The 140,717-nt window shown below is 48.5% G+C and overlaps 5 protein-coding genes and 2 pseudogenes across 7 annotated transcripts in view; 1 reads left to right on the top strand and 6 right to left on the bottom strand.

Moving 5' to 3' along the window:
* The window catches only part of Nt5c1a (5'-nucleotidase, cytosolic IA), a 21,180-nt gene extending 928 nt beyond the window's left edge, over positions 1 to 20,252 (bottom strand). The window contains exons 1-6 of the mRNA XM_004851033.3: positions 20,047 to 20,252; positions 11,862 to 12,029; positions 11,340 to 11,469; positions 9,769 to 9,891; positions 7,575 to 7,759; positions 1 to 6,179 (exon numbers count right to left, since the gene is read on the bottom strand). The exon at positions 1 to 6,179 is cut by the window's left edge and continues 928 nt beyond it. Coding sequence (XP_004851090.1) covers positions 5,814 to 6,179; positions 7,575 to 7,759; positions 9,769 to 9,891; positions 11,340 to 11,469; positions 11,862 to 12,029; positions 20,047 to 20,172 — 1,098 coding nt within the window. The 5' untranslated portion in view covers positions 20,173 to 20,252 and the 3' untranslated portion in view covers positions 1 to 5,813. The remainder of the gene's footprint in view (positions 6,180 to 7,574; positions 7,760 to 9,768; positions 9,892 to 11,339; positions 11,470 to 11,861; positions 12,030 to 20,046) is intronic.
* A 5,585-nt stretch (positions 20,253 to 25,837) lies between these two features.
* Positions 25,838 to 37,711, bottom strand: Hpcal4 (hippocalcin like 4). The gene is made up of 4 exons (XM_004851034.3): positions 37,548 to 37,711; positions 31,909 to 32,078; positions 31,577 to 31,792; positions 25,838 to 29,993 (listed from the first exon to the last, which is right to left on the bottom strand). The coding sequence occupies exons 2-4, from the start codon at positions 32,068 to 32,070 to the stop codon at positions 29,796 to 29,798; spliced, it is 576 nt and encodes a 191-aa protein (XP_004851091.1). The 5' UTR covers positions 32,071 to 32,078; positions 37,548 to 37,711; the 3' UTR covers positions 25,838 to 29,795.
* Ppie (peptidylprolyl isomerase E) lies at positions 36,158 to 88,867 on the top strand. Of its 3 annotated transcripts, XM_021263395.2 has the most exons (12): positions 36,158 to 36,240; positions 36,595 to 36,699; positions 73,779 to 73,907; positions 76,077 to 76,175; positions 78,150 to 78,193; positions 78,682 to 78,708; positions 79,867 to 79,948; positions 80,426 to 80,526; positions 81,710 to 81,833; positions 84,635 to 84,820; positions 88,180 to 88,322; positions 88,485 to 88,867. In XM_021263395.2, the coding sequence occupies exons 3-12, from the start codon at positions 73,850 to 73,852 to the stop codon at positions 88,551 to 88,553; spliced, it is 933 nt and encodes a 310-aa protein (XP_021119054.1). In that variant the 5' UTR covers positions 36,158 to 36,240; positions 36,595 to 36,699; positions 73,779 to 73,849; the 3' UTR covers positions 88,554 to 88,867. The 3 variants fall into 3 exon arrangements, with proteins under 3 accessions (XP_021119054.1, XP_004851092.1, XP_021119056.1); XM_004851035.3 differs by lacking the exons at positions 36,158 to 36,240; positions 36,595 to 36,699; positions 73,779 to 73,907 and adding an exon at positions 74,978 to 75,054; XM_021263397.2 differs by lacking the exons at positions 36,158 to 36,240; positions 36,595 to 36,699; positions 73,779 to 73,907 and adding an exon at positions 75,090 to 75,975.
* Positions 88,868 to 90,370: 1,503 nt separating this feature from the next.
* Positions 90,371 to 120,108, bottom strand: Bmp8b (bone morphogenetic protein 8b). The gene is made up of 7 exons (XM_087215234.1): positions 119,773 to 120,108; positions 105,470 to 105,659; positions 104,935 to 105,083; positions 97,624 to 97,818; positions 97,085 to 97,164; positions 96,474 to 96,584; positions 90,371 to 94,359 (listed from the first exon to the last, which is right to left on the bottom strand). Exons 1-7 carry the CDS (start codon positions 120,101 to 120,103, stop codon positions 94,210 to 94,212), a joined length of 1,206 nt encoding a protein of 401 aa, XP_087071360.1. The 5' UTR covers positions 120,104 to 120,108; the 3' UTR covers positions 90,371 to 94,209.
* LOC101716155 (succinyl-CoA:3-ketoacid coenzyme A transferase 2, mitochondrial) lies at positions 101,128 to 103,767 on the bottom strand. Its single transcript, XM_004921112.3, is given in 5 exon segments — positions 101,128 to 102,528; positions 102,531 to 102,590; positions 102,593 to 102,907; positions 102,909 to 103,432; positions 103,435 to 103,767. Coding segments are annotated over 5 exon segments (1,560 nt in total). The 5' UTR covers positions 103,754 to 103,767; the 3' UTR covers positions 101,128 to 102,186.
* A 15,617-nt stretch (positions 120,109 to 135,725) lies between the features above and the next one.
* LOC110350463 (TAF5-like RNA polymerase II p300/CBP-associated factor-associated factor 65 kDa subunit 5L pseudogene) lies at positions 135,726 to 136,553 on the bottom strand (annotated as a pseudogene).
* Positions 136,554 to 140,018: 3,465 nt separating this feature from the next.
* Positions 140,019 to 140,499, bottom strand: LOC101714748 (M-phase phosphoprotein 6 pseudogene; annotated as a pseudogene).
* Positions 140,500 to 140,717: the final 218 nt, after the last annotated feature.

Below are 140,717 nucleotides of genomic sequence, written 5' to 3'. Positions count from 1 at the left end.
CTTCACAGAGATGAGGAACAGAAAGCTTCCTGGCCACATTTCACTTTCATTCATTACTCCCAAAGTCCTCTGGGGAATGGCCCATCAGGGAGACACTTCCCAACCAAGGTCAAGGGTAGGTCACTTCTGGTCAGACAAGAAAACCCAAGCAAAGGAAGGAATTCCAGCCTAGGCTAGGCTGGGCCAGGGGGTTGGGGGGTTAGGGAGGAAGGCCAACTTCTCAGCCATGGCCATAAGACATGGCCAGGACATCTGTGCACAGCTGGCACATCCTGCAGGCTTAGAAACCGCCCAAGTCATTGTGTGAGCGAGCTTCCTCTAGATGTTCAGAGTGTGTAATCAGCCTGTGCTGGCCCTGGCACTGAGGAGGGAGGAAGAAACACGTGGAAGACAGCGAGGGAGGTATAATCAAGAAGGCTGTCCTAGCATAGATTCTACCACTTCCTTCCCAAGACTTCCGAGGGTAAGGACGAGAGGTAGCCAATTAAGACCCAAGACCTTGGCCAGAGGCTAGAAGCTGGGGAGGAAGACTAAGGGGAATGGCCTCAGTGACCCCTGGGCTACCTGCATACAACGTCTGTGAGATTTCAAGAAAAGCCAGAACCAGTCCCAAGCGGCAGGACTGGCCATGAGTTCTGTTTATGGAGCCCAGGATCCTCAGTTAACAGAGATAAACATCTGTACACACTTGTAGTGAGGAACACAAACAGGCCCGCACACATACAGTCATCAGCAGAGGTGCCAGAGCCATTACATATACCCACACAAACACTCATCCATGCAGCTTTTATCCTGTTGTACACATTTATGTGTGTGTCTCTATCCACAATCACAGTGGTTATTGGTGAGAGCAATCAGCTCATCACACATGTATGTTTAGGAAACATTTTCAGAGCACCTGAGGTCCTTTTTGGGCTGGCTAGAACTACCTGGCAGGGAGGTACAAACACAGCACCAAGTAATATAGGAGGAGAGACAAGTAATCAGTGAGTAAAAACACTAACCACAACCAACAGCTGGGTGCTGGCCTGCAGTGCCACCTACTGACAAGAGAGTTTTTTTCGCTTTCCTTCAAGACTGCAAAGCTCAGGACGCTGCTTCTCTGACACCGCATCCAGGGAAGCAGCCAACCACGGGATGCCATTCATTCCTCCTCCCTGCTGTGTTCCACCTGAGGCGGTGAGACCCTGGCATCCTTGGAGTTGCACCATAGCATCAGAGAATGGGCACCCGGGGCCTCATGTGCTTCCAGGAAAGCAATTCCCAACACCAAATAGGGGAGGCCAAACAGGGTCCATCGCCCATGCCTCCTTCAGCCAACTGGCAGTACTGCCTAGAGTGCTGAGTGGAGGGCTCTGAGGCCAAGTTGAGCCTTAGAAGAGAGGGCTATCCTCATGGAATAGCGCCGGCACTGTAGCTGTAGGTGGGACAGCTTCCGCACTTGCCATTTCTGCAGCAGATCCCGGAGCCTTCTGATCCACAATTGCATTGTGAGGGTATGTTTGTTGCTAACCGCCTCATGGCAAGAAAACTGCTGTTCCAACTTTTACTTGATCAATAGCTTCTGAGCCAGACAAAGCCCACCTGGGACCCTCTTCTTGAAGAACTTGTTCTTGCTTTCAGAGAGCACTTAAGGATGACTTGTTAGATCTGAGCTGCTGAAGTCAACGCTGGGCACTTCACTTTCTCCAAAACATATATTGAACACTCATCCACCTACCAGCACTGCTCACTGCCCAAGAGGTCCCACGAGGCCAATGACAAATTGAGAACACAAAGCCACACTGAGCAGACACCAGATAGCAAGCAGAGCTCATCCCTAGCCAAGGTTCCTGCTCCCTGCACATTCAGCCATCAGCTTGGAGGCCTTCTCAATTTGGCTCAAATCAAGTTCATGCATCAGCTAAATAGCAAATAACAATAGGTCATGAGGCACTAAAAACAGTCAAAACTTGGAATCTGATTCTAGTCAATTTATTTTTATTTTTGAGATAGAATCTAGCTATGTTGCCCAGGCTGGCCTCAAACCTGTGATCTTTCTGTCTCAGCCTGCTGAGTAGCTGGCTGTACAGGTGACTACAGCTTGGAATCTGAAATCCTCAAATGTCAAGCAAGGATCAGGCAGCCACAGAGCCTCCCAACCCTGCCCCCCAGCAGTGGAGTTAACACCTGTCCTCTACTGCTTAGGTGGGGGTGACCTGATTCATCTCACTGAGGTATGGGCCAGGGATCTTTGCCTTAGCCCAGGGGGCAATAAACTTTTTCTGTGAAGGACCGATAACAAATAGTTTTGGCCTTGCAGTCTCTTGCAACCATTCAGCTTTGCTGCAGTAGTTCTAGAGCAGCAGCTCAAAAACATGTAAACTAACAGAGACGGTATACTCCAAACAAATGAAGTACAGCTGGGCGCAGTAGCACACAGGTGTAATGCCAGCACTCAAGAGGCAAGTGAGAAATTGTTTGAGACCAGGGCCCTCCTGGAACACGCAGTGAGATTCTGTCTCAAAGGCAAACAAATAGCCGGGTACAGTGGCACTCACCTGTCATCCTAGCACTCAGGAGACTGAAGCAAGAGGATCCCCACAAGTTCGAGGCCAGCCTGGGCTACACAGTAGGTTCAAGGCCAGCCTGAACTGCATGGAGAGACCCTGTCTCAAAAACAAAGGACAAGCCCCCAAACAAGCAAAACAAAATAAAACATGCTGGAGGTCAAGTTTGGCTTGTTTACCAAATCCCATATTAGCTCAAATTAGGGGTTTTCAAATTGGGCTCCACAGAACTTGGGGTTGTTTGGAAGTGCTTCGGGGAATCTGCAAACGGTTGGCTCTAATTGAAGTTGCTTTTAGCTACTTAGGAAGCTATAACCAGTGTCCCCATCCAGCATTTCAACACACCTGTGCAGTACCGAAGAACCTAGTCGCAGCATCAGACAGACACGACTTGGAGTCCCAGCACCACCACTTACTAGCTGGGTGGCTTTGAACAAGTTACTCTAACTCCCTAAACCAGCATGGTGAGATGGCACCAAATAGAGTGGACACTAGCCATGGTGCTGGTGCAGCCTTGGGAAGATGGAACATTCACAGCAGAGGGGCCAGGGCAGCAGAGGTCACAAAGGACACTTAGGGCAGGGCTATTTACCAACTGGTGCAGAGGTATTTCTCAGTGCTTCAGTGATCGGTTTTGCAGTATGGGTGCACACTGACTATTGTTACCATGTTGAATCCATCTTGGATTTGAGCTTGTTTTTTTTTTTTTTTCCTAGCATGCATGTTCCATTACACTCCCACTGCTCTGATTGGGCTCTTGGATAGGACAGGGGGCTGTTTTGCGATGATCTGAGCAGACTCAGTGCTTAATAACAGGGCTTCTGTTCATCTGGCAGTTCCACTGGGTCTGGGACTCTGATGGCAAGCACTTCCTGGGACCAGTGTTCTGCAAGACCTGGGTGTTTTCAGCTAAATGGGTCCAGTGTTCTGGAAGCTGTGGCCCCTCTGCCCCAGTGATGTAGTCTGAGGCTGGGCCTGGGGCTTTGTTGCTCATCTGGCTTTTTTATGTCCTGGGGACCCTGGGCCCTTCCTCAGCACTTGAGACCACCAGAAGGACTGTCTGGCTGCCTCCAAAGCCTGCCTCCAAGACATCTGCCTTTTATGCCAGTTTCTCAAAGCTGCTTTCCAGGCTCTGGCTGTTCATCTGTGGTTTCAGTAATAGAATTTGGACCTTTAGTGTCTCCCTGCTGCCCAGGGCTGTCTACATCCTTTAATGGTGGCTCCACTGAAATCCACAGCCCTCACTGCCCCTTATCTTTCTGTCCCCAACATCATATCTTCCTGCTTCCTGAACCAGCTGAAAGGTTCTATGGTGTTCATCCCTAGGCCCTGGCACTGGACCTCACAGGTCCCAGAATCCCTGGAGTTCATCTCAATGAGGTGACAGCTGGCATTGCCCTCAGAGTGCACAGGTCCACTCTGTGAGCTTGGGCCGTGCCTGTCCTTGCAGGTTTCTTACAGCCACTTTCTCTGTAAGCTCTAGAGGTTCCTCCAAAGGGGCGAATGTGATCCTGACAGCAGGGGGAACACAGACCTTCTGTGTGGTTCAGGCAAGAGGAAGATGACCTTGAGACTGAGATCTCTGTCTGTCTGTCTGTCTGTCTCTCCCCCTCCCTCCCTTGTCATTTCCTTGCAGCTGTTCTTAGGTTGCACAGTATCTCTGGGCTGAGTGCTCAGGAGGACAAGGGCTGGGCTGTCCAGGTTACCCCGCACCCCATGCCTCTAGGCTCTTGTCCCTTGGAGGATGCCCTTGGCTTTCTTCACAAAGTGCTCACTCACAGCTAGAATGCTTGCAGGAGCCAGGCAGCTGGTGTACACACAGGTGTCTTCTTGCCCCTTCTTGGTCTTCCTAGGGGATCAGCCATCGTGCTTCTACTTTTCCTCTTCAAGAGCCAGGGCTGTTCAGCAAAGAGGAAGGGAGGCTGGTCCATCAGGACAGGAGTGCTCTCTGGGAGGTGGGAAGAAGGTGCTCCTGCAAGAGTGGAGGAGTCACTGGTGCTCTCAGGGACAGAGCTCATGGCCTCTACAGCAGCTCTGACTCACTATCCACAGTGGGAGAATTTTGCTACTGTGCATTCAGCAACTTCCTGTCTGAGCCATCAGTGCCTCAGTTCCTTTGATTTCAGATTAGGCCTCCGGACACTTCCCACTTTACTCAGGCAGCGCCTTACCTCTGGGCTCAGGCTACACAACTGCCCATTCACACACTGGGCTTTCTCTCCTCTATGTCGGGGGCCACAGATTCTCCCTTCTTTCTCCACTAGCAGAGCTGCCCAAGAGCACAGCAGGATGCCATGACTGGGGGATTGAGGGCTGAGTTGGGGGTTGGCTGGCAGAACAACTGAACTTTGGTTAAAAGCTTAGGCAAAAGGAAACCTTTCCTTGGCAGCCACAAAATCTTCTCCCCAGAAAGAGCCTGCAGTGCCCCCTGTCGGCCAGAGGAGAATTTGCACGAAGGCTAACTCTCTCCTAGCTCCTTTCCACAAATCTTGCACTTGGCCACAGAATCACGATAGCTCAGGTCAGAATATCACAGGAAACAAGTTGTCCTGTCCAGTGATTTGCAAACATGGAAAGTTATAGATAGGCATTTGCCCATTTGACAAAAGCCTTTGGGCTGAGGGGTGAGTGGGGCTGAAATCCAGCCTGTATCTTGCTAATGAGGGTGTGTAACCCGGGATGGGACTGGGTCAGGCCAGAAGAGGGGCTGTCTTTTTCCCTCGAAGAGTGCCCTTCTGTAATCTGCACAGCTGCCATGCATACAGCAGCCCTGCACAGAATGCCTCCTTCAAAGGGCCATCTTATAAAAACCAAGCCTGGCTGGCTAAAGGACGGTTTAAAAACTACCTAAAACATAGGGAAACTGAGGCCCAGGAAGGGGAGATACTATCCAAAGTCATGCTTTTCTTGTGAAGGCAGAGCTTGGACATCAGACTCGCCCTCTCTCACAGCAGTGTTCTTTGTACTACACTGAGCTAGTTTCTATCTCAGGCTCCTTTTGAGGCATCCGGGCTTCTTGGACCCTTCCACCCTCAGTCCCAGCAACTTCTCCCTGAAATTCAGCTATTCTGCACTGTCCTACTGTCCCGGCCAGGATCATGGCACAGTGTTTACCCTAAAGGAGGGAAGGTGAGAATCCTGGCCCAGTCTGTGGCACTTCCTTCAAGAACCACACTCAGAGGGATGAGGGCAGGCATGCGGGAGGGCAGGACGGTGAGGAACTAGGAGGTTCACCAGACAAAGATCCTAGAGCAGACAGCTCAGCTACTGTGCAGTTGGAGCCTGCTTTGGAGGTACAGTTTGCTGGGGTGTCTGTGCTACACCATAAGGCACATGGGCGGCCACAGTGCCCATCTCCTGAGCCCCAGCCACATGGAACATCTGGTCATCAAAGAAGATGTGTGGGCGGATCTTCTCAAGGAGGGGGCCCTTAGGTGCTCCAGCTAGGAACAAGGCCTCATCTGTCTCTAGGCCCCAGCTGCGCAGGGTCTTGAGGGCTCGAGCCCCGGAACTGGCTGCACTGCGTGCTGTCACTAAGTAGGTGCGAATTGGGCACTCCAGCCGCAGGCCCTTGGAGTAGAACTTCTTCTGCAGCCTACCCAGGGCCTCCAGAAAGCCCTTTAGGGGGCCCTATGAGAAAGCAAGGGAACACAGTAAGCTCCTCTCCCAAACATTTGGCCCTCTCCCAAGAACATCAGTGTCCTCCTGTTTGGGGTTAAAAAAGCTTCTCAGGACCCCTAATTTCTGTGGCAGTTCTGCTACATTTGCTTGGGCTCCCATGTGCACCAGTAGAGCCACAGAGACCTGCAGTCTGTGGTCTGTTTTACTGTGATTTGGGCTGTGTTAGAATAACCACAGCAGGGCAACCGTTGCTATGCACAGCCATCCGTATCCCAATGTGCAGGGGTCAGCACTTCTCAAAGTGTGGCCTTCTGCAGCCACCAGCAGGGAAGATAATAAAATTAGTCACTATGGCGCATGTACCCTCCAGTCAGCATGAACTCCAGCCATAAACATGTGGGCATATGAGCCAATGTTTAGCTGCTGAATACAAACCTGCTCATGGACACAGGTGGCTCAGGTTTCTGGCCTAAGCTTTCCAAGGTCAAGGAAAGGTGTGTGTTTTGTCTCTATGGTGTCCAGAAAATGAAGCTTAACAAGCACATGTGAGCAAAGAGCCAGATGGTGATGAAGAAAAGGCCCGATATATCTCAGGAGGGCAACTGGAAATAAGGAAAGGTGGGTTTCTTGTCTTGGAGACCAGTTCCTTGCCGGGTGACCTGGAGCCGGGTGTGGTTTCTTCAGCCTCTGACAACCACTTAGTGGGAAAACTATGGCCCTGACTGCCTAGATTTTTGTGCAAAACTTGAATTAGAACTCCTAGGAGAGCTGGAAAACCACACAGAGCCACCCCCAGGGAATCTCCACCAAGCTCCAGGACACTTTCCACTCTCAGAGAGGCACTGAACAGTGCTCGGGTGAGTGAGGGTCCCTGAGCCCCCTGACCAAGGCATGGCCAGAGGTGGCCCAAGCAAAGGGTCTGCTCCAGCCTCCACCCCTGGCAGGATCTCCCTGCCCAGTGCAAGTGCCCACCCAAGTCTTCCTGTCCTTCAGGGAGGGACGCAGGGGCTGCTGGAGGGATGAGAGATTCTTAGGGGGTGGTGCATCCCAGAGAAGGAGTGAGGATTCCAGAGACAGGACAGTGGCTTCAGAAAGAAAGAGGAGTCAGACAAAGGGTGGGGGCTAAGGAGAGAAGGAAGGCTTCAGAGAAGGGATGGAGACCTCAGAAAGGGGACTGGAGCTGCCAGGAGGGAGAAAGGACTCCAGAGAGGGGCTCAGAGAGGCAATGGAGGCTTCACAGTGGGGGGGAGGACTTCAGTGAAGGGGAAGGGGCCCCAAGGAGGGGAGCCAGGGTTCAGAGAGAGGGATGAGGGCTAGAAGCTTGTTAAGGGGATCCAGCAGGAATCTGGGTTGACCGTGGGTTTGGTTCTGGGAAAGAGGTATGTCAAGGTCTATGTGGATTACCTGGGCCAAAGGTTTGTTCTCATGGGCCTTCTCGTGCTCAAAGAACCTGTCCAGCCCATGGGCCTTCACGATGCGCTCTGACTCATCCGAGAAGAGTACAGCATCCCCATCAAAGGCCACACGTAGCTGGGTCTGAGACACAACCACGTCCTTGCTGGGGCTGAAGATGGTGGCAGCTGCAATCCCTGGGCAGAGGGAGGCAAGCATTGTCTGCCTTCAGGCCAGGCAATAGAGCCCCCTGCCTGGGTACAAGAGAGGGCAATCTCAGTCTGTCCCTCTCCCAGCTGCTTCTTCAGGACTCAGGGAAAGGCTGATGAAGGCCAGTGTTAAAATTATTTAAAAACCAGCAGTGTGCATGGACACTGGCCATAAGAATGGACAGGCGCTGGGCATATTGGCACAGGCCTATAATCCCAGCTCTTGGAAGGCTGAGGCAGGAGGATTGCCATGAGTTCAAGGCCAATCTGGGCCATGTAGTAAGTTCAAGGCCAGCCTGAACTACCTTGTGAGACTTTGTCTCAAAAAAAACCCAAAAAAGGGTGGAAGCCAGAGTTTTGAGGCAGGGCTTTAAAGGCCCTTGCCTGTGCCTGGGTCACCCCTTAAAATGATGCTTTGTGGAGAGGTCTGGGGGAGTCCTTGGGGAAGGAGGACATTTAGGGGGCTAAAGGCAGTAGCTGCTCACCAACCAGTGTGAAGGAGTCTGTATTTTACTACCTAGGAAGATCATGCTGGTGAGGACTAGCAAACAGCAGTCCTGGTAGAAGGGTCCCCTAGGCCATGGCTCTCGTGCTCAGAGATTCTGATTTTGGCAAGTCACTGACCTTGGGGCCAAGGTGAAATTCAGGACCTTTCAGCTCTGTGTGAGCCCCTTCTAGCCGCAGTGGTAGCCAGCTACGCCCTACTCAGGGCAGCCTGCCCACTCAGGGTTCCATGAGACAATGCGGGCGGCCCTGTGAGGCAGCATAGCTACATCTGACTGTGCACAGATTCTCTAGCCAGGGCTCCACAAGGGGCAAGGACACCTGCTGGGGACCAGGCTCCAGCTGCACCGGACGGCTGAGTGCCTGGCAGCTGGCTGAGTCTGTTCCCTGTCTTCATCTCTCCCCAAAGGTCGCTTCTGCCCTGCTCTTAGGGAATTCAGGTGGGGCCTCTACCAAGCTTTGAGAGGAGAGAGAGGTACAAGCCTCTTGGGAACTTCCCTAGCTCGAGGATGACAGGCAGGACCTGGCCATGAGCATCAGGCCAGGCACCTTCTCAGCCATGCCAACCCAGAGCCACCCTATGGTCAGCAGGGCTCCCACTCAACCACAGCCCCGCTCTCTGATGGAGGCCAACTTGCAGACACACAGAGGGACACCTACACACCAGGGCCCAGGCCCCAACCAAAGGATGTGACATCTGCTCAGGCAAATGGCTTCTGGGTTCTGGTGAAAGAAAGCCTTGTAGAGCTCTCAATAGATCAGGAGAGTGAGGCACTGGGGGAGTGGCCAGGCTTCCGGGTAGGAGACAACATGAAAGAGGCAGAGAAAAGTGGCATATTGTCACTAAAGTTCAGCCAACGAGCCTGCTCAGGCAGTAGGGCTGTCCTTCTTCCTCCGTGGGCCTGTATACAAGGGAATATGCACCCCGACAGGAGGACTGTGACTGTGGCTGCCATTCAAAGCTGCCCCTTGGAAAGGCACGTGGAGGGAACTTCTCTTTATCAGTGTTTGAAGCTGGGTCTCCGAACCTCACTGAAATGCTGGCCAGCCCAGCTTCTGGAAATATTGCCCATTTCCCAGAGCCCATCACTCAAGCTGGGCCAGAGATGGTTCCCTCTTCCCATTGGCCTAAGAGAGAGGCAGAGGCTACGTTCACCCTACGTTCACCCAGGAGTCACAATTCCTACTGACCTGGAGGAATTGCAGAAGGAAGTTGCTTTCTGAGCTATAAGGAGGGTTCCCATGGAAACAGAAAGCTGGATGATGTTGATGAGTAAATGCATCCTTAACCCAGTGAGGCAGGAAGTGGGAAGGTGAATGGGTAGGGCCTTGTTTTCAGAGTTTATAAGAAAGATCACAGGAATGTTTCCACAATTCTCCTTCCAGTTACCACAGCAACTCGCAGCACCTGTTCAGAGATGTAGGACCAGGCCTCCTATCTCCAGGACCCTGTTGCTGAACTTTTTGTATTCTCCCTCCTCATTTTGACTTACCCTCATCAATGGCTTCTCGCACTTTTCCCGCATCAGCTGACAAGTAGAGGTTGGTGTGATAGGCCTTGAGGTAGCAGATGGGGCTATTCCCACCTGTCATGCAGAATCTCTCAATGAATAGATCTAGGGAGGAGGTAGAGAGTATCCAGGTGAGGTCAGGGCCAACCTTAGGGCCCTAGAATGACCTCTCTGTACCTAACAAGTGCCATCTTGGAAGGGGGCAGGCAACAGAGGGATTCTCTGTGATTTTAGGCCAGTGTTGCTCCTCTGGGTCCCTTCATTCTTCACCAATGAGATGGGAATGATCACATCTCTGGGAGCGGCTGCCTGGCTCACAGTAACCCTCTCATCTCAGGGAATCACATCAAAAGATGGGTCCTCTGGCTATGACTGGTGACCCTGCTTCCTGGCACAGCTGATTGGGTAGGGGCAGACCCTGCCTCATCCAACTGAACCAATCAAATTGTCTTCCAGCCTGGGCTGACAGGCAGTAGTCCCCATGGCAGCACAAGTTGTGAAATATTTGCTGGTTGATATATAGCTGCTGTTCTGAGCCCACTGAATTATCCAGGATTCTGACCTCCCCACAGTCCACAACAGAAGGGGGTGGCACTATATGTGGTGTCTGTCCCTACTGCTCAGCACCTGTCACACAGGCAGTCAAATATTTTTGATATCACCACCCATCCCAGGAGTTTAAAATTAGTATTAAAAAATGGCAGCTGGCAGGGTAGAGGAGGAGCTAAGTGGTAGAACACATGCTTAGCATGCATGAGATCCTGGGTTCAATCCCTAGTATTCAAAATAAATAAATAAAATTAAGTCAACTAAACTCTTCTCTGGTGCTTAAAACAAGGTCTTATAAACCTTTATAAAACAGGTTTATTTTTCTGTCTGTTGCTCCCCAAACTGGATTTCTTTGCTTTTTTTGGTCTTAGTTTTATATTCAGAAAAGCAGAGAAATCCAGTTTGAAGAGAGATTGGGGGGGGGGCAGGAATGAACTTGCTAAAGAAACACAAATAAAGGCCCATGTTGCTCAAAGGAGAAAAGAGCCCCAAAGATGTTTCCAGTACTTGGATTCAGGCCTTTGTGGGTCCAGCTTTACCTCCTGCCCCATGGAGCTGAGAAGCCTCGACCCAAGGAGGAATTCTTCTCAGCTGAAGCTAGCTCTGTAGGGTCCACCCCTGCAGTGTCCCGTTTGGACTAAGATACAGAAGCCTTCACTCTGCCAACTGCCTCTGACTCTCCCAGCAGCCTTGTGAGGCCTGTCTGGCCTATCACAGGAAGGGAGGTGGAGGCGCAGAGGCAGTGAGTGGCCTGCCCAGTCGCGCAGGGAGTGGGCCCTGTGCAGTGTGTGCTGCAGCTGGTTTGTAAGAGCTGATGGTTAAACATTCAGGGATTTTGTGAGCTTGTTATCTTGTTCAGCCATGTAGACCTATTCATACCCTGCAAACTGATAATGCTTCAAATCAGAGTTTTGTTCATTTGGTTTTTTAAAGGGCCAGTTTACCAGCGCCCACCCCCAGGGGGTGTGGGAGGGGCTTCCCTTGGCCAGACCCTTCATGCTCACCGTAGTGGTTGATACTGTTGATGAGGCGGACTCCCACTTGAGCGTGGTTGTTGGTCATGAGGACAATGTCAAAGATGTCCTCGCTATCGGGGTACAGCTCCCGGAGCCGCCTGTTCACAGCCTCCAGGGCCTGGAAGGGAGGGGAGAGGGCACCCTCTAGCTCTGACTTCCCAGGATGGACACTGGGAGTTGGGAGGCAATGAGAGGTGGGGGTGGGGGCAGGCTTGGGATGAGCTCGGGGCATGTGTACTACCTCCTCATGCCATCAGGGGGTGGGGGTGGGGGCACTCATTGCTCAGGGGCACCTCACTGTAGAGGTGAGTGGGGTTACCTGGGAGAGCTGCATCATACCAGAGGAGGGGTGACCTCTTCTTCCCACAAGGGCTGCGCCCCCCAGCCAAGCCTGGCCCTCTCGGAGTTGCACTGCCCAGAGGGGAATTCTCTTACTCAGATATCCACAGGGATGCTTTTTTCTCACCCTACCAAGGCACACAGTGGGCTGCTGCTGGAGCTGCTTCTCACCTTCACAAAGGGGAAGGCTGGCCCAGGGCTGAAGGGCTCATTCTCATGCTCCAGCTGGTAGCGTACGTACTCCTCCACGCCCTGCTCTGTGTAGATCCTCTGCTCCTCGTCCATGCGGAACAAGGCCCGGGAGGACACAGCAATGGTGACTGCATTCTGAGGCTTGGGCTGCAGAGGTGCAGGAGGAAGTGACTCAGATGCTCCCTGGGGCAGGTGCTCCTGTGCAAGCCCCTCTGGGAACTGGGGCCGAGGCAGAGGATGACTCCCTACTTAGAAGTGTGATCCAGAGGAGGGACATGCCCTTAGGGAGTTTGCAATTTAGGTGGCCATCTGGACACAAAGGAGAAATGAATACAAGGTACATGGCTGAAGTATGACTGATGCTTGAGATGATCTCCAGATGGTTCCATTAAGAAATGAGAGCCACATGCCCTTAGGAAGAAACTGGTGCCCTGAAACATGGCAATCACATAAGAAAGTTTATCTCCTGCCCAGATCTGTCTCCTGCACTCCAGACTCACATATCTAACTGCTCCAGTCAACTAACAGACATCAATCTACCACGCCCAAGGCTGAATTCCCACCACTTTCTCCACCCTCAAACCCAATCCTCCCCCTTTCCCTCATCTCAGGACTCAGCACCACTATCCACCCACCCAGACCTCCACCGGATGAGTGGACAGCACCACTATCTGCACAAGCAGCTGCCCGGAAGTCCCCTCAACACCCCCTTCTTCCAGACCCCCTTCCCCATCAATCATCACCCAGACCAGTTCACACCAGCCGAGTCCATCCGCTTCTTTCTGTTTTGCTTTCCATAGTTCAGGTCATCCTCATCTTTCACCTCCTCCGCTTTCCCACCCACGCTGCTGCCAGAGGATTTTTGTAAAGTGCAGAACTGCTTGCAGCCCACCTCTTCAGCAGTGCCTGCTCTTCTCAGAGCAGTCAGCAGCCTGTATATGGAGCTGGAAGCCCTTCACAACAGATCCCTACTTCTCTTTTTCCTCTCAGCTTCCCCTTCCCCAGCTTTGTTCAATCAATCCGACCTTTCTCACATCTGTGCACATCTAGCCCCTCTTTCTCTGAGTCTTTGCACATGACGTCCTCTTTCCCCTAATATGCTGTTTCCTGTTCTACCTACCCTGTTAACTTCTACTTAACCTTTAGCTCTCAAATTAGATTCACCTCCAGAAAGCCCACCCTCACCACTGTCTCCACTTGATACCCATCCTATGGATTTCCTCCTTAGTACAGTTTAATGTTAAATTAGAATTGTTGAACTATTTCTCTTTGTAGGCAGAGTTCCAGGGAGGAAGCAGGAGACCTGCTCAAGTTGTGAGAAAGCAGAAACCATGTGTATCCAGGTCCTTATTGTATCTCTAGTTCTTAGTACTATCCTCTGCACAGAGAGGCACTCAGCAAAATTTTAAAGCCTCTGGACTTTTAAGATATTCCAGTATACATTTAATATATTTCATGATAAAGTAAATGCAATGACAAACAACACAAAATAGGAACTCCAGGGTGGGGTGGGGCCCTCCCTCAACTGTTCAGATTAATTGACATATATATATAGCAGGTGCTCAGAGAATGTCTGTTTTGGTTGGTGTAAATTTGACAAACATTTATTGATTCTTTGTGTCAGGCACTGGAGAGCTGGTTGTGGCCCTTGGAGTTCACAGGCTGGTGGAAAAGACAGGGAAACAGAGAACTACCTCAGAGACAAAGGCAGAAGCAAGGTCTTGATACAGCTTTGGGGGGAGTTGTCAGAGGAGAGGAGGCCTTTGAGTGGAACCTTGGAGGAGGAGCAGGGTGATGGAAGGGAGAAAGAGGTGGCTGCAAAGGTAAGCAGAACCCAAGGGATATAGGGGAGGGTGTAGCTGAGCCAGAAGGGTAGGCAGGTGCTCAATTGCAAGGGGCCTTCTCAGGGACCCAAGAGGGCCTTAGAACTCCTTCCCCACCACTGTCTGTGTCCCCGTAAAGTGTATATATTGAAACCTGGTCCTCAAGGTGGTGGTAAGACCTGGGACCTGTAAGGAGTGATTAGGTGGTGATGAGCTCAGTGCCCTTATAAAAGAGGCACCAGAGAGCCTTACTCACCCACTCCACCATGTGAGAACACGGCCTGAAAGTGCCATCTTTAAACGAGAAAGAGGTCCTTCATCAGACACTGATCTTCTGGGGCTTTGATCTTGGGTTTCCTTTCTCCAGAAATCTTTAAACCAGAAAGAGGTCCCTCACCAGACACTGATCTGCTGGGGCTTTGATCTTGGGTTTCCTTTCTACAGAAAATACACTTTTGTTGTTTACAGTATAAGCCACCCAGGCTGTGGCACTTTGCTATAGCAGCCTGAAGGGACTAAGACACCCAGCTCTGATGGAACAAGGAGAAGCTCGAGCCACCCTGCACAGCAGCTGCACCTTTTCTAATGCCTGGGGAGGATGTAGGTACACAAGGGACTTGTGGATTCCAAGAAAGTCCCACCAATCCCTGTGACCTGGCAGTCCTAGGATCATGATTCTTACTTTACAGATGGGAGAGGGGCTCAAATGGAGGCCAGGACTCATAAAAGGGCCTTGCTTTCTGGCCTGCTTCTGAGGGCCTTGTGAGCCACTTGCCCGACCCCACTGCTTCTTTTGGGCGCCAAGCCTGGGCTCCAATCAGTTCACAACATTGAAGAGCTACCATGTGACAGACACCATGCTGGGGACACAGCAGGAAACAGTGCCGGTTTGATCCCTGCCCCCATGAAGCTCACAATCCACCCCTAACACAGGTGGGTGCCATTCTTCAGAAAGCACTGTCCACTGGAACTTCTGTGGTAACGGAATGTTCCACAATGTGTGAGACTATGAAGCAACTTGAGATGTGATTAGTGAGACTGAAGATCTGATTTCATCTGATTTTAATGAATTTAAATAGCTACATAGGGCCAGAGGCTAGTAAGCTTTAGAACCTTAAAATAGAAAGGGAAATGTGAAGAATTCCCTAAGGGTTGGTGGCTGACCCCAGTTTACATTTGGGTTTTGACCCCAAGCAAGATGGCGCATGTGGCCAGCAGGATCAGTGCAAGGGAGTGGTGGAGCAGGAACTCTTCCCCTGAGACTCAGCCCAAATACCTCACCCAAGTGCTGACCGTGACTGTGTGTCTGTGTGTCCTTGGGCTGGGCACCTCCCAACCCCATCAGCACCTGGGGGCCTTCAAGCAAAGAGGCTAAAATCATAAGCCCCAAAGAAAAAGGGTGACAGAGTGATGGCCAAGGAGGGCAAGGGTGGGGTTAGAGGTGAGGAGATCCACTCCCGTAAACCCAGGAGGCGGGTGGATCTCAGACAGGCTGAGCTTGTCATCTTCTACCTGGCCTCCTGGGGTTACTGGCCCGGGACAAGCCCATCCTCCCTCCTCAAGGACAGAGAGCCAGTTGCTCTCCAGACCCTTCAGGCAGGTTCCCAAGCCTGCTGCTCCAGCCCAGGAAGTCAGTCAATGTCTCTCTCTCCACTTTCTGTCCCACAGTACGTGCCTGACTGCTGAGTCCTGGGCCCTCTCTGGCTGAGATACCCAGACCTGAGGCCCCCCTATCCTGGCACATATAATAAAAATGTCTTGGCTGCCTTGGCCCCAGGAGTCTTTACTTTCTTCTTTTACAGATGGGGAAATAGACCCAGAAGGGGAAGATATTACTCTACATCATTCAGCAAAGTCAAGGAGAGGCGATACAAGATCTCGGGTCTCTGCCTTCCAGCCTGGACTCTGTCCACACAGCAGCCACCTGCTATGGGCCTCCTCAAGAGCTGCCAGAAGACTCCAGCCTCTGTTCCTTCAGCGACCTCCCCAGCCTTCCTGTCCAGATTTGGGAGCAATGGTGAGAAGCACCAGGCTCTCTGATTGTGCTGTCGCAGAGCCTGGCACTCTTTCCTCCCAGGATGGAGGGGAAAGGAAGGACCCTGCCTTTGCTGAGACTTCTCTGACACAGCACCAGTGAAGGTGAGCTGAAAGGCCTAGAGAATATGGGCCGCTGAGGGACTTTGGATCCCAGCTGGGATAGATGAATGGCTGTCCAGGCTCTGAGGGATCGAGGGAACAGGTGAAAGGAGCTGGCCGGAGCTGGGAGAAGCTGAGCCATAGGGACCCTCTTGTGCCTGGCTGGGTGTCTATCACTGGGCCATGTATTGTCAGGTGCACCAAGACCAGAGAGGAGCCCACATCCCAGACTGGGAATTGGGTCAAATCAACCCAGGGGCTCAGCTTGGGAGAGCTGGGGCCCAGGAAGCCAGGGTCCTGCCAGCTGTCTGCCTTGCCCTGGGCTGAGGCCCAGGCTGATCACTCCGGCTGGGAGGAGGGGATGGAAGAATAACGGCGGGAGCCCAGCCTTCTTCGTCCTCCCCTCTGCCCCCTGATGAGCTCCCATCCCTTTCAGACCAAAATGATTCTGCCTGCTGCATCCACGATAGGAACATAGCCCAAAAGCTGTTATTTCTGGACAGACTCAGAGAGAGAAGGACTGCTCGGGGAGAGAGGGACAGGACAGCTCTGGATGGAGGAAGTCCTCTGACCCTATGATGTGAGGGCCTCCACTGGGTCTTCACTCAGTTAAATATTTTACTCAGGCTCCTGGGAATGAGAACAACACCAGGCCAGGCCCTGATATGGCCCATGAGGCCTACAGCCCCCAAAATAGCCTTGGGAAGGGGCTGGCTGCAGGAAGGAACAGGAGCCAGAAAGCCTCCAGGTTTCTTGTGTCCCAAAGAACTGTGAGGGTCAGGGGCTGGCCAAAGGGTCATGTTGTGACCAGTGGCTGGGCCTGAGCTCCCTGCTATCTTGGGGGGAAAAGGATTTTGAACCCCGAAGCATTCACTATCACAGTCTCCAGGGTCCATCTCCTCCTCTCCATTCCTCAGGCCATGGCATTAGCCCAGCTCTGCCTTCTCACTAGTACACCTATGCCAGGGCCACCCATTGCAATCCACCCTCACTAACAGCCAAGTGTAATCTTTCTAGAATGAAAATGGCGCCAAGTTAATCCCCTGCTGGAAAATCCTGCAATAGCTCCATGATGGTTTTCATGTTAATTTTTTAAAGTAGGTTGAGCTTTCATTCAGATGACTTCTTAGGCAGAGCCCCAGTATGTAAACCAGATATTACCATATATAAGTGGTGTATCTATTTTACAAATTCAGAAGTATGTTATAAATAAATGTATTACAAAGTCAACCACTGAAAACAACACAAATTGTTGTTTAGATGACCACAAATTTGAAACTAGTACAGTCTTATGCTTCAGCATCCAGCTGATTTATTTTTGTTTGGTTTTGCATAGTATTGAGAAAGGTCCTAATTCACTTTGAGAAATAGTTGCAAATGGGAAGAGGTTTTTTGTTTTGTTTTGTTTTAAATTACAAGCCCTGCAATCCTGCGATGCTCTTCTATTAAATGAATCACAGGAAAAGCTTTATTTTGGGCTTTGCTAAAAAATAATCTTCACCACAAGTTAATGTTAGTGGTCTCCAAGGTGCTGAAATGTTCAACGAACACTTTTGAATATAATTGTTTAAAATATAATTTGGTTCCTGAATAGAATACCAATGGCACAAGAAATAATACTGAAAATCAACAAATGGGATCACATCAAATTAAAAAGCTTCTGCACAGCAAAGGAAACAATCCACAGAGTGAAGAGACAACATACAGAATGGGGAAAATATTTGCCAGCTATTTCTCAGATACAGTACTAACATCCAGAATATATAAAGAACTCAAACAAATTAGATCCTTCACATAAAAGACCCAGTCAAGAAATGGGCAACCAAAATGAATAGACACTTCAAAAGAAGTAAAAATGGCCAATAAACACAAGAGAAAAAAAACCACATTGTTGGTCACTAGGTAAATGCAAATTAAAATAACATTGAGATTCCATCTTATTTCAGATCGAATGGCTATCATCAAGAAATCAAATAATTGCTGGTGAGGCTGGGGATGGGGAGGAACTCTTCTAAATTGTTGGCAGGAATGTACAACCATTATGGAAATTAATATAGAGATTCCTAAAAAAACTAAAAGTAGAAATTCCATTAGACCCAGCCATTCCTCTTCTAGGTATCTTGCTGAAAGAGTTAAAATCATTATATTTTACAGTTATACATGCATACATGTATTTATAGCAGCACAATTTATAATAACCAAATTTTGAGGATCACCTATGTGCCCATTGACATGAATGGATAAAGAAAATGTGGTATTTCCACATAATAGAGTACTACTCTGCCATAAAGAACAATAAACTTGAGTCATTCATAGGTAAATGGATGCACCTTGAGACATATTATTAAATGAATCAGACACACAAGCTTAAATATCCCATAGTTTCTCATATTGAGAAACCCAAAATATAAATAAAAAGCAAAATAAAAGATAAATAATAGGAAGTAGGGAGACCTTTTTCAAATGGGAAGGAGAACAATGGATGGAAGGAGGAGAGAGGGAAGAGAGGGAAAGGGGAGAGAAAAATAAAGAATTTAAAGAAAATGGAACTGGGTCTATTGGCACCTATCTGTAATCCCAGCACTTGGGAGGCTGAGGCAGGAGGATCACTGCAAATTCGAGGCCAGCCTGGGCTACATAGTGAGTTCAAGGCCAGCCTGAACTACATAGTGAGACCCTGTCTCAAAAACAGAACAATAACGAAAGAAAGAAAGAGAGAAAGGGAAATAGAACTTTTGCAAATGGGAAGGGGACCAAGAGTTGGAAGGAGCAGAGAGGAATGCGAGGGAAGGGGATGAAAGATGAATTAAGATCTGTTATGTACATGTACCAACTCCCCATGATGAATGCAATCATTATTACAAGCATCTACTAATAAAAATAAACTTAAAAATAAAAGTATATAACTGGAAGAAGAAAATAAATTGGGTTCACATGTCTACAGACCCACTGAAACATGGGTTCCACCAAACCTAGTTTGAAAACCTCAACCCCCCACTGAGAAGGTTTAGGCCCCTTAACAAGCCACTGGTGGTGTCCAGTAGTGAGGTGTTCCTCATCCCTTCGGCTCTCCCCTAACAATCCTGCCTTCTCCCACTCAGTACTGATTCCCTAACACAGTCGTCATGTTCTTCACCCTTCGTTTCCCTCTGCCTGGGAAACCCCACCTACTGAGGCATTAAGGTCAGTTTGGAGGCTGTTCTCCAAGGCCCTCCCTGGTGGGCAGTCATTCCTGCTCTGTGTTTCTTCTGTGGCACGGAGAATCTTTTACCTGGGCATCCACCTTCTCTAGAGCCTCCCTTGGTGCACTGTGACCTCCTGAGACAAGGGTACCAGCTTAATTAATATCTCAATCCCTGGTGAGCCCAGGCCTGGAGGGGCCCCAGGAATGACTGTTCACAGGTGGGCCTCCTAGGGAAGCAGTGAGGTGCTTGAAGGCCAGACTGGAGATCTTTGGCGGCTGCCTCAGGGCCAGCCTCGGTCCTCAGTTCCTTCCCCAAGCTCTGAGATCTGGAAAACCGGAGTGAGCAAGCCCAAGGGCAGCCTGGAACTTGTCCCATTGCGAAGAGGAGCTCTTTGCTGTGTGCCAGGTCTCAGAGGGCTGATGCCAGCACAGAGGTCGCCAAGATGTTACTGTCCACAGCGAAGGGGAGCAGTGCTCACAGCGGGGGGCAGAGCCCAGTTCTGGGAGCCCAGAACCAGGGGGGCAGAGTGCTGGTCGCAGCGCCCGGAGCAGAGCGCGCAGCTCTCTTCCTTTGGGAGGCAGGAAGCACTGCTCCAGTACCCGGGTGCCAGAGCCCTAGCTAGAGCCTCAGTGCAAGTGCTGGAGACCCGAGCGCACAGTAACAGTCAGGATACCCAAGCCCGGGGCGCCTTTGCCAACAAGTGCTGTCCACGCGCCCTGGCTGTCTGCGCAAGGAGGGGCTGGGGCGGCGGCGGCCCGGAGCTGGGTCCCGCTGACAGCATGGGGGAGGGGAGTCCTGGCGTGGAACCCGAGCCCCGGGGAAGAAAACGCCATCAGCACCACCACCAGAGCACAGATCCCAAAATAAACCGGAGCCCGCGCCAAGTGCTCGGCGCATTCTGGGTCTGAGGACTGTGCCCCCTCTCGGAGCGGCACCGCGGGTCCTTTCCCGGGGGCCGGCGACCCCTTCCTGGGAGTGACTTTCTCCGCTCGACCCCCTAGACCCATCGCCCGCTCTTACCGATTTGGGTTTCTTCTTGGGAGCGAGGCTGTCGTAGAAAGTCTTAGCCTCCTCCCAGCGCGGGGCCGCCGCAGTCTCTGGCCCCGGCCCAGGCTCGCGGGCCTCCCGGGGCTTCCTGGGTTCCATGCTCGGTCTAACCCGGCCCGGCCAGGCCGGAGCAGGCGGCGGCGTGGCGATCGCGGGCGGCTGCGGGCTGGAGGCGCCCGGGCGCGGGAAGGGGCGGGGAGGGCGCGTGAGAGCGGGCGCCGCCCCCGCGGAGGGGGCCGGGAGGCGAACTCGCCCGCCGTCGCCTGTGTGCAGCTGCGGTGCGTGTGTTTTGGGGGTACAACTGGGCTCTCTGTTCTCGACCGATCCACGTCCGGAGCAAAATGGGAGGGGCCCCGGGGGAGGGGGCTTGACACCCCGCTGGTAGCTGCTGCGGACTCCGGGCGGTCGGGGTGATGTTTAAGGGCACCGAAAGAAGGGAGGCCTCACAACTTTCCCCCCAGGACAGTGATCCTCAAATGAGAAAATGAAAAGCTAGTAACCCCCGCCCCCCCCCCAAAACCCTACAAAAAACTATCTGTCCTTCTGTCCCCTCAGATGCCAGTACCCTGGGACCCTGAGCAGACCCCAGTGCATCTCGCAGACCGGGAGGAAGCGGTGGATGGACAGTTCCGACCACGAACAAGGGGCTGTTCCCAGTGGGGAGCAAGTGGAGGACAAGTCTTCCACACCACGGCGGAGGAACCTTTGAAGTCTGTGGAGACACTGTGTCCCCTCGAGAGTACCCGGGAGATACTCATGGACGCTGAGCCCAGATCCTTGCTGGCCCCCCTTGGTAGCCAGCAGAGGGCGCACATTCCCATGTCCCACTAGGCGCGCTTAGAATGGGCAGTTACATGTTTCTAAGGGGGTGCAGGTCCACGAGGAATGTAATCATTGTGTATCGCAAACGTGTACCAATAAAAATAAAAATAAAAAAGGAAATGGCTGGAGGGAGGCATGGTAGAAGTGGGGTCTCAGAACCAAAGAATTTTAGGCCATCATTTTGGTATTCTAGGGTATTGGTGCCGAGTTGTACTATGACTATCATCGCTTTCAAGGCACAGGCGGGGAAGCAGACAGCATCTCTCAGAGGTGAGCGGGGGGGTGGGGGTGGGGTGAAGGAGGTGGGGGAGAAGCAGAAGAAACACTGGCTTAGCCAGGGAAGCCTTGGTCTGGGGAAGGAGGTACAGAATGGAGAGATCTGCCCAGTCTCCACCATGTCTGGAGAGGAATGAATCGTGTGTGGGAGGAAGGCAAAATAATAATGATAAAAAAGTAGACCTGTCCTTCTCCTGACGGGTAGGAAATTTCCAGGTATGACCCCCAAGCCTCTCCCATCTTTCCTGCCCTTTGGTAATGTGAGAGTGACTCCTTCCCCTTAGAGATGGAGTTTGTCTGAGCTGGTCCTTTAATAGATGTAATAGAAATGACGTGATGTGGTTTCTAAGCTTAAGAGACCTTGCAGATTCCATTTCTGTCCTCCTGGCACCAGCTACCATGTACAGAAGTGTGGGCTGTCCTGCTTAAAAGGCCACGTGGTGGCGCACATCTGTAATCCCAGCACTTGGGAGGCTGGGGCAGGAGGGTTGCTGTGAGTTTGAGGTGAGCCTGAAGTGTGTATTGAGATCATGTCTCAAAACAATGAAAACAACAGAAAAGGCCTCTTGGTGAGAAGAGGCCCTGCAGGGTAAGAAGCTAGGAGAGGAGCTGAGGTATAGCTAAGGGGTAGAGTGCATGCTTAGCATTTGTGAGGCTCTGGGTCCAATTTCCATCACAAGGTAGAGGAGGAAGAAGAGGGATGAGGAGGAGACCCAATCGAGGAGAACTGAGGTTCTCCAGCTGGCTTTCAGGACTAATTGTCAGACACATGAGTGACGATATCTTGGTTCCAGCCCAGGCCTCACTCCCAGTGCAGTTCAGCCAACAGGAGCAATAAAACCTTCCTGCTGAGCCCAGCCAACTCATAGAACCATGAAAAATAACGAATAGATATTGTTTTAAGCAGTAATGTTTGGGGTAGCTCATCACACAGCAATAAATAATTGAAAGTCTAGGCAGAGGTTAATTATTCACAGGTTCCTCATGGAAAAAGATGTGGTCACTTGGGGGAAATGTGTAGAGTGGTTATTTGGTTGGGGACAAACACTTGACGCAAAGGTGAGCCATCCCCACACTCGGTGGCTTTGACCTGTGTGGCGGGCTTGAAGAGATGACATGGGCCAATCAAATTCCAATTCCTGGGGAATTTGGAATTGGGAAACAGGGGCTGGGTAGTCAACCTCAAAAATGACTGGGGATGCTGTGAAACACACTTGGCTCCCAAGAGACCCAGATGTGCCTCGACAGGCTGCAGTTATACAGAATGTTGAGCAGAAGAAGTGGGGGAGTAGAGCGAGCCACCCAGCACAACCGCTTTCCATGGCTTTCCCCACATGGCTTCAACAAAGGCCCCACGGAAGAAAGTGGGTGGCTACGGCTTTTGCTTGACTAAGCCACCTTTCCCAACCTCTTCTAGTAACAAGCCCTGCCTCCCTGCCTCCCTGGCCAAGGAGTAGCTTAGGACCAAGACCTGCCCAATTGCTTTCCTGGACCTGATAACTGATCCAGGGATGACCTCATGACCCCCTCTGGGCACTCATAAAGAATGCTGGGAGGTTTGGCTCTTTTTCCTCTGGGGTTACTAATTTGGGATGATGTGAGCTAGGGGCCTATCTTTCCCTGTGGCAGTGAAAGAACATGGAGAAAGCCCATCTAGAGGACAACCAGGTCACAGAGAGAGAGGCAGAAGTAGGAAGGGAGAGGGTAAAACAATGAGCCTCTAATCCAGCAGGGTGGGAACTTTCCAGTTACATGAGCCTATAAGCTTTCCTTTTTACCTAAGCTCATTTGAGTTGGGTTTTGTTCACCTGTAACCAAAGGTCACAAATAATACATTCCCCTTTACTCACACAAACATGCAGAGGCCTCTATTCCTTGCCATTAAGGGATCCTGCCCAGACTTGGGCTCAGCTTTAAGACATTAAGGGCTTTCCCCAGACCCTCTTTGGAAGGGTTAGAGAACTGGATCCTCACTGGTTCTTTCCACTTTTCTGGGCTTCTGGCCATCCTCTCAGGCTTGCCTGTCACTTCCTGAGAGCAGGCTGGGTGCTCCTGGCTCTGTACTCCTGGGCTCCAGCCAGCACTTTCCTTTCAGGTCTGGTATTTCTTCAGATAAGTAATCTGGGACCAGACCCCACACCTGAACTGCTCCCCTGGGCCCCCCTGTGCAGCGTGTCTGGCCCTGTTGGCTGTCATTCATAAAGACCCCAGGCAGATGCCACCTCCTCCTCAAAGGCATCTCTTCCCGTTGCCCTTCACTCATCCCCACCACCGCCAGGCAAGACCCTTCCTCCCCTGAAGCCCAGAGTTTGTGGTTTTCTACCCGCCTTTCCATATTCTGATTTGGGGGCCCTCCCATGGCTCAGAAACCACAATAAGTCATGTTGGTAGACCTGAGTTCAAGTTCCAAATTTACCAATCTCTGAGCCTTCATTCCCTTGTCTTAAAAAAATGGAGACACAGTTGGGCATAGTGGCATACACCTGTAATCCTAGCTCTCGGAAACTGAGGCAGGAGGATCACAAGTTTGAGCCTAATTTGGGCAACTTAGCAACTGAGACCCTGTATCAAAAAAGAAAAGAAAAAGGGCTGCAGGGTGTAACTTAATGTGAAGTCCCTGGGTTCAATCCCCAGTGTAACAAAACAAAACAAAAACCCCTTAAGTGCGCTCAGCTGACTATGACAGACAGTGTAGATGTGAGGGGTCCATTGGAGGGTCTGGAGGGCTTCACAGAGGATGAGGCCAGTGCAGCAGGGGAGTATGTGGCCCAGGGAGGGACCACAGCTTGTTGTGTACAATTACAGAGGCCTAAGACACTCCTCAGGAAAATGGGGGAGGAGGGACATTCTAGGTGGCTGGAGTGCCGGGTACAGGAGTGTGATGTGAGATGGAGAACAAGGCAGGTGCCATCGTGCAGGGCCTTGAGGGACATTTAAGGTGTGAATCACACCGAGGGCCCAGAGGTCTTGCACAGCTGGCAAGGTCAGGTGTGTACTTGGGGAAGGTTGCTCTAGCTTCCTGCTGTCAGTGAGACCAGACATAGGGCAAGGCTGAAAATAGGAGGTAGACCAGCCTGACTGGACAAGAGATAGGAAGGGTCTGGGGAAAAGGCAAGCCAAACCATTTGCAACCCCCTCGGGCTGGGACCAGGAGTGTACCATCTCTCCTGGGAGGAGTGGCTTCAGCTGGGAATAGCAGCCTCAAGTTCTCAGGCTTCTGAGTCACCTCCTCAGGTTCATGGCTACCCCGAGGCCAGGTCAGCCTCCTTCCTCTGTCCTAATTGCTTCCTGCCACGGGAGCTGCCCCCTCCAAGTGTCCTTGAGGAAACCCTTGTAGAAGCAATCAAGCGTTTCAGAAGCAGGTACCTCCGGCTGCTGCTGCCCCAAATCCCTGCAGGAAGCAGTGCCACTCTGGATTCTGGGGGTGTTCTGAAAGGAGCACGTCATCCACACAACTATCCCCTGCCATACACACACATCTGGGTCAGTTTTGGGGTCTCAGGGCTGGAATCCTGTGGATGGTTTGCCTTGACCGGCAGGGCAAGTGGGGTCTGAAATCAACCCATATGCTGAGCTCCCTGCCACAACAGGGCTGCATTTGTACAGAAACAGGGGTGTGTTTTTCTAAATAGCCCAAGGTGCCACCTTCTACCTAGCTGCATACTTACAGGGCTGCTTCCACTCCAAAAGAGTACCTTTGTCTTCTTTTCCTTTCTTTCTTTTCCTCTCCTTTCCCTTTTCCCTTCCCTTTCCCACCCTTTCCTCCTTCCTTCCTTCTTCCTTTCCTGGTACCAGGGATTGAAACCAGGCTCTTCACACTGACCTACATCCACACTCCTTTTTATAAATTTTTATTTTGAGACAGGGTCCCACTAAATTGCAAAGTTTCCCGGGTTGGGCTTAAACTTGTGGTTCTCATGCCTCAGCCTCCCAAAGTACTGGGATTATAAGCAGGCGCCACCACACCCACCGTACCTTTTCTTAATTTGTACAAAGGACAGCCTATGAACTAATTGTCCCCCTGGCTCTTAGCTTTTCTTCCCACCGGCCACTATGCCTTCATTTGGGCTCTTGTGATACTTTCCATTGGACAGGGAGAAAAACTAAGTCCCATGCCTGCTGCCAATAGCTTCCTTGGCGGGGGGTGGGGGTGGTGGTGGTGGTGGTACTCTGCTCAGAGTCCAGGATGCTTCAGATGAAGGGAAGATGCCTGATCTAGGGGTCTCCCCAAAAGCTAAGCCAACCCAAGTAGAACCAGAACTAAGAGACAAAGAGTGGGGAGGTCTGTCACTGCTAAGTCCTGAGGCAGAGGTGGAGATACAGCCACTTTGTGCAGGGAAACCAAGGAAGTCTGAAGAGAAGCACAGAAGAGAATACAGATGCAGATGCTGCTTAGGGCATGAAAGCCCACCAGCCAAGGCCGAGAGGGCCAGTTCCATTCTTGAGACTCAGTCATGCCTGATTTTTCATCTCTAGGGTCCCTTGTGATCTGCTCCCCTCTTTCTTTGACCTAAGTGGGTTCTTGTGCCCTGTGACCAGAATCCTTGCCAGAAGGACTTGGCCTCAAGGAGATCCCTGAGGTGTCCCCACTCTATGAGGCCCTGAGACTTCTCTCAGCCCCGGCCCAGCCCCAGCCCCAGCCCAGCAGAAGAGCCGGAGACCTCAACACAGTCACATCTTTTATTCATTGTCAGTGGGAAGCACACACACCACACAGCACAGGGGTGGACAGTGGAGACAGTCACTGTGGGCACAGCCAGAAGCGGCACATCCTCAGTAGATGGGGCTGGCACCAGGGAACTCATGGTCAGTTGGGGCCCCCTGCCATGCAGCCCCTCAGCTTCCCTAGGCCACATCGCTGCTGCTGCTGCTTAGAAGGCCCTGGGCCTGGTCCTCCTGCGCCTACCAGAAAGGGCCACACTTGGACACCCTGTCCTGCCCCCACGCTCTGGCAAAGGTAAAAAGAAAACCCTGAAATTTTCAGAAAGAAAATCCTCCATGTTTCTGAGACACTTTTTTTGGTACCAGGGATTGAACTTGGGTCCTTGCGCTTTTGAGGCAGGCGGCGGAATCACTGAGCTAAATCCCCAGCCCTTTTCTGAGACTTTTAAATGGAGGATTTGAATTATTTCCTTCATCAAGAATGATGAATAAAGTATGTAAGAAATGAATTCTTGTCCCTACAGTGATCTCTAAAATCAACACAAAGCCTCACCCAGGGTGGATCTTCAGGAAGTATTTGTTGCTTTAATAAACTTTTAGTGTAAAAATATTTACAATGTCAGCTTGATACCCTGCCTAGAAATACCAGCTTCTTCCCTTACTCTCTTTCCACCCTTGCACTAGCTTCTCTCTGCAGCAGGATGATTTTCTATCTCTAGGGATCTCATCATTGCCAGGAAAAAGAAAGGATTTAATGCCTTTGCTTGTGAACTTATTTTTGGCTGGACTTTTGACTCAAGGTTAAGTTAAATAATCCTGACTACAGCTCTGAGGACTGGCGTGGCCATCTGAAGGAACCTGTGTTGATGATTTTTAGAGATAAGAATTAAGAGGCCCTTCAATTAGTCCAAAAAGATGAAATGAAAACAGGTTATATGAGAAGGCAGATTCTGGAACCTCAGAACTCAGAGCAGCTGTAAGAAGATACAAATTTTCCAAGGAGACTTTGGCTATATCAGTGACTTAACTGTCTGAATATTTTTGTATCTGTGCAAGCCATTCATAAATCTCTGCTTGGTGACAAGTCTCTCTGACCTGGGGCTGGGATGGGAGACTTGTCTCTCTTCTCAAGACAGGGCTGGTGCTCTACCACATGGCCTCCTGGGGGCACAGTCCTTGTGACACCCAAAATGATGTGGGAGCAAGGCCTGGCCCGCTTGTGTCTCCCCCCATCAGTGAGATGGTCTCAGATTGGCCTTGGATTGGGTTCACTCTGCTGGGCTGTCTGAAAACCCTTGGCCTGACCACCAATATAACCCAAGGGTGGGTATGTGTGCAGAAGCCTGGAGTGATGGAACATGTTCTCCTTGGTAGGACTTGCCTACCAACTTGGAAAAAAACAAAAATCATTCTCTTAGGGAAGAAGATGGTGGTAAAGACAATGCAAGACACTTCCAGGGTTCTGGGTCAGAGGTCTTTAAGGACAGCATTGGTCCATTAGCAGAGCTGTGCAGAAGCCAAACACAGGATGTTTGAAAATGTAGGGAACTCCAACTGAGCCCCTATTCCTTTTTGGAAGACCATAGCTTCAGGAACTTCTTAGCAGGAAGCTTATAAAAGATGAAAGCCAACTTGGCTAACCCACAGCTGACCTCCTCACAAATCAGACACAGAAATGAGCAGGGAAGAGAAGACTTCTCTCAGTGAGCCTTGGGTTCAAGTCTTGGCATCATATCGTTTCTTGACTATGTGCTCTTGCACAAGGGACTCCCTTTCTCTGAACTGCAGCTTCCAAGTATGGAGAAAGGAAATGAAAATCCCTGTCTCCCTTGGCTGTGAGGACTCAATGCGATAGGGTAGAGAGCAAGCCTTTGAAAACCATGGAATTCTATGGGATTGGGAGTTAGACTTGATTCAACATCTTGGGGGCAGGAACCCCATTTAGGAAAAAGCCTTCCACCAGAAGATTCAGGTCCCAGCTCAGTCAGGCTGTTGGGCATTTGTATAGCTGTGGTGCTGATTGACAGCACAAGACACAGCTAATAACCAGCTCCCGAGGGCAATGGAACATCCTTTGAGGCATTACTAGATAAATCTCTGCTAGCTACTACCTGAGGATGTGAATTCTCCAGCCTCACCATGTGGTTTGGTCATAGGCAGGATAGAAAGAGGGTGGCAACCCAGCGACCTTGCTACCTCCAAGGGTCACAAGAAGGAAGGTCTAATAGAGCTTGGGAGCACAGGCCAGGATACCGAAGTTTCCACCTGCAGAGAGTCAGCACAGGGGAGCCTTTGAAAGTCAGGGACAAGCTGCATCTCGTTCCTGCAGATGCACTTCCCACCACCACATGCCCTGGCTCTGCAGTCACTCCCACCTGGGTGAACATCACCCATGTACTAGACTGTTTTCACCAGCAATTCAAGAGGAAGTCAACTGTCACTGCACATCAAAGCTAATTTCTGATTACAAGTACAGGAGAAAGTAAAGGGAATGACTTGATGGAGAAGCAAGAAGAATTTTTTTTGGCAGTCAAAGCATGCAGCTATATAGCTCACGGGCTCAAAATCAGAAAGCAAAGCCAGGGTATTAGGAAGTTGATGCATTACCAGGTAGATCTAGGATTGGGGGTTAGAAAAAGCCTTTCAAATGGAGCACGCCCAGCACAGTTTTAGGCATTTGATCTATGAATGCAGCCTGGGAGCCTGATCAATAGCCAGGTGGTCCTTTTCTTCTAGCTCCTTCTGTATTGGGGACAGTGAAAGAGCAAGCCCATCCCCACACCACGCTCAGAAACAAACCACCAAGGTGTAGGATATATACTTCTCTCATCCCTGGTAAACTTTGTTGTTTCTGTCTCTTAAGTCGGCACCCAAAGTGTGCAATAAAGAGTCACTTGTTGAATTGAAAAAGGTAATTAAAAGGAAGCAGCAGAAGCAGCAAGAGCTGCTGATGGTGACAGCTCAGGACTCAGCCTGAACCTCACCCCCCAAAGGGCCATCTGTGAAGTCTGGTGGTATTTCCTCCCTTTACCATGGTTTTCCCCTCAAAAATAAGCATTTTCTATATTCATTTAATCATTTTTATAAGAAACCAAGTAATATAGAATATATTTAATATTCTAACCTAATAAAATGGTTTTAGGTCTTATAAAGGGTACTAAAAAAATAAGTACTATATAGATTTTCATTTTTCTTCAAACTTCCACTCACATGGCTCCTGAACATCCAAGTTCTTTCCATTTGGGTGGAGCTCGCTGGAAGATGCAATAGCTCCTCTCGAACCAACCAACTTTCCTCCCTCTTCTCAACTGGGCTCCACATCCCTCTCTGAGACCCTGACCACCGAAGTTGCCCTTTTATGAGCTTCCAGAGGGCACAAAATATGTCTTGTAAACTACCATATTCTTAGCACCTAAAGGTGCCTGCTTTAAATAAGTGCTCAATAAACATTAGCTGAAGAAAGGACTGAATGAACGCTCCAAAGGCTGTGGGCCAGAGAGGCCAGGTAGAGTTAAGGGGGCAGGGCAAGGACCACCTTTAAGGGATCTGAGTCCTTAGGAAAGGACAGACCTGATTTGGCTCTTTGGGGCCTGAGGGACCCTATTCCATAAAGCATAATCCCAGGAACAACAGGATTTCAAAGCAATCCCAAGCCCCCCTCCTTAACCCTGCCTTTTAGGGCAAACATCAACTCCCCCATGGCCAAAGGACGTTGGTCTAGGCCAAGGCTGGGGCTGGGGCTACCTGACAGGATACCCGATACCGAGGACCTGTCTCTGTTGCTGGGAGGTGGTCCCTCAGGGAACTTGACTGAAGGGAGGAAGGGCTTGGGCAGTGGAGTGGGTGGACTACAGAGTGAGGCTAGAGTGCCCCTCCCCCTGGGGAAGGGCCAGCCAGAGAGGTCATCAGGTTGGGAGGTGGCCATGTCCCTCCTGGCCAGGGGCCCTGCCCCTCACCGGCCTCTACTTCTGCATGTCACACTGCAGCAGCAACACAATGGATGGGTCACTCTTGGCCGCCTCCTTGAACTCTTCCAGCGTAATCTGGTCATCTTTATCCTGGTCCATCTTCTTGAAGATCTTGTCCACACGCTGCTGGGGTGTGAGCCCGTCCTGGTTCATACGCATCATGATCACAGTGCCCACCATCTTGTAGATAGCCTGGGGTGGGGGCGAGGAGGAAGGTGTGAACACCCACAAAAGGCAGGGAGGATGAGGGTGAATAAAAGGGATCTGAGAGAGTGGGCGGGAAGAATACTGGGGGACAGTGAGGTTATTGGAAGGTGATATTTGGCCATTAAGATGGGATTTTTAATGAGTACCTCGAACTAATCACATTTCAAACCCAACTCTTCACTCCAGCCCGAGCCTCCTCCAGTGTTCTGTCTCAGTAAGCAGCACCTCCACTCTGCCAGTTGTTCAAACCCCAAACCCTGATGTCATTCTTAACGCCCCTCCTTCTCATACTCTGCATGCAATTCTCTGGCCAACTTTGTCAGCCTTGATTTTGCAATCAATCCCATCTCCACCCACTTTCTACCACCTCCACAGCCCCTCCGTGACTGCAGCCTCCACCAGCTCTAGACTGGCTAGGTGCCCTGGAAGTCCCCTTACTGGTCACCCTGCTTCTGCTGCCCTCTTCCTTTATCTGTTCTCCACATTCAGAACAAACTCAAAGCCTCTTCCCCAGTCTGGGAGCCTGAGCACTAGGCTCCTGCTCCCTATCAGATCACCTTCCTGTCACTCTCTCCTCTACTCCTTTCTCTCCTACTAACCTAGCCGCTGGCCACTCCTTGAACCTTGCAAACACAATCTCACCTGCAGTTACTGCTCCTTTGCACAGACATTGGATCAGCTCCTCACCTGTTTCAAGCTGCTGCTCACTATTCACCTTATACAAAATCACATTTTCTTCCTCTGCTTATCCTCTTCATAGCACTGGCCAATATGGCATAGGTTAAAATTTCTCACTAGAAGGAATCCCCCTGAAAGCAGAAACTTTGAGAGTTTTTTGGGGGGGGTGTGTTTGTTATTGTTGCTGTTTGTTTGTTTGTTTTTTGAGACAAGGTCTCACTATGTAGTTCAGGCTGGCCTTAAACTTGAAGAGATTCTCCTGTCTCTGCCTCTCAAGTACTGGCATTACAGGTGTGCACCACCACGTCTGGCTGAAAGCAGGAACTTTGTTTTGTTTTGTTTTTTGGTACCAGGGATCGAACTCGGGACCTTGCACTTTCGAGGCAGGCGGCGGAACCACTGAGCTAAATACCCGGCCCTAAAGCAGGAACTTTAAACAGTACCTGGCACGAGGTAAACACTCAAAACATTAGCCTAGAAAATGAATGAGTTAAGAATGTAAACTCTGAGTTGGGCATGGTGGTGCATGCCTGTAATCCCAGGACTCGGAAGGCTGAGGAGGGAGAATCATGAGTTCAAGACCAGCCTGGGCGACAGAGAGTTCAAGGCAGGCCTGGACTACAAAGCAAGACCTTGTCTCAAAAAACCAAAGCCAGAACACAACAAAACACTAACAACAACAAACCCTTAGGCTCTGGAGTCAGGCTCCCTTGATTTGAATCACAAACCGCCACTGCTACCCTTTCCTTCTGTGTAAAAAGGGGCTTCTGACAGTGTCTACCCCTTAGGTGAAATAGTCCAGAGTTTGCAGTGGGTCGCTGGACCCTAGCTGGGTAGAGCTGGGGTGCAGCAAGGAGCTCCCCAAGATCTCAGCCCCCTTCCCTGCGCACCTCAATGATCTCCAGCATCTCGAGGCGTGTGATGCGCCCGTCGCCGTCCAGGTCGTACATCTCAAAGGCCCAGTTGAGCTTCTGCTCGAAGCTGCCACGGGAGGTGACTGACAGGGCGCAGATGAACTCCCGGAAGTCGATGGTGCCATCGCCATTCTTGTCGAAGGTCCGGAAAGCATGCTGTGCGAACTTGGAGGCGTCGCCGTAGGGGAAGAACTAAGGCCGGGTGTAGGGTGGTGAGGTGCATGTCAGCCTCGTCCTCCCGCCTCCCCGGTCCTCTTGGGCACCCCCCACCTCTGTGGCCCCCTAAGTTGCCATCTGCCTGCGCCCACCTTGATATAGAGCTGCTGGAACTCCTCCAGGTTGAGGATGCCGCTGGGACAGTCCTTCAGGAAGCCCTTGTACCACTGCTTCAGCTCCTGCTCACTGAACTCCGTGTTTTGTACCAGGTCCTCCAACACCTCGGGGGCCAGCTTGCTGTTGGTCTTCCCCATGGCAAGGCCTGGAGGACAGGGAGCTCCTTCAGCTTAGCTCAGGGCAAGGCCCTCACCTTAGCCCACTCCCCCATCCCTGCCCCCCCTTCTCCGCAACACGTCTTCCACCAGGAGCCTGACTTCCTAGCCAGGATCCTGCCTTCCTCGCAGGGTCCTCTCCTCTGGTCACCCACCCCAACAATCCCCACCAGGGCACAGCAGGGCTCTGTCCTTCATTCTCACCTTTGCATGGGAAGCCCACCTTCCCTGGTCCATGCCCCAGCCCCCACACACAGCACACACACACACACACAAAATGACATAACAGCACCACTTCTCCCCTCACAACACCCTGCACCCTGGAGAAGGCCCCTCCAGGCCTGAGGATCTCCAGCATTCCAGGTCTCTGCTGGCCCTCTCAATAACCTGTGCTGCAGCATGCCACAACCTTCCTCCTCACCTCTTTTCTTCCACCTTCCATAGCTCCCCACACCCATAGCACAGACGGTTAACTACTCTTCCTGCTATTCAGGGCTTTCTACATGCAGTGCCTCCCTCCTGGGCAAGCTCCTCTCCTACTAAGACCAGAGACAATTTCCTTATGTGTCTTCCTGATGCCCGCCTCCCAAGTTCTTTTTCAACACCTTTCCAGCCACTCCAGGAGGAACTTCCCTCCCTCCTCCCCAAGTACAAGTAGAAATCAGCTGGAGCGCTGATGACTCTGATTACATTCTGCTTTTGATTAACCCTTTCATCTCCTGAGCATTTATGGAGGCTGACTATGTGCTAGGCCTTCAACTAGGGATGGAGACAAAGCCAACACAAACCAACCTGCAGGACTCATAACTGGCCCAAACAGGTGGATGGCTGATTCCAAAGGGCCTTCAGTCCATCCCAAGGAGTTTGGACTTTAACCACAGGCAACAGAATCAGGGAGTTTTTAAGGAAGGGCTTTGAAGCTAACATTCATTTCACAATATTTACAGGATGCTTGCACTATGCCAGGTCCTAATTTTGGTGCTGGGGACCCAGAGAGAACACAAGAGTATAGGGAGTTTTTCCTTTGGCTACAGTGTGCAAGATGACGTGGAGTCAGGGGAGGTGGGCAGAGCAGGGAGGAACCTGCTACACAGTTTAGGTGATAGATGATGATGCCAGGACAGGGGCTATAGAGAGAAATGGATGAGCAGAGAGATCCTAAGACAGGGCTTGGTGACCGCCTGGATGTTGGGGTGAGATGGGAGAAAGGTTGAGGCAGATGTTCAGATTTGGGGCTGAATGGATAGAGCAGTTGTTGCTGAGAAGCTCTCAAACCCTGAAGTAGCCTGTTCCGGAGAAAACATCTGCAGAGGGTAGCCCAGGACCTTTACAAAAGCCTAGCCAGGGGATCACAAAACTTGGGTTTCCCAGACACACTTGGGACGTGCCTTTCACCTGCCTAGAGTTTCTTTAGAGGGTCCAGGCTCCCACTGCTGGTAAACTGTCCTCAGGATACTCTGAAAAAGGAAGCCCTTTGGCAAAAGGAATTCCACTTCCACAGCCACCCCATACCAGTGCGATCTCTAATCCTTACTGTTGGGAATACCTTGAGTCACCAGATCTGTGGTTGGACAGTTTCACGCCCCAACCTTTTTGCCAGGCAACCCAAGGTTAGTTATAAGATATCTCTGGGCCTCATGTTCCTCCACTGGGCCGTGAGGAAGATCAAGGAGGAGTGAAATGGCAACATCTTTCTTCACCTACCATCCCCAGAGGATGAGGCATCCCATTTCCTCAGGAGAGCTAGGGGGTGGGGAGGTGCGCCATCTTCAGGAGCCTGGAGCTATGGAGTCCAAGACAGCCACACTGGGGTCTGGAACACCCACGGGCAGAAGGAGGCAGGGTCCCCAGCTGCCCCCCCTCAGGTTCCGAGATTCGGCAGGCTCAGGGTGTCGGGAAGGAAGCTGGAGAACCCAGCAGCAGAGGTGTGCACTGGGGGAAGCAGAGCCACTCCCCATGTCTCTTGTGCACTGTGCCAGAGGGTCTGTGTGGGAGGGTGTCAATGTTTGAGACTGCAAATCTGTCAGAGTGCACGCATCTCTGCGTGTGTCGTGGTGTCTGTGTGTGGCCTTCACCTTCTGCCCCATTCTCCTCCTGTCCTGTGCTGCCTTCCCCACAATTCTGTTTTATCCCTGTCCATACTTGGTCCCACACTCAGTGAGGCCTAGGAGGCCTAGGCCTCCTCCTCCATTTCTTCTCAGCTCCTCTACTGCTCTTAGTCAGTCAGAGGTCAAAGCTGACAGTGCCCTTTGAGGTCATCCCCTTATTCTAGTGAGAAGTGAAACTGAGGGAGAGGAGAACACTGGTTCAGTGTTACTCAGCAGGTCAGTGAGGGATCCTGATGAGCACCCAGGCTGAATCCCTGCCATCTCCCTGGCCCACCCTCTCCACATCAGGGCTACTCTGGCTCACCACAGACCTTCTCCACCCCCATTTGTCTTCTGGGAAAATCAACTCTGATCTTCATTTTGGGCTCAGTGGGATCATCTTGCTTGACCTCCAGGCCAAGATCTCTGATATCCAGAAATATCCACCCTGGTGCTGGTGCCATTAGTATGCAAGTTACCATATCTATAGCCAGATTCACCGTCAACCTGAGACAACCTGTCTCTCTCCATTGCCCCTTCCCTCTTTCTCTCATCCCCGGGTTTTGGTGGAAACATGATCTGTAAGTGACTTTAGATCTCCCCTCTCCCTTTCCCCCAGGTCCAGCTTGCTATTAAGTCCCGTGGTTTCTTCTTTTGAAACACTCCTGGAATCTTCACTATGTCTATGGCCAGGGGCACAGCTATGGGGCTCAAATCTACCTGGGACTCTGCTTGCAAAGCCAGGCCCATGCCCGAGAGGCTCATCTGCCTTGCAAGAAGTGCCTTCCTTCTGACTCCCCTGTGCCCACAGAATGCCTCTCCCCATTCCGCAGAGATTACAATGTAGGGTAGAGGTAGCTATGCTTGTGAGCCCTCTGAAACGCCAGAATTTTCTAGAATCTGGTCTCAAGGTGTCGACCTGGTAGCCTCCCCTTCCATTGCTCCCCTTTACTCTTCTCAAGCCAGGCTTCTCATAACTGGAACCTGCATCATCTGTCTGTTTAGCTAGTGTCCACACCCCCATCATCCTCTCTTCTCTTCTGGGCTCACACAAGTTGCATTCAGCCTTGAGGCCTGGCTGAAACCTGCTTCCTTATGATCAGCCTTTTCAAGCCTGGGCAGTGGCCAGGCAGCAGCATGGGCTCAGCACTCTGGGCACGAGTAGACCTTGTGAGGCAGAGGAGTGGGACCCCCACAGCCATATAGCTCTCTGGCCCTCATCTGGTGCTCTAGTTTTCCGGGAAAGGCCTTGGCATTCAACCCCTGCCCAAGCCACACAAAGTTCTCTAGGGCTTTTTGCTCAATGATAAAGAGCTTATCCTCTCCTAATAGGATCCAGAACACTTTTAACCAGCTTGGACAGTGAGAGAAGTGCTATCCCCATTGTTCCTGAGGTGGCTCTTCTGTGCTATCATCCACAGGCTCCAGCCTTGCCCTCTGAGCCTGCCAAGAGCTCACTGCAGAGACATGAACGAAGAGCCTAGGGCTCAGCCATGTCCAGTGGCTGTCTCCAAGTAGATTATGTGAGAGCCCCTTTTCCTCCTTGGAACTATGTCACCCTGTTTTGTTTGTCTGCGCTCTCTTTCTAGTGCACCTCTTGGAGACAATGGAATTCAGAGCCAGGGAAAGGAAGGGTTTACCCAAGGTCAGCTAGAGCCCATCTGCAGTGAATCAAAGGCCAGAGCCTAGCTGGGGGCATGTTCTGTTGGAGCTGTGGCCTCTGAAGAGCTGTCCTCCAGCTAAGAAGCTGCTGGCCCAGCCCCAAGCACAAAACCACTGCCCCTCTCATGGTCAGAAGCTTCTTCCAGAGCACTCAGGGTTGTGGGCTTCAAATGGAGAAATGACAGTGAGATTGGGAAGGACTGAAAGAGGCAATAATCCCACACCCTCGCCCAGCTTCAGAGGAGCTGGTGCTGAGGCGGTTGCCATGGTGACAACAGCTCCCTGGTCAGGAGATTTTCTCTCTTTCCTCTCCTCCCTTTGCTGTTCTCCAAGCAGCAGCAATAGCAGTAACAACCAGATCTTCTCCCTCTCCTCTTCAAGGAGAAGCAGGGGGTGACAAAGGGTGAGCCCTGTTGGTCACCTCCAATTTGGAGCTGTCCATGCCAGGGGTGGGCTGGTGGTCCAGGAGAGACTCTAAGAGAAGAAGAAGGGAAGGCATGTAGGAGGGGGTGGCCTGCACCCAGGCCTGGGCAAGCCCCTAGGCCTCTACTCTGAAATGTTCTAGTGGTTCAGGACCCTATTTTCCCAAATCTGTCATCAAACCAGAGTATGTCAGTGTTGGAAAGCTGTTCAATATCATTTCAGCCAGTTCACCCTCTTTCCTGTCCCCTCCCCTATATCATGGAAGATCAGAGAGAAGAGTGACTTGGCCACTAAGGCAAAGGCAAGATTTGCACCAAGCTCTTCTGCCTTCCAGGTTCAGGCCACCTGAAGGAAAGAAGCAACACAGTACACATGGAGCTTCAGCATGGTCCCTGTGGAACAGCAGGAAGATGACAGAGAGGGAGCAACTACCAGAGAGGTAGGGTTAGAAAGAGGTGGAATTTGGGGAGGTGGAATGAGGGGACTTGGTACTTTGGCTGTGAGGGGAACGAGGAGGACAGAAAGTGTGGGGGCTGGAGCCCAGGCACCTACAGATGGGGTATACGTGTTCCCTGGGAGTAGGGGTGTCCCTGCTTCATCCTCCAGCCAGGATAAGAGGCCAAAAATAGGGCCTCCGCCTAGTACTGGGGGACCCTGGAGGTGGCGCTGCTGAGACTGTCAGCCAGCAGGAAACGAGGGGAGGGGTCCCTTTTTTGCTCCCTCAGGTGTGCTGAGAGCAGGTCAGCTTTAGAAGTGGAAGTAGGGACAATGAGCAGGGAGGGGGTGGGCTCTCTGTGGAGTGGGGACAGTCTTTGGGTGGTGTGAAGGGCGGTGAACTGCGGCTGTGGGTGGGGGCTATCTGGAGGTGGGAGATTGCCACAGAGCTGGGCAAGCTACTCATCTCCAAAGGCAACAGGAGGGAGGGTGACTTGTGCCTCCTCTGGCACCAGCTACACCCCATCCCCAGGTGCGCGCGCGTGCACGCGTGTGTGTGTGTGTGTGTGTGCGCGCGCGCGCGCCCGCGCTGAGGGCTGAGCAATGGTCGTTACCCCCTGAGCTGGGGTTAAGGAAGCGGCTCTGCTTCCTTTCCTGGACTCGGGGACCGGCCTGAGGTGGAGGTCCCCTGCCCAGGGGCGGGATCTTCAGATGCTGCCGCCTGTGGTGGACCCAGGGTCAGCGACGTGGATGGGGGCAGGAGAAGAGGATGGGAAGGAAAAGTGGAGGGGGAGGGACCCGGGGCCTCCGCCCGGCGGGGTGACCCCTAGGACCGGGCTCCACCCGCATTACCTGAGGCCGCTTGCCGGTCTGGATGGCTCCAAGCCTCCGCGGGCGGGCGGCGGGGACGAGGCTGGCTCTTGGGCAAGCTGCTGGGCTCTCCAAGGTCCGCGCCGGGGCCGCCTCCCAGCTCTTGTATCACTATGTGCCTCTCGGAGGCGACACGATTTGCATAAGCCCCGCCCCATCCCGGACAGTATGGACGTCGATTGGCTCCGCTGGGGCGGAGTGGCAGGCGGGGTTTCAGGTGGCGATGGGGTGGGCAGTGGGGACTGGCTACGGGAGCACGCCCTGCCCGCCGACGCTGACCTTCCCTGAGTCTCCTGGATGGGGGAAAGCTTTACCCCCACCTGAACCTCAGTGCTGAGGCTCAGACCCCAGGGCGCAGTCTAGAGTGAAAAATACCCACGTTTGAAGTGGATTCGCAAAAACAACCGCACCGTTGCTATGGAAACGGGAGAACCACAGCCGAATCCCCAAGCTTTCTCTTCCTGGGCCCCAGCGGTGGTGGGGGTGGAAGAGGGGGTGACTCATAAGATGAGACCCTGCCCCCAATATTCCTACCCGATATTGGAGGGAGACAAAGAGGAGCTGCCGAATGCCAGGATGGGGTAGGGAAGGGATGGGGAAGTTCGCAGTTCAGGCCTTCGCCTCACTCGCCCCCCGCAGCGCTCCCCTCCGGCCGCGGAGCTGAGCTGATGGCGGGTGCGCGCGCAAGGCGCGGTACGGAGGGCGAGGAATCCACCTCGAACTAGTCCCACCCTCCAGCCACCCCTTCAGCCCTTCATTCAGATCCCTTCCCAGACACGCCCCATCCTTATTTCTCGAGGACCAAGACTTCTCGGGTTCTCCCCTAGAAGGACCCCTCCATTCCCCACCCTCCCGTGTTCCCGTCGCATGGAGAGAGCCGGTCGGTCCCCAGCCGCCGCCAGTCTCCGGCCTCGGATGTTGACACAAACCCGAGGCGGTTTACACTGAGAGGGTCTGGAAGGTTTCAGGGCCCCGAGAACACCTCCTCCCCGCATTTGAGGGTCTCCCCAAAGCCCAGCCTGGCAATCCAGACTGCACAGACTTCTGAGAGCTCCCAACCTACGACGTGAAAAAGGAAAGCAATCCTTATGCCAGATTGGGGGCGAAGGGGAGCAGCTATCCCTGGGCCTGGCCACGTGCGAGGGAGGGACTTGTAGAGATCTATCAAAAGTAGGGGCGGGGCGCCTGGGGATTGGTCGAATGGGATCGAAGGTGGGGAAGTGCACGCCCAAGAGGCCTGGCTTCTGCCCAAGAAGCAAATGTAGAGATGGGCGGGCGATGGGGGATGGGGACACGAATGCCACCGCAGCAAGGAGGCTTCAGGTGCTGGTCCCAGAAACTCCCGGGTCAGGCCTGCCTGGGAGGCACCAGTGGCCCTTCTTCTTTAGGAACCAGCCCATTCTTCTTTGAACTGGTTTTGCTGGCCCATTGTCCTGGCAAGATATGTTTCCTCTCTGGGGCCCTAACAGGGATTGGGAGCTCCATGGTATTCAACTTTCCAGGTAGGAGGTACATACCTGTCACCTTTAATAGATGACTCATAAGAGACAGTTGTTTAAAAGCCGTAACTCACTCTTTCAGTTCCCAGGCACTTTCTTAGGTCAGTGGGACCCACAGATGGGCACGAATTATGCTGCTTAAGTTAAATGTAATTCCAAGGAAAGAAGCGGGAGGAGGGAGCATGAGTTGGAAGTGGTATCCAACACCTTAAAATGGAGTCCCACTCTTCGCAGTGATTCTGCACATGAGCGTGAGCAAGACCTTTCTAACTCTGGGCCTTCCAGTCTGTAAAATGTGAGATCTGGTCCAAGAGACCCCATGGAGCAGGGGAAGAATTTCAGTTAGGAGGATGAAGAAAATGTCAGGTAGGATAAAATTATGTGGGCATGAATCTGACAGCTCCACTTGTACTCCTGAGCCCCTAACAATAGCCAACATATATTGAGAGCTCACTCTGTGCCATGTGCTATTCTAGAACTTCACAGTAGTCCTCTTTTATTTGTAGTTTCACTTTTTGTGATTTCAGTTACCTGGAGTAAACCATTGCCTGAAAATATTAAATGGAAAAATTCCAAAAAGAAACAATTCCTAAGTTTAAAATTGCTGTTTTCAGTAGCACGGTGAAATCTCATGCCATTCCTCTTCATCCCTTCATCCTGGCTGGACATGAATCTCCTTTTGTCCAGTGTATCCATGCTGTATACACTACCTGCCCATTAGTCACTTAGATGGGCTATAGTAGTGCTTGTGTTCAAATAACCTTTATTTTACTCACTAATAGTCACAATCAGAGTAGTGATGATGCCAGTTTGTGTTTTCCAAAGAGAAGCCACAGAAGGCTTCCTTTAAAGCAAAAAGGTAAAAGTTCTGGATTTAAAAGGAAGGAAAAACTGTATGCTGGATGTTAAGAATTTTTACGACCTACAATAAGAACAAATGTTCTATCCATGAAATTGTGAAGTAGAAAAAAGAAATGTGTGGAAATGTGTGCCAGTTTCACTTTCACACCTCAAACTAAAAGTCATGACTTAGTTAAAATGGTACAGGCATTCAATGATAGGGTTCAGTATTATCTGCAGTTTAGGAATCCACTGGACATCTTGGAACATATTCCCCCTACATAAAGGGGGGCTAATATATATGTATTACCTGATTTATTTCCTGGAAGAACTCTATGAGGCAGGTGCTATATAATTCCCACTTAACAGATAAGGAAATTGAGGCACACAGCAATTAGGTGACTGGCCCAAGATCACATAGCAAGTAAATCTACAGAGCTGGGATTTGAACCTAAGCAGCCTGGCTCCGGAGCCCACCCTTCTCACCAGTACACAATACTGGTTCTCCTTAAGATCCTTCAAGCTCTTAAGGAAAGCAATCTTGGATCGGAATATTCATTTCTGATTTCCCAAAGCGTTAGAAAGGCAAAGTCCAGGCTGGAGATTTAGCTCAGTGGCACTGCACCTGTCTCCCAAGCACAAGGTCTGAGTTCGATCCCCAGTACCAAAAAAAAAAAAAAAAGAAAGGCAAAGTCCAACCTCCTGAAGCAGCTTCTTGGTTTCAGATGAACAAGACATAGAATTCCCACAGCACAAGAGAGCTGGCTGTAACGACAACAGTGATGAGTCCTCCTGACCTGTGACATGGCTCTCGTGACCATCCCATCCCCTGGGCAGGACTACCCATGAAGCCTCATCCATAGATCATCTTGATGCCCTGTCACTGGTCCCAAATTGCCAATCATAACCAATTTATGCCTGCTCATCATGCTTGACTCTGAGGCCCTGGTCCCCTTGGATTTGATGTTTAAAAACAGTAACAGCTGGCCTTGACTGAGTTGCTTCAGTGTTCTAGGCTCTCTGTCATGTCCTTTACTGCATCAATTCACTTAATCCCAAGGATGACCAGTCATCCAGGCTCTTAGTGTTACCACTCAGAATGGCTGTAGTGCTAGACTAAGGTCTTGTAGCTCACTATTCTCTCTCTCTCTTTTTTTTTGGTACTGGGGGTTGAACTTGGGTCCTTGCGCTTGTGCAGCAGGTGATGAAACCACTGAGCTAAATTCCCAGCCCCTAGATCACTATTCTGACAAGAGTTAACACTTAATTATGCAATCAAGACGGGCAGAGAGAGAAGAAGTTAGTTTTGTAGGGGACCAAAGGCTACGATTATTTATCCACTGGTCAATTGGAAGAATGTTGATGTTTTCACAATCAGTTCTGCTGTACTGGTGCATAGGAAGATAATTTCATTGCTGGTATCATTACTTTATTTCATGGTAGAAGATGGAGCTCTGAGAGGTTAGACAGTTTATCCATCATAACTCAGCTCATTAGTCACAGAGCTGGGATTCCAGGCTAGGCCTGACTCCAGCACCCACACGTTTAACCAATGGTTATCCTGTGTACTTGGGAAGGAGTAGAGTGCAGGACTGGGCTGGGGTTCCTTCTGTCAGGCAGCTGAAGGCTGAGCCTGAGGCTTGTGGTTTATGTTCTGGGGCTTTCTTGTGGCCTTGCTATTCTCAGGCCGTGGCAAATACCTGTTGTATGTACAATGAGGAAGCCACATGGAGCAAAGTGCATGGGAGGACAGGATGGCTGTGCAAGGGACCTCAAAGAGGGCCACTGAGGGAACTGAGCCCAGCAAAGCTCAAGTGAGAGTGAAGCAGTGGCCACTTCATTTTGTTTCACCAAGTGCTAGCATTTCTCTCTCCCTTCTCTAGGGAGTATCTTTATGATGGATAATGCCTCTCTGATTCCCTGGGTTTTCTCTGCCATGACTAGTGCAGCCTGGTGACAGCTGGAATTCCCCTGGGTCCTAGATAGTTCACGTCTCCTTCATGGATGGAAGTGAGATCACCAGAGTTTAATTCTTTCCCTTTCTCCTATGGGGTAAGCAGGACTTTTTCTTTTTCTTGGTACCTGGGATCGAACTTGGGACCCTGCATTTGCAAGGTAGGCGGTGGCACGACTGAGCTAAATCACTGACCCAGCAGGACTTTTGAAAAAAATTTCCAAAATAGAGATCAATCACACTGTCTCTCCATATTTCTAGTTCTGTGTGCACGTCTCTGTGTGTGTGTCCATCTGTTTGTTTGCCTGTCTCTCTCTTTTTTTTTTTTTTTGGTACCGGGGATCGAACTCAGGTCCTTGTGCTTGCATAGCAGGTGTCGAAACCACTGAGCTAATTCCCGGCCCTCTCTGTCTCTTTCTTTTAAAAAATTTTTAAATGAATTTTATTGGTATATTTTAGATATGCATAATAACCACATTCATCATTGGGAGTTTGTACCTGTACGTAGTATATCTTGAGTCTTCTTTTTTCCCCAATCCCCTTTCCTCCCTCAAACAATTCTTCCTCTCTTTATTTACAAAAGTTGTTTTCATTTTCCCTTCTACTATCTTTTTTCCCATTTTTCTTCCTTTCTTTCCTCCTCCCCCCTCCTTCGTTCCCCTTCCCATTTGAACATTTTCTTCCCCCTTCCCAATATCTATATATTGTGGTCCTTATTTACCCTTTTGGTTTATCACACCAGAGAAACAATGCAAATTTAAACATGTGCGTCTGATTTATTTCACTTAAGAGTATGGTCGCAAGGTGCATCCATTTACCTAGAAATGTCTCAAGTTTATCCTTTGTTATGGCAGAGTAGTACTCCGTTGTATAAAAATAATCACATCTTCTTTATCCATTCATCCATTGATGGGCATTTGAGCTGTTTCCAAGATTTAGCTATTACAAACTGTGATGCTATAAACATGGGTGTGCATATATCACTATGATATGATGCTTTTAATTCTTTCAGGAAAACACCAAGAAGGGGAATAGCTGGGTCAAATAGAACCTTTTAACTAAAAACCTTTTAGTTTTTTGAGGAATCTCCACACTGGTTTCCATAGTGACTGCACCAGTCTACACTCCCACCAGCAGTGGAGAAGGGTTCCTTTTCCCCCACAGCTCTGCCAGCATTTGTTATCGTTTGATTTCTTGACAGTAGCCATTCTTTCTGGAGATGGAATCTCATATTTTAATTTACATCTCTTGAATGATCAGTGATGTTGAACATTTTTTTCATATATTTATTTGCTGTTTGTACTTTTTTGTCTGAGGAATGTCTATTCATTTCAGGTGCCCATTTTTGGATTGGGTCTTTAAATTTGGGGGGTCTAGGTTGTTTTTAGTTTCTTATATAGTCTAGATATTAGTTCTTTATCTGAAGAACAGCTGGTAAAATTTTTTCCCATGCTGTGGGTTGTCTCTTCCCTCTGTTGGTAGTTTCTTTTGCTGTGCAAAGCTTTTCAATAAGATGAGATCCTAGTTGTTGATTCTTTGTAATATGTCCTGTGTGATTGTGGTTTTGTTCATAAAGTTTTTTTTTTCTTGGCTTGTAAATACATGGTGGCTAAAACAATGTTACAAAGAGCAGATGTTCCTCCTAATCCTCTGAGTGATAACTACAAGGAACCTTGTGTTTTTGCCTACCTTGCCTCTATTTCCCCTTTTACTGGAGAAGTCATATAGGTAGTGGGTTCAGTGTACAGACTTGAGCCAGGCTGTCTATGTTGGCATCCCAGCTCTGCCACTTTAACAGATGTGTGACTACAGGCAAATTACCTTGGGTCTCAGTGTCCTCCTCTGTAAAATAGGTATAATACTAATAGTACTAATTTCATAAAGATTAAAGTGGGTTAATGTGTACAATGTGCTGAGAACAGATTTCCCTTTAGGGAGTTACATAGCTTGTGTTGTATACACAGCCTGTGTTGATGGTGGGAACTGTCAATCCAATCCGGGTGTCCTGACTTTCCTTGGACAAGCTTTGGACATGTGATTCAACTAAAGCTAAATAGTATACCCTCCCCAAGCTAATCTGAATCTCAGGCAAAGTGACTCAAGGGTGGTAGATGGTTAGCACTGGTTTATTCCAGGGCAGTGCCCTGATGGCACTATTTATTCATTCTGGCTATGGGAATCCCCAAGAGCCACTCTGCTACATGTCCTTTCCAGACTTGCATTTACTGTTTTGCCTTTGGTTTGGTAAGCTATCACCTTCTGTATTAGTCACTTTCCCATTGCTGGAATGAAATACCTGACACCTGCAACTTAAAGGAGGAGAGGTTTATTTTGGCTCAAGGTTTCAGAGGTGTTAGTCCATGGTTGGTTGGCTCCAAAGCAGCAACATCATGGTAGAAAAGCCTGGTAGAGGAAAGCTGCTCACCTCATAGCAGCCAGGAAGCAGCAGAGAGAGAGAGAAAGGAGGAGCAGAGAAGGAGATTTACCCTCCACAGTTATGCCCCCAGTGGCACACGTCTTCCATTCCCACATCCTGAGGGTACGTTTGCCATGAAGTCATCATTGGATTAAATCTACTGATGAGTAGTGCCCCGTGATCCAATCACTCCCCAAAAGTCCCACCTCTGAAGACATGAGACTTTTTGTTTTCTTTTGTTATTGGAGACAAGGTCTCACTACGTAACTCAGGCTGACCTTGAACTCACTACATATCCCAGATTTGCCTCAAACTCACTGCATATCCCAGGCTGGCCTCAGACTCACTGCAATTCTCCTGTCTCAGCCCCCTGAGTGCTGGGATTACAGGTGTGCACCACCTCACTTGGCTCACATGAGACTTTGGAGGGAGATTCTAGATCTAAATATCACACACACATATACACGCATGCACACACACACACACACTCACTCACTCAATTGCTTTCTTCCCATATTCCTTAAATTATCTAGAGATAATTTCTATTTCCTTGCCAAAAAAAATACATGAATTTGACACATATCTGTATCAGTTACCACTTGTGGTTGGTTGTGACAGAAAATGTAGCTCAGAATGGGTTAGGCAAAAAGAAAATGTGATGGCTCAAGGAAGGAAAAAATCTAGGAGCAGACTGGACTTTGAGGATGGCTGGATTCAAGGGCTTAACCAATGTGATTAATATCTGACCTCTTTCTGGGGCTTTGCTCTCCTGAGTATTGGCTTCTTTCTTGGGATTCACCTGAAGGCAAAATATCTGCCAGCATCTCTAGGCCAACATACTCTTGGGTCGGAATCCTGCAGGAAAGTGTGCTTCTCTTTACCTATGTAGCCACTCTGAGTCCTGGGCTGGCCCTCATTGGCCTGATTTGGGACCTTGATAGCCTCAGAATCAATTGCTGAAGACAGGGAGATGCATTGTTCTGATAGGCAAGGATTAAATCCTTTGCCTACCCCTATAATGGTAAAGTAAAATGAACCCCTCCCAAAACATGTGCAACCTGAGTAGAGAAGGTGGGTGCTCCAAGAAAAAGGGGAACTAACGCTATGTGACAAAAACAACAGAGATGCCTAAATTTCATAAAAACATGAACATGGTGTCCTATTAGGGTGCTGACTATTAGAGTGCGTATTAGGGCACTGTGAACAGAGGACACTCAAAGGGATAAATGAAGATAGGTCCATGAGGGAACTGTTTACACAGGTATGGGAAGGGTTGAGAGATATCAACAAAGTATTGTTGGGCCAGGGATTTAGCTCAATGGTTCTGGTGCCTGCCTCGCAAGCACAAGGACTCGACTTCAATCTCCAGTACCAAAAAAGCCCCCCCCCCCACAAGGTATTGTCAAAGGCCCTGGAGCTAGGACATTGGAAAGCCATTAGACTTAGGTAGGCCTCAGGGGTCAGGGGAGGGAGCTGAGCAGCTGCCCTCTGAGATAACCTTCCAATGGCAGCGGTGGCCATTGGTAAAGGAATACACTCACTATCAACAGTAGCCTGATAGAGGTAGAAAAAAATACCTTGATCTTCTGTTCCCCTGTGCCACTGGCCAAAGCAAAAGGGAAGCCAGAGAATGGAGACAAGCAGAAAACATAATCTCTAAGTGCACAGGTTTTTGAGTCAGACAGACTTGGGCAAGTTACTGGACCTCCCTGCAATTCAGTTTCTAGTCTGTAAATGGGAATACTAACAGAAACTACTTGTCAGAATTCAATGAGAATAAAGTGCTCAGTAGAGTGCTTGGCAGGAGTAAGCACTACACTTCTGTAAATATATAAATCATTGTTAAGGTGCTATATTCACTGGGGCAGAGGCTAAGGAGCTGTAACAGACCCAAACATACAATGATTCCAATGTAGTATAAGTTTATTTCCTGTTTACATACAGTTTAGGGTCAGTATCAGATTGATGGGTGTTTCTCTTCTTGTGGGGATTTAGGGGCTTAAGCTCCTTCTCCCTTATGGTTCTACCATCCCCTTGGGTCTCTAGCCAGTGAAAGGGAGAGTGGAGGAGACACACCTGTTTCTAAAAGCTTTGCTCTAGAAGTAGCACACCACACTTCCTCTCCTATTCTAGGGAAAACAAAAAACTATTCTAGTATTTCAGAAAGGGGATATAATACAAGAGACCAGATACAAACTGTTTGAAGGGATGAAGAGCAAAATATAGTTGTCGAGTTTACCCAGAGATTTCTTTTTTTTTTTTAAGCATAGGTAAGATATTTTACTGAAAAGACAAATTGTTTTCTTGTATCATAAGTAAAAAGAAAAAATATTAGGCATTATGTCCCACTCAACAAATGGAATGTATATACAAGTATGGTTAACAAGTGATTGGCTCATTGTTATTTAAATCAGTTCATAAAAATCTAATCTATGAACAAAAAATTCCATATTCTCTACTATAGACTGTAAGAATCAAATATTACATCTAAATATAACTTCAAAACAATAAATTAAAATTAGCTTCCAAACAACTCTGAAGTGGTTAATTCTATCCAGGCTGGTAACAAGTTTTTCCAAGCATTAAATGGCAACATAAGCAAAATGCATAGTTGAATAATGAGGATCAGACCCCTTCTTCTTCATACATTGTAAGATGATTGATATACTCAAAACCCGCAAATTCATATCCATCAAGCTCCTTCACAATGTCGTTATCATCTGGGGTGAGCTGGACAGGCTGGTTAGTAAATTCAGGATCAAAGTTGTCCAAACCGAATCGCTCAGAGATATTTGGTTTAAATGGAGGCACCACCTGCTTTTGCTCCGTCATGTCCCAGTCCACATTTTGAAAGAATGGATGCTCCTGAACATCAGCAAAGCCCCTGTGAGGATGACAAGCCAGTTGTTCTTTGGGGGTCCCTGTTCAGAAAACCCGCTAGGATACTTGCAGCTTGTACAGACAGACAATGAGGTATGAAAATGTCTCTTTCCAAAATTACTTGAAAGAGATTCTTGATTGAGTCTTCATAAGGCTTATCAGAGCTCTCATCAAGATGGAATGAAGACTCTCCAATCATCACCATGTACATCAGCACTCCAAGAGCCCACTAGTCCACACCAAAACTGTAATCTTCCTCTCTTACAATTTCTGGAGCCATGAAATGAGGAGTACCACAGAAAGTGCGGGTCGTGTCTCCTGGCTGTAAGCCTTCCTTACTCAAGCAATAATCAGTGAGTTTAATGTGCCCTTCTGAGTCCAGTAATACATTTTCCATTTTAAAATTTCTGTGAATTATTTCTTGCTGGTGAAGATAGTTAACTGCTAAACTGATTTCTGCAGAGTAAAACCTGGCATGTCCCTCAGGAAGTGTGCTTTGTTGTTGCACATGAAACAGTAGATCTCCCCCACTGACATAGTCTAGAACAAGGAACAGTCTGCTTTCTGTCTGGAAGCAAGCATGCAGTGCAACTAGAAAGGGACAATTGGATGTCTGCTGTAGAATGAGCCTCTCTCTCTCTGTACCTGATGAATGTAGAAATGCTCTTTTTTCACTGCTTTCATGGCATACATATGATTTCATTTTTTCAGTTGAACTAACAGTATTTTCCCATAACTTCCTCTGCCAATCATGCAGAGCAAGTCAAAGTCCTCAAGACCTAGACCAGATAAAGCTTTGCCACCTTCCCCGGTGTTCCCTCCCTCATTCTCTTCATCAACTTGTTCTAAAGCCTCATGAGTTGAAAGGTTATGTGGAATCGCTGTGTGTGCAGGGTCTGAAGCCATGGATGATGGATCGACTAGCACCATGGGCTCTGATGGTAAAGAATGCTGCCCACATTCAACTGACAAGTTTGTGGCACTTCTTGTGAACTGAGAGTTTGCAGTTGGTGCACTTATACACCTGGCGGCCAAGTCCCCCTACACGGTCTGTGCAGACAGCACAGTGAGCTCGGCTGCTGAAGCGTTTGGCCTGAAAAGTGTGGCCATTCGCATAATACAGCTTTCTCCAGTGGCCTGCAGCTTTGTGGTGGATGGATTTCTCTCCTCTGGGAAAAGGCCCTTTAGGATGTTCTGGTTTACAACGCGATGAATGAATTAAGCACTCAGAATCTTTCTTTAGCTCAGAAAGCCTAATGTCCTCTTCTAACTCCAACTGAGGTGAGACAGTATACAGGTCTCCTTCCTCCAATACCAAGTGTGTGGTGAAAAGCTGTTTATTGTCCAAACACCACACATCTTGATCTTTATCACACAGGCCCTCAAATGGGATGGAATTCTCAAGAGACCTTGTCATGATGTCTCTTCCCCAAATCAGGGCCGATAGGGTAGAGGTGTAGGTGGTGGAGGTGCCTGGGAAGAAGGGACCATAGACGGGATGGCTGCCCAGGGAAACAGGCAGGCAGGGCTCAGAGAATGAGAGCAGCGTGACTGCCTGCAGGGACCACACTGGCCAGAATTCTGCAAGGCTCTCTGTGAAGCTGTTTCCAATAGTGGCGGCCAGGCCTGGATGGATGGATGTACACCAGGCTTCTCAGTGTCTCTCGGGGGCCAGTGGCTGTGACTTTGGTCTTCCCCCCTGGACTCTGAATTTCTAGGTTTTCTGTGCCTGGCTCTGGGGAAGACCTGCCCAGAGCTACTGGGCATTTCTGGGCCTGGTGATACTTGCCCCATGCTCTTCCCAGTTTCTGTGCCATTGGTATTTGGGCTTAGGGAGACTTCACTGGGGTACCTTGATTCTGCTAGGTGACTGGTGGTCACTCCTGGGGAGACTGTCCCTGGGGTGTCTGTGACAGTCGTGCAGCATCTGGATGGAGTCAGCCATCTTCTTAATCTTTCACAGATACTTTCTCTACCTGGGGTCCTGAGGCTGCAGCCTCTCAAAGTGGAAAAGCAGCTCAGCATGTTCACTGTTGACCGTCTCTGGCCAAGTGAGCTTGGGAGATGGCTGTTACTAGATTGTGATGTCCATTTGCAAGGGTTCCAAGTTCTGTTTGGAGATGTTGCCAAGGAAGTGAGCTCATGTCCTGGGATTCTATAACCTAAGTCTCCATGTAACAGAAAAGCCTATAGCCCTGTAGGGATAGAGACCCCTCAGCAGGGAGAGATGAGCCCCTCCCCAAAGGAGTTCAGATAGCTGGCAGAATGGCTTAACCACCTATAAAAAGTTGGCAGTCTGCTGAGGTTGCACCTCCTCTTCATGCTGTACCCTGCAAAGCTTGGTTTGCTAAGATCAAAAGGAAAAAGAACCTTGGCCCTAAGATGTAAAGGGCCCCTGAAAAGACCCTTCCCTGTTGTCCCTAGTAATGAGCTAAGTTAATCATTAACCAATCAAGTAGGGGCACCCTTAGCCCAGAGGCAGGATAGGCCCCAACTACTATAAAACCAGCATCTTGAGCCCCCCTGCAATGGTGGCTCCATTTCGGGCACCCCTGCCTGTCTCTCTGTGAGAAGAGGCAGCTGTACTCTTGCATGCTTGCTGAATAAAAGTACAACTTTGCTTCTATGCTTTTGGTCTCTATCTGATTCTTCCACAACCTTCTGCGTTGCCGGGAGAGGCAGGCCCGGGACTGTGGGGTCTCTCCCCGTGTTTCCGCCCATGACAGCCATTTTTTCTTCATACTAAATAAATCAGTGGCCACTTATTTTACCTAAGTATCTATGAATATTTTTATCTATTTATCATCTATCTGTTAGTTTTTCACTTTTGCATTACTGGGGCTTGAACTCTGCATCTCCTCAGTAAACTATATCCTCAGACATTTTACTTCAGACACCCACTAAGGGTCTCACTAACTCACCAAATTGGTCGGGCTGGACTCCACCATGTGACCTTTTTACCTCAGCTGTCCAGAGTGCTGGGACTGCAGTCACACACCATTCTGCCTGATTCAGTGTGCAACTACAGTGGTCTGGTGTGCCTCTATTGCAGAGATTTTCTTCACTTTTCCAATGGGCTTCCATTTTCATCAAGGAGCCTAAGAGAGGCCCTCTTTCTGTTGTTCACTTCTGCTTTATCTTCTGGAGCTCAGAACAATGTCCTTTATGACCCCCTGTACCTCTGTGCTGTGGATCCAAATACTGTCTCAGTGCAGCCACCGGGGTGGGGGGAGAGTGGTGCTGCTGGCACCTGTGCAGCTCACCTCCTCGGCACCGGGTGTGTGGGGGCCTCTGCTCCTCCAGTTTTTTGCTGTTTTGCACTGTGAAGTACATCTGAGGATTTTATGTGGCTACGGTGTCCCTAGGCCTACTCTAGAAAGTTATACAACAAATTTCTTCTATGTGAAGGTCAACCTGATACCAGCAACGTTGAGCTATTGGAATCTTGATTTCAGGATCTGCAAAGAGGTGAACCTGAAGAAGATAGCTTGTATAGGACAGTCCCCTTCGGAGCACTGCTTGTTCACCTCTCATGACTGTGTGGCTGGTTGGGAACAGCAGCATTTATCAGGAAGAAAGTATCAGGTCATGTGTTGCCAGCAAATTGTTAACTGCTTCCAGATGTAGTGGAGGATGCTTGTCATCCCAGCACAGGGAGACTAAGGGGCCAGCATTTGAAGTCAGCCTCGGCTACACACTGTGTTCAAGGTCAGCCTGAACTACCTAGCAAGATCCCGTGAATGGGGCTGGTGTGGCTTCCGCATCTCCATCACAAGGGCTCTCTGATGTTCAAGAGGAGGCAGCACAGCTTCTTGTCCTCCCCTCACTCCCAGATCCTGATGTCTTCACAGAAATCAGCATCCTGGTTCAATTATCACTGCATAATGAACCATCTCAGAATATAAAGACTTCAAATATCTTCAGTATTAGGGACCATGAGTCTGGTTGCATCGTGGCTTCTTCAGCTGACCCTGCCTGCATCATTCTTGGAGCAATATTCCATTAATGGACATTCTCAGTATCATTCCTTGAAAGAACATCTATAAGACACTGATGGATACCATTGCTGCTCTGCATGATGAGAGGCACAAATCTTTCTTGCTGAGATCAGAAATACGGCAAAGATTTCTCTTCTCACAAGTTTTCTTCAATATCACAGTAGAAGTTGTAGCTATGCCTCAGAGCCGAGTCCAGCAGCCACTGGACACAGAGGCCTGAGCACCTGTGTGTGGTGGCAGGAGCGCCATGGACTTCCACTGCGGCCGGTGTGTTCATCAAGAGGGCTGGTACCTTCTGGTGCATGGCTGGCATTCGTTGCCCCCCTCTCAGCCATGACTTCGGTCCCTAAAAGTCAAGAACAAAAAGCTGGAGGAGGGTGTAGAGCCCAGCAGCCCCAGTGGCAGTAAAGAAGTCACTGAGACAGAGGGTGCTGGACGAACTCAAGTGCTACTACCAGAGCTTCCGTCTGCTGTGGGAAAGTTAAACTTTCGGTAACTTGATAATTACAGTAGTACATTGGTTCACGGACTTAATTCTTTCCACAATTTTGGTTGCAAACCGAATTGGAGGGTGAACATGCGGTTGGGCAGCGTGTCCAGGTGCAGGACCTGCGCGAGATCCAGGCTGCTGCACACCACCTTGCCCTCGATGGGCGCCTCCGCCTAGCTGCTCCCTCGGGGCCGCCCGTCTCTGCTTGCAGCCCTGGGACAGCGCCGGACTGCGACTGCGACCCGCCCCCCCCCCCCCCCCCCAGCTAGGCGAGCAGCGTGAGCCTCAGAAGGAGCTGCAGCAGGGGCGCGTGCGGCCCGGGGCGCCAGGACGGCTCCACGCTGCGGGCCGAAGGGGGAGCGCCGGCCTAGTGGGCGGCCTCGGCGGGGGGGGGGGCGCTCGGGGCCAGCCCGCTCCGGCGCCAACATGCTCCTTTGTCCATGGCCTCCCCGCTTGGTCTCGGGGAGCCGCGGGGGTCACTGCCACCGGGCCCCAGGGCCGATGCACAGCCCATGGGCGCGCCGCCTCCTCGCCCTGCCCCGCCCCATCCAGCCGGCCACGCCCTCACTCCTGGGCCAGTTCCCCGCGCTCACGCCCCAGAGATTTCTAATTGAAGAAAGCCACTTCCACCCATAGGCTGGAGGGACAAAAGAAAAGATGATGCTATCCAACACCCTTGATGTTGCATCCTTTTTTTGGTACCAGAGATCGAAGTCAGGACCTAGAACTTGCCAGGCAGGGGCTGTGCTGCTGAGCCACATCCCCAGCACTGGACATTACATTCTTAAATAAGTTGGAGTTCTTGCTGCCACCAACAGAGCCACAATGGCTACTGTCCTGCAGGAGACCAGGAGCTTGTGCCCTTGGTGGTGATGTAGGCTGGAAATCTGAGGTCAACTGCTGCTGATGTTGTCACTGCCAGAGCTAGAGTTCATGACAGCCATGCTGTGGAGACTTCTGGAGTGCCTTCCCCCATCACTGCTGGAAGAGCAGTAGAATCCTGAATCTACCCTATTGTTTTTGCTGCAGTAGCAGCTGCTGCTCCTACCCTGGCTGGAGAGAGGAAAAAAGGCTTTTCCCTTCTGCTTTCCAAACTCCTTACAGTGACACTCATTGGCATAACCTAATGGGGAGTCAGTCAATAAAAGAATCTGAGAAATACAGTTTACAGGCTTCTAGCCTCTTGCTATATGGAGGGGAACATAGTAGAATGAATAGCAGGGACTGGTACTGTAATTTCAGAGTACTGAAGACTGTAGTTTCAGCCACCTTCCTGATGTGTTTGCTCAACTTCAGAACTAGCCCAACAATCTCCTTACCCCAACTGCTAGATTTCTAGAAAGGGGTCGAGGCAGGAGGAATACCACGATTATATAGGAAGAGGAAAGTATCCTCAGGAAGAAGAGCGTGACTTATTTCCCAGTTACACCTCAGCTGACCAAACAGATGTGTTGCTCTCCCTCAGGGTAGCAATGGCAGGGATGAGATGAGGTGAGAAATAGAGATGAGGAATAGAAGATGCCGTGGCATTGCCAACTAGAGAGGGAGAAAGATCAAGTTCTTGAGTGGTCTATCCCTAAGACTTACAGAAGATAGATCTTGTATTAGGCAGCTGTCTGTCACTGTGATGAAATATCTGACATAGACACCTAAAAGAAGGAAAGATCTACTTTGGCTTATGGTCTCAGAGGTTTCAGTCCATCATTGGCTGGTTCCATTGCTTTTAGGCCTGCAGGGTGGCAGAAACATCATAGTAGAAGGGCACACAGAGGAAAGCTGCTTACCTCATGACAGGCAGGAAGCAGAGAGAGCAATGAAGAGTCAGAGAGGAAGAGGTCAGGGAACAGATACAGTCCCCATAACCCTCTCCTCCAACTAGCCCTAACACAGATATCCTAACAGTACATTCAGCTACAAACTCAATGAATTAATCTATTGATGAGATTAGTGGCCCCCATGATCTAATCACTTTCCAAAAACCCCGTCCATGAACACATGAGCCTTTGAGAGGAATTTTTTTAATCCAAATTATAATAGTATAGCCCATGTACTGACCAATGGAACTTTCTCCAATGATAAAAACATTCTATATCCATCCTATCTAGTATGGTAGCTACCAGTCATGTGTGGTTATTGAGTACTTCAAATGTGCCTAGTGCAAATGAGGAACTGAATTTAAAATTTTTTTCTAATTCAAATTTAAGTAATCACATGTGGACTGTGGCTATTGGATTGGACAGTGCAGCCATTGACTTTAAAGCCACAGGTAAAGATGGTAGGTAAGATTGGGAGTGGCAGGCTTACTGGGACCCTTGCTAAGGAACATGGCATGCTGCCCACTGGGGATGTACAGAAAAATGTCCCTCAATATCTAAGAGAATGGCTTGGGATTGAGCATCTGTCCAGCAGGGCCTACAGGGATCTCCTTGATGGCTCAGACTACACAGAAAATGAATTGGACATGTGTGGTGATGAGATAATTTTAGCTGCACACACCAGAACAGCCACACTGATTATTAAAATACTGAAGCACTTTAAATACTTACTTCCCCTGCGAGCGTCCTGCCACCCTGTCACTCTGCGCTCACCCTCAGGACTCCTCGGACTTTTGAGCTGCCTCTGGCTTGGCACAGCACAACACTTTCAGGACCCACTCATGGAATGACTTCTGATGGGTCAGCGCTGGTGCCATCCTGCGATGTGGAACATTATCCCAGTCTTGGGCACTAGAAGGCCAGCCACTGATATGAGATTGCTCATACAGGACCTGCTAGAAGCCACCTACCTCAGTTCACCCTGGGGACCCATGTGAGAAACTTTTCCTCTCTTCCTCTCCCCTGAAACCTCCACCAGAGAATTTGTCACAAGGAATGGGGTATGTAAGTGCTCTTCCCAGCCTTCATCCCCTGGAGCCTTAAGCCTGCTTTTCATGGGATGGGTGCTGGGAAAGAGCTTTGAGTCAATGTGAAAAAACTTATTTAGATGGAATTTTAGTAACTAAATGTGATTGAAATTATAAGCTCTGGTTTTGGATATGGATGGGTGAGATAATGACAGGAATCATTTAGCACCCTTGATCTTGGTGCTGACTTCCTGGTTAACCTTTTTCTCAAGATGGCCGTGGCCAGTCCCTGGCACCTGCTCTTTTATCCAGGCCCTGGGATGCCCAGTCACTCAGACCAGCGATGTCCTATCCTTCCATCCTTTGGACAACCCCCCCCCCCCGCCACCACTAGCATGCTTGGCAGCCTTCAAAACCTCCAAGGCCCGTTGGAATCCAGGAGCAGATCAAGTGTACAGCGGCCAGCCAGGCTAGGCACAGAAATCTTGTCAGTAGAGCAGAATCAGGTGGATGGTGGTGTCCTAGGAATAAAATTCTGTGGTCTCTTGGTGTGGAGACTCAGGGCCTTCCCTTCTCCGCTATCACACTTTCTTGACTGTTCAACCCTTTCTTGGAATCCTTGAGATATCCCTTAACCCCTCTAACATGTCACCCTGACTCTCCCCACCTCCTATCTTTGCTTTGGTCCCTTAGTTCCCACCCCTTTCCCCTTAAATTAGCCAGAGCTTGTTGCTGTGGCTTGCAGCCAGAGGCGTCACAACTTATAAAAGCCATTCAAGGTCAGAGATCGTAGATGCAGTGATAAGCAGCTGCCAGCAGAGGGGACTACAGGTTCAGTTTGTAGAGACCTTTGCGTGGCCCCAAAGGCCTTTGAAGGGAAGATGAATAAGGGAGCCAGGCAGTAGAGAAAGAATTCTTCCTTGCAGTATTTCATCCAGCCAGGGCAAGGGGGGCACACAAAGAGATAGTGGGTTGGGAAGTCTGAACTTTTGATTCAATTACAACTTCACCATTCAATTTGCTCACTGTGTGGCCTTGGGCAAGTCACCTAACCTATCTTGCTTGCTCATTTATAAAACTGGAATAAATCTAGAACTCTCTTATAAGATTATTGTGAGGGTTAAATGCACAATTTCATCTTAAATGCTTGAAACATTTGTACATATTCAGCTACTATGTTTTTTGCTGTTATTACTTTCATGTCACTGAGCAGAGCTAAGGGCCACAGATAGAGTTCTAGGATAACACATAGACATGCTTCAGACCATGGAGGTTCTTTCAGGTCCTCTGACATATACTAGGTAGGAGAGATATCTGGGTATCTTCCTGGGAGAGTTTGTGGCAGTCCTGCAAACAGAAAGCTTTAGAGACCAGAACACAAGATAACCCAGGAAATTGAAGCCATTCCGGATGCCTCAGATGATGGGAGGAGGACCAGGCCATGGCAGGGGGTGTGAAGTATCTTGGTGAGGCATCCACTTTTGAGTGCTGTGCCTTCCAAAGATGGCCAGTTTGCCCTGAGGACTCATTGATGGTCCTCACAAGTGTTGGCCAGAGAAGGATCCTTGGGGGCTGGGGATTTAGCTCAGTGGTTCTGACGCCTGCCTCACAAGTGCAAGGACCCGAGTTCGATCCCCGGTACCAAAACAAACAAAAAACATGAAAAACAGAGAAGGATCCTTGGGTGCATGTGTTGGAACCAATGGAATATTAAAAGGTTGAATCCAACCAGGAGAATTAATCTCTGTTCTTGCTCTTTGGGTGCCATGGCCATGTGTACAATGGCAACTGACATGCAGTGTGGGCCTGGAAGATTAGAATAATGGTTAAAATCAAGGATCCAGGATACGGACAGAGCAAGCGCCATACTTACCAACCATGTGGCCTTGGGTAAATCATTAACCTCTTTGATCTTCTGTTTCTTCATTTTAAAACAAATTCAATTACATAGTAGCTTCCTCTTGGGGTTATTGTAAGGATGTTGAAGCATTATCCATATAAAACAGTTAAAATCTGACACATAGTCAACATTCAATAAATGGTCACAGCTGCCCAAGCCTGAATAACTGCAGTTAGGAGACATGCAAGTTTTCAAGGTGGAGAACCATCCACAGGGGCACCTGCATGGGGTTAGCCTTCTTTCTTCCCATTGGACCAGACATGAGCTTCCCGGCTTCCACACTTTCACAGCTATCCCCAGCCCAGGCAGACCCCTGGATGGGGCTGGCTTCATAGGCAGCCACACAGGGTCCACATCCTTGAGTCAGTGCTTGGCTATCACCATCCTGAAATTTTAAATCAATTTTTAACAAAGACTGTGTATTTTCGTTTTGCAGTTGGTCTCCTGGAGTTGGGATATTTTTACTATTCCCAGTGTCTAATTTGTGATTATTTTCTCAGTGACCACTTCCTGGAACAGTGCACTGTGCTATATCTCCATCCCTTTTTATTTTTATCTTGAGACAAGGTCTCACTAAGTTGCCCAGCTTGGGCTCAAACTTTTGATCCTCCTGCCTCAGGCTCCTGTGTAGCTGGGATTACAGATGTGCGCCACCATGCCCTGCTACATTGGGTTCTTAAAAAATACTTATGGTTGGGCTGGGGATTTAGCTCAGTGGCACTGCACCTGCCTCAAAAGTGCAAGGTCTTGAGTTCAATCCCTGGTACAAAACAAAACAAAACAACAACAACAAAAATTTATGGTTAAATGATTGTAGGGCTTTTACTTTATTCATTTTTGTCTTTACAACATTTAAACCTTTTTCATTGTATTTCTCATAAAGTTTTATTGTATTACTTTTTTTTTTTTTCGGTACCGGGGATCGAACTTGGGTCCTTGCGCTTGCACAGCAGGCGGCGAAACTACTGAGCTAAATCCCTGGCCCTATTGCATTATTTTTAATAATATCCACTTCCACCTGACAGACTTTACTCAGGATGGTTTCTCAGTTTTTGTCTAATTTCATTCTTTTTTTTTTTTTTTTGGTACTGGGGATCAAACTCAGGACCTTGCGCTTGTGAGGCAGGTGCGGTGCCACTGAGCTAAATCCCCGGCCCCTCAGTTTTTGTCTAATACATTTTATTCACTGATCAAAATACAGCAGCCCAATAACACTACTACTAAGACATGGAACACTGTTAACATTTGGTGTAGATTCTTTTAGATTATGTATCTGTTCACCTGCCTGCCTACCACTCTAAAGTTAAACATGTATATCTGTATTTCTCTATCTCTGTGTAATTTTTTTTTTCTGGCACGAAGGATCGAACTCAGGTCCTTGAGCTTGTGGGGCAGGCAGCGGAACCACTGAGCGAAGTCCCCGGCCTATCTATTTCTATGTAATTTTTAACCTATATTTCTTATATAGTTTGGTCATCTTTCCAAGACAATATATATTTTTCTACAAAATCATTTTCAGTGGATGTTTTCTATTTCATATATGCATTAAAGTGTATTAAACCAATCTGCTCTTGTTGGATTTTGAAGTGTTGTTTCCATTTTTATACATCGTGGTATAGTGAACATCCTTATGGTTAAGCATCAGTTCACATCCACGATTTGCCATCAGGACAAATTGTAGAAGAGGAAACCTCTGAGTCAAAAGTTGTGATAGCTTAAGAATTTTTCACAAAGTTTTTGACTATGAACTATATCCTCATGGTATAAAATTCAAAAGGTAGAGATGGGTTCACAGTGAAGTCTCTTTCTGCTCCTTCAACCCACTCCTCACAAATTCTCTAGCCACGTCCCCTAGCCAAGGTTAGCTAATATTACCAGTTGTAAGGAACATCTTTTCTTTTTCTGGTACCGGGGATCAAACTTGGGACCTTGTGCCTGCGAAGCAGGTGACAGAACCACTGAGCTAAATCCCTGGCCCACGGAACATCTTCAAAGTTATTGACATAAGACATCAAATTGCTCTCTTACATTTACTAATGTACAGTGTAAGAGACTGCCTGTCTCCAGCAGCTTTGCTACAGTATAGTTTGTTTGTTTGTTTGCAGTGCTGGGGATCAAAGCCAGGGTCTTGTGCATGGTAGGCAAGCCTTCTACAGCTGAGCTACACTTCTGGTCCTAGTGTTGTTAATGTGATTACTTCTTTACATTTACATTTTGCTTAAATTTTTTTACATTTAATATCACTTTTTCCATGCTCTTCTTTTTTAGCTATAAGAGCAATTCATGTTCATTATAATAAATTAAAATAATAAAGGAGACTACAGAATAAAAAGTAAAAGTTGTTCCCTATCACCTCATTCTAATCCTGTTGCTTCTTCTTTGTAATCTTTACTTCCTTCCAGGCCATTTTCTTCACTTACACACACACACACACACAAATGAGTGTGCGCACACACACACACACACAAACCTGCTCCTAATTCATTTAATCATTCCCCTATTAATGGATGTCGCTATGGTTTGAATATGTTTTGAGTCTGTCCCCAAGGACTCGTGTGTTGAAATGTAATCCCCATTACGTTCGATTAGGAGAGCAGGAACTTAATCTGATTCTGCTGCTTAGAGATAAGGATTTGAGAGGTGATTAGGGTGACATAAGGTCATCAGGATGGAGCTCCAGTGATTGGACTCTGGTGGCTTTATGAGAAGAGGAAGGGAGAGCAGAAGACATGCACACATGTATTCTCCCTGACTCTTGCCCCGTGACACCCTTCTCAGTCTCATGACCCTGTCAGCAGAGCCACCCTCAGGTGTGGACCTTTGACCTTGGACCAGAACTGTGAGCCAAAATAAGCTTCTCTTTTCATAACTTACTCAGCCTCAGGCTAATGTACATCCCCTGATTATTGCTGAAGTTTGAGTATATCTTTTCTTCTTTTTTTTTATTTTGCTTGGTTTTTGTCTTGTTTTTGCGGTACAAGGGATCGAACTCAGGACCTTGCACTTGCAAGGCAGGTGCAGTGCCACTGAGCTAAATCCCTGGCCAGTGGTTTTGGTTTTTTGATACAGGATCTCACTATGTAGTCCGGGCTGGCCTTGAACTTACTGTGAGGCCCAGGCTGGCCTCAAACTCTCTGTGATCCTCCTGCCTCAGCCTCCTGAGTGCTAGGATTACAAGCGTGCATCACTATGCCATGCTCTCTATCTTTTCATGTGATTTTTTAACCTCTCCTATTTATTTGTGACTGCCCTTTTTATATCCCTGAGCTAGTTTTCATTTGGGTTATCTTTTTCTTGTTTATTTTTGTTATCTTCTTATATACTGTAGATAAAATCCTTTGCCTATTAGATAGGTAGTAAATATTTTTCTCTGTCTGTGTCTCTTAACTTTGTTCAGAATTTTTCTGGCCCACTGAAATCTCTCATTTACATAGTAGAGTTCTACATTCCTTTTTTCCTTTTTCTTTTTTCTTCTTGGTACTGGGGATCGAACTCGGGTCCTTGTGCTTCCTTTCTGGTATTTTTATAGTTTTTCTATATTCAGATCTTTGCTTGGTCTGCAGTTTATTTTGATGTATGTTGTGAGGTAGATATCTAACTTTATTATTTTTTCTTCTTTTGTTCTTTAAATCTATTTCTAGCCAGGTATGGTGGCACATACCTGCAATCCAGCACTAGGGAGGCTAAGGCACGAGGATAGCTGGGAGTTTGAGGCCAGCTTGGGCTACACAGTAAGTTCAAGGCCAGCCTAAGCTAGATAGAAAGACCCGGGCCGGGGATTTAGCTCAGTGGTTTCACCGCCTGCTGCACAAGTGCAAGGACCTGAGTTCGAGCCCCGATACCTAAAAAAAAGAGAAGAAAAAAGAAAGAAAGACCCTGTCTCCAACAAAACAAAAACAAAAAAATCTATTTCTAAGTGGGTTGAAATAATTTTTATATGGCCAAGGTGAAAACAGCAAGACAGAAATTCCCTGAGAGAGGACTGTTGGGAGTTTTATAGGAACTTGAAAGGCTAGTGTTAATTTCTCTTTCACTGTGTCCCATACTCAAATTAGTTTGGCCATCCTCTGGTGACAGAACTCTGGGTGTCAGGTTGTTGAAACTTATGACTGCATTTTCTGTTGAGGGCTATGATCTAGTTTCAGGGAAAATGGAGGCCAAAGGAGAAGAAAAGGAGGGTAATTAATGAGCTTAGGTGAGGCCTGTGGGGTACAGTGTGAGGAACGTTGAATGGGAAAGAAAATGGTTGTGGAATAAATTAAATATGAAAAGGGTAAAAACACAAGGTCTGACTGCATAATAGAAGTATTTTTCCTATTTAAAAAAAAAAAAACACTAAGTATGATGGCATGCTCCTATAATCTCAGCTACTCAGGAGGCTGAAGCAGGAGGATTGCAAGTTCCAACCCAGCGTGGGTAATTTAGTAAGACCTTTCCCAAAATAAATTTTTTAAAAAAGAACTGTAGGGCTGGGGATTTAGCTCGGTGGTGCTGCCACCTGCCTCTCAAGTGCAAGATCCTGAATTAGATCCCCAGTACCACTAAATAAATAAAAATAATAATAAATAAATAAAATAATAAATGAAAAAATAAAAAAGAACTGTAGCTGTAGCTCAGTGTCTAGGATGCACAAGGCCTTGGGTTCAATCCTCAATACCACCACCACCAACACACGCACGTGCACACACATACACACACACACACACACACACACACTAAAAGAAATAAATTTAAATTCTGAAAGGAGAATTTACAGGTAGGGATGGAAACTGGCCTGGGCAATTTTGCAAGAACTTCTCTCCAAAAAAAAAAAAATTGAAATGCTAACATACTAGTTGGCAAATGGTAAATAATAACTGCAATACCTAGTAAAATTAATTCTTTATAAGTTACAGTATAAACTCATTAGGATACCATCGTCACCATTGGTAAATGAGCCTCCTAAAATAGCAACGTTTGAGAAACATGAGCAATGCTTGCTGCTGCTGCTGCTTCGCCCACGGCGTGGTAGACAGCACTGCTGCATTGCTCATCTTTATGAGGAACTTGGGGCTTTGGAGGAATCATCAGTTTATCTTTATCCTCCAATTACTCACTTGTTTTGCTTCTATAGAGTCTGGCCTTTCCTTTGGTGCACTGTATGTGCACTATAATACTTGTAGTAAGTGAGTGGGGTTTGGTTTTCTAAAAGATACAGAGCCCAGGGAAACCTCTGAAAACTCAACACCCAGGATAAAGACAGGGGCTTTCAACTCTCTGGTTCCAACCACTGTCGCCTCCTGCCTAGATAACTGGAAGAGAGTGGGAACCGCTTTGCCTCCCTCCACTCCTGTGAGTGGATTCCTGGAGAATCTATTTATTCTCTGGACAGAACCCAGAATGGTCTTCCGAGAGCAAAAATTGTGCTCTCGGGCCACCCTCATACCTCACCTCTGGCCCCATTTCATAGCTCTTGCCCCATCGTTCACTCTCTTCTGCTACCCTGACCTGCATCAGTCAGAGCACTCCAAAGACACAGAACCAAGGGGATGGACATCAACTATGGAGAGAGATTCATTTTAAGGATTTGGCTCACATGATTGGGAGAGGGGCAAGTCTGAAATCTGCAGAGCAGGCTGACAGGCTGGAAATGCAGCCAGGAGTTGATTTTGCAGTTGTCTCTACTGAGAAGACAGGAAACTCAAGCAGAATTTCTATGCTCCAGTGTGGAGGCAGAATTCTTTCTTCTTGGGGGTGCCTCAGGTTTTGCTCTTAGAGCTTTCAACTGATTGAACGAAGCCAATTTACACAATGGAGGCTAACCTGCTTCACTCAAATTCTGCTGATTTAAATATTGATCATGTCAAAAGAAGTACCTTCCTGGCAATAGCTGCACTAGTGTTTGGCCTAACAACTGGGAACCACAGCTGGACTAAACTGACACCTAAAATTAACATCACATGGCCTCTTTGCCCTCCCTGAAGGTGGGTATAAATTCCATCTCAGGGCCTTTGCACTTACTCTTCTCTCTACTCAAAGGCTCATGTGACTTTATTTGGATACTCATGAGGCTCTGCGATATCTGCATAGTGGGCTCCTTCACCTCCTTGGGGTTTTTCTGGATGTCAGTGTAGTGCAGCCCTCTGATAGCCCATTGCAAGCCTCCCCTAGCCCAGTCCTCTTCTAGCCTTCTGTGTATGGGGGTCTCAAGTGTGGCATGCCTCAAAGGCATGCTTTCTACTCTGTTACATTCTAGTCATAAACATTTTTGTCCTGGACTCCAAGCTCTTTAATAGTTTGGGCCTTATCTAACTTATACACTGTGCCAGTGATTAAGCTATTATCCTTCAAGCCCTCCCTTCTATATATAATCTGCTTTGTGAAGCTGGGGCTGGGGCTCTGAAAACCACATTTCTGCTCTACGAGATCTGTCAGGCTCTTATAATATAAGGGCTTTTATGGGGTGTTTTAGGGCAGCTGGGAATTGTTCTAATCAGGTATGGTAAGACATGCGCACACAGAAATGACTGTCATGAAGGAGGAAATGCCTCACAGTTCCCTAGAAACAGGAGCCACTCCGTGGCAGGGGCAGGGGGCCCACAGAGATCAGGATCAGTCAGGAGCAGAGGGAGTGGCAGAGGAGGGACATGGGGACCAGAGCCTTCACAGTGGCTTTCACTGGGAGGAATGGACAGGACAAGGTAAACAGCCTCAGGACTGGCTAGTCTGAGTAACTTTAGCAGGCCCTGAGGTACAGGGGCTGTCCTTGGCTGTCTGCTACCTGATGCTGGTGATTGCTATGGCAAGTGGATAGTGGCCCAATTCTGGATAGGAGCAGTTGGTGGTTGGGATTATGGGTTCTGGTTGGAAAGGTGGATTTTAGAGTCAGCTATTTTGCTATCCCTAGGAATTACCTAGCCCCAGAAGGGACAGTCCCTCTAGGGTCAGTAAGGCCCCAAGATGTCAAAGCATCATATAAAATAAAATCAAGGCACAGGGATGTAGCTCAGTGGCACCGCACCTGCCTCCCAAGTGCAAGGTCCTGAGTTCAATCCCCAGTACCAAAAAGAAAGGAAAGAAAGAAAGAAAGAAAGAAAGAAAGAAAAAAAGAAAGAAAGAAAGAAAGAAAGAAAGAAAGAAAGAAAGAAAGAAAGAAAGAAAGAAAGATCAAAAGGCATGGTTAATACACAGGGAGAATGCATGCTTCTCTCACTTCCTCTTTTGGTTCCCTGTGAACTTCCTGTGGGCTTATATTTTATTAAGCATCACTCCCAAAGTGCTTCTGTTCTACTCCCTGGCAACAGCAGTGTTTTCTGGTAGCAGCGGCTGACTCCTTTCCAGTTCCCACCACTTGCCAGAGCCAATGCCATTATGCACCTCTCAGAGACACCAGCACCAGCCAGCCAATAGCAAGTCCCCGAGAGTCTGGGTCTGAGCCACACAGGGCTCCCTTTCAGATTTGGCATCATCTGGGCAGTAAGCTATCCTTAGAAGTCTGCATTTCACCACAGCCCATTTCTAAACTCATAAATTTTAATAATTCAAACACCTCTTTGTTCCCTCAGCCCTGGGGTGGTAGCTGCTTCCTGAAATTCCTACCTCTATGATATATTGGTGTTTTATTGCCCTTTTAATTACTGTTTTAACTACTTTATACCTAGTCAGCAATTATTTATATTTTTCTCTGTTCAAATTACTGGTGAGATTCTGTCTCCTGATTGGGCCCTGCCTGATTGAGAAACTGGTCCAAGAGTGGCTCCAGGAAACAGATCATCAAAAATGGAATATTTCTGGACATTGCTTTGGTTGTGTTCTTGGGCTTGAATTCAGTGGTGAACTCCTTGGCCGTGGAAAACAAGATCTCAGCAATCCCTGGAATGCAGTGACGTCACAATGATTCATATTATCACCTAGTGTCTACTGACACTTACTTTTGGCTGTTGCCCTGGTCATTATGGCAGTCACAATGAATGCAAGAACTATGGTGTAACAAAGATGCTTTTGAATGACCGTAGATTGCTTATATGAAGAAAATGACAATTTCAACTGAATATTCAGTCAGGATTATGACCAAATTTGAGCAGTAATTAACATGCCTTAGAAATGGATAATATGAATGTCCCTCAAAGGATACAATGATTATTGAAACTTTGCATCTCCTATTTTGAGGGGAAGATTAGCTGCTTTTGTGTGAAGGATGGTTGTACCATGTTAGGTATTATCTTATGGAAGTGAAATATGTGAAGAAAGATGCAAGTGGATGCTGTGTAGTCAAAATGATGGATTGTGTCAGTTATTAAGCTGTTGTCTATTTGCTTTTGTGCTGTGCTGGAGCAGGGACTCTGAACTACATTTCTGCTCTGCCAAAGCAGCCCCCTATTAGGCTCTGACAGTATGTGGCAGGAGAGGAAGATCACACAACTGAAGAAGGAAGGGACTAGTTTCTAGCTTCCTGAGCTTGTGAGGATCGCCCACCAGCCCTGCCTCACTCTGGCCACAGCAGTTCCTTCCTGCAGAGATGGCTGAAGCCATTTTGCAGTTTCCCCAACACCCCCAGACCAGACTCACCTGTTTCATTCAGAAACTCCAGCAACAGCTGAGTAGTGCCCCTCCTTGGATATTGGAGATTCGGCTCTGCAGGGTCTCTCAGCTATGCTTGAGTTGTTTTTGTTTTGTTTTGTTTTGGTACCGGGGATTGAACTCAGGACCTTGCACTCATGAGGCAGGCATGGCGCCACTGAGCTAAATCCGAGTGCTAAGCTTGAGTTTTAATCATTTAAATATCTTTCCTTTATTCTCCTAGCCCAAGGAGTGGCGGTTGCTTCCTGTGATTGCTGCCTCCAAGATACTTTAATGTCCTTCTCTTACCTGCATTTTATCACCTACCCAGGCTCAGAACCATGCAGTGGGTAAGAAGTCCATCCAAATATGGTCACAGTTTAGCAAAAACTGCCTTTGTCATCTCATTTATAGGGATGAAGAACCTGGGCCACAGAGCAAATAAGTAACCATCCTTTGGTCACACTCAGACTTTGGTAAGGGTGGTAGAGAATCATTTTTCATATGAGTCATTTAGCTGATGCCATCTGCCCTACAGGTGATCATATAGACCAAGCCTTTCTGGTCAAGCAGGTTGACCTCAGAGTTGGTACATTTAACTACTTTGGTGTATGGCTTCTATGAGAAAGAGAAAGAAAAATTAGAGGGGGGAGGAGAGAGAGAGAACTGTATTACTAAGAGTATGGACTTGGGTGGCAAATAGATGTTAGAATCCCAGATTTGCAACATATGTAAACTAAGCAAATTACTTAGCTTTTCTAAGCTGCCATTTCCTAATCTGTAAAATGTTAAAATACATACCTAAAGAGCACTTAGTTTAATTGATTCTAGAATTTTTTAAAAATACTGTTCCAATATATGATCCTTGACTGCTCCCTGGAGGTAAAGTTAAATACTGACTCCACAACTATGCTAAAGATAATTCCTGACAGCCTTTTTCTTCCCAATCTGTCTAGTAGTTTCTGTGAGTCGAATGGCTTGTCAATAACTAGTTATTAGTGTCTCAGATCTATTTGAATTGCTAGAACAGGGAATCAGGAAAAGTTGGCTAAGCTGGGTGTGGCAGCGCAGAAGGTAACCCAAGAATCAATTCTTTTCATTCTGAAACTCCAGCAACAGCTGAGTAGTGCCCCTCCTTGGAGATCTGAGTTTCAGCTCTGATCTCTCAGCTAAGAGAGGCTTCTCAGCTAAGCTTGAGTTTTAATAATTTAAATTCCTTCCCTTTGTTCTCCCAGCCCAAGGAATGGTGGCTGCTTCCTGTAATTGCTGCCTCCAAGATACTACCTACAAGAATGAGGAGGATGACAACCAACCACACACACACACACACACACACACGCACACACACACATAGACAATGCCCACATAGCTTCCTAAACAAGTTTCTCACACTTGAAAAAAAATTTCAGCCAGGTATAGTGCATGCCTATAATCCCAGCACTCAGGAGGCTGAGGCAGGAGGATTACCGTGAGTTAGAGGCCAGCCTAGGTTCCATAGTGAGTTCAAGGCCAGTTTGAACTATATAGTGAGACCCTATCTCAAAAAAACAAAAACAAAAAAAGCCTAAAACCAAAACCAAAAACAATTTCTTGTTATCTTACCCAAACTTCAGCAAATATCAACTAAACAGACAAAAAACAAGGGAATGTGGCCCAATTCATCTTATTAGGTTAAAACAGATCCACAATCCTTCCTTCTAAATTTTGAGAGTTTGGTAATTTAGAAAGATAACGCAGTGTGTGAATGTTCTAACATACAACACCCCAGCCCAGTCTGAACCAGTTTCCCATAATCAAATATTTCTGGGTCAAAACATACTAAGTTGGCTAAATAAAAGCTAAACAGCATCACATCAGTTCAGACCAGATTTTGCTGTCAATTTGCTGAACAACCCCCTCCCCAAAAAGCTAATACTATTTTTCAGAATTTTTTGAATTTGGGAATTGCAGATAAGCACTATGAACCTATGTAACTAACTGATGCCAAGCCAGTCCAGACTGTATGAGAAAATAAAATTTAGCCCAAACTCAATTATGAACATGTGCCAAAATCTAAAATAAAATGCTGGTAAATAGAATCAGGCAGTGTATAAAAAACTGAGATGGAAACGCAGCACCACGATGTGATTATGGGTTCAAGTTGACAAGAAGACCCACAAGACACAAACAGATTATAACCTAGAATAGGAGGCAGGAGATATGAAAGGTGCTGCATCTTTGTAATGGGGAGGCCCAGCAGCTCCCCCAAGTCCTCAAGCCCCACTGTCACTGACTCACAGGGAATGTACAGCTGCTGAGACAGCCAAGTTATGTGAGGGTCACCCTGATTCACAGAGACTATAGCCTCCATCTCCTGCCAGTATTTCCTACTGTTCCCTACAGCCTGCATGTCTACTGACACTGTCTCCAAACCTACTCAACCAAGGCTGCATACACAATATCCCACATTTATCTTAACTCCGGAGTTTCCAAGGAAACAGTGTTACGCAAGACGAACATCAGACTCAGGGAGACTTGCATCAGCCCTGGCCTGATATTCATTTTCCCTTTATTTGTAAAAGGATAATTTAATGTTAGGAAATCTATCACTGTAATTGCCAGTTGGCTGACAAAGGAAAATATTGTACAGTCTTTTCAAAGATGCAGAAAAATCATTCGATAAAAGTAAGCATGGATTAAGAGTAAAAACTCATAGTAAATTAAGAATGGAAGGGAACTTTTTCAAACCTTTAAAGAGTATCTTCCCTAAACATAAACTTTATAGTTAACATGAAAGTTTTCAAAAAAGGTCTGATTGTTGTGTATCAGGATACTATCTAACATTGTACTGGAGCTCCTAGCCAGTGTAACAAGAGAAATAAATAAGGGGTATAAGGATTAGAAAGAGAGAACACTATGTTTACTGGTAGGTGATATTGTCAATTTAGAAAAAAACCCCAAGAAAATCTAGAGAAAAACCATTTGAACTAATAAGAATTTGACAGAACTGCTAGATACAAGATCAGAATATAAAAAATCAGTATCTCATTATACACACAAATAAGAAACTAGAAGATATATTAGGCCAAAAGATCCACTCATGGTGTCTACAGAAACTAATACATTTAGGAATATATCCTAAGAATACACAAAAGATGTGCTAGACCTTTATGGAAGATAATATAAAATATTTTAAAGACATAAAAGGAATACAAAAGTTTAAATAGACATAACATGTTTATGGATAGCAATACTCATGATTGTAAAGATCTCACTTGTCCCTCAAAATAAACCTGCAAATTCAATTCATTCCAATAAAACCTCAATAGGATTTATTGTGCAACTAGTTAAATTCATTCTAAAATTCATATGGAAGAGTAAAGAAATACTCTGAGTATCCAAGATAATTCTGAAAATGAATAATACATAATATGTTAAGATTTATTATTAAACTATAGAAATCAGATAGAGTAGAATTAATTCAGATCAGTCTAAAGGGGTAAAGAGCCCAGATATTGGCCTTGCAGTCACCAAAGGACTCACATGATCTGACCTCCCAATGACCTCCCTGATCTTATCTCTGGCTGATCACCCCTTGGTGATCAGTCACACTGGCCTTGGTGCTTCTTGGACATGCCAGGCAATCCCATCCAGGGACTTCTATTGATTATTCTGTCTGTCTGGAATACTCTTCAAACAGATCATTCCCTTACCTTCCTCTGGTTTTCCTTCAAATATAACTTTATTAATGAGACTGGCTCTGACCACTCCACTTAGAATCATAACTCATGCCTCTAACTCAGATCCTCCTTGCCCTCCCATGCTTTTTTTTCTTTTTCCCACAGATCTTATCTCTTTCTAACATCCTCATCACTTCCTCATTGTCTTCATTTTTAAAAAATCTGTTTCCTCTGGCTAGAATATAAGACCCCCCACTAGTGTGGGAATCTTTGTTTTGTTATATCCCAAGGACTATAACACATATAGTGTTTCTGGCATATAGTAGGCACTAAATAAATACTAATAAAGGAGGCTAGGAGTATAAGTCAGGAGTAGAGCTCTTGCCTGGCATATGCAAGACTAGATTTCATCACCAGCGCCAAGAGAAAGAAAAGGAGAAGAAAAAGGAGGAAGAGGAAGAGAAGGAGGAGAACAAGAAGAAGGAGGAGGAGGAGAAGGAGGAGGAAGAGGAAGAGGAGGAGGAAGAGGAGAAGGAGAAAAAGAAGGAGAAGGAGGAGGAGAAGGAGAAGGAGAAGAAGAAGAAAGAAGAAGAAGTAGTAGTAGTGTACAGGTGGAATAAATCAATGGAATGAGATAATTATTAATAGTAACAATTGCTAGGAAGCAAATAGCACAGGGTGATATGACTGAGAGTAACAGGGGCAGGCTGCTATAGGCTGAATAGTCAGGGAAGAACCCTGTGACTAGGCAGCTTGCAGCAGTGGGCTGGTCATTACCAACTGGTTCTCCAAACACAAAAGCCACAGTGTATAGCTTTTGCCCATTTCTGTGATGTAAATATTCCCCTATGGCCAATTCCAAGCTACTAGCGTAACATAATTAAGGAATTGGAAAAAAGATGTACACAACTAGTTCTCACAAGCCAATGCAAGCCGGCACCAACAGAGCACTGGACTTGTGAAGGATGAGAGCGCTCCAGAAATGTTTCCTGAATAAATCACTTGAAAATAAACTCCATGAAGATAGAGACTTCCTCTGTATCCCCAGGACCTAGAACATTCCCTGGCATATTGAAGTTGCTTAGTAAATACTTCTTTAATGAATGAATACATACAGAAGTACAGGAATTTCTCCTTTTTTTTTTAACCCAGAGGTATATCTAGCATATTTTGCAGCTGGAGTACACACTATTTTACTCTCCCTGTCATTCATATGACAAAATCACTTTCAGTTAAATCATAAAATGAAATAAATAAGAAAGTCCAGAAAATAAAAAGCAGATACTGAGAACTTTGTTTATATGAACATGCCAATTAAAATACATTAATATTAAAATACCAAAAAAATGAAAATGAATTAACTAATACTTTTTTAATTACATCATTTCTGAAGGATACTTTTTCTGAATATTAAAATTTTGTTGGATAGCTTTGTTTTCCTTCCATATCTTGAATATTATTCTAGTGCTTTATAGTCTCCATCACTTTAGGACTAATCACCACTGTGCTTTATAATTATTTTTCTTTTGCCACTTTCAAGATTTTCTCTGTGTCTTTGGCTTTCAGAAGTTTTATGGTAATTCTTAGTTGTTGCGTTTTAATTCTTATTTTTATTATTTATCTCGGCTTCCCAGGGGCCATCCTTGTCTCTGAATATGTGTTTCTTTGCATTTATCCTATTTGGATTTCCTTAAGTTTCTTGGATCTGTAGATAAATGTCTTTTTTACAAATTTGGGATGTTTTGGGCCTTTTTTACTTTGAATATTTCTCCTTTTCCTTTCATTTTTATCTTTCCAGGGCTCCTGTTATACAATATGTTGGTATGCTTGATACTGTACCACAGATCTCTGAGGGTCTGTTCCAAGTTAAATTCTCCAAATTAGATTATTTCTGTTCAATTATCCTTAAATTCACTGATTTTTTTTCTTCTGCCATCTCAGATCTGCTGTTGAACCCATCTAGTACATTTTTCCTGTTATTATACTTTTTGACTCTAGAATTCCTGTTTGATTCTTTTTTATAGTTTCTTGTTCTTTCATGAGATTTCCTATTTGTTGAATCATTGTCATTTTAATTTTCTAAACAATTAGTTTTAATTTTTAAAATTTATTTATTATAGTTACTTTGATGTCTTAACTAAATATAATATCTGTGCTTATTTAGGGATAGTTCTATTGAGAGCTATTTTTTCTGAGCATAAGTCATATATTCCTGTTTCTTTGAATGTTTCATATACTTTTGTTGAGAATTGGGTAATTAAAATAATATATTGTAGCAACTGTAGATTCTGATTTTGTTCCCGAGGTTGTTTCTGTTGCTTGTAGGTTTCTGTTTGTTTGTTATTTTGGTTGGATGTTTAGTAATTGCCTGGAGTAAACCTACAGAACCTGTCTACCTAGCATTTGTTCTAGAGTTATGATTCTTAGTTGTTGTTTTTTAATTCTTATTTTTATTATTTATCTTGGCTTCCCATGGGCCATCCTTGTGTCTAAATACTTTCGTGGTAAACCAGATTAGTCAGAGGTTTTGCCCAAATACCTAGTGGCAGTAAAGTTTCCACTCTTTGCTGTTTGTGAAAACCAGCTGCTGGAAAAAACTTGATTTAGAATAGGGGGCAAAAAATATGCCCAAGTGTTTGGTTTTTTGTTTTGTTTTCATTTTTTTGTGGTGCTAGGAATGGAACCCAGGACCCTGAGCGTGCTAAGCAAGTGCTCTAACACTAAGCAGGGGCAGTAGCTTAGTGGCAGCTGGTTTTCACAAACAGCCCTGGGAGGAGGGCACTGCTTCACTGTCTGTGCTGGCGGGGCAAGGGAGAGATTTGAGCAGCCCCAGACAAGAATAACAGTCTTGATCTTCTTGCCTGAAGGTCAGCATTTTTCTATGATTTATCAGGTACAGTCAGTCAATTTCCAAAGCCCTGGAAAAAAAAAGTGGTATTTGTTTTTTTGGTTGGTTTTTGTTTTTGTTTTTGTTTGGTTTAGTTTGTTTTTGCTTGTTTGTTTGTTTTTTGAGAAAGGATCTCACTATGTAGTTCAGGCTGGGCTTGAATATAGCCCAGGTCAGCCTGGAACTCACAGCAATCCTCCTGCCTCAGCCCTTCCCCCACCCCCTAGTGCTGGGATTACAGGTATGTGCCACCATGCCCTGCTAGGTTCCGTTATTGTTCTAAAATGCTCTACACACACACCTTTATTGTTTGCACCCAGAATAGACTATTTCTACTGCCCTGTTCTTAATATGCTATGACTCCCTTAGAAAAAGTGGTTCTCAAACATGGTCCCCAGGACAGCAGCTTCCACATTCCCGGGAATTTGTTAGATATGAACATTCTTGGCTCTACCCAAGACCTACTCAGTCAGCCAGGAGGGGAACCCAGACATCCGTGTTTTTAAAAACTCTGGATTCTGATGCAGGCTCAAGTTTTAGGACCGCTGTCTTAGGATTCAGAACCAGTTGCACCTAGGAGACGGGAGTCTAGGCCATTGGTGAATGCAGTGCTGTGAGATGATAATGTGAGGCAGGAAACTGGGCCTCCAGCTCTAGGTTCTGGCAGACTTGGACATCTCTGCCTCCTACTGCCAGTGGAGAAAAGTGTCTCCGGCTGGCAGCTAGAATGTTTCAGCTTCTAGGCTCTCAGTCTCCATGTTATAAACACTGACTTAGTTATGAATTAAAAAAAAAAAAAAAAAAAGACTCCTGGAGACTGGGTTGCCAAGAGCAATGGGCTTCAATGTGGTTTGTTCTTTTCTTTGATGAGCCCACTGCTGTGCAGCCCTTGGCACCTGAGTTACCACACTCAGGCTTTCTACTCCTTCATGGGCTGTTGCTCTGCATAAATGCACCTCCAATGTTGGCAGCCCATGGCCTGTGATTCAGCCTCTGTGGGAGGCCAAAGCACCCAATGTGCTAAGAATAGAATTTTCCATTTCGACTTTATTTGAAAGAAGCTTTTCTCTGCTTCATTCATCAGATATTAAAACTCTACTAAGTGCCAAGGGAATGCACAGTAGGCTGGAGTCACAGGGGTAAATAAATGGTCCCTGCTCTCAAAATGCTTTTTCTTTGGAAGAAAAGAAGTGGATATAACAAGCAATTAAAAATACAGATTGTGCTAAGTGTGATTGTGATGTCTAAATGCTCCCTGAAGAAATAAAGGAGAGAAGATGATGCTTCCCACTCTCCCATTCAGTTCACCCACCTAAGGGTCTCTACAGATGAGAATTTCCAAAAATTAGTGAACAGATGAGTCCTTCCTATTGTCTTCAGGTGTCTGCTTCTAGTCTTGATCTCATCACTGAGGTCATATGCTAACATTTCTGGAGTACTTAATGAGAGATAGTATAGTATATAATAATTTTTACTGTTCTGATATTCATATCTTCTAACTCAGTCACTTCTGGGAATCTTTTTTTTTGGTACCGGGGATCAAACTCCGGACCTTGCACTTGTGAATCAGGTGGTGGAACCACTGAGCTAAATCCCTGGCCCCTGGGAATCTTTTTAAGGGAAGTAATGTGGTCTTTAGAAAAAAGCTAAAGATAGTTACTGTAGCTCTACATATTCCATAAACAAATTGAATTATTATTTTGCTAATATGAGAAAATTGCTTGACTTCACTGAGTGTCATGCATAAAATAGTATGCTAATCTGTACCTCAAAAAGCTTACTTGATACTGGACATAGACTAAATGTCTATGGAAATTCCCCAGCATAAGGCCTGACATTGAGTGTTCTGAATAGTTTATTTCACCTCTCCTTTCTAACTGTGCTGCATTTTTATATACACATGAATATATATGAGAACTTATATAGGTTCTACATTAGCACCACTCCTCCAACATGGATTGAATTTGATCAGAAGCTTTTGCGTCTTCTCCCATTCCCCTAGCATTCTGAGTGATGCCATTCAGGTGTCAAATTGTTAGAGTGTCCTAATCTTGACCATCAATCAGTATCCTTTCCTGAGTGCTAATCCACTGCCTCTCCTTGTTCCCAAGCACCCCATCCTTCGGCCCACAAGCAGGGGCAGGAGTCCCTGTCCACCTCCATGCTGGCTGCAGTGCTTGCCAGGAACAGAACCAGATGCTGGATGAGTGCTCCATGTGCTTCCAGGAGAACAGGGGCCTGAACCTGGGGCCCAGGATCCATTCTTTGCTGGGATTTAATTTGGCTTTTTATCAACTGTTCTGCCCACAGGAGAACATTTGCTCTTTCATGAAAATTATGTGTTTGAACCTGGCTAGAAAGATCATGGGAATCTGCTGCTGATGGGCAACTCCACGCTTGTGAATGCTGCTAGAGTCCCCGGGGTCTTTCCACTGCAAGGTGAGCTGCTTCTCAGACTCTGCAGTTTTGGTGCTCAGTTTGGAAGGTAGAAGGGGTGACCTTGGATATTCAGGTGCAGTCAAGAGAAGGGTTGCCTTTGTGCCTTCCCTGTCATTTGAAGTTAATAAGGAGAAAGGAGGGGATGAAAATTATAAAGGGGAAACAACAGTTTCCCGCTGTGTGGTTTTTTTTTATGATGTCAATCAATTCTGCAATTCTGTGACACAAACTGTGTGTCCAACTATTCAATTCAACTCAATTCTGAGCTAATGGACATCCTGCTGGTTAAGGGCTTAGCCCACAAGAGAGTTCGGGTTCTCCACTTCCACCACCCATGCCCTGTCTTTCATTCCCTGAGTATGCATTAGCTGCCTCTTCTTGAACTCTTTTCTCTGCTTTCTCCTCTCTCTAACTCCTCTTTTCCTTCAGGTTTCATTTTTAAATGTCACTTCAAGGAAGTCTTAATACCCTGCTCTATCTAAAATAATGGCCTCATTATTTTCTACCACTTATGTCAGTCTGGGATTTATGTATTAGTTTGCTCAAGGGTAAGCACTCTTTTTCTAAAGGGTCACATGATGAATACCTTACGTAGACTTTGCAGGCCATAGGTCTCCCTTGTAGAATGAAGCAGCCACGGAAAATAGTACTTAAAGGAATGAGCATGGCTGTGTTCCAATGAAACTTTAGGGCACTGAATTTTAATTTCAAATAATTTTATGAGTTACGAAGTATTATTGGCTTTATTCTTCCCCTCAACTATTTCAAAAGGTAGAAATGATTCTTACCTCCTGGGTTGTTAGAAAACAAGGGGCGGGTGGCCCGTGAGTCATAGCTTATTTGTAGTTGATCATTTGCTGATAATATTCTGGCTGTTTAGAGCAAGGTTTGACTCCTACAACACCACCAGCACTGGGAGGGCCACGTTCACGCCTGTTCACAATCATCGGGCACCTCTTAAGGCGTGGGAGGCAGAGAGGAAGCAGAGAAGGGGACCACCAAAACGGCAGTGGGCGGGGTGTGCTGGCGATTTTGGGTGGGGTCGCGTCGAGAGGGGCGGTGGCGGGAAGGGGGTGGGTCTAATACCAGCTTCCGGCGGAAGCGCGCGGGAGCAAGATGGCCACTACCAAACGCGTGCTGTACGTGGGTGAGCAGGCGCGGGAGCTGGGCAGAGTCTGGGCGAACCGGTCCCTAGTGGGTCGGGGCTTGGGGAGGGACACGTGTCTGGTTGGGGTAGGCGGTGAGCAGCTGTCAAGGCCGAGTCTATGGCAGTAGTGCTTTGCCTTGCGACAGGAGCCAAAAATGCAGCGGTCCTTCCGGCTTCAGACCTAGTCCGCTAAGGTCCACGAAGACCAGCAGAAGTCATAGAGGAATACTATGGCCTCCCAAAACCTCGCGCCCATCAATTTTATATACATTCGGTGCAGCAGTGGCTCAACCTCTGCACCGCCTTCTGTCCTAAAAGAAGGAGTTCCCATACTAGCCAGTGGGGATAATGTCAGTATCACAGTTTGATAAGCGCAGTGGTGGGGACGGAGGAGAATAACAGTGGCTTGGCTGCGGAAAAAAACGACCTATCTGTCTGGAGAGATGAAAACAAATTTTGCAGATGCGGTGACGCTGGAGCTGATGAGCAGAAGTTAGCCAGGAAGCCAAGTACAGGCAAAGCTGTTTACTGCCGCAGGAGCAGAAGCCCAAAGGCGTTAAAAAGTCTGACACTTGGGGGCAAGTGGGTCATTTTTCAGGAAACCCAGGGAAATTAGGGAGAAAAAAGTGAAAGATGCAGGAGAGATGGACAAGCTGTGTACATAACAAGGAACGTATACATGGTTAAGGAGTTTGCACTTTGTCCTAAGACGTTGAGAAGCCTTTGAAAGAGTTTAAGCAGAGATGATAGGTTCAGATTTGCACTCTCCTAAGATCTCTCTGATTCACTTTGTGGAGATGACAGAGGGAATGGAGGCAGGGAGATAGTTATGAAGCTATTGCAGGAATCCCGGAGGTGAGGGCCTGAAAGAAGGATAAAGAGAGGAATTAGCTTCATACATGTGTGTGACCAAAGGACCAGGTAGAAAGATCCCTTTCCTTGGCCTGCAGGCTGATTGCTTTCAGGGACTTCTGCAAGAGTATGGAGGACAGTGGCTCAGAAGACTCTTGACTTATTTGCAGGTGGGCTGGCAGAAGAGGTGGACGACAAAGTTCTTCATGCTGCTTTTATTCCTTTTGGAGACATCACAGATATTCAGATTCCTCTGGATTATGAAACAGGTGGGTTTTGGTGTGTGTCATGTTCAGAACTCACCTACTAAGAAAAGCACTTTTAAAAAAAATTAAAGTCACATTAAAGTTCTGAATACACATGCTCAGGCTGGGAGTGTATCTCAGTGGTAGAGTGTGCTTGCCTAGCACATGCAAGGCCTTGCGTGTGACCTTCAGCACAGTAAGTAAAAATGCATTTTAAATATGGTTGGTGTGTAGGAACAGAGTGTGCTTCTCTAGGTCAGCATGACTGATTTTTTTTAAATTTAATTTTATCGGTACATTTTAGGTATACAATATAATGACATTCATCATTGGAAATTTGCACCTTTACATAATCTCTCTTGGTTCTTATTTTTTCCCCTTTCCCCTGCCCTCCCTTCAACCCCTCCATCCTTTCTTATTTGCAAAGACTTTGTTTCCATTTTTTCATTTTCTCATATTAATTCCATTCCCTTCTTTCCTTTCCCCTACTCCTCCCATTTCCCCTTCCCCTTTGCCCTTTTTCTTCCTATTTCACATTATCTGTTATACCTTTTAGTCCTTATTTACACTTTCAGTTTCTCACACTAGGGAAACTATTCAGTATTTACATGTTTGACCTATTTATTTCACTTTAGAGTATCACCTCAATGTGCATACATTTAGCTATAAATATCTCTAATTTCTCATTTTTTATGGCTGAGTAGTACTCCTTTTTAATAAAAAAACCCCACATTTTCTTTATCCAGTCTCCAATTGATAGGCATTAGGGCTGTTACCAAGTTTTAGCTATTACAAACTGTGCTGCTGTGAACATGGGTGCACATATATCACTGTGGTATGATTCTTTTAATTCTTTGGGGAAGATACCCAGCAGGGGAATAGCTGGGTCAAATGGGACTTCCAGTCCTAATTCTTTGAGGTATCTCCATACTGATTTCCACAGTGGTTGTACCAGAGCACGACTGATCTTGATGCAGAAAGATCTGCCTCTTCTGGTTTGAGGCTGTGTGGTGGTGGACTGTAAATACTTAGTAGAGTCTGCATTTTTTGGATTTGAAATAAGTCAAATTTTCAGTAGACCAACAGAAATGAACTGCATTGAGATCATCACATCTGCTCCTCTCTTAGCAGCTGTGCTAATAAATGGAGCATCAGGAAACCTGGCCTTGCATTGAGGCTTTGGCCCTTGTACACTTGGGTGGCTATTTCTTCAACTGGCATTATGGTTATAGTTCAGTTTTATAGTGTGTCTTTATTGTAATCTTTTTTTTTTTTTTCGGTACCAGGGATCAAACTCTGGACCTTGCGCTTGCGAGGCAGGTGGTGGAACCACTGAGCTAAGTCCCCGGCCCCTTTATTGTAATCTTTAAGTTCAGAGTTTTAGCAACAGCTCTGTCAACCTTGTGCATGATTGTTAGCAAAGTCTTTAAACTCTCTGGGCCTGGGGAATCTTAATTTGCAAAAACAATAAGGTTCTGTTAGCTTTCTTAGGATCTTTCTAGTCCCTGAATTCTGTCATTAAATTAACACTGTTGTGTTTGGCTTTCCTAGTTAGATCAGCATTTGCCTAAAAACTGAACATCCTACATGGTTTTCCAATTCATGCATTTTGTCTTATTGATGCTCAAATTGTAATATGGATGAGTAATTGATATGTTAAAATGACTTCATTTTTCTAGCTGTCTTGCGTGCAAAGGTTAAGGCTTAAGTTTGGCTGTGATAGAAAAATGTTAATTTTAAAGATTAAAAACATAGTTCACTAGTTATGACCACTAAATAAGTTTATTATTGCTTAAAATATTGTTTAAGAAAAATCAAAAAATAAGATTCCTTCTTAAATAGTGATTGGGTGGAATTTCTGGTATCTGGATATGACATATAATTGACTTTCTTTGTGACTGTTCTGTTTGTTCCCATTTCCCCCTACATGGTAATTACTTGTCTTTTGTGTTTCTTTTTTTTTTTTTTTTTTTTTTTTTTTTTTTTTTTTTTTTGCAGAAAAGCACCGGGGATTTGCTTTTGTTGAATTTGAGTTGGCAGAGGTGAGAAAACTCTGTGCTACCTGTATAGTCTTTGGTTTATATTATCATTACTAATTATAAAGGAAGCTGTCATGTTTTTAGTTAAATATCCTGGCCTTAGATTAATGCTCGCAGAGGGATCTGAAGTGCTGTTTGAAAGAAAGCTCCTCTCAATCAGACTGTGGACTGTGAATAACGAACAGCTCAAACCTTTTGCCAGGCCCCATCCCTCTTGCTCTGCGCAGCTCTCCTACAGCCCTGTTCATTGAGCATTCTTGGCCTGACACTCTTGTGCCTTCAGCTAGATGGCACAGTGTAGCCCCACCAGTTTAAAAGTCAGCCAAGAAGTGGTCTTTGTTAGACTCATGTACAGCCCAGGCAAGAAGTACAGGTGTGTTTTTTTTCCTATTTGATTCTTTAATATGTGTGTGTGTGTGTGTGTGTGTGTGTTAGATGCTCAAAAAACATGCAACTGCAAGCCTAAACATATACCTTGTATTTCCTTGCAGGATGCTGCAGCAGCTATTGACAACATGGTATGGCTGGAAATCTCATTCTAACTGAAGTTGCTCTTCGGTAGTACAGAAGTCTTTGTTCATATATTGGTTTTCTGAAGCCCCAAGAGTGTCAGGTTGGGTCAGGAAGTAAAAATTACATCCTGTGGAAATATTCACTATCAGTTGAGCACTTGTAAAATTAGTCCTTATTCAGACCTCTTTCCTCACTTAACAGTAATATAGGTTGTAATCATCCTTATTGGCCTATCTCTTACTGGCTTCCTGATGTCTAGGATAATAAATCACAAACACAATGCAAATTGATTGCACTGAAACTGCTTATTTTGCAGAAGAGGCAGGATTTCATCAAGTGTTCAACCAGTTAACAATTGAGAAGAGAAATTCAATAAGAATAATGACAGGGTGTGCTACTGGTGCAAGTGATTTGAATACCCTGGGAAAGTCCTAAGAAAAAAATGATGGTGCTTTTCCGTATTTGTGCCCTCCTTGAAATCCTGAAATGCAATTTTCGTGTCAGGTACAAAGTGCATACTGTTGGTAGAATTTTTTTGGAAAAAATAACTTCAAACTAATCAGCTCCTGTTACATGTTTGTATTACCAATCAATGCATTGTTCATCCTGAACATTAACTTTAAGAAACTTATATTTTCGTTATTTCTAGTTGCATCACAAAGTCACAGTCAAAAGAAAAAAATTCTTTTTTTATTTTTTGCCATGAAATTTTCCTTACTGCCTTAAGTGGATTCACATTAAGTGACCTTTCCCAGTACAAGTGACCTTTGGATAATGAAGTTCTTCTTTATTCCCTGTTCTTTATTACCCATTCACCAACCACATTCTTTAGCTGTCAGAGACAGATCATTTTTCACCATTGCAAAGCCGATATTGGCTTTTGAAGAATTCAGGTTCTGGGAAACTGCATTTATCCTCCTAATTTCATTCCCCAGAGGCCAGAGTTCCTTTTCGCAGCACAAGTCTGCTGGTATTGAAGAAAGGAAGTGTGTGATAGCTCCGCCCTCCCTTGATGGGTGCTTAATGATGGGGGGCATAATTTGCTAGGTGTTCAGAGATTAAAGGAGGAGAAATCATGAACATGTTTTAGAAATAAATGCAGAGCTCTCTGGCCCTCTTTTAATCCAATAGAATTTAAGCAGCTGGATTTTCAATCTTTTCAGAATGAATCTGAGCTCTTTGGACGGACAATTCGTGTCAATTTGGCCAAACCAATGAGAATTAAAGAGGGCTCTTCCAGACCAGGTGAGCAGGAGCAATTCACAGATTCCCCACTGTGTCCTCCAGTTTGGCCTTAGTTGCATTTTATCCACATTTACTTGGAAGTCAGTGCTAAATGCTGCCTCTAGAAGTCAGATCACAATGGCAAAGGGCATCTAGCACCTTTATGTGGAAACAGTAATTGTTTCTTTTTGAGAGAAATCTTGCCTGGTCTCTTTATTTTCCTAGTTTTCTCAGAATTCTTATTTCTGGAGTGCCCCATCAAGGGCTTGAACCAGCAAAGGCATATCTTTGCCTTTGGCATAATTTTATTTAACTTAGTTCTTTTAAGAGCTCAGTTTTTTTCCCAGTGGGAACATTCCTTACCTTTGGGAGTTCTCAAAAGGGACCCCTCTGGCTGAGAGGGCGACAGGATTTTCCATCTTGCTTGATCAAAGCAGCTGCTTGGCAGTGGGCCAATGGCTTGATTTTCTTGACATTAGTTTGATTCTTTCCTTCCAGTTTGGTCAGATGATGACTGGTTGAAGAAGTTTTCTGGAAAGACTCTTGAAGAGAATAAAGAGGAAGAAGGGGCAGAAGCTCCCAAGGCAGAAACCCAGGAGGTGAGAAATATTCACACTTTGTTCATCAACACTTTGCTGCAGGCAAAGTGTTGAATCGCACTTTGGGTCTCCTGTGCTGTGCCACAGATTTTCGATGCCAGCTGAGGGGAAGGAGGGTGCTCCTCCTCACCCTGTCCAGCAGCCACACCTGCCCTGAGGAGTCTGGGACTAGGCTGTTTCTTTCTGTTTCTGCCCTCTAGCAGGGCCAGCTAGTGGATCTTCTCTTCAGCCAGTGTGGGATCAGTCTTCTCCCCTGCTAGAAGGCAGGAAGAGCCCTGCCCTGGCACTTCCCTTGGTGCTCAGCACACCTCCCGGACCAGTGCTTCTTGAGCTTCCCCTCCTCTGCATCCTTGTGAGCTTCGTCAGTCTTTTGTGTTTCATCTTTGGCTTGCAGCTTTTCCCTTTTCTCGAAGCTGAGAAGTTAGTAGTCAGTCTGAGAGTAGGCAGTGCTTCTATGCTGTTGACTTTTGTGGTCTGTGTGTCCAGTGCTAAGCTTCAGATAGATTGCTCACCCTGCAAGTCTCACAGGTGGCTTAAAGTTGCCTAGAATGGACCTCCTTCCCCTTCTCTAGTTCTATCTTTCTGTGTTCTCACTCGGTTAATTTGTCACCTTCCAGCCACTGTTGACCCAAGCCAGAACTTTAGATGCACAGCAGAATGCCTAAAGTGGCCCTCACAGTCAGTGGAATCCCACTAGGTCATCCTTGACCCTCTTAAGATAAGGCCATTACAGCCAGGTGGGTCTTACCAACTTGGAGCCCAAAGCAAGGTGCTAGCCTTCTCCATTGTCCTCTGAGCATTTAGGCCCAAGCAAGATAGTTCTCCCTGCTTTCATATGCTGGCCTGTGATAATGCAGGCCAGGGTTGGAGGGAGGAGCCAGTGGGACATGAGTGGGTCCACTAACTGGATTGTGCTATGTGGGCTCGAGCTGGGGGCTAAGGATGAGCTGTGTATTGTGGGCCAGCTGCAGGGCAGGGGAAGCATGTGGGTGTGTCTCAGGATGACCTGGGGACTGTGAGCTTCTCCCTCCTACAGCCCTGTTGAGGCCCAATACCTTTCATTCAACACCTTTGTCCAGCCTGCTCACTGGAGTTGTGTTCTAGGTGTGTGCAGAACAGTACTTGCACTCCTACTTGGAGAGTCAGGGAGTTGTCTCTAACTAATGGTTTCCTTGGCACATAGGGAGAGCCCCCTGCAAAAAAGGCCCGGTCAAATCCTCAGGTGTACATGGACATCAAGATTGGGAACAAGCCAGCCGGCCGTATCCAGATGCTCCTGCGTTCCGACGTCGTGCCCATGACAGCAGGTGAGCAGGACCCTGCTGCAGTCAGGATGGTAGGAGAAGGTGGCTAAGCAGCAGCCTTCCCAAGGTTCTTGCTACCTTAGTTCTTATGCCCTTGACAGAGTCAGTTTGACAAAGTTTGTTTTAATAAAAACAGTGATCTCCCTATGATGAATGTGATCATTATGTACGGCAGACATGTATCCCCCCGCCGCCCGAAAACCCCAGCAGTCCCCTGGTGCTGTCCCCATACCCTGCCTCATCACCAAATACCAACACCACTTGTTATTCCTCAGAGATAGCTGATTTCAGCTATTAGCCAATTCTTTTGATTTTTTACTTCCATATGGGTAGATGCTTTGTATTTGTACTTCCTGTTTGGGGGGGGGTTGTTTGTTTGTTTGGGGGTTTTTTTGGTACCAGGGATTGACCTCGGGTCCTTGTGCTTCCACAGCAGGCAGCGAAACCACAGCTAAATCCCGGCACTGTTTGTTGTTTGTTTGTGTTTTTCATTTTAGACATTATCTTTTGACTTTCTGTTTCAGGAATTCACTACCACCCCCCATACTGGAAATTAAAGAGAGACTCACTAGAAGTTGCCCAGGTGGAACTCAAACTTGTAATCCTCCTGCCTCAGTGTGTCCCACCTGCCACTGCTCCCACCTAAGGAATTAGCTTTTTCAAATCCCCTTTAGTACCCACTCTTCCTGATTCTCTCCCAGACTCTACATCAAGCTGTTTGCCATCTTGGTGAGGAGACAGGAGATTCAGTATATAAACTTTGACTTCCCTTGTGATGGAGGTTCCTAGGGTGTTCTAATCCAGAGACCTTCTGCTTTAACCCACCAGATTGGGCCTCCAGCTGGGCCACTGCTAGGGGAGTGGAGGGGCAGCCCCGACCTGGAGAGTCAAGGAAAAACTTTCGGGAGTTAACTGCTTTCTTATACAGAGTTCACCCAGTCTGGCTGTTTTTAGAATTACAATCACAGTTATATCTGAGTGATGGAATATAAAATGATTTGTTTTTTGGGTTTTACTAGCTTGAAATTCTACTTTCTCAGGTCTGCTATATCAGTTATGACTCATCTGTTTTCTAGCTTTCAAAATTTTCTGTTGCTATTGTCTCCCCCTTCCTTTTTGTTTGTTTGCCTTGTGCTACTGGGAGTCAAACTCATGAGTGCTCCACTGTGGAGCTTCAGCCCGAGCCCTTTTTTATTTTGAGACAGTCTTGCCAAGTTATCCAGGCAGAACTTGATCTTGCAATCCTCCTGCCTCAGCCTCCCAAAGTTCTGGGATTACAGGCATATGCCACCATTTCCCCACTTCTCTCTATTTTTTATTTATCTATTTTTGGTCACACTCATGATTTTTAAATGTACTGTTAGCCTCATTCCCACCAGCAATGAAGTTCCCAAATTTCTCCATCTTCTCCAACAGTCGTGAAGTGGTACCTCATTATGGTTTTGATTTCCACTTCCCTAATGACTAATGCTGTTGAGCATCTTTTTGTGAGTTTATTGGCCACTTTTGTATCTTTGTCAACTCTTTGGTCCATTTCTTAACTGGATCGTTTGTCTTTTTGTTGTTTTTTGGTTTGTTTTTTATTGTTCCGAGACAGGGTCTTGCTAAGTAGCCCAGGCTGGCCTCAAACTCCTGGCGATCCTCCTGCCTCAGCCTCCTGAGTGCTGGGATTAACAGGTGTGTATCATCACACCCAGCTTTGTTGAATTACAGGAGTTTATTATGTATATCTGGAAATTAAACCCTTATTGAATGTAATTTCACATATTTTCTTCCGTTATGTGTTACCCTTCACTATTGAGTGTCCTTCCTTGCACAAAAGTTTAATTTTGATGAAATCTATTTTATTTTTCTTTTGTTACCTATGTCTTTGGGGTCATGTTTAAGCAACCATCGCCAAATCCAAAGTTGTGAAAATTTGCTTTATGTTTCATTCTAAGATCCTTTGGGTTTTCCTCTTTTTAAAAAATTACCTAACATCAATATAATGTGGTTTGGGGAGGTAGCAGAGCTGGGGTGCATGTAGAGTATTCAGTCCTCCTTTAATTATAATGCCCTGTCTTCTTTCAAGAAGTCAATATCAAAAAGGTTTATAATGAGCCTTTCTTACTCAAAAATGGAAATATAGTTGACTCTTCCTGTCCAGGGATTCCACATCTCTGGATTCATCCAGCCACAGCTCAGAAATTAGAGGGAAAAATTCAGTACACCTGTTTAAATCTAATTTTTTGTTTGTTTTTTGAGACAAGGTCTCACTATATGGTCCAGGCTGGCCTTGATCCTCCTGCCCCAGTGAATGCTGGGATTACAGGCGTGCACCACATCTGTCCTGTGCCGAAATCTGTTCAGACATTTTTTTTTCTTGTCATTATTCCCTACACAATACTGTATACCAACTACTCACATAGCATTTTCACTGTGTTAGGTATTGTAAGTTATCTAGAGATGATTTAAAGTATACAGGAGAGCACTGGGCATGATGGCACACAGCTGTAATCCCAGCACTTGGGAGGCTGAGGCAGGAGGATAGCTGGGAGTTCAAGGCCAGCCTGAAGTACACAGGGAGACCCTGTCTCAGCACTCTCCCATATATATATACAAACATACACATGCATGCATAGATTATAGGGGACTTTTGCGTCTGAATATCCCCAGATTTTGGTATCTACAGAGGGTCCTAGAATCAATCCCATGTGAATACCAAAGGATGAACATTTAAACATTAGAGAAAACATTACTTTTAGAGGTTTCTTTTGTCTGCTTTTGTCTTCTAACCCCAGCACTTTGTCCTTTCTCAACACCAGAGAATTTCCGCTGCCTGTGCACCCATGAAAAGGGCTATGGCTTCAAGGGAAGCAGCTTCCACCGCATCATCCCCCAGTTCATGTGCCAGGGTGGGGATTTCACAAACCACAATGGCACTGGGGGCAAGTCCATCTATGGGAAGAAGTTTGATGATGAAAACTTTATTCTCAAGCACACAGGACCAGGTTGGAGTTGCTGGTGTGGTGACAGGGGAGGCGGGGCTGGGGCTGGGAGGACAGCTGTGATTCTGGCAGTGGGCAGGGGCCTAAAGGAGGCTGTGGATGACCTCACCAGCTAACCTTCACACACGGTCTCCCCCCACCCTTCACACCTGTTAGGTTAGCTTCGGCTCTGTGATCTGCTCATGAGCTCTCATTCCAAGAACCCCTTTGTTTCTCCCCTGCCTTCTCAGACTTGCCTAGTGAAATTTCAGTGTTTGGTCTCCCTGCAACTAGAGAAAAACACGGAATTTTACTGAGTGCTCCTTTGTGAGCTTTGACTACACTTCTGGCCAGCACTCCCTAGCTGGTGCTTAGTCCCATCAGAGATGACAGTTCCGTGCCTGCGTTCACTCCTGAGGTCTCTTGAGCACCCTCCGGTTTTGCCTGATTCCTTGCCACCCACCTCTCTCCACACTTGCATGCTCTGACTGCCTTGGGCACAGAGAACAGCTCTGTGCTGTGGGCTCTATCCCGTCATTCTCCCAGACTTAGGAACTTGGCTTCTGCTGATGTCTCCTTCTGCCTTCTATCATCCACTTCCCCTGCTCTACCAGATCGGTCCCTCAGCTTATAATCAGTACCAGTATTTTATTTGTTTTGTTTTTTTGAGAGGTTTTACTCTGTAGCCCAGTCTGGCCTCGAACTCATGGCACTCTCCTTCTTCAGCCTCCCAAGTGCTGGGATTACAGGTAGTGCCAGTCTTTTGAAAAACCATCCTTGGGAGCTGGGACGAAGTGGCACAAGGCTGTAATCCCAAGTACTCTGGAGGCTGAGGCAGAAGAAGAGCAAGTTCAGGGCCAGCCTGGGCAAGTTAGTGTGGCCTTGCCTCAAAATTTAAAAAAAGGGGGCCGGGGATTTAGCTCAGTGGTGCCGGCACTTGCCTCGAAAGTGCAAGGTCCCGAGTTCGATCCCTGGTACCAAAAAAAAAAAAGGGCTGGGGCACCCTTGGCTTTAATCCCTAGTACCACACGAAACAAAAACAAACAAAAATAATCTTCCCCCAAAGGAACTGGTAAAAATTGTTAGCTGGCCATGGTTGCACATGCCTTTAATCCCAGCACTTGGGAGGCTGAGACAGGACAGTTGTCATGAGTTCGAGTCAGCCTGGGCTGCATAGTGAGACTTTGTCTCAAAACAGATTTTAAAAAGGTATCCTTGGACTTATTCTCCCATAGCTGTCACCCATGTCTCTGGTCTACTTTTTTTTTTTTTTTTAATGCAGTACTAAGGATCTACATTCTCAGCCTTTTTTACTTTATTTAGTTGGTTAGGCTGGTCTCAAACATGTGGCCTCATGCCTCAGCCTCCTGAATAGATGGTATTATAAGCATGTGCCACTATACCTGCTGCTAGTCTACTTTTTAGTAAAACTTGAAAAAGTTTAGACTGCCAGGCATGGTGCCACATACCTGTAATCTCAGTACTCAGGAGGCTGAGGCAGGAGGATTGTTGCAAGTTTGAGGCCGGCCTGTGCTACATAATGAATTTAAGGCCAATCTGGACTTATTAATAGTAAGACCTTGTCTCAGAATACAAAACAAAACAAAAAAAGTTTAGACTACATTTGAAACAGTGTGGACTCATTGTCTTCATTCTCTGAACCTTTTCAGCCAGACTTCTAGTCCTACCTCAAGTTGAAACCACACTTTTCAAAGATGCCAACAGCTTCCATCTTGCTGGTAACCATTTGTTGGCCTTCATCCTTTTCCACCTCCCAGCAGCATTTTGTACCATTATCCTGTGCTCCTTGAACTTTTCTTCACTTTGCTGGCTGGACTCCTCCCTCTTCTGGTTTCCTTTTACTTAATTGGCAACTTTTTCTGACTTTGCCATCTCCTCTGTTTCCTGCCTCCGTAAAATTGAAGTGGCTCAGAGCTCAGCCTTTTTTCTCCGTAGAACTCTGCTCCCCTAGGCCTCTTTTTCTTCCTCATAGTTTGTACTATTTTTTACTATGCTGGACCAAAAGGCACAGATGCTATAGCTTACCTGGCCACAGAGTTATTTTGACTAATAGGAAAGAACATGAAAGTCAGTTATAAGAAAGAATATGTTTGTGGATGTAAATGTGCAAGTACCACTGTACCAGCAGACGTCAGGTGTGACTCAGACAGGTGCACCTGTGCTCAGCTGAACTAGTTAGGAATCCAGACAGGTGTCTGCCAGCTGCCAAGATGTGCTGGTGACGGGAGTCTGTGACATGATAGAGATTCCAAATGGATGGGTCATTTTCTCTTGGTTTATGTAGTTGTATTCCTAGAAGATTCTCTAAGAAATAAAACAAAAACCCTCAAAAATGTAGGGATTGGACCTTACATACAGGTAATTGTCAACACATTTCTCACCTTCACTAGTACTAGCCGGGTGTGGGACAGTTCTTCCTTGTACAGGACATTGCAGAATATATCACATTTGGGGCTCTGCTCACTAAATGCCAGTAGCACCGCTCAGTGTGCCTGACAATCACAAACACATTCAGTCTCTAAATGGCCCCTAGGGAAGGACCAACCCCACTTAGAGTCGCTCCTTTAGGGAATCCTATTCAGTCTCAGAGCTTTCACCAAGATCTAAGTTGAGTTTGTCCAAGTTTGAGTCTCCAGGCTGATTGCTCTCTGCCTTCTGGGCTTCTGTCCGGCCATCCACCTGTGGTCTTCACTGGGTATCCGATAGGCTCCTCAGATGTCAGAAGGCCAAAACAACTCTTGCTTTTCTCCTGACTCTTCCTTATCTTCCCTGTTTGTTTGTTTTTCTGGTACTGGAAATCGAACTCAGGTCCTTGCACTTGCTATGCAGGTGCAGCACCACTGAGCTACATCCCCAGCCCCATCTTCCCTGTTTTGGTAAATGACACCACTGTCCATTTGGCTGCTGTCAGAAACTTAGGCCTCTCCCTTGACTCCTCTCCTGTGCCACCCATAGAGCACAACGGCCTCTTCACGGCATCTCCTGGGTTGGCTGCATGACACACATGCGAACACATGTGCAGTCCTATGTGTGTCTTTTAATGACCCTTTTCCACTGACTGAACTTTACTCCAGTAGGACTGCTTTGCTCGTCAGTATCCCGGGGCTTACTAGGGGCCTGATTATAAACTAATAATTGTTTAAATAATTAATTAAATTTAATAATTGTTAAATAAATGAAATGAATGCATGAAAGGACAGACCAGTATAAATGACTGAAACAACACTCTTCATCCTGTTTCACTGTCACCTGAGTGAAAGAAGGTGGCCACACCCACAGGTCTGTGCCCCTGAGAGTCTGCGCACAGCTGCCTGAGGGCTGGGAACAGGGTGGAGGGAGCTGATGGGGTCCCCCTCTCCCAGGCCTCCTCTCCATGGCCAACTCTGGCCCGAACACCAACGGCTCCCAGTTCTTCCTGACCTGTGACAAGACAGAGTGGCTGGATGGCAAGCACGTGGTGTTTGGGGAGGTCACCGAAGGCCTGGATGTCCTGCGGCAGATCGAGGTGAGTGGCGGGCACAGGCCCCTCCCCAGCCCTTGGTGAGCAGCCCTGTGGGAGGGTGGGGGCCACTTCTGCCTGGTCGCGGGTGGGTGGGTTTCCCCAGCCTCTTTAGTCTGTTCCCCTCGCGCCCCTGACCCTGCCTCCTCCTCTGTTCCTCCCACAAAGGCCCAGGGCAGCAAGGATGGGAAGCCAAAGCAGAAGGTGATCATCTCCGACTGTGGGGAGTACATGTGAGGCGCCACCCCGCTCCCTCTCTGCTCCTGCCTGTGTGTCTGGGCCTGCACGGAGGGTGTCCTGTGTGAAGCAGGCTACACAGGGTCTCAGTTCCTCCTTGGGGCCAGCTTGGAGCAGCTCCTCCGCAGTGCGGCCTGGACTTGCTCTGGGTTCCTACAGGTGCGCTGTGGGCCTGGGAGCCAGCGCAGGTGCCGCCCTCCCCACCGTGGACAGCTGACTGTCCCCTGGCTTTCCCAGCGTGCGGTGCCAGGACCTGCCCTGGCCCATCTGAGGATCCTGGACACTTTCTCTGCTAAAATAAATCCTGATTCTTATATTGCTGCCTCTAGAGAGTTTCTGGGTGCTGTCAGAGATTGCATCTGTGGCTGAGCTGTTCCCCTGAGGCAGGCTGGCAATGAATGGGGCACAGTGCCTTCCTCACAGCTTTTGTTTCCTCCCTTGGGCCGATTCCCTGAGATGCCAGGTGATACATCTTCATGCCAGATGTCACAAATTGTGAGATGATGCCCGGGTAATGGAAATCAAAGATAGTACAAATGTTCCTGTTTTCTTCTGCCTCTGGTGAGACAGCCACTGCCAAGTCTTGTAGCTAGCAAGTATATTGATTAGCCTCAGTGGTCTGTTTACTTTTGTTCTGTAGGTTTATTTTTATAACTCTGAAGTACCTTCTGTGTGCCAGATACTGTTTGTCAGGAGACAGATTAGCAAAATACATGCTGTAATCCAGCCCACTCCCTATTTTTGCAATACATTTTTATTGGAACACAGCCATATCCATTTTTTTACATATCATGCGTGGCTGCTTTCTCACTATAGCAGCAGAGCTGAATAGTTGGTGACAGACACTGTATGGTCCCATATTTGTCAAACTGTACAGAGAAACAGAATCAATAGGATGTATACATGTAAGAGTATGTTGGGGTGTGCTGTTTTAAGGGATTGGCTCATGCAGTTATGGGAACTGGCAGGTCTGAAATCCATAGGGCAGCCCATAGGCTGAAGACCCAGGAATAAACTGGCTCTGCCGTCAAGTCCAAAGGCAGTCTGGAAGTAGAATCCTTCTGACGAACTGTCTTTTTCTCTTAAGACTTTCAATTGAGTAGATGAGGCCCTCACCTTATGCATGGTAATCTGCCTTATTCCACTGATTTGAATATATTAATCCATCTAAGAAAAATACCTTGATGGAATCACCTGGTATTTGACCAAAAACTGGGCACCATGGTGTAGGCAAGCTGACCCTGGCAGGCTTTCTCTACACGGAGCTCAGCCATCAGAGTTCAGTTGCCAGCATTATGGCAGGCATTTGTGGCTGGGGACCGTGGCACTGAGTTCAAGGTGTGTATAGGAAACAGGAGAGGCTGGGTCTACAGAGCTTAGCAGCCAGCATGAATGAAGGCAGAGACTAGAATTGGGATCCCAGGATTGGGCTGCAGCTGCTGGCATTCCCAGTGGTGAGGTAGGGGGTTCCAGACACTGCTGTATCTGTTACAGCCTCACAGCAGCCCTCTGAGAGAGAATTGGGACAGATGACTTAGTGGCGAAAATGGAATCTCACAGCAGAATTCAGGTGATGAGAAACTGAAGAGCCATGTTTTCAAAAACTAAGAAATTTGTACTAATAAAGTGAAAAAGATCACAAAGCAATTTATATAGTGTAGTATGGTAAAGTTATAATATGTAAACAGGTATACGTATATTTTAAGAAAAAAAGTGACCAAAATATTAAAGGTATATTTATCTGAGTCATGGAACTATGGTGATTTGAATTGTATTTTATTTTTGTGGTTTTTTTTAATAAATGAAAAATATTTCTGAAAGTCAAAATGTTTGCATAAAGCCTCACATTACTGATCAAACCCTGGATGGCCAGTTCCCACATCCAGATTGTCACATGAGTGGGTGTGGAAAACCCTTAGCACACTGTGGGGTCCCGGTGTCTCTGGAAACCCAAGAGCATGGTGTCACAACCTCCCCACTGCCCACCTTGCCAGACACTTGCCAGGCCTTTAAAGGTGGTGAGAAATAAGTCCTGCCCTCAAAGGAAACCCAGGTTAGATTTTTTTTAGGAGAAAGTACAGCCTTAAATACACCATCACTTTAGAAACATATTTTGGTCTAATGGACCGGCACAGAGTGGTTCCAAATGAGCAGATCTTGCAATGATGACCACAGGTACTGATTGTTAAGGATGTGTCTGTCAGACATCCCACATGCTTAATGCACATTTAATATGTATAGTACCTATAGGAGGGAAGAACCAATATCTTTATGGAAGAAAAAGCAGAACTTGGATTCAAATCTATTTGCTCCCCAATATTGGTAGTCTTGATACACTGCCTCTTTTCCTTAGTTTTTTTCTTTTTTCTTTTTTTTCTGGTACCAGGATTAAACTCAGGATCTTGCACTTGGCAGGCAGGCAGGCACGGCACCACTGAGCTACATCTCTGGCTTATAAGTTTTTCAGGAATATGTTTCTTTTTTACCTTAGAAGAAGTGAACCCTGATCCTCTGATGACATGACCCAAGGTCAGTATTGCAGTGCCAGGCACTTCTATTTTTGTATCTTCCTGTCAACTATCAGTGGATATGAACTGACCACTCTTTATTAACTTAGTCTGGTGCAGCCAGATAAACAGGCTGTCCTGAGCAAGGAAAGGGGAAACAGTGCTATCTGTGTTGCTGGGTGGGCTGCCCATTGCAGCTGCCATGCTTGGCTCAGCAAATGTTAGGTCCTGCAGTAAGACACACGGACTTTGTTTCCATGTACAACTGTTTTGCTACTCAAGGGCTTTTCCATTTGATTTCCTTTTGTGACCATCTGGATGGCAAGATAGGTAAATGATGCCTTGTTTTTCATTTATTCTGAACAAAGATGGCAATTTATCCATTCCTGCTATACAGTTTGACAGGTAGGGTGTAGTCCATGCCTACAAACCTCTGGGTCCCTGGTGCCCCCCATACTATGTCAGATCATTGGCTGGGCATTAAAGTTACTAGTTGTCAAAATCATTGGCTTATTGACCTAAAAGACAATCCTTGATGTTGAGAAGAAGTGTTAGAAAAGTACTAGAATAGCAAATAGATCTTTTATTACCCGCCAACTGACTGAGCCACCTGAGCTCCACATTCAAGACCATAAGGTCATAAGGCTGCATCTGGGTACATTGTGATGAAGGCTGGTTGATAGATACCCAGGCTGAGGGCCCTTTGGAATCAAAAAGTCCAACTCTCTCACATTACAGGTCCAAATCAAGTCAGGTCTCCTTACATCCAGGCCAGAGCTGGATCCCCACACTAAGGATCCCCCAACTGATGGGGAAATGTCCAGACCACCTGGGCCCACCTCTGCATACGTGGGACGGTGCCTTCATCTGCACTCACACAGGGAGGCCCTCCCTGGTCCCAGTGGAGGGGCTGCTGTTCCACAGCGTGGCCCCAGCCTCTCCCCTACAGCCACACCTGCCTTCCCCAAGACCCGTCCTCAGGGGCACAGAGCATGAACTCCAGAGATGTGTATCCCAGGGCTCACGGGTGGGTCCACTGGGGCTGGGTGTGGACAGGCCCAGGACGTGCCCTTAATGACACAGTGCAGGCAGCTGGACTCCATATGTTCCAGTAGGTAAATTACAGGCTTAGCCAGTCCAAAATCAAATAAACACTCCAACTCCCAGAGGCTGCTCCAAGAAGAACAGGAAGTGTGAAGCTGAGACAAAGCTCCTCACCCAACCCAACCCAATTATCACCTGTCACTCCCCGGGGACAGGGACCTTTTTTTGACTCACAGGTGCAAGAAACAGGACAGGGCTGCTGGGCACCCAGGATCAGGCAGACAAACCCGTTTTTGGGGTTTTTTTTCAACCTGTTTTTGACAACTGGACACCAGCAGGTGCTGACAAGCTGCTGGCCTTGCCCCAGATCTGGTCACAGGCTGCCTGGTATCACAGACATATTACTCTGGGAACACAGGTTGCTCTTTTGCATTGCAGAAGATGACAAACAATTCTCTCTTCACATGCCAACTTTGGAGTCCTGAGAGTCCTGCCTGGAGTCCTGGGATCACTTGGAAATTCCGTTCAGACTCAGATCAAAAAATCAGGAGTAATTGTTGATGTTTGCCATGCAGAAGAAAAGGGCATCTGTGCTGGCCACTGTCATCCTGGAACACCCAGTGCAGCCACCTTGCTTGCTCAGCAAAAAGAATTTCCTCACAAACTTCAGCTTCTGCCAGGCGAACATGGTTTCAGATAGATGAATCCACTGGAAGTGTTGTAGTCAGGGTTTTGTCAAGGGAATACATTTAATACAGGATACATTATTTATAGGATTATTTTGTGATATTTACCCAAAAAGTCAAATGCAGAGGAGTACAAGAGATTAACCGCACACTAGAGGACCAAAAAATCTAGCCTGGATCCCACAACAGTGTCCCACACAAGTCCAGCTAAATGCTTAGAGTCCAAGGCAATGTCCTCCTTGAGTCCAGCCAGTGGCCCAGAGCCCACAGCAATGTCTCATGTTTGTCCATATTGAAGGTCTGCACCCTGAAGACCCAAAGGCCAGTAGTGGAAGCCAAAGAACCTATGCCGGTGGGATGAAGGATTTGTGCCATCAGGCTGAGGGATCTACACTGGAGCCAGGAAGTGATGTTCACGGTGAAGATCAGAGCTCCCCTGACCAGAATAATAGCCATTTCCAGTGATAGTGAGGCCCTGAGATCCTCAGGAAAACCACCCGCAGTAAGCTTCTCCTAGAAAATCAATAGCCCACGATCTTCTCCTCCAGTTCTGTTTTTATGGCTAATGGCAACAATCCTCAGGTAGATCTTCCATGCCCAGACCATGCTGATTCAGTTCAGCTGGGCATTACAAGTTGACCATTAGTTACATTAGTTCACCAAAGGAAGCATCCAAGATTTTTCTATTTCTCCAAAGCAAGATGTGCATCCATGCACATTTTCTCCAGGCACCAGAGGCAGATGCAAGGCAGGAAGGGAGGATACATGCCATTGGCTTTAGCCCTGAATCATGTTGCTGTTCATTCAGCTTTTTCTTGAGCTGACCCGCATGCCTATCTGTGGCCAGAGATTTAGTAATTCACATGCATAAATATGCATTACTGAGATAAAGTCCATACTTTTCATTGTTTTCTAGAAATGGCCAGTTTTGCACCCGGGAGAGGCAGGCAGGGGAAGGATGGTTGCACCAGACCTTGTCCATACATTCCTAAACTCTGTACTGGACAGGAAAGAGGCCAAGGTGGCCAGTCTAGAGCTCCAGGTGCCTCTCAGTTCATCCCACACCTGCCCACAGCCTGGGCCAGTAATGGGCAAGAATATACCCATGACTTTTGTGCCAATCCCAGAGTTGTTCAGTATGTGCTTCTGGGGGAGGTGATGGAGATAAACTGCTGCTTCAGGACTCAGACCACCAGGGTTGCAGGCAAGACCACCTGACCATCCTAAGACAGGGGAAGGGTATTTCAGGGTCTGAGGAGGCCCAAGCATTAGTGTGGAAGAGGGAGAGGCAAGGAAGTAGGTCTGAAGGCCCTCCCTGCCAACCCTGCCTTAGGTCTGGTTGGGCTTCAGGGTTTCCTGCCTCTGCAGAGGGTCCTGATCCAGGGAGGGAGGGCTGCAGGAGAGCATGTGGGCAGGGCCTCAGTGGCAGCCACAGGCCTTGACCACCATGTTGCGGTGCTTACGCAGGATGACGTTGTTGCTGCTGTCATAGTAGAGCACAGAGGTAGCACTCAGCTTGGTGGGTGCACAGCACGCCTTGGGGACTGCATCTGGCTTCATCAGGTGCACCTGGCCAGGGAGCGAGCACAGGCAGGTACATGAGCCTGGAGGCCTCCTCCCAGGTCCCGCGTGCTGTCACCTGACCCATCTTGCAGGTCTCAGTCCCCTTGCCTCTCCCAAGGTCATTCTACACCTGCAGCCAGGGTCCCCCGTGCACATCTGCCTCTCCCACCATGCCAGGACACAGCCCAGGCAACTGGCACAGCCATCCAGGTCCCGAACACCTGCTCCTCAGCTCTCCAGGCCCCTTGGCCACCCCTTGCCACATCGACTACCCCAGATGTGGGCAACTCTGTGTGTCCCCAGGACCCCTGCACCTGGGCACCCTCTGCAGCACCAGCTCCTCTGGGGCCTCTGCTTCCCACTCATCTCTGTGCTGCAACTACATCCCCAACGGGTCCCAACATGAGCTGTGGACGGGTGGTCTCCCCTCCAGACTCAGCCAGGAGTGAGCACAGAGCCAACGGAGAAGGCCTAAGGCTCCAGGGCCCCCTTGATGTGTTTGCTGCTCCTAACAACTCCCAGGGCAAGGATTATTCTTTGAAGATGACGAACTGAGCCACTGAGGCCCGAGGCCCATGGCGATCTCTGCATCTTCAGGCCCACGGGAAGGAGCCAGGAGGCGCCAGCAGCCCGTGATGGCCGATGGGCCCTAAGTAGCCACAACCCAGACAGGGCCTTCCCTGAGTGGGGACACCGGAGAGAGAAGTCAGGGCCCAGTTGCTGCCATTCCTTGCTCCCCCCACAGCCCTGGCTTCGCCAGATGGGCAGCGCCAAGGGAAGTGGCCTTTAATCCACCTGGTATCACAGACCAACTCCGGGTGTTCAAGGTCCCGTCCAGCCGTTCATTTGTTTGTTCCAGTGAGGATTTTTGTTTGTTTTTGTTTTGCAGTGCTGAGGGTTGATCCCAGGCCTCTTCCATGTTAGGCAAGGGCTCTACCACTGAGCTGCACCCCCACGCCCCACTTGATTCATTTTTGAGTCACACATCCACATCACATCCTGTGGGAAATGAAATCGGAAGTTGTGGAGCTTGTGGATGTGCATCTTTGGGGACGATCCCATGCCTGTGGGCCACAGCTTTCTCTGCCAAAAGTAGAACCACACTTGTCTCATGTTTGGACATGAGCCAGGAGGGGAGCCCAGGACTCCCAGGGAGTGAACGGCAGCATTTCACGGACACATGCGGCAGCCCAGTAACAAAAGTAGGGCTTCCGCGCCATGCAGCAGGAGCCCTGGTGACAACCTGAACTCAAAAAGGACACCTGGGGCTGGATGTGGTGGCGCAGGCCTGTAATCCTAGTACTCAGAAGGCTGAGGTAGGAGGATGATGTGAGTTTAAGACTAATATGGGCTACATAGTGAGTACAAGGCAGTGGACTACATAGTGAGGCCCTGTCTCAAAACACCGGAAAAGAAGGGCCAGGGATTTAGCTCAGTGGTTTTGCCGCCTGCTGTGCAAGTGCAAAGATCTGAGTTCAATCCCTGGTACCAAAAAATAAAACCAGAAAAGAAAAGAAAAAAGAAACAAAAGAAAAGACATGTGGCAGGGGGGTGCTGGACAGGGTGGCTGAGGGGCTGCACATGCCAAGCCAGGGGCTCAGACCTCGTCTGGAATAATTGGAAGGACACAGTTTCCTGGCCGAGAAGGATGTGTGTGGGCAGGTTCGATTGTGGTAGGAAGACCCCCTGGCTGCTGGGGGGACAGTGGCCCTGAGAGGTGGGCCTGGAGGGACCTGCTTTCTCCTCTTGGCCCTCGGGACCTCGAGGCTCCCTCCCCTTCCATATTGTGCCCCCAGCCCCAGCATCCCCCGGGGCTCCTTTTCCTGTCCAGGCTCTTGGGGCTGCTGGCTCTCCCTGACGTCTTGTCTGTCCTCAGGACCTAAGACCATCCATGAGCCACATCTCTCAAGGCTACTGAGTTTCACTCGGGACCTTTCTGTTCCACTCCACCTGCACAGGTCCCCTGGCCCACCCGACCCCACCATGTGGAGTCTGACCTACATGCCTGGGTCCCCACAGACAGCTCCTCTCTGTGGCTGCTGTCACCTCTTTCCCAGCTGACCAGGCCCCTGTTCAGGGCCCCCATCAACAAGCCAGGGCAGGATGGCTGTGGTACTGACCAGGGACTGCAGGATGGCGTGGTTGGTGGCGTTCATGCAGGAGTCCAGCGGGAAGGAGCACTCTCCCTCACAGTAGAAGGCCGAGTAGCCTTTGGGGGCGATGACCCAGTCCTGGGGGAACAGGAGAAGGTCAGTCCCGTCCGTGTGCTCCCAGAGCCCCCAGCCCAGCTCCTGTCCCGGGACGACCCCAGGCAGCCTGTACCCTCCCTGAGCCTCAGGGCCCCCAAACCCACTCTTGGCCCCTCCTGAGCAGTGTCACCCCAGGGGCCTGAATCCACCCAGCGACCCTCAGCACACAGGGCTGGGCCTGAGCTCTGTCCCCATCGCCCCCCGTCCGCTCTGCTCTCTCCTCCCCAGCCTGTCCCCTCCATCCTGCCTGCTCCACACTTTCTGGAGCTGCAGTTGCAGCAAATGCTCGGAGGTTCTGCCCACCTGGCCTCAGTTTCCCTTTTGCAGCACGAGATTTTAGTTAGCTGAGGGTTCGTGTAGTCTCCATTTTTGTGGTTTTTGTGTATATAAACCATGAAAGTGGCACAGTCTCACTTTGCTCCTCCCTCATGAAGGTGACCCCGGAGACCGACCAGGTCAGTCAGGGGAGGAGTCGGACTCACCAGCCAGCCCAGGTCCTGGAAGCTGACGTAGAGCTCGTGCCGCCGGCAAACCTGTCGGCCATGGGAGCCGTGGATGTCATCTGCAGGGACAGACGGCACAGGTCTTTTCTGGGGTTCCTGCTCTGTGCAGTTACCACGAGGTGATCCCAAGGTGAGGGGCACCCTCAGGGACACATTTGTCAAGTAAAGGAGCAACAGGAAATGAAAGCCTTGGTTCTCAGGAGTCCCAGCCCTGGATCCCTGGTCCCCCAACCCCAGCTCAGCAGCCTTCAGTGGCTCCTGATTCCTACAGAGCGGTGCCATGCTCAGCCGGACCTGCCTTGTCTTCCAGCCTGGGGGGCTCTGGCCCCTCCACTGGGTAGCCAGGGAGGACCCTCGACCATTCCACGGCCTCTCCTGCTTCCCTCTGGAGATGCCTCGGGCTGCAGCCCACCCTCCTTCCACTCCGGCCCCACAGGGTCAGGGCCTCACGGTGAGGCCACCAGGGGCCCCTCCCTGTGAGGGAGGCCTCTCAGACCCAGGCCTGCCCCGGCCCTCACCAAAGATGCCTGGGAGTTTGTTCGGGTGCGGCAGCTCGTTGGTTTTCTTTGGCTGCCTCCTCTTCAGGGGCCGCACTGCTCGAGGGGCGCGGATGGGACTCGGGCTGGCCCTGAAGAAGGTGACCATGAAAGGCTGTCTGGCGCGTGGTGCCTGTCGCCCCAGCAGACCGGCCAGGCCAGGGTCCACGCTGTGCCCTGAGAGAGACAGGACAGAGGGTCGCTCACGGGGGTGATCCTGTCTCGGACACACAAGGACCTCTGTGCTCCTCAGAGGAGCTGGGGGCTGAGGACCTGGGGACCCCTGAGCCTCAGTTTCCTCATCTGAAGCCAGCTAATTTCAGTCCCGGCTCTCTGGAGGGCAGGTCTGGGATGGGGGTGCGGGGTACACAGGTGTCACAGTCAGGGATAAGTGTGACCCAGACTTTTGGGAAGCGTTGGACTGGTTTCAGTTTCCCCACTAATTCCCTAGGTAGTCTTTACAGCCACTCCATGTTTCCCACTTGACAGAAGACCCATCAGGGCCACTGACTGATGACCAGAGTCCACTGCTGGTGACGTTCAGAACAGGGCTGGCTCCTCGGGACCCAACGCCCTTGTCCTGGTCTCTGCCTGCACTTTCTGGGGAGGTGAATGTGAGACTAATGGCAGCACCAGCTCCAGGCACCAACTCTGCCCACCACGGCCCAGGGGCAGGGCACTCACTACCTCCCTGATGCTCACACTGGGCACCAGTGCCAGCAGAGCTGACATCGGAACAAGGGCCCAGAGCCCAGCTCAGCCCGTGTCAGCCTCGTTGGGAAGGCCACGTTCATGGCCAAGGTGCTGGTTATAAAGAAAGGAAAGCTGCGGAGAGACATGGCCTGGGCTTCACCCAAAGGAGTGGAGCCTGTGACACTGGGATCTTAATCCCTTACTCTCCTGGCTGCCCTCCTGCCTGCTCCTGGACCTCGGCATTTTCACACTGCTGCCGGAGATTTCTGATGCCCAGGGCAGATCAGGTGACCCCAGAAACCCCAAAGGTGGGGCACGCTGTGCCAGATGACATCCCATCCACCCCAACTGGCTGTGCTTTCTGCCACCTCCCTGAAAGCCAGGGATCCCCTCTCTATCTTTGGATTCCTGGATCTGGCCCTTACTTGGGGTGAGCTGCTGAAGATGGAGGTGCTGGTATGAACACAGTCCACCCTGGAGAGCGATACCTCCACCCCCAGCACTGTCCTCCTGGGCTGGTTTGTCCTGCACATAGCCTCTGCTGTTTTTTACTGTAAAAGCACTATAATAACCACATAAAGTCCCTCCCCAACTTCCGTACACTTGTTTTCATTTTCCTGGGCTATTTTCATGTGCTGACTTACATTTTACATAGTTGTCAGTATAGCAAAGAAGTCTGTATTTTTTTCAACTTTCTAACATATACCTTTCTGCAGTTGTTAAAATATAGTGCCACGACAGGCTGGGGATTTAGCTCAGTGGTTCCACTGCCTGCCCAGCAAGCACAAGGACCCAAGTTCAATCCCTGGTACAAAAAAAAAAGTATATATATATATATATATATATAGTGCCACAATAAACGGTTTAAATGCACAGTGCTGTGCTCACTTCGGCAGCACATACACTAAATGCATAGTGCCTTTGAGCAGACCCCCTGCCTCTCCATCAGGAGGAGCTTCACATTAGAGTCAGGTTTTCCTGGCTTTCCTTAATGAGGATGAAACATACACCCTCTTCTCATTGAGCCTGTGTGGAATTTTTTTACCCTGAGTTACACATTGCTGCTCACATTTATATCTTTAAGCAGCACTCACCATTCAATTGACATAGGAGTACTTGCACCTCCCATTATGAGCACCCACACACAGACCCCCCCACACACCTGTAGGTGTGTGCATGTAAACACACACACTTAGGTACATTCACAGACACGGTGTATACTCAGGTCCATCTACCCCAGCTGCAACCTACCATGACCTCCTTTCCACAGCAAGGTCAGGACACTGCCAGGCCCACTCACAGTCCACTCGGTCACCTTCTGCAGCTGGGCCTCAGACCAGGGGTCCATGGGACACTCGATGGAACAATCCATCAGCTTAAGGCCAACCTTTGACTGTGACATCACCTGCCACAAATAAATATGGTGGCCCCTGAGGCTGTCTCAGGGATGTGGGGAGAGCTGCTGGGCTGGCACTCGGAGGAAGCCCAGAGAAGCCATGTAGGGATTATGGAACATGGCAGATGAGACCTTGGGAAGCAGCTGTGCTGTAAGGAAGCAGAGCTGCAGGCACAGAGGAAAAGGTGAGGGAGGTCACCTTGGGGAGGGGATGAAATGGCTGAGAGCAGAGTAGCCCTGGTCACATTGCCAGCCACTGGAGTGGGCCCCACAGACTGATGACACACAGTTGGCCTAGACTCAGGGCAGCCTCTAGCCCTGTGTGTGTGCCTCAGCTCCCTCTGGGTGCCCTGGAGCCCTGGCTACTGTGAGCAGGGTGCATTCAGTGTTCTGGGCCAGGTCCCCCTTTGCTTTGCTTCTGTGCAGCTGTGTTCAGAGTCTCCCAGGGTCCACTGGGTGTAAAGCAAATGACATTAGACTCATTATATAGCAGGCCCTCACTGAACTCCTCAGAGTGAACTGAGTGGTGCTGGGTTCCTCTGGGGGTACCTCTGGTACATCAGAGAGCCTGACCGATGGCCCTTGGCTGCTGCTTACCCAAGGTTCTCATTTTACAGAGTGGAAACTAAGGCTCAGAGAGGGCAGCAACTGTTCAGGGTCCCAGAGCAAGCAGCTGCAGAGCCATGCTATTCAGAGCTTCCCCACTAGGTTGCAATGTCTTATCTGGGGTAAGGGTAAGAGGGCTAGGAGTCTGGCGCCTTCTTCTCTCAGAGCCTGGAGAAGTGGCCCCTTCCTGAGCCGAGTTCCCCTTCCCCACAGCTCTGCTCTTTGCCTACCCCATCCTTGGGCAGGGGCCTGGCTTCCGCTGACTGCAGGTAAGGTAGAGTAGACCCAGTGGCGGTGGTGGGGTTCAGTATGGGCAGCCACCATCCCAGAAAGACAGAGGTAGGAGCTTTAGGGCCCCACGGCCCTGCCTAGTTTATGCCTATTCCCCAATACTGTCAGGCCACATTTTGCCCTCACCTCCCCAGGGCTTCTTTCTGCCCTGATGCCCCACCTTTCCTGCAGCTGCTGCCCCCCTCAGCCTGCAGGAGGAAGTGACCCTAAAGCCACTCTGAAGGGTAATCTGGAGGCCTGGTTGAGGTCCTGAGGGAATTCCAGATGTAGTAATTCCCGAGTCCCTCAGGTCACCTCCTCACACCTAGTCACCTGAGAAGGGTCCCACACATCTCCTCTCCATACTCTCCTGACAGCCCTACCATCTGTCTGCTCCTGGACCTCAGCTATTTCTCACACTACTGCTAGAGATTTCTCCTGACACCCAGGGCAGATCAGGTGCACCCAGAAGCCCCAGAAGTGCGGCACGCTGTGCCAGATGACATCCCATCCACCCTGGACTGGCTGTGGCTCCTCCCCAGGTGTCCCCTCCCTATCCCTGGATTCCAGGATATGACCCTTCCTTGGGTCGAGACTGCGATGGGGGCCTAGCGATGGTACCTGTGAACAGCTAGAATCCCCTGCTCTGAACAGCGCCTCTGGCTGTGAGCTGACGAAGTGCTCACTGCACACCAGGCTCTGCCTTCACATTTCACACCCACACCCTGGGTCCTTTTTTTTCCACTTTAGTGTGTGCAACAGTAGATTGAGCATGGCATGCCCCACAGCCTGGCTGGGTTAGGAGGGAGGATGTCACATGAGGCCCCTTTGGGACTCCAGAAATGGCCACACTAGATCTCCTTTAAGGACAAGCCCCGGCCTTGAGGACCTTCCAGGAGGGTGCCAGCACCACTCTCCTCCCTCTGTCCTGTCCACTACCAGGTCCTATCCCATGGAGATGGTCCTGCCTTCCTTCTCGGACAACTGCATAGCTACCAGGAGAGGAGCACTGGAGGACGAGGGCAGGATGGAGGGAAGCAGAGCCCGAAACAAAATGGAGGGCCTGGGAAAAGAGCAGAGGAGCCACAGGAAAGGGTTTCCCCCAGGCAGCACTTCCGCTGCGAAGTCTCACTCAGCTTTGTATGCTTTTTGTGGCAGCAGTAAAGTGGCACCTTAAATGAACTCTGAGTGGGGTTCTTTTCTCCCTCATCATTTCCCCCTACAGCTTGTGATTCAGTTGTGAGGGAAAGAGTGGACCAGCAGCCTGCGAGGGGACCTTTTTGGCCGGGTGTGATTTGCTGTAAACATCACAGATGGCGGAGCAGGCACCGGCGTCCTCAGCGATGGTAGCAGGGGCCCTGCAGTACTCACAGGACACACGAGTGGAGCCTGGGTGTTCCCTGCCGTTTTTAATTAAATTCCCACGGCTCTGGTAGGACAGGGTATCCAGCAGTAGAAAGCCTGGGAGGAGAGCAGCACCCAGCTGGTGCCTGACAGCGCCCCCCTGTGGCTACTACTTCTCCCCAGCAAACCCTAGGAGGCGCCCAGGAAACACACGGTGTGGCCAGGGGGCTCCCCGCTCATGGTGCCACCTGCTGCATGGGTCTGAGGTTCGGGGACACGGCAGAGGCACAGCCCGTGCTGGTCTTGACCTCGTCCACCGTCGAGCCCTCCCAGAGCTCCACCAGCGTCAGCCCTCTGTTCGGGTGCACGGCGAACACGGCCTTCTCGGTGATGACACGGTCCACGCAGCGCTTCCCAGTCACTGGCATGGTGCACTTGTCCAAGATTTTGGGGGTCTTTGCCTTCGTGCAGTGCTCCATGATGACCACCACTTTGGTGTTGGCGCTGGACACCAAATCCATGGCTCCGCCCATCCCTTTCACCTTCTTTCCGGGTATCATCCAGTTGGCCAGGTCTCCGCGTATTTGGAAACCTGCATGGCGCCCAGCATGGTCAGCTGGATGTGGCCCCCGCGAATCATATAGCGAAGGAGTCATCGCTGGCGAAGAAAGAACCCCCAGGAATCACGGTGACCGTCTGCTTGCCCGCATTGATGACGTCCTCGTCCACCTGGTCTTTTAAGGGAAAGGGGCCCAAGCCCAGGATCCCGTTTTCACTGTGCAGATGAACCGTCATGTTGGGGCTGATGTAGTTGCTGGCCAGGAGAGGGATCCCTATGCCCAGGTTGGCGTACATGCCATCCTCGAATTCCAGAGCCGCCCGCTTGATGATCCGCGTCCTGACGTCGCCTGCGTCGCGGGCCTGCGCGCCTTCCCCTGTCCGCGTGGTTAAGCGCTCAGATTCTTTTCTCGTATTTGGGCCCCTTTATCACGCGACTGACATAAATGTTGGGCAGGTGGATGTCTTCGGGGCGGAAAGTGCCCACATCCACGATCTCCTCCACCTCCACCACCGAGACGTCGGCCGCCTTGCACATGGGCACGTTGAAGTTCCTGGCGCTCCCGCGAAAGACCACGTTGCCCGCGCGGTCGGCCCTCCAGCCCTTGACCAGGGCGAAGTCGGCGCGGATGGCGCGCTCCAGCAGGTAGTGCCGCCCGCCGAACTCCCGCACCTCCCGCGGCTGGCTCAGCGAGGCCATGTGGCCGTCCGGGTAGTAGGCGATGGGGGCGCCGCCCTCCTGCACCAGCGTGCCGTAGCCCGTGGGCGTGTAGAAGGCGGGCACCCCGGCGCCGCCCGCGCGGATGCGCTCGGCCAGGGTGCCCTGCGGGGTCATCTCCAGCTCCAGCTCCAGCTCGCCCGCCAGGTACTGCTGCTCGCACAGGGCGCTCTCCCCCAGGTAGGAGCAGACCACGCGGCGAAGCAGGACGCCGCCAGCAGGACGCCGAGGCCGAAGTCGTCCACGCCCGCATTGCTGCTGACCAAGGTCAGGTTCTTCACGCCCACGTCCCGCAGCGCTGCGATCAGGTTCTCCGGGATTCCGCAGAGCCCGAAGCCCCCGAGCATGACGGTCGCCTCGTTCGAGACGCCCTTCAGCGCCTCCACCGGGTCAGTGCAGAACTGGACCCGCTCAGGGGGCTTGGTGGAGAAGCGGCGCGCGCAGCCTAGGGACCGCGAGGATGTCGAGCACCCGGCGGGGACGCGGCGGCCCAGAGCCGAGGTCAGGAGCCTCAGCGCAGCCATCATCCCCAGCGGCTGGAGAGGCGGGGACTGGCTGCTCGCCCCGCCCCCGAGCGCCCCCGAGCGCCCCCCGTGCAGCCGCCGCGCGTCGCAGAGCCCGGAGGGCGGGCAGCGGCAGGACTCCCGCGTGGGGTCGGCTCTGCTGGCCTCGCGTGCCAGGGTCCCGCTCCCCTTCCTGCCTGGGGAGCCGGGGCGGTCACTCCAAACCTTGCGTGCTTCGGAGACTGAGTATCTAATGACCCGGCGCTGCAGGCGACATGGTGGGGAGGGCGACAGCCACCCTCACTGAGCAGCCACCTTGTGCCAGCGGAGCACCCGTTTCATCCCGCTGACACCTAGGAGAGTGAGGGTGGCCCTACAGTTCCTTCACCGCTGGAACTCACTGGAGGGGACAGGAATTGGGCTCCTCCCCGGAACTGGGTCTCTCAAAACCCTGAGCCCTGCTCAGCAGTAGAGCATTTGCCTAGCAATGGAGAGACCCTGGGTTCAGTCACTATTGTTGTAAAAAACATTAAACACCTGAGTCAGATCCTGTCATCTCCCACTGCTGTTAGATAAACTGCCCTAAAACCTCCAAACACCTTGTCCTGGTCACCCTAACTCACAGTGACCTCTGCCGACCCCTCCCAGTCTCCTCTCCTTCCAAGCCTCCCCCACCCCCACCTGCTCCTCCAGGTGGCCTCTTGCTGGACCTCAGGCAGCCAGTCTTGTGCCACCTTGGCCCTTCTACCCCCACTGCCTGGTACAAAGGAAGCTCTCCCCAAATACTCGAGTGCCGGTGAGCAAACCTCACCTACAGATGAGGAAACTGAGGCGTAGAAAGGTCAGTAACATGCTGAGGTCACCTCAGGACATCAGAGAGCCACCAGCACTCCCCACTCAGAGCCAGTGGTCCAGTTGGCCCCCTCCCCTCCCCCTTCCCACCAGACCCACTGGGTGCCAAGGCTGCCCTGCTCCTGGGGAGGAAGCTTTGACTCCCCCTCCGCAGCTCACAGGCTCAGCAGGGGGACAGGAGGGACAGCAGCCCTGGCTGGGAGCCTCCTGCTGCCCAGGACCTCACTCTCCACCCCCCGAGTCCTCACAGTGGACACAGCCGGGATGGGACAGGCTCCCCAGTGCTGGGGCCTCTCATGGAACCACCTGCTGGAGCCTGGGCACGAACCCCCAGCCGAGCCCCCGAGTCTCACCGTCCAAGGTTTGCACATAGAGGCGGAGACCCAGGTCCTTGTTACGGTTCAACAACCAGCGGTCACTGGCTGCCGTGACGTCCAGCACCAGCCAGCCCTCGTCTCCTGCTCTGAGGGTCTGAAGATCCAAAAAGAACAAGTCAGACTCCCTGTGGACACGAAAGAACAATTAACTGAGGGTGGTGGGCCAGCCCCGCTGCCTTTGGGACCATTGCTGGAGCAGCCACCCCGCCTTGGCTCTGGGCTGGGCTCCTTCCCTGCCTTCTGTCACTCATCCTCCACCCCAAACCATGTTTCTGTGCCCATGAGGAGGTGGGGAGACTGAGGCACAGTGGCTCAGGGACCCGTCCAAAGCCCCACAGCCAGGATGGCAAGGCAGGGTGTTCAGGCCCAGCCTCTTTCCAATCTGAGGCTGCTCTCCCAGAAGTACCCCTTTCCTCCTCTGGGAAATGCTCCCCAACCTGGGGCTGAGCAGGACACACTGACTGAGCCTTGACCAGGAGACAGAGGATGGGCCCAGGCCGAGGGACGGCACCTGTTGGAGTGCTCCTGGACCACCTCGAACATGCTGATGTGGAGAGTCGTGTTGAGCGAGTGGGTGCTGGGCACCTTATAAATCCGGAACTCAGCAGCTGTGACTGCCTCCCCAGCCGGGATCTGCATCAGATCAAAGCGGAACTCCTTCCAGTGAGGCTCCTGGTGACCCAGGGCATGGTCACGTTCCACTGGAAGACAAATCGGGAGACAGGCAGTCTAGAGCAGCTGGGATGGCTTGGACTCTGGAGTGGGAATCCAGGCAGCTTGGCCAGCTCTTCTGCAGCCTGTTTCAGGCTCTGCCCCAAGCATAGACAGGGCTCCACCAGGTCCACCAGGTTGGTGAGGAGCTCTGGCAAATGCCCAACAGGCCCGTGCCCCAAACCCCACTTAAAACCCCCCACTGGGCACCCTGCTGGCCCTAGGACCCACAGAGGAGACTGTGGACAGGCCCTGCTGTGGGAGCGCCGGGCTCAAGGGGAGGCAGACATCAGACCCAAGGCAGGAGGCCCTGGCGGGCTGGGGTGGGGGTCCAGGGGGGACAAACAAGTGGCTGTATTTCAGTGGGACAGGGGCCACCCCAGGCTCACCCTGTTCCTGGGCGGGAAGTAGGGGAGCAGAGAGCTCTGAGCTGACAGCTGAGCCCGGCCTGAGGGCTGAGTGAGAATCTGCCTCGGTGTCCAGGGAGAGGACCCTGCAGAGGACAGGCCAGCAGAGCAAGGCCGAGGGCAGAGGGGCCTGAGTGCAAGGAAGGAGATCCACGGCCAGAAGCCGTAAGTTCCCTTAGAGGATATGGGGAAGGAGGCAGGAGGGTGGAGGAGGGAAGAAGAAACCCGGGGGTAGGACAAGAAGCTCCTGGGGAGGCCCAGTCAAGGGCTGGGGAAGCTGGAGGGTCCCAGGAATGGCAGGACCCGAGCAGGCTTCTTGGGGGAGGTGATTTCTGAACTGGCCCTGAAGGATGGGCAGGCGCCTTGGCAGGCGGAGGGCCTGGTGTGCACAGGGGAGGGCCTGGGAGCTCCCCCAGTCCTGCGGTGTGGTGGCATCAGTGGGTCTGGCCAGGCCTGCCTGTGAGGTGGAACCCTGGGCTGGGGACACAGCTGTGCCTCTGGCCAGAGGGGAGCAGCGTAATCTGTGGGGGCACTGGAGGACCCCGTGGAGGCAGCGGTGAGGACTGAGGTGGGGCTCACTGCCAGGGGCGGCCTCTCAGTCTGGGCAAAGGCCGACATTGTGGCATGAATCCCACATTTGCCCAGCTGCACGGAAATGCCCAGGCTGATATATTTAGGGCAGTCTCCCTTTAGCCTCTTGTCACTTTCGAAAGCCAAAAATCTGTGTTTCCGGAGAGCAGGGGTGGGAGCCGCCCAAGTGCCTTGACCACAACCCGACACTGAGATTTTAATTATATTTGTGTGAGTCTTTTAAAAACCCTCTCTGGCTGCTGGGCTTAGTGACCACAAGTCAAGTTTAGCAAAGCACCAGGTTGTGCAGCCGGGCGGATGTGGGGAGCACTTCCTGTCTCCGTGGTAGGGACCTGGCCCAGGGATGGACAGGGACACAGCTGTGCTGGGCAGGGCAGAGACAGGCACATTTGGGCAGGAGCAGGTGGGAGGCTTCATCCCCAGACCAGGGAGTTGAAGGTATGGTATGTTTGAGGTCACCCAGCATGTCAGGGTATCTTTTGAAGGTTCATTTTTCAGTCAGAACAGGGTCTTGAAAAACCTTTCTTCTTTCTCTATTTTTTGTGGTACGGATGATCAAACTCAAGTCCTTGTGCTTGGCCAGGCAGGCGTGGCGCCACTGAGCTACATCCCGGGCTCCTGAAATATCTTTTTTATAAACAAATGTATTCATTCACTCATTTGTTTATGTACAACACTGCCCTGGGCAGTGGGAAAACTGCAATGAACTAGGGTGATAAGGTCTTTGCACTAAAGGAATTTAAGGTCTAATGAAGGAAATGGACTAGATTTTAAAAAGAGGTAAAATAGCAATGTCGCTTCTTTTGTAGGTGATATGAAGGAGACAAGGTCATGGGCTCGAGATTAATGAGGAGGGTACCTATGCTTTTCACAGGGCCATTGAGAAAGAGTTATGCTAGGTCTGGTTCCACGGGTACCTCTAAAAGTTTATTTTCCACAAAATTATAAAAGCTGCTCCAAATGTTCAGTGAACTTGCTTCAGTCTGGGAAAGGAGCAAATAGATCTACTTTCTGAATTGCCTTAATGTGGCTCTCAGAAAAATAGACAATTATGAATTATCAACCTGTGCCGACAGAACTCTGGGCCTCATCCTCCACCCTCTGAAGAAACCACCTCCGGCTCCCACACTTCTGGGAAAGGCTCACTGTGGGCAGGAGGTGGCATCCTTGGCTTTGGCACTGCCCCCCCCCGCCCCCCTGCTGCCTGTCCCCATCCCAGGCCCTGCACCCGCCAGTCATAGGCTGGGTCTCCCTATGCCAAACCCTGCATTCATCTGCCTGACATCAACAAAACACTGGCTATTTTTGTTCCCTAGATGAAATTAGACTCACCCAGGAGACCTAAATCTGTCTTGTTTCTGACCAGAAGCATGACTTCAAAAGACACCCACCCTCCCGCTCCAGCTGAGAGTGGCTGTCAGGAGAATAGATTCTTCTGTCCTCTCTGACCTGCCCTGCCTCCCAGCAAACCCTTCCAATGGCCCCTGCCACGGTCCACAGGAGGACCTTGGCCAGCTGTCTGTCTGTCTGTCTCTCTCTCGTGATCTCTTGTACTTTCTGGCTGCAGACATCTTCCTCACAGAGGACCCTCCAGGCCACACTCTCCTGCAGCCCCCTGCTGCCATTTCTAAAGGCTGCTTTCCCTTCAGTCCCACTGGGGAGCTGCCTCCTCGGCCTCATCCTCCGTCCCTCACGGTTCCTTTCCCTTGAGCCAGGGGATCATGTTCCTGGCATAGCTGCCCCTCTGGAAAGCGAGCTCTTTGAGGGCAGAGGCTGAACATGTAGTGGACACGGGAGGCTCCCCCTCATCAAGGCCCTGTGTTCTAGGGGCCCAGACAGGGGGTGGCTGCCTGTTCTTCCCCAGGGCTGCTTGTCCCCAGGACAGCAGCTCAGTGTGCAGCATTCACAGCCCCTTGGGCTGGGGCAACGCTGGTCTAGAAGTGACTTCCATGTCAAGTGTGCCTCTGTGAGAGGCCACTGATGTTTTCACACTGCTGTGGGACTTGCTTCCTCTCCCAGCTTGGCCTCTGAGAGTGGGGACAGGCTCCCCAGGGCCCTGGAGGTGGACAGGCTGGGCCTGTCTGACTGGTCCTGCTGGTAGCAAAGGCCCAGGGGCTCCACTTCACACCTAGAACAAGACCCTGGTCTCTGTGAACCCTGCAGGCCCCTGGAGGAGCCACACAATTGGTGACCTATCAGTTCTGTGTGTTGAAGGGCTTTCTCCCGCCAGAAATCTCAGCCCTGTGGAGAGCAGGCCCAGGGTCTTTTCTGAGCTATCTCCAGCCAGATCTCATTGCTGACCTTCATAAGCTGTTCCATAAATGGCTCTGAACACATAATTACTGGCCCAGTCCTCAGATGGCTTCAGACCCTAAATTAAAAGGAAACACCCTCACAGGCCACCACATGAAGCCCGCCAAGGTCAAGAGTAGTTCCCAGGAGGGCCGGGGATTTTTCTCAGTGGTGCCCCACCTTCTTCACAGGTGAAAGGTCTTGAGATCAATCTCCCGTACTGGGAAAAAAACAAAAACAAAAATAGTCCCCAGGAGATATGAAGAAGAAGGATGCAATTCCTCCAGTTGAAACCCAGGAAAGAACTGAAGTGTGAGAAGTTTCCAGAAAGACACTGCTTACTGAGAAACATGGCCTCTTGCTGTGAAGCGGCTTCTGCGAGGAGGTGGGCTGTGTGGGCCTCCCCACCCTGTGGCTCACCCCCACCAATGGGCAGGGCCCCAGAACTGGGCAGGCCTGCGGGCAACCCTTCACAGATGGGGAAACTGAGGTCCAGAAGAGGCAGTAACTTTGCCATTTGGTCACGTGTGAGGTTAGGGTCCCCAGGGTGGACTTTCAGGCTTGAGCCAATGTGACATGAGTGGCCTAGAGTTCAGCAGATGGCAACACTGGGGTGGAGGGGTCACCTGTCAGCAAGTGGTCACCTGAAGCCACCTTCCTCCAGCAGGGCCTGCAGGTCTCAGGGGCCCAGCAAGGGCTCAGGGAGGGGCTAAGACAGAGAGGTCCAGCCCCACCTCTGTCCACTGGCAGGGCCCAGTCTCCATCGCTCCCGGGGCCCCCTGCCTCTTGCTGAGTTCCTCCTGCCCTTGCCTCTACCAGTCTGTGCAGAGCACCTGCCAGGCAGGGGCCGGGGACACAGAGAGGAAGGGGTGCCGAGTCAGATTTGGCCCATTTTAGGTTTTTCAGGCTTCCCCGGGATTAGGAGAAAGAGGGGCTAGATAGGCAGACAGGCAGAGAGAAACTAGAGTCCCAACTGACACACGATGGAGGAGGCGCACTCTCTTCACACAGGGTGCCCTGGGGAGAAGGGCCAGAGAACACTTTTCTAGAAACATTCAAGAATGGTGGAAAAATTCTGACAGGCAGAAACGGAGAACAGTCATCTGGGCAAAGGCATAAAGGTGAAACAATGCACTGGTTCCCACTGTTAAAGCACTGAACTAAGTGCCAGGCGCCGTGTTAGGCCTGTTACAGATGCCATTCCTCTTAATGCTTATGGAAGTCCTGTACATTAGTGATCAGTCCCTGCGACAAATTACTCAAATGGAGCAGCTAAAAACAGCAATCCTTTATTTCACATCATTTCTTAGGGCCTAGATGTAGGTCAGGGTCTGTCACAAGGTCACAAGGTGTCAGTCTCTCTGAAGACCTCATGGAGTTGCAGAGCTGGCTCCTGAGCTCACACATGTGCTGATGGCAGCACACTTGGGTTCCTCACTGGTGGGCTCTATAGGGCTGCTCACCACATGACTCCCCAGAAGGAGCAAGCCAAGAAAAACGACAGCTGCAGTCTTTTAGAACCCAATCCGGGCAGTGACACAGCAGCAGTGCTGGTCACACAGAGCAGTGGTGGTGATGGAGGGGAGCAGGGACCACCGAAGTCCACGATGGAGGCCACTACCGCAACGACGCAGGGAGATGCATTATTCACCGTTTTATAGATGAGAACATTGAAGATCAAGGAAGACGCCGAATTTGCATGAGGCCACAACCAGGAGGGACTGAGGTGGGATCTGAACCTAGGCGTGTCTGACTCTAACATCTCTCTGTTTCTCCTCAGGGCCTCGCCAGGTGGGGGATGTGTCGAGGAACACAGAGGGCCTTAGCTGGGCTGGAATACTGCACTTTGAATGCCAGCCCAGGGGAACCTGAACTCTATTCTGACCTGAAGGAACACATAGGAGAATCCTGAGCAGGAAAAGCCATGATTAGATTTTCACTTAAGGAACTGGAGTTCCAAGAACATGAGAGGCCGCCTTCTCCTCCCACTTCCCTCTGTGTGAACACTTTCTCCTCTCACCTCCTTCCAAGTCACCTCCATCTTCTTTTAAGATCCAGCACAAATGTCTCCTCCGCCTCTCCAGCCTTCCTTGTCCTCCAGCCACAAGACCACGTCTCTCCCTCCTTTTCTGGCCTAATTTGTCTCCCACAAATGAGAGTGCTCTGTCTTTGGCACTGTTGAACCCTCATACCCACATTGGTTGAGTGGTGAAGGCCGTTTCTTCATTCCACGATAACTTATATCACCTGTGAACCTATCTTCCCATCTTTCCCAGTGAAACAAGCAGGCATGGGGCCTGGCTGCGCTTCCTATTGGCTCTCAAGATAACCAGGAAGGGGCACGGCACACAGTAGGTTTCTGACAGTGTTTGCTAAGGACTGACACAGACTACTCATAAAACCCTTCACAATTCAACTTCCATACTCAGATCTTGCAGCCTTCAGCTTCCCCAGAGCCCTACTGTGTACAGGGTCCTGGGCTGTTCAGATGGAGCTGGCAGTTAAAGGAAGTGACTGAGTTTTATTTGGGTCTTGCCATTAACTGCTGGCCATGGGCTAAACAGAAACCAACAAAGGGGCCGGGGATTTAGGTCAGTGGTTGTGCTGCCTGCCTCATAAGCAGAAGGACCCGAGTTTGATCCCCAGTACCGAAAAAAAAAAAAAAAAGCAGAAACCAACAAAGTTGACATTTATTGAGCGTTTACCAGGCACTCTTTTCAGCATGTTCTATACTGGTAGATGAACTCATTTATACCACTAACTAGCCTGTGAGGTAGGTCTCCCATTTCACAGATAAAGAAACTGAGGCACAGAGGAGGAAATAATTTAGACAAAATTCCTGTCAATATTATCTTAGGTTGGGCTCCCTGGGCCACAGACTCTGAGCTGGAAGGTTGACTGGGATGGGTCACCATTCTCTTTGCAGAGAATGAAGGGAGCAGGTTTGGACATAGCTTAATGGTGATGCAATCCCAAAAGGCCTCAGCCAATTCCCACTGCACGGGGGCAGATGGCCCTTTGGAGTTGTTCCTCCTTGCTGCACGGCAGCCAGATAGTCACACCTTCATGGAACACTGCTTGGAGGTGGGGTGCCCCAGGGAGGGATGTAAGTTTGGGCCCAGTCAACCAGTGCCTAGAGAAGGACTCAGCAGTGAGCTGTCGGCAGCCCACACTGCAGGCAGCTGGGCCAATGAGTGACCCCTGCTGACGGGAAGATGGAGGCAGCGCAGCAGCGTCCACTGAGGGCAGTGTGATGGGATGGGACCCAGGCCTCCCGATTCCGGAGCCGTGCTCTTCACTGCTCCACACAGTGGGTGATGGGGTGGGAGGCTGAACAAGCGCAGCAGGCCTTTCCCTCCCCACGCTGGCTGCCACGAGTGACCACTGCAGGCACCTGTGAAGTTTCGTGCACCTTCACCTGTCCTCGCACTATGGAACAGGTATTAGTATCCTGATTTTAAAGGAGAGAAAACAGATGCAGTGGCTTTAATCTGTTCACCGTCTTGCAGCTCTCAAGGGGACGACCCAATGTGCCAGCTCCAAAGTAACCCACCGCTCTGCCGCCCACCTCTGCGGCCAACCAGCCGCCCTCCAGGACCTGGTTTTCACACCTGTTCCTGTGGATCTGGTACCCAGGACCTGAGCTGTCACTTCCACTCTTTGAGACTCAGCTTCCTCCTTTGTCAGTGGGGTAGGGGTAACACTCATTTATTTTCAGAGGTGAGGGGAAAACACTGAGATGAGGGGTCAGCCACTGGAATCCACAAGGCCACACCATCTTGGTGGCCAGAGAGAGTGTGGGGGAAAGGGACCCACCTTCAACCTAGAAAACAACAAATATCTTTGGGCCTGTGGTCACTACAATAGTCACCTTTTAAGATAGGTAAAAGATTGTTAAATGAAAGAAAAAGTAGCAAGACAACTAGCAGTTATGTCCCACAATGTTAACAATATGAATGCAGTACAAACATTAGCATCCATACCGATAAAATATCGGGGCTGGTTTGGGATTGGAGGTGCAACACCAAAGGATTAGCACTGGTTTTCGATGATGTACAGAGTAGATTACTAGGGGCGTCCATATTTATATGTTCCTGAATATGTGGTCTGAATTTTTGCATAATGAAATGTTGTAATTTATAATATCTGAATTATTTATAAGGAATATGCATTAATAAAACCCACATTCCCTACCCCGGGACCAGGGATTGACTCAGGACCTTGCATTTGCGAGTCAGGCAGGGTGCCACTGAGCCAAACTCCCAGCCCCTAAAACCCATATTTTTAAACAGGTCTCTCTTTACATCACATGTTCACTCTTGTTATGTCTTGTATCTAAATGTCCTCCCAAAGCCTCATTTGGTCATAGGTGGGGCTTTTTGGAGGTGACTGGGATTAAAAGTGTGATGCTGGGGGCCGAGGGTTTAGCTCAGTGTTTCTGATGCCTGCCTCAGAAGCACAATGTCCCAAGTTTAATCCCCAGTACCAAAAAAAAAAAAAGTGTGATGCTGGGATTGAATGTGTGGTGCTGGGACTAGGGTACCCTGCCCTGGGTGTGGGAGGCACTAATCAATAGGATTCCACCCTGGAGAGAATATAAAGGGACTGAATGAAGCTGCTGTTGCTTGCTGGCTGTTCCTGCTTCTGCTGCTTGTTGTTGCTTGTGACCCTGCCAAGCCATGAGCTGATTCTCCCCTGTGATGCCCCTCTGCCATGCCACCCTGCTTTGGAACCAGCTGACTATGGACTAAAACCTCTATAAACTGAAATAAACTAACTTTGGGTGTCTGGTATTTTGTCTCAGCAAAAAGGAAAGTAACTAAGGCAGATTTTGGTACCAGAGAAGTGGGGTCGTTGCTGTGACATTACCTGGCCATGTGGCTGAAAAGCCTTTGGAACTGGCTTGTGGGAAGAGTCTGGAAAGGTTTGGAGATGTCAGCTGAAGAAGGATCCCTGCAATGCATTAAGCTGTACCTGATGGGAGATTCTGATCAGAGCTCAGAAGACCAGAATGCTGATAGAAATGCTGCCAGTAAAGAACAGGCTCAGGAGATTTCTGTTGGGAAGGTCTGCACTGGCTGTTGGGACTCCAAATCATGTTTGTTATGCTTTGGCAGAAAATTTGTCTGCATTTTGCTCATGTCCAAAGACTTTGCCTGAGGCTCAGACTAAATGTGCTGGACTAATAATCTTTCTGAAGAAATTTCAAGGCAGTCTAATGTTGAGGCGGTGGCATGGCTACTGTTGGGGCCTTTTAGTCAGATATATGTTAAGAATAAAGAGCAAAGAGCCCAGAAGAATGATTTAAAATGTTTTGAGTTTGGTCAAAAGGAAGCTCCGAAAAAGTTGAGGACTGCAAAGATGGAGAGAAGAACTTGGTTGCTGAGAAGGAACCAAGATGGGAAAAGATGGCCTGAGGACATCAAAGGAACCAGCAGGACTCCAGGCTTTGCAGCCTTGAAGTTGCAAAGGTGAAAGACCTTCCTTTGAGAAGAAAGCTCCAGGGCTGGGGATTTAGCTCAGCGGCACCACGCCTGCCTTGGAAGCCCAAGGTCCTGAATTCGATCCCCAGTACAAAAAAAAAAAAAAAAGAAAGAAAGAAAGAAAAGAAAAGAAAGCTCGAGAGCACCATGTTCCAGAATGGCAGCAGCCTAAGGAAGTTTTTCCTTAGGATTTGGTTTTTAGTGCTCAGCAATCCAGGCACTCAACCCCTACAGCCAAGAGACAAGGAAGCTTGGCTATTGCTCCAGCTGGCAGCAGACCTTGGCAACACCCATGTGGTGCTGATTTTAGGTGCATGCAGAATGCAAGAGTTGTGGGGTCAGGAAGGCTTCCACCCAGATTTCAGAGGAAGGCCTGGGAGGCCCGGCAGTGGGCCCCTGAGAGGACAGTGTGTGAAGCTGTGAGTGTGAAGCTGAATGTACAGTGGAGACCCAGAAGGCTGGAGAAGCCAAGAACATGGATTATCTGAGGAAAGCTGCAAAGAGTGAGCAAAGCCAGCCCAAGAGAGAAGCCGTGGGAGCTACAACATCAGCATGCCATAGGGGTGGAGCCACCCAAGCCCTTTGGAGTTCACATCTTGCCTCACATTGTACCCCATGATGGACATGGAACCATGGAACTAAATGTTTGCTCTGCTGCATTTGGCATTTGCTTTGGTCCTGTTCCTTTCTATCCCTCTATTTGTACCTTTTGGAAGGGTAATGTTTATCTTGTGCCACTGAATGTTGGAACTGTTTAACTTTCTTTTCGTTCATACAGGGACTCACAGGTAAGAGTTTGCTTTAAATCTCGGAGGAGATTTTGGACTTGGGCTTTTCAGCAGTGCTGAAACTGTTAGGACTTTGGCACCTCTTGGAGATGGACTACATGCCTTTTGCATAAAGAGATGCGCATGACTCTTTTGAGGGCCAGGGGTGGAATGTTATGGCTTGTATCTAGATGTCCCCGGAGAGACTCATGGTCATAGGTAGGGCTTTTCAGAAGTGGCTGGATCTAGGTGATTAAGGCTGTGATTAAGGCTGTGATGCTGGGATTAAGGAGGCCCCACCTTGGGTGTGAGTGCTACCTGCCCTGAGGGTGGTTAGCCTGGGTAGAATGTAAGGGACAGAAAGAGGAGACCTCTGTGGCTTTCTGCTGCTTCTGCTGCTACTTCCTGGGGCCTGCCCACCCTGCACGGACTATTTCTCCTTTGTGATGCCCCTCTGCCATGCCACCCTGCCTTAGAATCAGCTAACTGTGGACTGAAACCTCTGTGGACTGAAAACTGTGAGCTAAGTGAACCTCTCCTCCTTTAACTTGTGGATGTCGGGTATTTTCTCTTATCAAAGATAAAAGTAGCCAAGGCAACTTTTAATAGAGTCCATTTCAGCAGCATGGGCCAGGCCTGGGCTGCTTGGAGAAGCAGCTGCTATGTAGGGGTCAAACGTGGGATGTAGAGGCAGGGAGACAATCTGCTGTGTGGCCTTGGGGAAATCCTGTACCTTCTCTGTGGCTCCCTCTCTTTTTAAAGCACAGACGTGACAGTAATTGTGAGATGCACATGAAGGAACAGACGTGGCGGTCCTGGACATGGCTCATCACTGCACAGCATCTCACTCAAGTCCTCACAGCCCCCAAAATGAGGAACTGCGCTGTACAGAGCAGGAAACTGAGGCTCAAAGAGGTGGACAGGAAAGTCCAGATCACAGAGAGCAGATGCTGGAGTCAGGATGCATAATGTCTGCTGCGCCTAGGTCAGAAACCCCCACCCCGTCCTGTCGTCCCAGATGAGGCTGGGAAGGTCAGCCCTGCTCACCCAACGGTGGTCTTTTTGGCTCATGCCTGAGGGGGAAGACATTGTTCTCTGTTATGGCCCCAGCAAACAGAACTGGGCTGGCACAGAGTAGGTACTGACAACTATTTGTTGAATGCATGAGTGGGAAATGAAAGAATTTCCTAGTAGAGAACTAAGAAAAGTGACCCTGAAACCAAAGAGAGAAAGCATCGCCCTTCTAGGTCACAGGGCTGGCAAGGGCAGAGCAGGGCCCAGGCCAGGTCCCAAGTTTTCACTCAGCCCTGATTCTACCAAATCCAAGAAGCGCAGTTCATCACCATGCTGTCCTTGGTCCCCTGAGCCACGGGAATATTTAGTCTGGTTCACGAAAGAGTGAAGGTGGCACCACAGTGATCCGGCCTAGACTTCTGCCTGCTTGTGCCACTCGAGCCTGCACTGTCTGTTTTTGTTTTTGTTTTGTTTTGTTTTAGTACTGGGGATCAAACTCAGGACCTTGTGCTTGCCAGGAAGGTCAGGCGCTTCTGAGCTACATCCCTTGCCTGACTGCACTGTCTGGAATGTGGCTGTGTCTCTGCACTGACCCGGGTGGGAGGATTCAGGAAGCCCATGCAGAGTGGTCCTCCCTGCCTCCTTCCCTCAGCTGAGACAATCGCACCCAGGGATGAGGTGATGTTGTGAGCAGGTGCCTCTGACAGCTGCAGGACCAGCCTGGGGGGCACCTTGCTTTTCTAACACCATCACTGCAGCCTGGATGGGAAAGCGGGGTCCAAGGAGGGAAGGGAAGGCCCGAGACATACAGAGCTCAGGGCAGGCCCAGGCAGTGGAGACTGGAAGCAGGGTCATGTGCTTGGACAGGGCTCTCCCCTCCCTGAGCACAGGGAAACCAGGCCCAAGATTCGCGTGCTCCCCACTGCCCCATTACTGCATCCAGCCCAGAGGAGCCAAGAGGGACAGCCTGGGATGGACAGACAGGCAGGCAGGGCAGCCAGCTCGGACTACAGCCACTGCTCCTAACTCGGCCCCTGCAACTCCTGTGGCTTCCTAAGGTACCTGCTCCTCGAGGGCCTGAACCCAAGCAGGAGGCCCTGGAGAACCTCAGGTTCTGGGTCCCTCAGCTGCCATCAACAGTCAGAGGCCTGCCAGGCACAGACCCAGCCACTCAGGAGCCAGATGAGGCCGATAGGAGAGGTGGGGCCAGAGCCAGCAGGTGTGGGAGCTGAGCGTGGGTGTGGACACTAAGTGTTGCAGCTGGCAGACCAAGTGGTGGTTCTGGGGCCCTGACCTTTGCGGTTGGGTGGGTGATTACCAGACAAACAACGCAGGCCAAGAGAGTTGTGGTGCAGTGAGAACGCAGAATACAGACGGCCCTTCTGCTGGAGCCACCCTCAGCCAGGGCTGCTGCTGAACAAAGACCTGCTTGTTCATCCCACAGCATCCGAGGCGCAGGTCCTAAAGGATCACGTAGAGACAGCGTGGGAAGAAGTGGTGGATGTGCCCTGGGCGTGCTGTGTGGCTCAGGGGTGGCCTTTGGACCTCTCTGACCCATGAAATACATCTGGCAAAAGTTTCATATGTTGCCTGGACTAGTGAGAATCGAAGGCTGGGAAAGCTCATGTGGCCATTCTCCTTCCAAACTCTGTGGTCGGCTTTTAGAATCTATTTCTGGGTTTCAGTGTGTACAAGTTTTGGAGATTTCCTGTCACATCCACACTAAGGCTGGGGTGCACTGGGAAGGAGAAGGGTCCAAAGTGGCCAGGTAATGTTTGGCTCTCCAAGGGGAACAGGAGGGGCTCCTGCCAGTCCACCAAGCTGTCACCTAACTTTCAACTGCAAGGATGGCTGCCTAGGAGCCCCACTTCACAAGGAGGGGCCGAGGCTCAGAGAGGACTAGGGACTTCCCTAAGGTCACACAGCAGGGGTGGGCCCTGCTCCATTCCCAGCAATGGCTCCCACCAGGGCTGTGTATGCTTTGATGCAGGGGATGCTAGGGGAAGCGGCCATGGGCTGGGCAGTGACTCATTCTGATGGGTGGCTCGCCTGGGGGACATTCTTGGGCAAGTCCATTCACCCTGTTCTTGATCCTGAGCCCTGGGTCAGCCTGTTCTGAGGACGGAGTTCTGGTCACAGCCACAGATGGTCTCCTCTGTCCTCGGCCCCACCCTGCCCTCTAAGCAGGAAGGCAGCAGCCAGGTCCCACTGGACGGAGCCCTGTGCCAGGCCTGGCTCTCAGCACTGGGGAGGCACTGCTGCTCACTCCCCCACCTTGGGGGCCAACAGCTCTGGGTTAGGGACAGAGGTGAGTCTGTGCCCTCTTCCCACCCTAGTGTAGGGAACATGGTCCAAATCTGGTGCACCAAATCTGGTGCTGTTGGTCCTTCGTGTTTCTCTGCCCAAACTTGTCAGAAAGCTCTCTCCACCCTGAAAGCCTGACTGAGGACAGAAATGTCACAACACTGCACATCCAGCCACCCCGGACCTGTCCTGGTTCGGCTGTGGGAAATGGAGAGGGAGACTGTGGCTATTCACACGGGGCTGAGAGGATTACAAGCTACAGTGTGGGTGAAGCGGGCTGGTGGCCCGGGCAAGGGTCCTCTCCCTGCTCGAAGCCCCACTGCCTGGTCCCCACACAGCCTGCTGTCTGCCCCAGCCCAGACCCCTCCTGTCACCAGCCACTGACGGGAGACAAAGTGGATGAGGACCTGACCTGACCAGACTTAAGTACTCATGCCTGCAGATTAAAGAGCAGTGGGAAAATAGCTTTTCGACCTTAGGAGCAACTGGCTCCAAGGTTTGAAAAGAGTTCTGCAGACAGGAGGAGCCAGGCTTTGTCTGGGAGAAAGACCAGGGTCCAAGGTGCTGGGGCCCAGGCCAACAGGACCACAGTCCCCAGGCCATGGAGCTGAGGGTGTCCACTCCTTACCCGGCTTTCCCCTGACAGCGCACCCGACCCACAGGCTCCCTGCTGCACAGGGAAGCACCTGCTGTGGACTCAGGGCACTCGGGTCAGCACTGGTCACTCTGATGATGTGACCACGGGTTTTCATGCTGAACTTTGACCCTCTCCTCAGCACCGCCCTTATCACAGTGACAGCACCACGGCCTGTTTACTCATCTGTCTCCCAGGACCCGACTGTCTTTCTGGTGCCACCCAGGTGGGTCTGACACCACCAGGTTCCACTCGTGGGTGTGCTGCAGGTGGCTGAAGACGGCCAGCTGGTAGACCACACCCCCAATGCTCCTGTCCCCCCACTGCCCAGGGAGCCCTGGGCCACCCCACAGACCTTCCGTGTCCTGACCACTGCAGTCCCCACGCTGGGGCACGTCGCACCCACTGCACCCTGACTGCCGGTCCTGGCCAGGGGGCTGGCACTGCCCTGAGACCCCACCTGCCCTGTTCGCTGGGCGCAGCCCAGGTTCACTCCTCGAGGGCCCGGCTGGAGGGGGCTGTCACCTCCCAGACAGCCCGCAGCAGCTCTCCCCTGGGAGGGCGCCGGGTCACCGCCGGGTCCCTGACGCCAAACCCACGGCCCCACTCACCCATGTTGACGAAACTCATGACCAGGTCGGCGCGGCCCAGACGCCGCCCCCGGGGCCCGCCGTCCTCGTCGTCGTCGCCGGCCATGGCGTGGTAGAGGTCCAGCATGAAGAGCGGCGCGGACGCGGGCAGCCCGGCGGCGGCGGGCGGCGCGCGGGGCCGGGGTCGCCCGGGCAGCCCGAGCACCGCCAGGATCTCGCGCTGCATGTCGCGGCGCTCGCGCGCGCCCAGGTGACGCTGAGGACAGCCGTGCGGGGCCCGCGGGCCGGGGCTGCTGCCCAGCGCGCACAGCGCCAGGCCCAGGAGCCAGAGCGGCCCGGGGCGCGCGGCCATGGCGGGCGGGGAGCACTCGGCGGGGGCGCACGTGCTGCGCGGCCGGCCTGGGCCCGGGCGGGGCCGCCCCGACGGCGGCTGTGGGCCGGGCTCAGCGGGACCCGGTGGGCGTCGCCTGGGGTCGCGGCGGGATCCCCACGGCTCCCCCGCGCGGCACCTGTCGGGGCTCCCGACGGCTGACGAGGCCGGCACTGCCGCGGGACGGGGTGTACGGCGGGGCCTGAGGACGACCGGCTGACCTGCCTGTCCCTGCCGGGCCGCAAGTCCTGCGGAGGCCGAGTCCGGGCAGCGGCTTTCGCGGCTGGCGAGCTCGGTGGCGTTCGCAAGGCGGACCCGCGAGGAGCCTCAGCCGAGCCCGCTGTCTGCACCGCCCTCGGTGGCCGGACCAATGGGGGCTCGGGGGCGGGTCCAGGGCTGAGCCGACGCCCCCTAAAGGACGAAGGAGCCCCGGGGTGCGGCCCGGGGTGGGGTGGGGATGGGTGCCCCGCGCAGTTCAGGCGTCGGAGTGGTCAGGACTGCTGGGCTCCCCACCCCTCCGCTGGCCACAGCTTTGGCCTCGCCTCGGAGACCCAGCGTCCCCACGCGGTTCTGGGAAAGCGGGAACCTGTGCTCCCGCGGGTGTGGCCTTTGTCACCCGCTGGTAGTACCACCCGGCTCCACACGCACCCCAGTCCCTCTGGAGGCTTCGCACCGGTGCCCACGCTGGCCTGAGGCTGGGCGCATTCATCGGCAGGAAGCTGCGGGCCCTGGGGTCCTGGCCACCGCAGCTCCTCGCCTTCGCCAGGCGCCTTCGGCGGTCCCCGTGCGCCGCTGCGATGGCTCCTGATCTCTGTCGCCTCTCCCGGGGCTCCCACTCACCCTACTCCCGCGCGCTCGGGCTGTCGCCCCCGCTGGTCCCTGCTGTGCACTCCGCTGCTGATCCACTCGCCTCCACCTCCAGCACGGCCCGCAGCTCTGGAGGCCCTCCTGGAGCACCCAGGAGCCACTTTCGTGCGTCCTCTCAGTTGTCCGCGGTGTGGAAGAGAAGGGGCCTCTCTGCGCACCTTCCGTCCCCTAGCGGCTCTCTCTGAGCATTGATTTGTAGGGGAGGGAGTGGCACCTAGCCTGAGCTCCAAAGGCTAGATGGAGTTGCCCTGGGTTCACAGCAGTCAGTGGGAGCAGAGTGCTCCTGCAGAGGGAGTAGCTTGTGTTCAGGCTCCAAGACTCTGGGAAGCATCATAATGGCACTTGCCGTGTGCCAAACATGTTCTGTATGTCCTGTGTCTGTTCCTTCTTGTTCACACATCATTATGGGATTCACACCACTGGAGTACCCTTTTTTTAACAGATGAAATGGATAAACTTAGTTTATCTTAGTTCTCAAGAGCCCATTATATCTCTGAATCATACCAGCAGCTTGGGGCCCATAGGGCACATGAAAGTGCCAGGTAATGTCACTGTCTCTGACCCACTGTTGCACCTGTGCCCCTTTAAAGTGGCTTCCTCAGTCAGACGCTCTTCCTAGCCACATCCCATACCAGTGTAATGGCTTAATGGAATGGGCTTGGTCAGCTAAGGGTATGGGGTAGGCAAATCCTATGCTTGTGGCAGTATCCACAGCAGTTAGAGCATATTTATGTCCCTGTGAGAGAGGCAGAGGCCTGATACAGTCTACCTGCCATTGTTGCAGGGGATGGGGTGCCTGAGGTATTGCACCCAATTGTGTGGGCACCCCCCTCCTGCAAAGGGCCAGCTGAGCACATTGAGGGTACGCCTTCACTGCTGCTCTTGCCTCTGTGGGAGTAAGATCCAGGTGCCATCGCTGTGCTACAGCTTGCATGGTACAGGGCTCTGTGTGCCCCAATTTCTTTTCTTTTGTTTTTTGTGCCCCAATTTCTTATGGAGCCAAGGTGCCAGTGCTGAGAATGGCCCTCAAAGAGCTGCTACCATTGTCAAGGAGTCTGCTAAATCCTTCTCTGGTAAGAGGAGAGGCCTGTATCCTGACACATGGTACATCACATGTGTTATAGTGTGGCTACGCTCCCATAAGTCTCGCCATAACTCAGCACCCCATAGGGGTCAATGTACTATCTGCCAGTCTTGGGCTGCCCAGGTTGGTAACCAGAGTGTCAGTCCTTGGAATACAGACCAACTCTCTGTGTAAACATGCAGAGGTTTGTCCTCATGCATGATAAGTAACCAACCTGCCCATTGACTTGAGTTGCCTGTCCCACCCTCAAACCAGAGTATCTCGGTACTGGGCTGGACAGTGACCACCATCCATTGCAGGATTGAGCCACGACTAGAGCCATCAGTATACCAGGCCTCAGCTGGGGATCTCTCCTTCCCTTCCAAATAGGGACTAAGAGTCATGACTCATCATCCTCTACAGTTTCTTGGGCTGTGTATGTCACGGGTCTCAGGACTGCTGCCAGTATGACCACTAGTGGGCTAGCTGAAAGAGGCTCTCTGCTGTGGATATGTTCCCCATCATGCCAGGGTGGGGACCTGGATTACTCCACTCCTGGGATAAGACATCCATGTGTGTACCCAGCCCTCTATTGGGTACTTAGTTTGCACTTCCACAGTCTGCTGCCCTGTGATTCCTTCACAGGCATAAAGAGCAACAACATATACTGCTGCTGACTTCTTCTCAATCAGGGAATACCTGCTTTCAGCTCCTTTACACTACTGTGACCAAAAGCCAATAGGATGCTTCCACTTCCCCTGCTTTTTGCCATAAACCCTAGCCAAACCCAACCTCATCCACATTCACCATTAGGGTGAAAGGCAGGGTAGAGCCAGCAACTCAAAGGGTCTGTACTTGAATGACTGCCCTCTTTGAGTCCTGGAATGCAACTTCTGCCACATCAGTCTAGTTCCATGTTGTACCCTTTTAAGTAATCTGATATAGAGGGTGCAACAAGATAGCTAGATGTGGCATGAAAGTCTGCCAAAAACCTAGCAAGCCCGCATAACTGGCATACAGTTGTTGGTCTGGAGTATGCCTGGATCTTATCAATTATTGCATCAGGAATTACTTTTTTTTTTTTTTTTTTTTTGGTACTGGGGATTGAACTCGGGTCCTTGCACTTGCAAGGCAGCTGGCGGAACCACTGAGCTAAATCCCCAGCCCAAGAATTACTTTTGCCTTACCTGACTACCCAAGAATTTGACAGATAAGCCAGGGCCCTCCCTGGACCTTGTCTTCATTGATGGCCTACCCCCAGGCCAGCAAAGCTTTTTTTATTTTATTTTATTTTATTTTATTTTATTTTATTTTATTTTTTAGCAAAGCTTTTTTTAGACTGTATGGCAGCTTCCAAATCTATAAGGCAATCAGAAGTTAACATGACATTATCAATATAATGGAACAAAGACACAGAGTGTGGCTTGGTCCATGTGGCCAGATCCTGGGCCACCAGGCCATGGCACACAGTAGGGCTATGCAGATACCCTTGTGGCAACACTTAAGTCCTTTGTTTGCCCTCCCAGGTGAAGGCAAACTGGTCCTGACTCTCAGGCATGATAGCAATGGAGAAGAATGCATTGGCCAGGTCCACTATGTAGTTGCCGCTGGCCGAGCCTGAAGATGGCCCTTTGCCTCCTCCCTACTCCCTTTCTCCTTTATACATTAGATAGGCTATGCCTGTTTGACTAATATTGTAGACCCTGGATGGCACAGCGCCAGGAGACAGTTACTCTATGTATCCTTCCCTGTTCTCTTCCCGTGCATGCCCTGATCATGAAACAATCATGCTATGTTCTGACTAGGCCACATAGGCCACATAGCACTATTTGCCCCGCCTTCTCTTCCTATTTGCCTTCCACTATAAATAAAGAGCATGTGGGACTGCAGGTGGCCATTGGCTCCCAACAAGCTATGGTTCCACCTGGTCCCAACTTTCAAGAATAGTCTTTTTGTCTTCATTTTTTCTTCATCTCCCACCACTCTCCCCAGCTTCAGACCCTATGCTGTGTGGGTCACAGCATGTAGTGGTATTGACCCAAAGTCAGGGTGAGCCAGTCCATCAAGTCAGCAATACTAGGTACTGGTGCATGGAGTGGAGGAGTTGCTTTGTTCAGTTCCCAGTAGTCCACAGTCATTCTCCAAGTCCCATGGGGCTTCTGCACAGGCCAAACAGGAGAATTTAAAGGACTCTGTGCAGGGCTTGATATGGTTGATATCCATGCTTCTGCCAACCTTAAAACAGCCTGTCCTATTTCCTCATGACTCCCAGGCAGCTGGTACTGCTTCACATACACAACCTGTGTTACCTGCAGGAGAGTCAACAGTGTGTGATGGGGATGTCCTCGGACAATAGTTTTTATTATGTGAATCTGCAAACAGAATTCTCCCTATGTGGTGTCTAACCTGGGACCAGTCAGTATGTCCACTCCCAGTATGTATTCAGCAACTGGGGAAATATAAACATCATCATAGGGACATGAGGTCAAATACCTGATGCCCAAAGTCACATTGGCCTTCTGCACTGTAATGTAGTGACCTCCTAACCTTCTATGCATACAATGGGTCCTATGAAATGGTCTGGGTTGCCATGGTTCAGCGTTGACTCAGCTCCAGTATCCACCAACACTAGTACACACTGAACATTTTTTTTGGAACCAATAAATAGTTAATTCCATATATGGCCTCTAGTCTCCTAGGGTCCCTAGCAACCAGGTACCTCAGCCTGTCTCCTAGTCTGAGTAAAAGACTGCCAGTGTCAGCTCATCCTGCTTCACAAGGGCTGCATTTACCTTTGGGCCCATGGGCCACTATTTCTGGTCAACTGCAACTGCTTCCACAAAGACAGCAACATGTCTAATGGCTGCCCTGCCAGGTTCTCTGTGTCTAAGCCAGCTGCTATCAGATCTGCCCAGATTTGGCATTGGCTTATCTTCAAGGGACCAAGCATCTGCCCCTGCAGGGTTGGCCTGCTCATCCCAAAGCCATAGCAACCATGCAGGCACTGTCTCACCCACCTTTTCCTGGAGAGTGGGTTGTGCCTGGAATACCAGGGGGCTCTCCTGGTGTGTGGCACTTACGCTTTGAGAGGAGGTAGCACTCCCTACTTCTTTCAGCATGGCTTCCAAAGCTACCACATGTTGCTCCAAGCTCTCTCTGGTTTATTGCAATTGGTTCACCAGCTGGACAAGGTCTTCTGCCTCCTATCTCACATCGTGGAAGAGATTAAAAAACAACCAAGCCATCCTCCCTACTGATTCATGGTGGGAGAAAGGAATCTGTGTCTCCAGTGTTTCCAAGGCCCATAAAACATCTTCAGGTATCAGACAGACTGCCTCCCAGTTCTTGGGAGATTTCCAAGCTGTCAAGAAAGTTGCTACTGGCAGCCAGAGGAAGGCCTGGGGATGCATTACAGTAATTCCCCAGGGTTCCTCCCCACTATCCGGTTCTGCTTCTGCAGATGCCATGGTGCGGACACTCACCTGACCATCCTGCTAGACTATGCCAAGTGTCGGGGCTGGTGGGCTGAAGGGAGGCCCAGTCAGGAGATTTTCCCAAAGAAAAGAAATCATGTGGAGCAGACATTGTAAAGCAGCAACCAAACTTTAATTTTACACCATGACACTTATAGTGGCTGTTACCAGTTTTTGTGAGACACAGTAAGACAAAACAACTTTATGACCTTGCATAGCCATGTGGTACTTGCATGGTTGTCCATACTGATTTAATATTATTATAACAATTTTGTCTTATACTTGTGCTAAAAGACAGAGTTGTATCCTTGGGTGCCCACAAGCAACCTCAGGTGCCCGAGGTTTGACACATCTGCCAGCAGCCCCCTGCAGGAGCTTGAGTTAGTATTGGCACCTTAACTAAAATGGTGTGTGAGATTATTAAGTTCAATCCTTGGTTTCCACAGGCGGGAACCTTAAATTTAGAAAACTGGAATAGGATTGGTGAAAATTTAATAGGAGCTCACGACAGAGTACAGCCTATCTCTCCTAAGACCTTTTCAGCTTGGAGCCTAGTAAAATCAGTTTTGGGTCCTTTAAACACTACCCCTCCCAAGTCTCCTCTCCTCAGTCAGGTTGAGGAAGAGAAATGTACTAAGGAGGAAAAGCCACCTAACACTTCTCCGGATCCTGGGGAAGACCTAGAATCAGATGAGGCTTATAAAGAGATTCCTTGAAAAGGAAAAAATGTGAGATAAGAAATAAATGGAAAAAAAGCCTTTGCAAATAGGGAGGGGTGGAGGGGTTGAAGGGAGGGCAGGGGAAGGGGGAAAAAATAAGAACCAAGATACTCATGTAAAGGTACAAGTTTCCAATGATGAATGTAAATGTATTGTATGCCTAAAATGTACCAATAAAAGAATTTAAGAGAAAAAAAATAAAGAGAATCCTTGGCCCACATCACCAGGCTACTTAAATATGAAACATTCTGCACCTTGTATGTCTAAATATCAATAGCTAGTTAATGAAGCAGCTATGCATGGGGACGTTCTTGGGTCTTGTTGCTTCCCAGTAACAGTTAGGGCTGATCCAAACAACCAAACTCAGTGTATTCTTGAACACCAGGTGTTTGGCTTCAAACTGTTTAAGGAATTAAAACAAAATATTGTTAATAATGGAGCCCAGGGACAATTTACTTTGGATATTTTGGATTCTGTGCTGGGGACTAACCATCTAACCCCACATGATGTTAGATATCTTGCTCATTCTTGTTTGTCTCCTAGTCAATACCTCCATTCTAATGTACAATGGCAGGAGCTTGCAATAGACCAAGCCACCAGAAACAGATGGGAATATGGCCAATGTACCAAGGAAGTGGTCCTAGGAAATGGGCCCTTTACACCCATGGCATAACAGTTACCTTAAGGCTTGTCAAGATATCGGTTTGGAAATTCATAGGGGTCTGTGTTAGCTCAAGCTATGCTGGCTCTTACAAAACAAGGTAAAAATAATAATGCTAAAAGTGTTAAATGTTTTAATTGTGGTAAAATAGGACATCTTCACTGACAATTTATGTCTGCAAGCCAATGTAATAACTCCAACATTTCTGGAATTTCCACTAATTCTAATCTGGGAAATAATGAGGCTCCCCAGATTCCTGGCATGGGCAGGGCCTAGCATAGGAAGGGCCCACTGCTCACAGATGGCCCAGGCTAAAAGATGCTCCAAAGGTACCAGCAGCCACACGAAGACCCAATAACTTACAAGATGAAAATCAATTTGGTTGCTGGTAGTTCTAAACAAATATATGCAGCTCTTTTATTCCAAATATGTTAGGGGTTTCGTTTTTTTTTTTTGGTTTTGTTTGTTTTTTGGTATGGGGGCTCAAACTTGGGGCCTTGCACTTTCGAGGCTGGCACAGTGCCACTGGACTAAATCCCTGGCCCTATATCATTTTAAAGACTAAAACATTAGGGGCCAGGGATTTAGCTCAGTGGTTCCACCGCCTGCCTCGCAAGCGAAAGGTCCTGAGTTCGATCCCTGGTACCCGTCCCCCAAAAAGAGACTAAAACATTACAGTTTTATTCCATATAATCCTCAGAGACAAACAATTATCAAATGTGCCTATCAAGAGCTAAGGATGTTGCTCCATGGTACCACACATGCATGGTAAGTGCAAGGTCCTGGGTTCGATCTCCAGTACTGAAAAAAAAAAAAACCTATCAAAACTTAAAGCACAACTTCTAAAACAGAAAGGGAGAGTAATGCTATCTCCACATGCTCAATTACCTTGTTTTACTTTCATTTTAAATTTTTTAAATCTACTTGTGGGAAGTAAATAAACTCCATCAGAATTCCATTGGCACAAGGACACACCCTAGACACAAGTGTTGTAAAAGGATGTCCTAACTAAAGGGTAAATTACAATTAATAATGTGGGAAAAAGGTTTTGATTGTGTTTTAACAAATAATGGATAAGTGCTTTGGCTGCCACCTAGGATGCTTGGATCGCCTTTTGCCCACAGTGCAGTATGGACCAGTAGAGATTTGCCCTCAGCACAAGAAAGAAAGATCCTATATTTAAAGTTACATGAAAATGTTCAAACTGTACTTGTATCTATAATTCTTACGTTTTTCTTTATAGCACAGTAACCTGGAGAGAAAACTCCTTTGATTATAATAACTGTGTACTCAGTCACTGTGTAAAAACCTAAGAAGTTTCTGGTTAAACACTATTGGTTATTGGCAGAATGCCTAGAGTTTGGATACTCGTTAATCTGAGACATGGGCCTACTCCCCTACATCTTACTTGTTATATACCTTCATTGATCATCTGGTCTATATAGAACTAAAAGGATGCTAGGCCTAATTATTATAGGAATAGTCTCATCTCAAACTTGGTTGGTCTGTACCCCTGAAAACTTCATTATGTTAACTCTGGAGTCCATTTATGTGGCTGGAGAACAAATAGATTTCTTCCTACCCAAATATTTGATTTGTCAGGCTCTTATTACATGGAATAGATTTCATAAAGCTGCACCTCTGCCATGGAATATATGTAGGGGCCAATCATCAGGAAGATATGGAAAATTGGGACCATATAAATTTATTGAATGAGGATCATGGGAAAATTTTATGGGAAGAAAGGACAATAATACAGATTGGTATAAATTAAACTGGACTGACCTTGATAATGTGATTAAAAAATCTGTCCCTGATAAGGAAATAAGTTGGATAGAAGCAGGTTTTAATACACTTTCTCCCCAGTTTTTACATTATGGAAATCTTGGGCCTGCCCAAAAAACATTATGGAAACTGGCTCTTCCCTATATTGAAGGAAGCTTATGAACTGGTAATGATTTAAAATCAGACTCTGGTAATACTATATTGTTAACAAAGTACTATTGGTCTGTTCCCACTTCCATATGTATCTATAACCCATATGTTTTCATGTATGGGAATATACAATTGGATACTAATAGTTTTACCTGTCAAAAATGCACCTTGACTTTGTGTTAGGCCGGGGATTTAGCTCAGTGGTTCCGGTGCCTGCCTCACAAGCGCAAGGTCCCGAGTTCGATCCCTGGTACTAAAAAAAAAAAAAAAAAAAAGCACCTTGAGTCATCGTATTTCTTCCAGATCAATACAAAATAAGACTCTAATTGATCCTAGGGCATATGCCAAGAGCATGGGTTCCTGTTAATTTAACTGATATGGTCATATAAACCTACTGCTCATTTGTTACAAGTCCTGCTTGATCATCTCATACATAGAGCAAAGAGAATGCTGAGACTGAGCATTGCTGCCATAGTCTCTTTGGAATTACTGATTTCAAGTGTAGCTGTTTCCTCTGTGGCCTTGGCCCACTCCATTCAAACTGCTCATTTCATAGATAATTGGACCAAGACTGCTGATGAAGATTTCTAAGTTGCAATCCCAAATAAATGTGCTTGAGACTACTGTTTTCTGGATGGGAGATCAGTACAGCTACAAAAAGGCCTCAAATGTCATTTTAACATTACTCGATTTTGCATTACTCAATTTTTCCTTTATCTTATAACCAATCTAGCCACCCATGGGAACATGTTAAAAAGCATGTACAAGGAACAACACACAAAAATATAACTACTGATCTAGATGCCCTCCAAAAAGTTTTATCTATGTTTCAACAGATTGCTAATTAATAGCCAGATTCAAAACTGGGATAAATTTTCTAATATACTTGATCGGTTTAATCTCATTATTTATCTCAAGGCTCATTTCTGGTTTTATATTGCTGTGCTAGTAGTAATTGGATTATGTCTCCTTGCTCTTGTCTTACGTCTGCTGCAGAGGAGCTCAAACCAAACAAGATCTGAAGACATTAGAACCACAAGTCACTATGATCCAACTTCTACAAGCGAATAAAAAGAAAAGGAAAGGGCCAGGGATTTAGCTCAGTGGTTTCGCCACCTGCTGCACAAGTGCAAGGACCCGAGTTTGATCCCTGGTGCCAAAAAAAAAAGGGTTGTGAAGCTGGGCATGGTGGTGAATGCCTGTAATCCCATCACTCAGGAGGCTGAGGCAGGAGGATTGCCGTGAATACAAGGCCAGCATGGAACACATAGTGAGTTCAAGGGCAGCCTGAACTACATAGCAAGACTCTATCTCAAAAAACAAGAAAAAAAAAAAAAGGAAGGTGGAATCTGTCGAGAGCCATTCTACATAATTTTTCAGGAAAAATAATTTCATAATTAAAGCATGACTATAGCTGTCTAAGGCCCAATGTCTTCTTGCCTGAGAGCCAACTATGGCATGTGGAAACATAACTCTGTTTTACCTCCAGTCACAAGTTGAGGCTTCAATGTCTCACGATACTGTGATGTTCAAGAGCAAGATTAGGGCCAGGGATTTAGCTCAGTGGTTTTGCCTCCTGCTGCGCCTGTTTCGCAAGTGCAAGGACCCGAGTTCAATCTCTGGTACCAAAAAAAAAAAAAAGAAAGAAAGAAAGGAAAGAGCAAGATTATATCAGCTGAAGACGTCCTGGTTCTTTGAGAACCTGGTAGTAATAAAAGAAGAGAAAAGTTTCACCTCCGGGAAGGACAGATTCCTTACTAGCCTGCTATCTCATCCCACCTACTGTTGTAAGAATGCTTTGCTCATCTCACCATCCTGATCAACATAAGATCCTCATCAACCTAAGATCTCCATCAACACAGGATTACCACCATCCTCTCAGTCACCCGATACTCTCTGCAATTATTGTGTGTACCCAATAAATAGTGGTTAGTTCGCAGTGCCTTTGTCTTTGCTCACTCTGAGGCACTGACCTCCCAGCCCCTCATCTATTTAGAAATTATGCATGTCTCTTGTCTTTCTTTAGCCTTCACCACCTCCCTTTCTAGGCAGATCAGAGGATTGATTGCCTTCTGATAATCAGTCACCCCGCTAATGAACTAAACACTTCAGTTAAGTCAGAGATTGTCAAATGTATTAAATGGGGATAAAAAGGACAAATGACATAATGTCTCTGAGAGATACACTATAAATATAAAGATATGCAGATAAGTTGAAAATAAGTAGGTAGAAAAAAGATTTATTGTGCAAATATAAGAGCAAGAAGGCTGGAGTGGCTCTCTCACTATCGCGTAAACTAGAGTCCAGAAAAGGAACATTAGCAGGGGTAATGATGAGTGTCACTTACTCAGAATCCATATTACTAAAACAGGAGGACATTTTGTATCTCAACAGGACAAGCACAGAGTACACTTAGTATTGGCGTGTCTGCTTCAAACGTGATTAAGAAGTTTTTGTATTTATTTTGGCCACAGAGGAAGTGAATATCTAAAGGTTCCCACCTGAAATTAAACTCATTTTGTGATCTCAGCAAGGGATATGCGCAAATGAATGGACTGGAGAAGAGGGGTAAAGGCAGAAGGCACTTCTCAGAGTGAGGATTACACATTGCCAAATCTGAACCAAACCAATTTTGGTCGATTCTTTGTGACTGATGCAGAATCCCAGCAGAAGTTTGTATAAAGAGACAGAGCAGGGAGCCACCTCAACCAAGCAGCACGCAAGTTGCCTGGCTCTCTTTCTCCCGAAGTGGGGAACACAGAACAGAAGGCACACGTGACTACGGATCCAAACAACCTTCCCCCCGGACCTCAACCCTCACCTTATGGGCACCCACAGGTGCATGCCTCAGTCGAGGTTCTCATGCATAGGCTGGTCCTCAGCCAGATGTGGCTCTACCTTGTTCAACCAGTCAACCAACACCTGTAAAATATCCACAAACTGGCCTCAAACAGCAGGGCTTCCTCTAACTTGTGTTGCTTGAGAAAAACACACAAATCCACAGCTTTTAGAGATCTATTTTAATGAATGGTCCAGCTGACATGGAATATTTTTTAAATTCTCTATACAGAGAGATTGCCACATTGGAATAGATAAAAATACAGTTAAGGGCTGGGGATTTAGCTCATTGGCACCGCGCCTGCCTTGCTAATGCAAGGTCCTGAGTTCAATCCCCCGTACCAAAAAAAAAAAAGAAATACAGTTTAAAAAGACCAGGATGACACCAAAAGCACAGACAATGAAAGAAAAAAATAAATTAATTGGACTTTTCAACTTCACCAAAATCAAGAACTTTTATATATCAACGGACAGCATCAACAGAGTAAAAGAAAAGTCACAGAATGGGATGAAATATTTGCAAATCATACATCTGATAAGTGATTAACAGCCAGAGTATATATATATATATATATGTATATATATGTATATGTATATATATGTATGTGTATATATATATATATATTTTTTTTTGAGACAGGGTCTTGCTATGTAATTCAGGCTGGGCTTGAACTCACTATGTAGCCCAGGCTGGCCTCAAACTCATGGTGATCCTCCTGCCTCAGCCTGCCAAGTGCTATAGGCATGCACCACCACACCTGGCCTGAATATATATATATTTGGGGGCGTACCAGGGATTGAACTCGGGACCTTGTGCTTGCAAGGCAGGTGCTGGAACCACTGGGCTAAATCCCCGGTCCCTGAATGTATATTTTTAAGACTACAACTTAGCAACAATAAAACAAGCAACCTTTTTTTTTTGGTACTGGGATTCGAACTTGGTACCTTCTGCTTGCAAGGCAGGCAGTGGAACCGCTGAGCTAAATCCCCGCCCCCAACCTCATTTAAAAATACACAAAGGACTTGAGTAAACATTTTCCCAAAGAACCTACCTAGCTGGCCAATAAGCACATGAAAAGTTATTCCACATTGCCGGGGATTTAGCTCAATGGTTCCAGCGCCTGCCTCTCGAGCACAAGGTCCTGAGTTCGATCCCCGGTACCAGAAAAAAACCAAAAAAACGGGCCGGGTATTTAGCTCAGTGGTTTTGCCGCCTGCTGCGCAAGCGCAAGGATCCGAGTTCGATCCCCGGTACCAAAAAAAAAAAAAAAAGTTATTCCACATCACCAATCATTAGGGAGAAAACCAAATCAAAAACCACAGTCATCAGCCACCATTAGGATGGTTATTTTTTTAAAAAGCAGAAAATAATAAGTCTTGGTAAGAATGTGGAGGAACTGGAAACTTGTGCATTGCTAGTGGGAATGTAAAATGGTGAAGCTACATGGAAAACAGTATGGCAGCTGCTCAAAATATTAAACTGGGCAAATAATTCCACTACTAGGTATACACTCAAAAGAACAAAAAGTCGGAGGTCGGGCCGGGGATTTAGCTCAGTGGTGCCACTTCCTGCCTTGCAAGTGCAAGGTCCCATGTTTGATCCCTGGCATGCACACACACACACACACACACACACACACACACACACACACAAATCAGAGGTCAAGCAGATATCTGTACATTGATGTATTATTCATAGTATCATTGTAGAGATGGATGGTGGTGATGATTGCACAATAACATGATTATACTTAATGCCATTGGACTGAAACCTACAAGTAACTACAATGGTAACTTTATGTGATATACCACACAAAATGACCAGGAGTAATGCCCAGACATTTGTTCTCAATCACTCTATAGAGTGGATTGATAGAGGGCAAGGACACGCATAGAGGCCTCTGACATTTTAGTGTGCAATGGCTGTACACATGGACCCATCCTGGTGACCTCAATTCTGCATCAACCCTTTGCACCACTCTTGTAGTCAAGGGTGATGGTTGAGGGCAAGTAGTTGTTAAGTCAAGAACACAGGCTCTGTAGTCAGAGACAGGAGCTCACGCCAAGACGCTACATGTCACCTCTCTAACCCTCTGACTTCTCCTGTGTGCCATGGATCATAACTATACCTACCCAGAGAGCTATGGTAATAGTATTACAGGTGGCCCACACCCAAGCTGGTCCTGCACAAATGCACATCCATGGACAGGAAGTGCACTAACTGTCCACAGGCAGAGGGAGCCCTCCTGAGGCAGGGGCGGGCATGGCACACAGCCTGGAGTCCCATCAATCTCCAGCCCCACCTCTCCCTGGCTGTGGGACTCCAGCTCCGCTGCTCCCTGGACCACAGGCACGACAGACACCTGCTTTGTGCCGCTCCTGGGCACCTTGCTCTTAATAATAAAAGCAGCAGCGGCAGCAATACAGCTACCACCTCTTGAGCAGTTCCCCTATGCTCAGTGCTTGCCCCCCTCCCCACAGTAGTCCACAAGGAGGCGCTCGCCCAGTTTGAAAGTGACTTAGTCATCATGAGCCTTGCCCAGGACATGGCAGCTGTGTCCTTTCTGTGCACAGCACAGTGTAGTTGGGTGGAGACTCGGTGCCTGTGGAGTTCACAGCCTGGACTCAGAACCAGGGCCTACCACACCCCTCCTCGTTTCCCACAAAGTGCTGAGGGTAAACTGAGTCCAGGCTTAGGGCCAAAACTACTGGCAGGATGGTGGCCTGGGTCCTGACCTCACTTCTGCCCTTGGATGGCTCTGCCTCCTGGGCCAGTCACTAACCCTCCTGGGCTTCAGGTTAGTGGGGTCAAGTGAGAAATAGAGGGTCAACTCCTTGATCAGCAAAATCTCTCACCATAAAGAAAGGAAGTTCAAATGGGGCCTGTGTGAAACCCTGGCCTCTCTCTGCTCCCTGGCGGACGGGAGTGGCCTAGCACCCAGGAGAGATGACAGCTGATCTCTGAACACTGACTCCCAGGAACCTGGGGACTTGCTGTGACATCTGCCAAGACCCCTACCCTTATGAGTCCCAGTCTCCATCTGTTAAAGGAAAATGATAATAATGTCTACCTCACTGGGCTGCTGTGAGGTTGCAAAACTATAATACACACAAAGTGCTTGGGTGGGGTGAGTGCAGCCTAGCCAGTCTATTGAAGCCAGATCCTACAATCAGGCTAGCAAGTCCTGTAATCAGCAAAGAATGTAATGACTACAAGCCGAGAAGACACGTTGGTTATTAGAAACCACAATTGTGCACTGAAGGTGTAAATGGACTGGTTGTCCTGGGAGAATTAACCTGTCTCTGGATAAATAAACTCTCCAGCCTTATGTGTTTTATTAATTTTTTAAAAAATAACCGATTTGAAAGTATTTTTTGTTCTTTATTTGTTCTCTTCCTTGGTTTTCTGACTTTATTATTTCCTTCCTTCTCATTTTAGGGGTTTGTTTTATTGCTTTTTCACCACCATAAGTAGAATTCTTGCCTTAGTTATTTTGAAACTAAATGGATTTTAATAGAAAACAAATACAAATAAGTCTTTTTGAAAAATAGAACTATTTAAACCTTGCTCCATACATTGGAGCTTGCTTTATCCTCAGGACACAGCTGGACATGCATGTGCACACTTCGGATTTGCCTCAGGATGCACTCATTGCAGGACAAAGAGCTAAAAAGCTAAGCTCCACTCATTGGTCACAGCAAAATCCAACACTTTCTCAGTCTGTCTTGTAACTTACTCCCAATTATTCTTTACTATAGTCTTTTTTTTTTTTTTTAGTGGTACCAGGGATTGAACCCAGGGCCTCACACATGCCTCTCTTTCTTTTCCAGTTCAACTGCTGGTCCTTGACAGCTGACACCAGGTACTTCCTGTTAGGAGAGCAACAGGAGAAAGCATGGGCACCATGGCCCATACAGAGCTCACCAAGGTTCCCTGCTGGATGCTCCACAGGCCCAGGGGCTTGGTGGAGCCCACAGCTAAGCAGCTGAAGTTGGGACGGAATCTGACACAGTCCACATTGCCAGGTGTCCTGCATATATCCTCAGTGTGTACATCCAATCGAAGGCCCACAGTGTGAAGTTGTGGCAGTGGGACCTACTGGCAAAGCACAGGCTGTAGAGCTGAGTCCAGGTCACACATGGAGTAGGCCTGTGTCCTTGGTACAGTACAGTGTTGGTGAAAATCCCTGGATCCCACTACCGATGGATGTGTTCTCAGAAAAAGAGTGACCCTGAGCTGTCCATGGGGAGGTGCATGCTGCACACTGGTCCACAGTATCCAGCAGGATCTTCATCCTCCAGGGTATCACAAACCAGATGGATGCACAATGTGTTCACATGGTGGGGCTCTGACCTCAACTTCTTGCACCAAAGACTTGAGAGTTTTATGTAGTTGTCTAATCCAGCAGCAAGCAGCTTGCTATCAGGTGATTTCTGCAGTGTTCAGCAGCTGCTCTATGTTGTAGACCTGTAGAAGCAGGTGGTGGAGAGGGAGGTCTGTCCTCCAGGTGCTTGATGCTCTCCTTCAAGACCTCCAGGGTGGCCTAATCCTGCAGAATGGGGCTGGGAACACTGCGGGCTCCAGGCTGCTGCTCTTGCTGTGGGAGGAGACACACAGATGGAGAGCTGGTAGTACTGTATGTAGTCTGTTCTCTTGGTGGGTTGCATATCCAGGTGGATATGTAAGGCCCGGACCTTGCACAAAGCAGTGTTGTCACTGTGGAGGTAGTGAAACTGGTAGTTGCAGCTGTCTTCCTGGAGATGGACCATGCCTGAAGTTGGACAGGATGTCCTGGACAGTCAGGGTGGTCTGCTGCTGCTCAGACACTACATTGGCACCACTAGATTCTGACTGGACTGTGAGGTTGGCCACCATCTCCTCAGCAGTTGGAGAAAGACACAGGGCTCGCTTCAGGGGCCAGGTCCATGTATTGCCAGCGCTTGAGGTAGCGGGATACTGCCATCTGGACCTGCTTGGTAATGCGCGTTTCATGACTGAGCTTCCTGGGCTGCTCCCAATCCCAATGAGCTCAAGATTCTGGGCCCCGTGACTGCCTGGCAGAAGGGCATGTGGCTGAGCCACAGGTGCTGATGCTCCTTGCCTTATTTATTTTTAATAGCTCTGGGGAGGTATTATTTATACACCATAAAGCTCACTTGTTTTAAGTGTGTAATGCAATGATTTTTAGTATAGTTAATAATTAATTTAAAAATATTTCAATCACCCCCAAAAGAACATCATACATTTGCAATTGATGTCTACACTTTATATATAGACTTGTCTTTTCTGGATATTTCACAAAAATGGAATCATAGAATAATGGTGTTTTCTGTCTGGCTTCTTTCATTTGACATATTTTTAAGGTTCATCTATGTTGTAGAATGTAGCAGTACTTTGTTCCCTTCTATTGCCAAATGGTATTCCATGGTATGGATGAATATACCACATTTTGCTTACCTTGTCACTGTTTCCAGTTTAGGGCTTTTTAAACAGTTACTGCTATAGACATTGATCTGCAAATCTTTGTGTGGATGTGTTTTTTTTCTCTTGGGGGCTTATTTATTCTTATACATGTATTGTTTCCTGATAAATGTTTTTATGTTTGTTTTTTGGTTTTTGGTTTTTTTTTGGTACCGGGGATTGAACTCTGATCCTTGCGCTTGCGCAGCAGGCGGCGAAACCCCTGAGCTAAATCCCTGGCCCTCCTGATAAATGTTTTTAAAGATATAAATTTGCCTCTAAGTACTGCCCTGGCTGTGTCCCAACACTTTGATATGTGCTTTGCCACTATTCTTCAGAACTAAGTAGTTTTCACATTTCCTTATGACTTCTCCCACAGATTCCTCACACACATGCTAGCAAGGGACTCTGAAACGCCCCAGCCTGGGAAGACGAGCACAGGACCATTGTCCACGACTCTCCCCTCTTTGGCTTCTCAGGCCTTCAGCTTCTCGTCACCAGTCACCTCCTTCGTCACTTCACTGTAACCCCCACGCTGTCCCTGGTTCATCCGGCATCTTGTCAAACCCCAGGACCACTGTGGGCTACAGACTCTTGTCTTTCCACCTTACTTAGCTGCTAACCTGGCCACTCCTCTCCTGGACCTCCTCAAGACCTCTGCTCCACAGAACCCGGAACCATCCAATATCTCTGTTCACTCTGCTTTAATTTTCTTCTTTTTCAAATATATATAAATGTGTGTGTATGCATGTTTTTTTTTTTTTACCCGAGATCAAACTCGGGACCTTGTGCTTGTGAGGCAGGTGGTGGAACCACTGAGCAAAATCCCCGGCCCAAAATATATTTTTTTTAAAAACTGGGGATGTAGTTCAGCAGTAGCTTGTTAGCCTATCAAAATATATTTTTATTTTAATTGAAACATTTATTTTTAATTGAGACAATAATTGTACATATTTATGTGGTACAGTGTGACATTTCAATGCACACACATACAATGTGTAATGATTAGATATATTGGGAACATTCAAAATTCTCTCTAACAACTATATTGAAATACATATTCAAGCAATTATTGTAAAATTGTAATTATCCTACATTTTTGTCTTGCTCCTGATCTTAGGGAAAATGATTTTAGCTTTCCCCATTCAATATGATGATGGTTATAGATTTGTCACATACGGGCTCTGTTTGTTGAGGTATGTTCCTCTATACCTTATTTTTTTGAGGATTTTTTCATTAAAGGTTATTGAATTTTATTAAATGATTTTCTTGAATCTATTATATGATCATATGGCTTCTGTCTCCTATTATGTTGCTGTGATGTATTGTGTCTGTTGATTTGTTTATGTTGGATCATCCTTGCATCCCTGGGATAAATCCTACTTGATCATGGTGCGTAATGTTTTTATGTGCTGTTGCACTTGATTTGCTATTATTTTGTTGAGAATTTTTTCATCTAGACTCATCAGGGATGTTGGTCTGTAATAGTCTTGTTTTGTTGTGTCCTTGTGTAGTTTTAGTATCAAGGTAATGCTGGCCTCATAGAATGGCCTTGGAAGGGTCTCCTCCCTTTCAATTGTTTGGAATAATTTGAGATTTGGTATTAGTTTTTCTTTAAAGATTTAGTAAAAAAAAAAAAATAGCAGTGAAACCATTCAGTTCTGGCTATTTCTTTGGGAGAACTTTTTTTTTTTTTTTTTTTTTTTTGGTACCGGTGATCGAACTCGGGACCTTGAGCTTGCGAGGCAGGCGGCAGAACCACTGAGCTAAATCCCCAGCCCCAGGAGAACTTTTATTAGTAATTCAATTCCATTATTCCTTATTGATCTTTTAAGATTTTCTATTTCCTCATGGTTCAATTTTGGTAAGTTGTGTGTGTCCAGAAATGTATCCATTTCTTTTACATTTTCCAATTTCAGACATACAGTTGTTCATAATAGTCCCTAATGATCCTTTGTCTTTCTATGGTACACCCCTTTTCACCTCTGATTTTATGTATTTGGGTCATCTCTCTTTTTTCTTGGTTAATCTAGTTAAACATTCATCAATTTGTTTATCTTTTCTCATTGACTCCTTTTTTGGCAACATGGTCTTGCTAAGTCTGAACTCAAATTTGTAATCCTCCTGTTTCAGCCTCCCAGAGTATTGAAGTTACAGGAATGCACTTCAGTGATCTTTTGTGTTTTTTTTTCAGTCTCTATTTCATTTATTTCTGCTCTGATCTTTGATATTTCTTTCCTTCTAATTTTAGCTTTTATTTGTTCTTTGTTTTCTAGTTCTTTGAGTTGCATTGTTATTGATTTTTTTATGTGAAAGCAGATGTTTATTGCACAATTTTTAATTAAATCCCTTAAACAACAAAACATACTACCCTAAACTGACAATGAACTGGTAGTATACAAATGCATCAGGCTAGAGGTATGTTTGTTCTGGATAAACTAGTATATAATAAATTCTCATGACATTTGATTCCAAAATGAATGCATGAATTGGATTGACATGATTAATAATTTAAAGCAAAATATAAACATTAAGGGCAAATGAAACACTGGCATTAATTTGTAGGAGTCAATTCAGTATCAGTGACTAGAGAACTATATATTTTTTTTAAATGCAAGGTCAAAAAATCTTTAGTAAACAACCCTGTGCCTATGTACACCTGAAGGTCAAGGGCTGGAGTTATATTCCTGATGAATACCATTAGGAAAAGGATGTATAACATCTACCACACATCTGTTTCAAAAACAGCATGTTTCCAAAATTATACATTTCTTTACAAATGAACATTACATATTAGCAACTACAGAGACACCATCAGGATAAGTTCCAAAATACGCTGCTTTCACAGGCATCCCTGAGCTGTATTTGAAGGCATCCATTTTAACCTTGGGGCTTTAGGAACATCTTCTTTGTTTTAATTAGTTTTATGTTTCCATTTTCATCTTCTTCATAATTGGTACAGTCTCTTTTCTTGGCAAACATTTTTCCAATTGTCCCTACCAAAGTCTCATATCTTCTAGCCATTTCTTCATCTGACACATCAAGCTCTACTGTTTCGTCTTCCTCTTGCTCCTCTGCTTTGTTCTTAGCATTCATCTGAAGCATTAATTTCTCAACTTCAGGATTAAACCCTCTGAATGACATTCTTCCATAGAGCAGATCTTCACATAACAAGAAACTCTGCTCTTCTATTATGAAACTTTCTTTCTCTTTAAGCTCTGGCAAATCCAAGTACCAGTGCTCTTCACTAATGATCTTCTTTTCTTCCTCTTCTAGCTGTTTCTTGGTTTCTGAGTCCTCTTTGCTTGAACTTCATGCTTAGCAAGTTCTTGGACAACTTGGTCTTGTGCTCTGCCGCCATGCTGGCTCCAGCCCAGGGCCTAAATTACTGATTTGAAACATTTTTATTTTTTGTTGTTGTAAGCACCGCTATAAACCTCCTTCTCAGTACTGCTTTTGCTGTATCACATAGATTTTTACATGCTGTATTTTCATTTGTTTCAATAAATTTTTTAATTTTCCTTTTGAAAATTTAACCCATTGGTTGTTCAAGAGAATGTTGTTTAAATTGCATGCATT

This window comes from Heterocephalus glaber, unplaced genomic scaffold, assembly GCF_053883595.1.
Source record: "Heterocephalus glaber isolate CG9 unplaced genomic scaffold, H.glaber_assembly_v1.0 deba00001452, whole genome shotgun sequence".
NCBI lineage: Eukaryota > Metazoa > Chordata > Mammalia > Rodentia > Bathyergidae > Heterocephalus > Heterocephalus glaber.
Note: the sequence above shows the minus strand (reverse complement) of the source record. Positions and strands in the feature narration are given on the sequence as shown.

Excerpts from the sequence above, each read along its gene's own strand:
- Hpcal4 (XM_004851034.3), bottom strand. The coding sequence starts at position 32,070 with ATGGGGAAGACCAACAGCAAGCTGGCCCCCGAGGTGTTGGAGGACCTG. Across the intron at positions 31,793-31,908 it reads TCCAGCAGCTCTATATCAAG|TTCTTCCCCTACGGCGACGC; the intron begins GTGGGCGCAGGC and ends ACCCGGCCTTAG. Across the intron at positions 29,994-31,576 it reads AGATGCTGGAGATCATTGAG|GCTATCTACAAGATGGTGGG; the intron begins GTGCGCAGGGAA and ends CCCCCACCCCAG.
- Ppie (XM_021263395.2), top strand. The coding sequence starts at position 73,850 with ATGGGCAACTCCACGCTTGTGAATGCTGCTAGAGTCCCCGGGGTCTTT. Across the intron at positions 78,709-79,866 it reads CAGCAGCTATTGACAACATG|AATGAATCTGAGCTCTTTGG; the intron begins GTATGGCTGGAA and ends CAATCTTTTCAG. Across the intron at positions 79,949-80,425 it reads AGAGGGCTCTTCCAGACCAG|TTTGGTCAGATGATGACTGG; the intron begins GTGAGCAGGAGC and ends CTTTCCTTCCAG.
- Bmp8b (XM_087215234.1), bottom strand. The coding sequence starts at position 120,103 with ATGGCCGCGCGCCCCGGGCCGCTCTGGCTCCTGGGCCTGGCGCTGTGC. Across the intron at positions 96,585-97,084 it reads TCCAGGACCTGGGCTGGCTG|GACTGGGTCATCGCCCCCAA; the intron begins GTGAGTCCGACT and ends CTGTTCCCCCAG. Across the intron at positions 94,360-96,473 it reads ACGCCATCCTGCAGTCCCTG|GTGCACCTGATGAAGCCAGA; the intron begins GTCAGTACCACA and ends CTCCCTGGCCAG.